This window comes from Astatotilapia calliptera, chromosome 22 (assembly GCF_900246225.1).
Source record: "Astatotilapia calliptera chromosome 22, fAstCal1.2, whole genome shotgun sequence".
In the NCBI taxonomy this organism is placed as follows: Eukaryota; Metazoa; Chordata; class Actinopteri; order Cichliformes; family Cichlidae; genus Astatotilapia; species Astatotilapia calliptera.
In genome coordinates this window covers 8030051-8170525 of record NC_039322.1, presented here as the reverse complement: position 1 = coordinate 8170525, position 140475 = coordinate 8030051, and the positions used below count along the sequence as shown (strand labels likewise).

The following is a 140475-nucleotide window of genomic DNA, read 5'->3' as shown; positions in this document are numbered from 1 at the left end:
GTCCAAAATCAGAGAGGAGACACAGACATGTGGCTGAATGATTTTTCTAATGTTCTAAAGGATGTGCTGACATTTAACAACATTTGTTCTGAAAACTTCAGTGACATAAAACATTTTCACTTTCTCAAGGAAGAGATAGAAAAAGGATTTATATCCATCACTGAGCAGATGAGCAGCCTGTCACTGTATAAGCTGAAGGAATCCAGGCAGAAGCCTGAAGAAATCCTCATAGATCAGCTTTGTAACTGCTGCTGGGTAAACTGTCCATTCTGTGCAGCTGTTTGTACCAACACCATGAAAGATCACAGTCCTGATGACCACAGGACTCCTTTTCATCGACCTGGTGGGATAAAAGGATGGCACTATAGAGATACAGTAGAGTTCAGCGTCATTTTCTGCACAACAAATGTTGCAAGTGAAGGAGGTTTTTATCCTAGCTCTGATTCACAGAAAGCCATTCCTCACAAACAGTACAAAACTGCTGGTCCACCGTATGATACCTGGAGCATCACCCCTGATGGGTCTAAACTGGCATACTGGAAATGGTTTGTTTGTCAATTTCAAACGCAACTGGAAAAGCACTATGGGAAAAACTTCATGGGCAGAGGAGCTATTCCAGATCAATGGAAAGACATATCTAAAGAAGAAGCCATTAAAAGTCTGGATGAAATGTTTTAATGAGCCAAAGAAACTGCAAATCTGCTGAAAATGATGATACTTGTTTTCACCTAACAACCCATGAATCCAGCTGTGACAGTCTGAGTGAGAAAAAGGAAATTCTATAAATTATTAACATGAAGATGTTATGAGTGACTATAAGTTAATTCACAAAAAATACAAAAGTCACATTCTCAATGTTTCGTCCATCTAGGCTTTCAGGGTGTTTTCCAGTTAAATACATGTTAACCTAATTTTGTTAATTGGGATATCATTCACCTGTTTATAACAAAGTTTTTTTTTTTGTTTATCAAATAGTCAAAAAATGTAAGGAAACCAAATCTAAAAACTGCTGTCAAACAAGTGTTAACACTCTTTGATCATTAAGTTCAAACATTGCATCTGAAACCACAACAAAAACATCATCTTTTGTAATTTAGATTTAGATTCAATGTTAAGTTAAAGTTTATTCTCACAGATATATGATTTGAGATCTGTTTGACTGTCTTATGCTAATTTCATCTAAACCTGTTATATCCACACTGAATTTTGTTTAACTCGACTTTTATTTCATCTCATCTCTTTTTTTTTGTCTCAGCACTGGAATGATTTTTTTTATTATTTGTTTGCATTTGCAAATGTTTTGCGTGTTTAGTCAAGTGAAAAAAGACATGTGTCAACAGTTTGAACAACTTTTTGTTTTCTATGTCTTAAATAATAAAATAGTTTATGCTTCATCTCATTTGAATTGCTTGATTTTTTTTCATTGTGTACAACATTGAATGCAGAATAGTCCATCTAATTGTCAAAATCTGCTAACCTTATATTTCATAAATTGCACTGACATGGAGCAGCAACAAATTCATCAACAACTGATAAAAAACAGATGAAACAAACTTGACAGCTGTCTGCTAAACTAAGTCAACTGGCTGTTTGTGTGATCAGATTTGTAAATTTGCAAATAAGTTTCAGTTACTTTGTTTTCATGTGTAACTTTTGCTACACTTCTGCCGCGGTGGATCAGCAAATGTGTGAGGAGAGTTGTTTGTAAATAAGTTAAGTCAGTGCATTAGGCCTGAGCTCAGGCTCACAAACTCAGGCATTCTCTCATGCTGTACCTGTACCATAAATTACAGAGTACTTACCACTAGATGGCGCAGTACTCTTCAATTTAAGTGTGAAATTGGTAGCAGTGGTTGTGCTGATACAAGGCCGTCTCAGTTTTTACAGACTACAATGGATTTATCATGTGCTTGCTGTAAGTTTGTGTTAATGGGGGTTTTAGTGGCTGTCACTGGTAATTCATATTGGAGCTGCATTAACTGAAACAGTTAACTAAAAAACTCCCTCTGTGAGTGTCTCACAGGACCTGATCTCCAACTAGAAGCCAGAGAGATGCGCTTTAAACTCACTGTTTAACCTTAACACAATGTGTTCAAAATCACTATGAGCTTGCACAGCTCGGGCTCACCATACAGCTGCAACAGCACAAATGGCCGGCTGGAAAATACTCAAATATGGTTGCAGTAAAAATGTCAAAGTACTTGCTTTGTTACATCACATTGTGAAATGTGAATAAGCAGTTTAACTGTGTACAAATCCCAGGAGCAGCCTGCACAGCACAGGCTGGACCCTTTAATATGCTTCAGGCAGGTCACTGGAAGGTCGGTGATTCCTCTGTGACCTTCTTATCTTGACCCTCTGAAACTTCTGCCCTGATCCCAAACATCCACAAACTAAAACCTGTGCACATTTTGCTTCTTTTACAGAAACACAGTACTGACACATTAATATATAATGTAAACACAAAAAGGAGGAAAATTAAGGGAAATGAGAGAATTAAAAGGGAAAACAAACACATGAGACCAGCATATGGATGATATAGTATGAGCTGATCATGTTTACTTAATTGGTTTTTTCCTTTTTCCACACTAAGCAACAGAAATATCTGAGATTTTCTGAGTTCTTTGTATATTTATGCATTTGCACACACATGCACGTGTGCACATTCACACACAGACAACTTCAACCCTCAAATACAGTATAAGGTTACATAGTTAATATGTGTTAAATTACATGTTAACACCTGCAATCAAAATGGTTTTATTAATCTTTCTATGTTTCTATTTTTTTTTTTTCGCTTTCTGTATTTTTGCTGCTTCGTTGTTAGTACCTCGTTAATACCTTTATACCTATTTCACACCTCCTACATCACAACTATTGCATAAGAAAAAGATGCTCACAAAATGGTATAGAAATGGGAATTTAAAAAGCACACACACAAATGTTGAAAGGCCATTCAACGTTCTAGCTTTAAAATGACCATTTAAAAATTTTTGTAAACATGATTTTTATACTGGTTAAATACTGTCATATTTTTCAGGAAGGCAGACCCATTCATTAGCATTAGCAAACTCATCTCTTTGTCAACTCATCACTATTTCATACAAGCATGTAACAAGTGAGGCATTTTAAATGCTTCATTAGAGGAAAGCACAAGTTAATACAGAGAAAAGTGTTTTCTGTAAATTTATCCCCAGATAAACCTGAATGACATCATAAGATATTGTATCTGTGGTTAATCAAGCAGCAGGTCAGAGTCCTCTGTCCCACACAGCCTTGTGACCTACATGACTCAGTCTCTTTCTAATCTCCACATCCTGTGGATGTCAAATGATGCAGGTCAGCAGAAGAAGTTCTCGGCCAGCTTCCTCATTCTTTTATTGTCAGTGGCCTTAAGGGGACGCTCTTCATCTTCAGGTTGCTCCTCTGTGATGGTGGCCCCTTTCAGCTTATCTTTATCAAGGTTTGGATGGAAGAACGTATAATAAATAACTTTAAATAACAGACCAAGGACGTAAACTGCAACAACACAGGCAGCTGTGGTTAAAGGGTGTGTCACAAAATCAGGAGGATCTGTGCTCATCTTCCAGCACCACAAACCACAGAGGATGCAAATATCAATAAGGATATACGCGTGATAGAGCACGGACCTGATCCTCATCCCCTTGGCCACACTAAACCAGTTAAAATACCAAATGAGGCCAACAGTGGTTCTGTAAAGCCATTCTCCACGAGGGTCATCCATGAAGTTGGTCTTGGATCGCCAAGCGAAGAAGAATAAAACCAGCCAAGAGCAGATGAAGTGGGCGAAGATGAAGCAGGGCAGCACGGAGGCGAAAAGAGCAAGGGCAGCAATGCGAGAAGAGATGAGAACCAGGTTCCAGATGAAGTAGAAAACTAATGAGATCATGTGGTGTTTTTCCTTCTCTGGCAGGAAGGTGCGCATTGAGTGATCGTAGGTGGTCAAAAAGGAGGCGATGGACAAAGTCGAGCCGATGGCCTTCAACACTGAGGAGAGAGTGAGGGTCAGAGTTAGAACAAACGTTGATTCTTTGTTAGAAGATCCAAGTAATTTACGAGTTCAAAAAGCAACCCCAAATATTTTCAAACATTTTTTGTCATTCAGTATTTTATTATTTCGACTGTATGATGTTTGTTTTCACAGAAACAGCGATCATTTGGCATTTAACATTTTCACATCAACCAATTATAATAGGTTAGTATAATTATTTCTCTTCTATTCACATCTCTGTGTGAGCTCCAGCAAAGATGCTTTTAATTGTCTGCTGCAATTTCACTTTCCAAAATTTGATGACCAGATTTCACACAAAAATTGAAGCAATTTTGAATTTGATGGCAGCAACACGTCTCATGGAGGCAAAAGAAGGCTGGACAAGTAAGTGAACAATTTCAGAAAAATGTTCCTCAGTGTTCCTCATCATCTACACTGGAAAAAAGGGATTGGCCAGCTCTTGGATTTACATAAGCAGCTTGCATGTATTTAACACAAGTGACTCATGCTTTAAAGTTAAGTGTAACTATATAGTGTAGAAACTACATGATTAAATTGTTCATATCATGTTCGAGTGAAGTAAGTCAATGATATAGCAATGGTAAATCCTGCGACTCTGCACAGGATTTCAGTTCACGCTTTGGATCGTGGTTTGAGGAAGGCATCCATCTCAGTCAAGTCGATCAGCCGCCTCTACTTTTTTTTGGTATACCGAAAAAAGTAAATTGGGTGGTTGTTACATTAAAAAAGTCTAACTTGTAATTTGAAGAAAATAATTTCATGTTTCTATGGTGAAAGTAATTAAATCATGAAGGATCTGTATGAAATTCAGCAACTTAATTTGTTCCTGGTGAGATGACCTGTTACAATCTAGTAAGAGTGGTTAGTTTCTGGACTCATGAAATTAACAAGATCACATGAGTTTTCAAAAACTGCAGAAAAACCACTGGAGTTATAAGAGGCAGAGACAGCTACACACACACCACGTGTATGCCATCGCTTTGTGGTTCAAATCCACAATCCACTGGGTGTTCTGGTTTCCTCAAACAGTTAACAGTAACACAATTAGAGTTCGGTTAATTGGTGATTCCAAATTTCTCCTGAATGTGAGTGTAAATGGTTGTTTGTCTCTCTGTGATAGACTGGTGAGCTGTCCAGGGTGTACCCTGCCTCCACATCTGGAAAGACACCATCAATGCTGAAAGTTTCTAGAACAACACCTGCTCCCATACAGACCTTTATGTAGCGAAAGCCTTAGAAACAAACTAAACAACACAGCAAGACAAGGCTGAACTGCATACTGCGTGTATTATAAAGGCTTCACGATAGAGTCTGGGTGACCTGGTCTGCCTTCAGTCACAATCTCTCACCAACTGAAAACATTTGCAGCATCATGAAACAAAAAATACGACTCAGAACTGTTGATCAGCTAGAATCTTACATCAGGCAAGAATGGGACAGTGTTCCTCTCCCAAATGTCCAGCAGCTCATCGCCTCAGTTCCCAGACATTTACAGTCTGTTGTTAAAAGAAGAGGGCAAACTACACAGTGGGAAATTTGACCCTGCTCCTATTTTTTGACACATGCTGCTGCCATCAAACTCAAAATGAGCTTGATGATAGACTGATATATTTTCTATGTTCTGTTGTAAATAAAATAAGTGTTTATTAATTTTGCAGATCATTGGAATTTGTTTTTATTTACAATTTATACAGCGTCCCAACTCTTTTGGAATTCAAGTTATAAACAGATGAGAAAACTTTGAATGTGGTTTTATTCGTAATTCTACTTTCAATGAAAAGCTACACCTGAGTGATCCAAGTATACGTGATCAAAAGCTGAGTAACAAACTGTACCTGTAACAGGATCCAGCCGACATTTGTCCAGAATGATGGTGAGCATGAGAGCAAGCTGCGGGGCGCTCTCTGAAAACGTCTCTATGAAGCGCAAAATTCGGAGATCCTGTCTCAGAAACTTGGCCACACTCTCATCGTCAGCGCGCTTTCTGTATAAGCTTTGCACAGACTTCTCCATGACTCCTGCATACCTGAGAACCAGAAAAACCAGTTACAACAAATCCTCCCGCCAGACACGCTGAACTGAAAAGATCTCGAAGCAGAAAAGGAGCAACAAACGTCCGAACAAAACAGGCTTTACTAAGATGATTTAATGTTACTACAGGTGTGTACTTCTGTAGTGCAGCTGCCAAACAAACAAGTTCATGTAAATTTATTTCCTATAAATCAAATATTTCAAGGAACAGGTGAGGAAATGTAAAGATGGTGCCTGGGGCTCTATGAACGCACAAATATCATCATGAAACAACCTGAAGAAGATCCCCAGCTGGAAAACATGCAGCAGCTTGAGCTGGCACTGGCTCGGCTTCTTCTCAATCTTTGTCTTCATCTTAAAATCATCGTAGCGGTACCACAGCCAGCTGTACACCTGGACCAACATGGACGAGCCCAAGAGAAACAGCAGCAGGAGGCTGAAGTACACGTAGGCCTTCTGCTTGTAGAGGGACACAGCAGCCCATATATCCAGCCCTATATCAAGCAGGAAAGACAACAAGTTCACACAAGTGAAGAGAAAGTCCCGAGTGCAGCATTTAAACTCATCCTCTGAGCCCGGCATGCTGACTAGATGGCCTGCTTCTAAAGCAACTATATGTTAAGGTTTAAGACAAGCTCATAAACTGAAACTGAAAGAGGCAGTGTTTAAAAAACACCTCCTAGAAACTGATCCACACATCTTAAAGACATATTGTACCATTTTACACACATGCATACATATAATCAACTGTAGTATGTCCACCGAGACATGACTACAACTTAAAACAACCTAAAACTGTAAAAACAAAAATAAAAGAAGAAGAAAAAATCAACATCAACACATTAAGATTGACGAGAGAAAAATGAAAAATAAGCAACGATCTGGACTTTTGATATCAGCAGAGATCGTTCCGAATGCATTATTAGGGCCCGAGCACCGAGAGTGCGAAGGCCCTATTGTATCTGCTCCGTTTCTTATTATTATTATTATTATTATTATTATTATTATTATTCAGGCGAAACAAGGGCCTTTTTGAGGGCCTAAACATGCTCAAAAACTCATGAAATTTTGCACACATGCCAGGTCTGGTGAAAAATTTTGTATTTTAATGGTTTTACATATGAGCACTGGGAAATGGCTCTACAGCGCCACCTATGCCTTGTTAAATGCAGCCCTACGACCACATCGTTTGAGCTACATGTATGAAATTTGGCACACATGTGTATCATGCCAAGACGAACAAAAAAGTCTGTGGGCCCATTGACGCAAACCCAACAGGAAGTCCGCCATTTGGAAGAGAAGGTGACATTTTGGCTCTAATTTTGCCATTTCCATGCCTCGAACTTTTGCGAACTCCTCCTTGGGGTTTCATTTCATAACCTTCATATTTGGTCAGTGTCAACTACACCCTTGTGCCATGTTAAATTGCGGAGCTTTTGAGTTTTCACAATACGGTGAGGCCGTGGCGCCATGGCGAATTTCGATGACTCGCCATGAAAATCTTATTGCCTCTCATTCTGTCATACATGTTCCGATCTGGACCAAAGAGCACACATATGATAAGGCTCCACCCCTGAACATATTTCAACTGCCATATTTGACATTAAGGACAGCGCCACCTAGTGGGAACAGGAAATGTCATGTTTTACACTTTGGGGTACAGTATAGTGATGGGTGACATCTGCAGCCTCAAATTTCTCCAGGAAAGCCTTAAGGAGTTGGTCTTGGGTTACAGTGAAAACTGTGAGTTTTCGCAAAAGGGTGTGACCCCAGCAGCATGGCGAACTTTGATGTCACGCCATGAAGAAACAAATTAGTATAACTCAATGAAATCCAGTCTGATCAGTACCAGACTTTACAGGCATGATCTCAGACCCGCCCTGAACAGATTGATGTGCCCATTGTCGGAAATACGGACAGCGCCACCTAGTGGCAACAAGAAATATCATGGCTTTAATTTTGTTGTACTGATTTTCACAGGTTCATCGTGGCCACCTCAAAAGCGGTGAATATCCCCATCAGTCCCTCGTGATGCTTCAGTGCAAAAATTGTGACTTTAAACTGAACGGCGCACCCTGGTGGCAACGCTGTTCAACATGAAAGATGAAGTGGCTTTTGAGGGTCTTGGCAAGTTTATAGAGGCTTGAAATTTGGCACACACCTCCAAATGGATGGAGGCTTTGTTGGCATGTGATCATTTTCATTGAATAGTGCGAAATGGCTCCACAGCGCCCCCTACAAAATTTCAAAACCACAGCCCCAGCTCTGTGTTTTATGTATGAATCTGAAACCTGGTAGGCTTATAGGAGATATCAAGATGTACAAAAAAGTCTCTTGGAGCAATATCCCAAATCCAACAGTAAGTTAGCCATTTTAAAATTAATGTGTAATTTTGGTGACATTTTCCCCTCTTTTCAGTCTTGATACTTTGACGAACTCCTCCAAGGGATTTCATCAGATTGGACCGATCTGAAGTTTGTGGAATCTAAAGACCTTTGTGATGTTAAATTGCGAAGCTTTTTACGTTCAGGGAAAAGGGTTGGTTATGGCGGCACTTAGAGTTTGAATCACTCGCCAAAAAGCAGTAATCTGCTGTCACTCAAAAACACAATGTCCAATCTCTCCCAAAGGTCGCAGGCGTGATGAGACTCGAGCTCGGAAATGTTTGTTATGCCATTTGTACATAATGGTTAGAGCGCCACCTAGTGGAACGACTAACTAATCATGAATGAATGAGTTGAAATGTTAGCTGGTGGTTAAATGCATGAATTCCATCAATGTGACATCAGATCGGAGGTGCTGGTTTTAGGTGTTGGGCGTGGCTCGACGTGCTGGGGGTGCGAGGGCCCTCATAACGCTGCTTGCAGCTTTAATTACCATTTATATTTCAGATCTTCTCATACCGGTGTTAATTTAATAAAGTTATTTCTCACTCCCAACACGTGTCCTTCAGGCTTATGCCCCATAAACAGAATACAACACAAATTCTTTGTGCTATTGGAAAAAAACCTTTTCAAATAATCAAGTAGTAGATGTTGTATACTTTCAAATTTTCAACACAATTAATGCATCAAATCACTGTCACTGATTCCCAATCCAAATATCTGATAAACATAAAAAAAAAGTTTATCTGAACACTTTCTATCAACTATTACTGATGTGCAAGTGTTTTAACTTTAAATTGTCTGATATCAGATCAGGTCAAGTCTGAATTGAAACTAAAGTAAACAAAGATTTTAGTGTCAGCTCTGATAACAAAGTAAACAAACATGGAGTGGGTGAGTGAGATAAACACTAGCTTTTTTTTATCTAAACACACAGAAATGCGTTTAGAGCAGGGCGCCTACTGATCAGGTTGGTGATTTGACGATTATTTCATTACAATAGATTTAGCATTTTTTTGTTTTTAACTCCTACACATGGGCTTATTTTTTCAATATGGCCATCCACAATAATACTAGACCTTTGTACAGCCTTTGTGATTGGTATTCCTATTACTGCAGCCATGGCATGAGCTGAAAAATAAGAAATCATGATACAGTATTTTTTAAAAGTACTGTATATTGTGACAAAATGTGGTTAAATCATATCCTGTCTTATGCTTGCACCTTCCACTGATGCAGGCCAGGGGGCGCCCTTTCCCCTGTTTTCTCTAGGCTCCTTCACTTAAACCAAACACATCCCCACAAGGGATGAATAAAGCCGACTGTTGTCTACATCCCAGTGGTGTGCTGTGAAGACAGATAAGTTCTTTCAACTGACATAGTTAATTTATTAAAACAGCTTTTTTTCCTGTGAACTTTAGTGCTCAGTTTCCTAAACCATGAAACTTTTTTACTGTTTTCATTTGAAACTAAACATAATTCTTGTCTGAGAAAAGTCACAGACACCTGATAAAAGCATAAATTATTTGGTTTATTAAATAACCAATAATTGTTTATCAAATCATTTATCAAATGATAAGAGTGTCCTAGCTGGTTGGGATCAGGATCAGGATAGTGTTTTTTTGATTTAAATTTTTTTTATGAAAGTTGTTACATTTACAGAAAACTACAGTCAAAACTGAAATATATGAGAATTTAGAGATCACTTTATAAAACTTCGCAGTTACTTTAAGTGATCATCACTAATCCATATGACAGTCCACACTTGTGCACACAAGACAAAGAAATATGACAGTGCAATACTTTTCTGCTTGTTATTTAAATATTTTTCTGTGTAGCTTTGTTTGTGTCACTGTGTGCATATCTATGTTGTGTTTTTAACCATCGTCCGTATGCTTAACTGGAAATATCATCTGCATTGTCATTAAGTGTTATCTTAGTGTAGTCAACCTTTTTTCTGCACTGCATCTGTAAGGTCTCCATGAACACTCTACATGCACAGCGGCTCAGAGTTTAAAGAAATGTGTTTCAGTTGAGGGAACGTGATGAAGGTTTGGAGTGAACCTACGCTCATATTCTTCTCAACAGTCTGATGTGTTTCAGCTTTTGAAGAAGAGTTTCTTTTTTCTTTTTGTGTAAAACATTCAGTATCACTTAGACAATCAGAATCCCTGATTTGTGGTGTTTTTATTGTAGATCAAAATATAAAAAGCAGCTTTAACAAAGTGTGAATCCAAGTAAAAATAAGCAAAACTGTAGAAAACTAAGAGGCCTTTGCATCCGTTCAGCATGTTCACTTTTTACTTGGTCTTAAGTGTCTATTGAAATATATACCATAGCTCTAAATAATACATAATAATAGTTCATAATGATCATGTAATACTCAGTGGAATTTATTTGTTCCTTTTTCCATGGTAAACATGCTAATGTACAAAATAAGATATGTGAGGCCATTAGGAGTGAAGAGACCCTGAAAATTGAACACTATCATAATAATTATTGCTAATTATTTAATGAGAATAATCACTGTTTACTCCCAACACCTCTGTAAGATTTAAATATAATATAAATATATGTTTTAAAGTTTCAGACTCAGTTTGTATTTTTTATTTCATATGAAAAACTGTTTGAGAAGAAACTGAATTACAAATGTAAACCACGGAAAATATTCACAACATATTTAGTATGAATACAACTTACAACTTTCAAAAGATTTTCATTGGGGTTCTTCATAAGAATTGTTGCAGTATAGAAAGAACAAGTTTTGGTTTCTGATGGAAGATTAATCCATATGAAAAACATCTCAGTTGTATTCAGACAGACCACACAGATCATTTCCTAAACTTTTTAAGGTAATAAGGCTATTTTCTGTCATAAAATTTCATGTGTGATATATTTTCTTTCTTTATTTGTAACAAATAAGAAACTTCTTTGATTTAACTAAGTGTTGAAGCCTGGGAGCTTTAGGGGTGAAAATGTGTCAGGGTGATAAGACGGGGAAGTACTTTTATGTCACAAAGGAGATTGTTGCCTCACTGATTGGTTCAGTTTGTCCATTTCCCATCAAAACCCTGTGATAAGATTTGCTGACCAATTTATCAGAGGTGGGGCTCCAAACATGGAAACGATAAACGTTTGGAGTCGATCCTCAGGAGTGTTTCAAAGGACTTTTACCCACCATGAGATGATTATGTAGAATTTTGTGTTGTAGTTATAACAGGAATGATTTTGCTTTGACACCAGGAGCAGACACAAGTTCATGTGAGGTTTGTGTCAGGAAAGAAAAACCAGAATAAAATCCTAATAAAGAAAGAAGCCTGCATCTAACACAACAGCCTCTCTGCACACACTCAGGCTGATACTAAGAACACAAAACTGATTATATGTCAGCAGCGCCTGAATTTTAAGCAAGCATGAAATTAGGCAAGAGGCAAGTGTAATCAACTATTACAAATAAAATATCAAATATAAACATTTATAACAAAGAACCTTCATATGGTGTGTTTCTAAATATGCCTTAAGCAAATTATTCATTAGAATGTGGCTTTAAACCCTGATAGCATGTTGATGGAAGACTGAGATGAGGCTCATCACTGCTGAAAACGTGCACCGAAAGAGCTGAAAAGAGTTTGACAAAAACATATCGACGTAAACAAAACATCTTGAGGGTTATATATCAAACAAATCTTGGTGCTAAGAAGTCTCAATAGGAGCACCTAAATTAATTAGATACTTATCTTGGAACTTTAGAGTAAAATCTGCATAAAAACTTTTTAAAAATCTGCTGTTTTTCATAATTAAAGACATCTTAAAAACTGAGTAGATTTCAAATTCAATTAGTAATTTACACAATGACATGATGACAGAAAAAACAAATTATATACATAGATTTTTTTTTTTTTTAAACCCAGGAAATATCGTTGCTTCCTCTTCTGGAAGCTGAAATATTATTTATGAAATGTTTTTTGTATTTTAAATGATCATAAAATATTTTAATTAAAAATCACGACTATATTCTTTAAGACTGAACAGCCACTGGAAAGTCATGGAAGAACATGTCTTCACAGCAAAAGATAACTATTTCATACAAGAACATTACAGACCTGAAGATTAAAGCTAGGGAAAACCAACTTTGAATGGCATTTTTAAATGCTTTGTTAGACAGTAGAGCCAGTTAATTGCGAGCAGAAATCATAAACTGGAGCAGACTGTATATGTGGTTAATCATGCAGAAGGTTAGAGTCCTTAATCACAAAAAAAAAAAAAAAAAAAAAAAAAAAACTCCTGGGTCACCTGTATGGAGAGAAAGAAAAACAAAAAAAACAGGGGAGACAGCAAACAACAAAGAGCAACATAATAATAAAAAAAAAAGCACCATCACAATAAACTAGCTAGTCATAGATATCAATAGTTACTAAATAATAAACGATATTGTGCAGCACGCAAGATAGACAGCGCACAGTGTGCTTTGAGGCAGCAGCCAAGAAAGCTGTAGTCCGCATCTGTGAATACCCATGTGTACACCTGTGTGGATCGGCATGCTTGCATTCCAAAGGTTTCTCCATGTAATGATCTGCTAGAGAGTGTGGGGAGCCACAGCCCTGTCCTCTATGGTATCAAGCAGGTATGGAGGAGATCAAAACTCCAGACATCCAGAGGCCCCCAGAACACAAGAGACCAAGGAAGACCCACAGAGGGGCAGCCGCGCCACTCTCTTCTGTTTTCTTTCTCCATACAGGTGATCCAGGTGTTTTGTTTGTTTGTTTGTTTTCTCTCTTACCCCCCTTCTCACCGTCTCTTCTCCCCTTTGGTTTTCTTTCTTCCTCTCCCCCTCTTTCTTTTATTCTTTCCCCCTGTCCTATTAAAAAAAAAAAAAAAAAAAAGGATGACAAAGGATGAACTGAAGCTCCGCCATCACGTGATGTCACATGCTGCTGTTTCTGATGTCACTTCCAAAAAAAAAAAAAAAAAAAAAAGAGTCCTTAATCACACACAGCCCTGTGATGACTCGGTCTCTTTATAGCTTCCTGTGAAAGTGAAACAGGTTAGCAGTAGAAGCTCTCAGCCAGCTTCCTCATTCTTTTATTACAACATGGTTGTGGTGGTGGGGAGGGGGCTGCTTTGGCTCTAAACATAAATGCGTCCGGTTCATCACCCATATTTGGCTCATTTACAGGTTGCTGCTCTCTGCTGGTCCCTTTAATCTTATTTTTGTCAAGGTTTGGATGGAAAAGTTTATAATAAATAGCTTTAAGTATTAGACCGAGGACGTAAACTGCAACAACACAGGCGGCTGTGATTAAAGCGTGCATGGGCTCTATCACAAAATCAGGAGGATCTGTGCTCATCTTCCAGCACCACACAGCACAGAGGATGCAAATATCAGTCAGTATATACCCGTGATAGAGCGCAGTCCTGTACCGCGTCTTCCCCTCCACCACACTAAACCAGTTAAAATACCAAATGAGGCCAACAGTGGCTCGATAAAGCCATTCTCCACAAGGACTTTCCATGAACTCTGTCTTGGATCGCCAAGCGAAGAAGAATAAAACCAGCCAAGAGCAGATGAAGTGGGCGAAGATGAAGCAGGGCAGCACGGAGGCGAAAAGAGCGAGAGCAGTGAGACGGGAAGAGATGAGAACCAGGTTCCAGGTGAAGTAGATGACTGATGAGGTTATTTGCTGCTTCTCCTTGTCAGGCAGGAAAGAGCGCAGCGAGCGATGGTAGGCCGTCACAGTGAAGGCGATAGCTGAAGCTGAACCAACAGCCTTCAACACTGAAGGGAACAAGAGACAGTGTCAGAACCAGCAAGATGCAAATGACAAACACTGAAAAATGCTGTAAAGTGGTTCATTCCGAATACAAATCTATCAAATTTGGATATGTCTACTCAGAATCAGCAGACTTTAGTATATTTAATGAACAATTTTAATTTTTAATTTTCTGAGATACTGGATGTGCGGTGCACATCAAAACAAAGAGCAGCTGCCTGGATTGGGCAATAATGAAGATTTGCCTGCTGCAGGAAGCTGAAGCAGGATGAGGAGTGACACTTTGAACTTAACCTTGACTCTGATTGTGACAGACAGACTCTGACAGATTATCTATGATTTATTTGACCTTTATGGACTTGCCACATGGAAGACGGAAGAAAGAGGACGACATATGTGCAGGAAGTGAAAGTTGATATATGTATTTTAAATATTTTAATTGTCATGTCTCCTATGAATTTGGATAATGTAAATAATTATTATGTATAACAGACTAATAATTAGAGGCTAATGTAGGAGCCGTGAATATGTTTTAGAATGAAGGCAAAATTATTTGATTGATCTATACTTTTTGATAGTTATTCCTGATCAGTAACTGTGACATTCGTTACCAATTCTTTGTAATTGTGTTGTAATTTTTTTGGGGTCTGGAGAGGGGATAGACTATGTTCCTATCTGGAGTTGCTCACAGTGACAGCCGGCGCTCAGGGGTGGATATATTCGTATCTCCTCTGGCTTGGTGACTTTCCATTGCGGTTTTCCAAAGTGGATGAGAGGGTTGCTTCCCTGTGCCTTCAGTTCAGGGAACAGGTGCTGACTGTTGCCACATGTGTCAAATAACAGTTCAGTGTACCTGACAATCTTGGAGTGTCTGGGCTGGTTGCTGAAAGTACGCTGGTCGGGAACTCTCTTGTCCTACTGGGGAACTTGAATGTTCACACAAGCAACGACATGAAATTAAAATCTGTAGAAGTGTTACTGGAAGGATCGACCGGTTCAACTTAGCACAATGTGCTGAAATCTCAGGTTGGCTATTGATTTTATAATCATGTCATCACATGGGACACACTAACATCATTACTCTAGTCCAAACGTCTTCTCGCCCGCCTTCTTTGAGCCAATCAGCTTCCGCTTTGCATGGTTTAATCTGTGCTCTGTGTCACTCTCCCTTTCAGATTCTTTTTCATGCAATCCAGCTCCTCCCCTCATCCACCTCAGACACCTCAGCCAGACCTCTATGCAAGCCTCTGTCTTCACCATCATCACCATCCCTGTCCTAAATCCTATAACTGCTGAGACCCAGTTCTGCCATGAGGGGTCATTGGAGTCTAATTACCAAATCCGTTAATTTCTCTATCTCAAAAAATCGTGTTAAATTCTTCCAAGAGATCTCGCCTTATTGAATTTACCCTTAAAAAACCTAACTGACATTCCTATAGGTGTTTCTACTTCAGGACCTCAGCATTCACTTAAATCATTAAGAACACAGTGACTCTCACTGTTTTCTCAAACATACCAGACTATACATGAATGAAAAAAATGTCCTGCACCTGCCATGTTTAAAAACATGGGTTCAGTTCAGTGAATTCAGTCCATTCTAGATGTGAAAGTTTTTTTTGACAGATTTCAAAAATACATTTTTGTGTAAAAATGTAAAACTGCACCTGTCACAGGATCCAGGTGGCCCGTCTGCAGAATGATGGTGAGCATGAGCGTGAGCTGAGGGGCGCTCTCTGAAAATGTCTCTATGATCCGTAACATGCTTAGATCGTGGGTCAAGGACACGGTAATGTCCTCAGTCTTAGGTTTCTGTTCTCCTGGCGTAAGGGCATCTTTCTCAGGGTCAGGGAGCCTATTGTACATGCTTCGTACTGCCATTTCCAGGACTCCTGCATGCCTGAGAAACAGAAAAATATGAAGCATAACCAGTCAGACCGAATCCTCCTTCTAGCTACACTGAGATTAATTTCTCTGGAACCATTCTTGTGAGCCAGCAGGTATTCATTGCATGAAAAGGAGCAAATGAAACCAGTTTACCCACTTCTGATGAAGGAAATAAAATGTGTCCTCCGTTTATCTTCTGAAACCAAGGAAGCAGCTTGTGTTTCTAACATTCTCATGTTCACAACAGTTGATTTAAACACAGAAATATTGCAAAAAAACTTGTGAATGAAATAGATGATATAAGGTGTAGATTACTTAATGCAGCAGACTGATGCTTGCTGGAGTTACTGTATATACTATGTGCACCACTGTAGTGGAGTACAGTTCAGCTGCACAACACATAATGGTTCAGCTTGTGTTTCCTATGAACTACTCTACAAAAAACTGCACCTGTCTAGAAACAGGCAAATAAATTTAAGCTTCCCACACAAGCCTCAGCCTTTACACACATTATTATTGTTTTAATACTACCTGACGTAAACTCCGAGCTGACAAACGTGCAGAACCATGAGCTGCCTCTGGGTAGGCAGGCCTTCAACCTTTGTCTTCATCTTAAACTGGTCATAGCTGTACCAAAGCCAGCTGTAAGCCTGAGCCAGCAGTGTTGACCCCACAAGTAGCAGCAGCAGAACACCGAGGCAGGCGTATGCCTTTTCTTGGTAGAAGATAACAGCGGCCCATATATCCAGTCCTATGTCAGTCAGAAACAAGGGCAGGCCCACGCAAGTGATGAGAAAATCCCAGCAGGAGTATTTAGACTCACCCTGAGTGTCTGACATGTTCTCTGTCCCACTGCCTGCTTCTAACACAGCTGCATCTTATAACTGACAGCTGATTACAACTCACATATAACCTGTGAATGACTGACAGTGAGAACCAAACTTTGGTTTTAAAAAAAACCTCCTAGAAACTGATCCACCCATTTTTTTTCAGTAGCGTCTTAAAGATGTATCGGCATATTCCATACATGTAGACTCCTCCTACTGAAAGGTTTCCCTTTAACAATGCTGTGGTAATTCCATTGAAAAATCAGTAGAAGATCTGCAACTGATCACAGTCAGAGAGTTTTAACACACCTTATCTGTTATAAATATTATTATGTTCACATTTAATAGAAATGCATTTAAATGCAAAATAAATGTTTAGATTTGAAAGTGCTGTACTTGTACTTTAATTGCAAAAGCCTGCAAGTATTGGCCCATTTTTTTAAAGGAAGTTGACCAAAATTGCAAATAAAATCACGTCTGTGAAGATTCTCAGTCATCCAGGTCATCATAGTCAAAGGAGCTTGCAAAGAAAAGCGTCTGGACTTGTTTAAGTTGCTTGAAGATGTTTCACCTCTCATCCGAGAAGCTTCCTCAGTTCTAAGGTCAAATGATGGGGAGTCCCAGATTTAAACCTAGTGGGAGTATCCCCCCAAAGGGGGACAAAAGGACCCCCTGATAATCCTCAAATCACCTGAGCCAAGGTGTGAAAATGGGTGTGGGTCCCAATCAGCCAGGGTTTTGGGTGAGCTCGTTGTGAAACCTGGCCCCACCTTATCATATGAATTCCTGAGGTCAGACGACCCAGGAGGGAGGGAGGGAGGGAACTCAAAACTGGATTATAGATGGCAGACAGTTGGTGTCGTAAACCCCTGCCTCTGTTCAAAGATGGTCACTCACAGTGGACATAGATGGCTTCTTTCACTCCTCTTTCAAACCATCTGTCCTCTCTGTCCAGAATGTGAACATACAGTAATTAGGACCCTACACCACCAGGCAGAAAATGTTCCCTCTAAGCCTGAAGGAACAAAGAAGGAACACACGCATGTAAAGGAAGCACTCAAAACATGCGGTTATCCTAATTGGGCGTTCATAAAGTCAGCAAAGAGGCACAGAAAAGAAGATCAGACACCAGCGAGGGAGGATAAGAAAGACAGACGCAACAACATTGTCATCCCCTATGTAGCTGGTGTATCAGAAAAACTCAGGAGCGTTTTCTCCAAGCATGACATCCCAGTGTATTTCAGACCCAGCAACACACTCAGACAGAAACTGGTTCATCCCAAAGACAAAACTCCAAAACACAAGCTTAACAACATGGTGTATGCTGTACAGTGCAGCGAGGAATGCCCAGACCTCTACATTGGAGAGACCAAACAGCCACTTCACAAGCGCATGGCACAACACAGAAGAGCCACCTCCACAGGACAAGACTCAGCAGTCCATCTGCATCTTAAGGATAAAGGACACTCTTTCGAGGATGCCAATCAGTGTTGGGTAAGTTACTTTAAAAAAGTAATTAATTACTAATTACTTAGTCAATATTGTATTTAAAATACTTATCTAATTACTGTGTCAGAAAAGTAACTTAATTACTCAATAAGTAATTTAACTAAATACTTTTTAAAATCCCTATAAACCTTGATTAGACAAACAATAGAAATTCAACTCTTTAAATAATAAATAACTTTTTTTAAAGACGGAGACTCAGTATGCAGCGGTAGCATCCGCCTGCAATCATTTTTTAAGCTCACCTTCAGACGCTTTCTGTGCTGCTGAAGTAAAATCAAGTTTTGCCTGCTTAGCAGGAGTTGCCACAGTGTTATCCATGGATGATGAACAAGGATCACTCAGAAGTGTTCGTCTATGCTCTCGTGTCAGGCGCTTCAGAAGATTACTCGTGCTATTAACAACGGCCGATAGTTTTTTCTCCCCAGGACATGGCTTACATATTACTGTAATATTCTTGTCTGCTTGTTTCAGAAAAGTGAAGAGACGGGAATATGTCCATTTCATAAAACAGCCACTCGCTTCAGCCGAGTCCGACATCTTCCGCTTTAGAATACAACTATGCAGCAAACTGGCGCGAAATGACGTGCAGCTGCACTACAGTGATGTTAAAGCGGCAGAGTTTACTTCTACGTTTAGAAGACAAATTATTGAAATTAAATAATGATATTCAGCGTGTCTAATTATTTTACAATGTAACGCAAGTACATTGTAAGTAACTGTAATTAAAATACCTAAAAATGAACAGTAATCAGTTACACTACTTTTTCAGTGGAAAAGTAATTTAATTATAGTAACGCGTTACTTAGTAACGCCTTAACACTCACTCACATCCTGGGTCGTCTGACCTCAGGAAATCACATGATAGGGTGGGGCCAGGTTTCACAATGAGATCACCCGAAACTCTGGCTGATTGGGACCCACACCCATTTTCACACCTTGGCTCAGGCGATTTGAGGATCATCAAGGGGTCCTTTTGTCCCCCTTTGGGGGGATACTCCCACTAGGTTTAAATCTGGGACTCTCCACCATTTGACCTTAGAACTGAGGAAGCTTCTCGGATGAGAGGTGAAACATCTTCAAGCAACTTTTTTTTTTGTTTTTGTGTCCTGTTTGGATCTTTAGCCATCAGAATTGTTGTCTTAAGGCCAAGAAAGATGCCAAGCGGATTTATTTTACCAAGTGGATCATCATGGCCTTGCCATATTGGTCCATTTGATTGACCTTTATTATAATTATGTATTTATTTTATTTTCAGTTGCTACAAACGGGACAGGACAGGGAGAAAGAATGAAAGAAAGAGAGGGAGAGAAAGAAAACCAGAGGGGAGAAGAGACGGTGAGAAGGGGGGGAAGAAAGAAAAAAAAAAAAAAAAAAACACCTGGGTCACCTGTATGGAGAAAAAAACAGAAGAGAAAGCAAACAACAAAGAGCAACATAATAAAAAAAACAGCACCATCACAATAAACTAGCTAGCAGTAGATATCAGTAGATACTAAATAATAAACGATATTGTGCAGCACGCAAGATAGACAGCGCACAATGTGCTTTGAGGCAGCAACCAAGAAAGGTGTAGTCCGCGTCTGTGAACACCCGTGTGTACACCTGTGTGGATCAGCATGCTTGTATTCCAAAGGTTTCTCCATGTAACGATCTGCTAGGGAGTGTGGGGAGCCACAGCCCCGTCCACCAGGGTATGAAGCAGGTATGGAGGAGATCCAGGCCCCAGATATCCAGAGGCCCCAGAGTACAAGCAACTTAAACAAGTCCAGACGCTTTTCATTACAAGCTCCTTTGACCATATAAAATCACATTTTCTCATGAAAGAGTATTTTTATTCTTGGTGCACATCCCAAGACATTGTGACAAGTTGGAATCAGGAATCTTCTCTAAATGAAAATGGCCTGAAATTGAAAAAGAAACTGAACCTATCACAAAATCTGCACCAATCTGCAGAATGATAGTGACTGTCAGTGTGGCACCCAGATCAGAAAAGTCAGTGGTGAGGATTTGTACAAACCTCTTTAGTATTCCTGCATCTCTGAAAACCAGAACAACATGAAACATAACCAGTTCCCTTTTAACTACTTGCCAAATATGCTGAGTTGAGTTTCTCTATAAGCATGCTTATGACAGCAGGTATTCGTGCATAAAAACAAGCCACTATTGTCTAAACAAAACAATTTGCATCCGTTTACGTGAAACGTCAAATGTCATCAGCCACCTATTGAATACAAGAAAATGGAGACATGACCAGAAAACACTTAAAAACTAGGTTCATAGCTGGTGGAGGTTATCACAGCTGTGGTTGGGTGAGAAGCAAGATAGAACCTGGGCAGGTTGTCAGCCTGTTGCGACACAGAGAGCAGATAACCATTAACAGCCATGGCCATGTCAGAATTCCCACTTAGCCTAACGGAGCATGTGTTTGGACTATGGGAGGAAACCAGAGTACCTGTAGAGGAGAACGTGAACCAAACATAGAAAGGTCTCGGCCTTGATTTGAACCTGATACTACTTCACTATGAGGCTAACTGCTGCACCTCTGTAAGGGAGTACAGTGCAGCTGCCAAACGAATCAGTGCTTTCATTTCATTTGCTTGTAAACACAATGTTTCTACAGGTGCAGGAATCTCAGCAGACAGCCCAGCATCCTTTGCACTACACCCTCTGTCCATGCAGCTCCCTAACTCCAGTATTGAGAGCAGACCTAAAGCAGACTCATTCATGTGTGTGCAACATGTGAGAAAGAACAGCAGCTGATAAGATCCTGATCAAACATGCATTACTTGTTGCATACATTTTTTGAATGAATTATTCTTTTAGTCCATTACCAAGTTTACTTTTTTTTGTTGCATAACTTAAATTTTTACTGTTTATGTTTTGTTTTTGCAAAAGGACTCTAGCTGCATATTTGGAGTTTTAAGTAGATCATAACACAGACCCTGCAGGCCTGCCCCGTGGAGACAGTGAGGTCCTTCCACTTCCTTGAAAACATAATCTCCCAGGACCTAAAAGTGGGAGCTAAACATCATCTACTTCATCAGGAAGGCACAGACGATGCACTTCCTGTACCAGCTGAAAAGAATCAACCTGTCAAAGTCAGTTATGGTGCATTTGTACTGTTCCATCAGTGTAGTGCGCTACTACCACTGTCAAGATCAGAGTGCAGCACGTCATCCCCTTTGGTTGAGATGACTTAACAGCGCCCCCTCGCTGCTCAGTCAATGTGTTACAATAACACACTTACTTTCTCAGGACCCGATTGTTTTAAATGCACAAATAAGAAATAGAAAAGAAGGACGATAACTTGTATTATTATATTTTGAAATTCACTAGCTGGGTCCACATCCTCATTTTAGGTTTGACAGCGTAGGTAAAGGTGAGTGCTTGGACATGAACTTAGCCTGGTAGATCCCCAAGGAGGGAGGGTGGGGCACGTAAACGAGAATGAACAGCTTGCAGAACTGGGGGAACATATATAGATGACAACCGGAAGGAGCGTGTTTGGAGGCGTGGTCGCACTCCTGAAATTCCGATACATAATCTCTAATATAAGACCACAACTCAATAGTATTTTGTACAACTAAAATAATGAAATTACAATTTAAGATAAAGTGTTGTTTGTTCCAACATACATCAAAATGTATTCATTATATAAAATAAGTTACAATAGAATTTGTTTCTTCTTTTCGGTAAAAGTGCGTTTAATTTATAATAACATTTGTCTCCTTTTGTTTGGATTCATTTGCACACAGAACTGAAAGTGACCGACAAAGCTTTAAACTATTGTTTCATATAGCTCTAAACCTAATATATGTTTTTCAGCCATTTAAAAAAATAAATAAAATAAATAAAATTGACCACATAATCATAAATAACCCACTGCAGAATAGTCATGTCATACAAGGATTTATTTCCATTAAAACTAATAATAATAATAATAATAATAATAATAATAATATTAGACAAAATATACTTTATCCCAAAGTTGGGAATTCTGTTACAATAGATTAATAAATTAACTTAAACACATCAAACAAACTTAAGTAGGCACTATGTGACATAAATATGTTTTGTAGCTTCATACACCTTTTTAAATCCAAGTTTGCTTAACATAAAAAATAAAAAATTACATTATTGATTGTAAAGGTCATCAACACTGGGAGTCAAACGGAAGGCATTGGCATCTTTTCACCATGTAGCAGCCTTAACGTATTTTAGATGCGTTGTGTTATATCCACATCAGTCCAAGTGATCTTGGCAAACACTGTAGAAAAACAGTCTGACACTGAGCCATCTATATTATTCAAAAATGGCAGCCTTATCACATGTTTCAAATCTAAACCAGAATAAATCTGTATTAGGAGAGAGAGGTGCTCTATTGCTCAAGAAATCAAGATTTCAGGTCCATGGAGGCTGTCTGGGGATTTTAAGGCAACTCATTAATTCTGTAAAACAGAACATTTGTACTTTAGACTTGAGTAAAGTACAGTTTACAATAGTGCAACATTGTTAGAATATTGCTTTGTTATAATAAAGAAAATATATTTTTTAAATTAGTTTTTTTTACACCGTTATATTCTTCAGAAAAATAAAAATAAATTTTTTTTTTTTTTAAAAAGCAGTGCAATAATATTTCAAAAAGATCTCCATAACAGTTTCAAACATGCATGTTACTGACCTGAAAGCCTGTCCTTTTAAAGGAAAACAAAAGACTGATGTCTAGAAATGTTTTGTTAGATGGTAGCACCACTTAATGAAGAGCAGAAAGTGCTTTTAAGAATTTGTCTCCAAACTAAGTTGAGTAATGCCTTGTGAGAATGTATCAGTGATTGGTTAGGAAGCAGGTGATCCACAATATCACACAGCCTTTATGATCTAGCTTTAAAAAGTAGCTGGTTTCATGACATCTGCATGACTGAGTCTCTTTGTAGCCTCCACATCCTGTGGATGTCAAATGATGCAGGTCATGAGTAGAAATTCTTGGCCAGCTTCCTCATTCTTTTATTGTAGTGTGCTGAGACTTCTGTTGCAGAGCTCATCATGCGGAAGTCCACCTGATCTACAGATTGCTGCTCATCGCTGTCAAGGTTTGGGTGGAAGAACTTATAATAAATAACTTTGAGTATTAGACCGAGGATGTAAACCACAACAACACAGACAGCTGTGATTAAAGCGTACGTGGGCTCTATCACAAAATCAGGAGGATCTGTGCTCATCTTCCAGCACCACACAGCACAGAGGATGCAAATATCAGTCAGCATATACCCGTGATAGAGCACAGTCCTGTACCGCGTCTTCCCCTCGGCCACATTAAACCAGTCGAAATACCAAATGAGACCAACAGTGGCTCGATAAAGCCATTCTCCACAAGGACTTTCCATGAAGTCCGTCTTGGATCGCCAAGCGAAGAAGAATAAAACCAGCCAAGAGCAGATGAAGTGGGTGAAGATGAAGCAGGGCAGCACGGAGGCGAAAAGAGCGAGGGCAGTGAGACGGGAAGAGATGAGAACCAGGTTCCAGATGAAGTAGATGACTGATGAGGTTATGTTCTGCTTCTTCTTGTCAACCAGGAAAGAGCGCAGCGAGCGATGATAGGTCGTCACAGCGAAGGCGATAGCCGAGGCCGAGCCGACGGCCTTCAACACTGAGGGAAACGAGAGGCAGCGTTAGAAAGTCCAGAAATGACTGAGAACTCTTGTTAAGCCAGGTGATTCTGTATGAAGACGAAAAAAATCTGGAAAGTATTCCAACCTGATCACCTCAGAATCACCAAACTTTTAATGTAAGATAACATTAGTGCATTTACTGAAGCCAGGGGGAAAATTCCAACAATGACAATATCACACGTGGTTAGAAGCCGTTAAAGGTTTTCCCTCAATGAATTATGCAAAGGAGATCAAAAATCCAAGGTACTAGTGGTCGTTTCTCTACATCAGAAACATAAGCTGTTGGAACTCTAATATATCAAATCAGATTGGTGCTCACAGTTGGTTGCAATAAATGTGTTTGACAAGAAGGAGATTTTGACTATCTCCTGTACATACAGTGGCTTGCAAAAGTATTCGGCCCCCTTGAACTTTCCCACATTTTGTCACATTACAGCCACAAACATAAATCAATTTTATTGGAATTCCACGTGAAAGACCAACACAAAGTGGTGCACATGTGAGAAGTGCAACAAAAATCATACATGATTCCAAACATTTGTTACAAATAAATAACTGCAGAGTGGGGTGTGCGTAATTATTCAGCCCCCTTTGGTCTGAGTGCAGCCAGTTGCCCATAGACGTTGCCTGATGAGTGCTAATGACTAAACCGAGTGCACCTGTGTGTGATCTAATGTCAGTACAAATACAGCTGCTCTGTGATGGCCTCAGAGGTTGTCTAAGAGAATATTGGGAGCAACAACATCATGAAGTCCAAAGAACACACCAGACAGGTCAGGGATAAAGTTATTGAGAAATTTAAAGCAGGTTTAGGCTACAAAAAGATTTCCCAAGCCTTGAACATCCCACGGAGCACTGTTCAAGCCATCATTCAGAAATGGAAGGAGTATGGCACAACTGTAAACCTACCAAGACAAGGCCGTCCACCTAAACTCACAGGCCGAACAAGGAGAGCGCTGATCAGAAATGCAGCCAAGAGGCCCATGGTGACTCTGGACGAGCTGCAGAGATCTACAGCTCAGGTGGGGGAATCTGTCCATAGGACAACTATTAGTCATGCACTGCACAAAGTTGGCCTTTATGGAAGAGTGGCAAGAAGAAAGCCATTGTTAACAGAAAACCATAAGAAGTCCCGTTTGCAGTTTGCCACAAGCCATGTGGGGGACACAGCAAACATGTGGAAGAAGGCGCTCTGGTCAGATGAGACCAAAATGCAAAACGCTATGTGTGGCGGAAAACTAACACTGCACATCACTCTGAACACACCATCCCCACTGTCAAATATGGGGGTGGCAGCATCATGCTCTGGGGGTGCTTCTCTTCAGCAGGGACAGGGAAGCTGGTCAGAGTTGATGGGAAGATGGATGGAGCCAAATACAGGGCAATCTTGGAAGAAAACCTCTTAGAGTCTGCAAAAGACCTGAGACTGGGGCAGAGGTTCACCTTCCAGCAGGACAACGACCCTAAACATAAAGCCAGGGCAACAATGGCATGGTTTAAAACAAAACATCCATGTGTTAGAATAGCCCAGTCAAAGTCCAGATCTAAATCCAATCGAGAATCTGTGGCAAGATCTGAAAACTGCTGTTCACAAACGCTGTCCATCCAATCTGACTGAGCTGGAGCTGTTTTGCAAAGAAGAATGGATAAGAATTTTAGTCTCTAGATGTGCAAAGCTGGTAGAGACATACCCTAAAATTCTGGCAGCTGTAATTGCAGCAAAAGGTGGTTCTACAAAGTATTGACTCAGGGGGCTGATTAATTACGCACACCCAACTTTGCAGTTATTTATTTGTAAAAAATGTTTGGAATCATGTATGATTTTCGTTCCACTTCTCACGTGTGCACCACTTTGTATCGGTCTTTCACGTGGAAGACCAATAAAATTTATTCATGTTTGTGGCTGTAATGTGACAAAATGTGGGAAAGTTCAAGGAGGCCGAATACTTTTGCAAGCCACTGTATAAAGTTATAAATGAACTTACAAACAAAAAAAAGAAGAGGAAACAAAAAAAGCACACAGATATAAAGAACACGTGTCCATTAAGAATTGCACCTGTAATAAGATCTGGATGGCCCTGCTGCAGAATGATGGTGAGCATGAGAGTGAGCTGCGGGGCGCTCTCTGCAAACGTCTCTATGATTCGTAACATGCTCAGATCGTGGTTCAACGACACGGCTATGCTCTCGGAATCAGGCTCCTGTTCATCTGCAGAGGAACCCGTATGTCGGCTGGCACCATTCTCAAGGTCGGGGATCTTCTTGTAGAAGCTTTGCACGGCCATTTCCAGGACTCCTGCATGCCTGCAAAACAGGAAACATAACCAGTTAGACTGAATCCTCCCGTCAAATATGCTGCATTGAATTTCTAAGGAAGCATGCACGAGAGAAGAAAACTACAATCCAAATAATATCAGGTTCACCCACTCAGCATGGAGACAAGAAGGAGCTGCATTACCTCATCAGCTCAGCTATTGTAAACCAGAAAACTGAGGCATGACTCATGTTTCAGATATTTCCCAGGTCTCAACTACGGGTTTACACACAGACATATTTAAAGCATGGCGAAACGAAACCAAAAATGTAATCTGTGGATAGTTTATTACAGCAGACAGTCAGTTGCACAACATTGTAGTATAGTAACCGCAGATTGTCAGTCTGCATTTCCTGTATGGGACGGTCAGGGTGGCACCCTTAGATAAGCTGAACTTCTTAAGTATTCCCTGCTTACACCTACTTCAAAAACAAAAACAGGCACTTTGCACTTATAGTTATTATTATTTAAAAAAAAAAAAAAAAACTACCTGAAGTAGATTCCCAGCTGAAATACGTGGAGCAGCTTGAGCTGCCTCGGGGACGGCAGCTTCTCGACCTTTGTCTTCCTCTCAAACTCGTCATAGCTGTACCAAAGCCAGCTGTAAGCCTGAGTGAGCAGCGACGAGCCCAGGAGAAACAGCACCAGCACACCGAGGTACACGTAGGCCCTTTCCTTATAAAAGGACACAGCAGCCAGTACATCCAAAACGACGTCAAGCATGAACAGCGGCAGGCCCACACAAGTGAAGAAGAAGTCCCAGCAGTTGTATTTAAACTTGGTCCGAGTACCTGACATGTTCTCTGCGTGCCTCTGACACAGCTACACGTTAACATTGACAGCTGATTATGATTCAAGCAGCAGTTCTGACACAAACGAAAGCAACGACCAAAGTTCAGCGTTTAAAAACACCACCTACAGTCTGACCCGCCCATGTTTGCAGGGTCGTCTTAAAGGCACATCGAGGTATTTCACACACGTACACGCCTGCTATTGACAGCCGCCCCTTTAACATTAACTGACGGTATTTCCACACAGAAGTTAATGGCTTACAGTAAAATCTAAAGTAAATCTAGTAAAAACAGACAAATAACAAATAGAAAATTTTAACAAATGTGTATTTTTATTGCAGGGAATAGGTTAAAGTTTAACAACAAACACTGAGCCTCACTTTTGATACTCGCCGACAACATGAAAAAACGTGGATTCAAACACTGTCTCGCAGGTTTTTGTAATAAAATGCCTCATATATTACAAATAATGCTGAATCTTTAGGCCAGTACACGTACTGAACTTTGAACTAAAATTAAAGTAAACAAAGTTGTTTTTTTTTGTTTTGTTTTGTTTTTTTACATTTGAACGAGCTAAACAAACACTGGATGAGTGAATAAAATTAACACTAAATCTGGTACCTGAACACACTGAAATATCTTCATTTTTAACATATTTATGGCTGTGATGAATCAGCATCTCTCTCATGACCTGTGACATGACGGTCATGAGCCTGCACACAGACGTCGTGTTGAACAGATGGCGCTGTGGTGAGGTTAGAATAACTAAGAGCTGATTGCGCTCAAAACTGAGACTTTTTGTCTGATTGTAAACAGCCTTGAAAGTTAAATGTTGCTACCAGGAGCGTCGTAGTGGAGGCTAAAGGGACGCTCAGATAAAGACACCCACGGAGGCAAAGGAAGGAGGCAGCAGTAGGTCTGGATGCAACGCAAAACAGCAAATAGCTGCTTTTAAGATTGATTAAGAAAAACTGCATTATTTTCTAAACACAAGAGAAGTAATCTTATTTCAATATATAACACAAAAAACGAAGACATAATTTTTTTCCATAGTAAAAAAAAAAAATCAGCGCAGTTCGCCCGCTTGTACTAAATATTATCCTTCCTACCTTAGACGTAAGCAACAGGCACATGACACGTTCATATTGACCCACAGTCGTGTGAAGCTGTAAAATGTGAGTGTTTAATGAGGGTCTGTCGCCGCAACCCACTGTCGCCAATGTGCTTGCTCTAGGGGGTTAGTTTTTGTGCAATATTGTAGGGTCTTCATCTGACAATATAAAGCACCATGAGGGAAGTGTTGTTGGGGCTTGGCGCTGTTTCTTAACTCAAAATGTCCAATTACAACAGGACATTTTGAGTTAAGAAACAGCGTCAAACCACAAATTAAAATAAAAAAATTAAATGAAAAAAAACAACTGTGACTTTGTGCTTTGTTTCATTTGCTGTAAATTTGCTAAGAATGTAATATAAGATTAGAATAGTGTTTATTTGTCTGCTTATTTATAAGGAACTCCATTAGCTTCCACAAGAGTGGTTGCTAGTCTTCCTGGGGCCTAAGCCATCAAATACAATCAATTAAAATATTACACAATAAAGTGGATTTTATATGAAAGTGAAAAATTTCTCCTCTGCCACACTTCTGGCTGTAATCTAAAGCACAGCATTAACATAACTTTATGGCAGTTCAGGTACTACCATAAACAAGGTATAGCGTCACATCAGCAGTGACAACATCAGTGACATCGCTTCACGTCCTTTATAAGATTTTTTTTTCCTGATGTGTCATGATTTTTAGTATTCCCCAAAATCCGTAATTAGTAATAAGCTGTTGAAAAATAAAAAGATCACCTTAAAAAAACCTAGTACACATATTCTCTGTGTTCTAATTTGATGCAGGATGAAAGCAAACATGTCACACTGATGTGTTACAGCATTTTTCTTTTTTTAAATGAGTGAAGTTATCAAACCAGAAGCCAAGAGGCTTGATGTTGTGTCCAGTCCTACTGGATCCCTACTGTCTGTTTAATGAGCAGGCTGTGAAGTGTTAACAGCTCAATGTTGCTCTTTTTTTGCCACCTGTTAGATGTTTAGTAATGATGCTGGATTCGTGATTCCTTGCAAGCTTTGTTTACTATGTAACTGAGAGACATTAGATGCAAGCAGCTTGACTCCCGGGGGCGGGTCTAGCGTTAGACGTTTTCTCACTGGCTGCGTGCGCAGAGTATTACTTTGAACAGGAATAGGAAACAAGCATTAATGAACAATACTAATCAGATGTTCTACAGCACCTGAAACATTTGAACAAGCTAAACAAACCCTGGATGACTGAATAAAATTAGCACTAAATCTGGTACTTGAACACAGTGAAATCTCTTCATTTCTAACATATTTATGGCTGTGATGAACACGCAGCGCTCTGAAAATGGGCTTAGGTTAAATTTAGAAGAGGGATGAATTAAAATTTAAAAATAAACAAAAACACATTTCAAATTAATGTATGAATTTAACTGACAAATTCTGAGAGCCTGTGGGCGGGACCTATTTTCAATGGGCGGGAACTATTTTCAAACATCAAAGCAAAGAGAATGAGGCCATGACATCACAGTCACCAAAATTCTATAAATAGGGGTGAAACAGCACACTGGTCAAGCACGTTTCTTACTTACAGTCACGAGCGATTCACTAGACGAACTTTTGTTCTGCTACAGCCAACTTCAAACCCTGATTCACATTTGATTATCGAATTCACATCTGAATATCTTATTTAGTGTAACACGCTAAATTTGTTTCAAAGTTAAATATCAAAAATGAGCAATCAGGAAGGAAAACCAGAATTTGTCTTCACTCTGCCAAAGAGTGCACTCGACAACCTCATGCTGGTTAGGAAAGCCTTGCAAAACTCTCTGACTGAAAACAAACTTTTAAAAGAGGGTGAAAGTAGAGCCAGACAGCAAATCAAACAGATGATGACTCAAATTTCAAACATGCGCACCAAGCTGGAGCTGTATGAGAACCAAGCTGCAGGAGTCACTGACGAATCAGTGTCGCGCAAACCGCAGGTGAGCAGCGCCACCAAAGAAAAAGAGCAACAGACGTGTTCAGATCAGGAAAAGGTCAGCAACCTTGACCTTGAGATGAACTGTCTGAAAGAGCAGCTTCAGCAGAGGGACAACGAAATCCTGATGCTGAAACAGGAGAAGGACACTCTGTCTGCCAAGTTCACGCAGCTCCAGAAACATGAAAGAGATCTGAAAGAAACTATGTGGAATGCTCTGTGGAAAGAACAAACACTGAGAGAGAATCTGGAGCAGGAGAAAAAAGTCCTGGAGGAACTAAATAAGAAACTCCTGGAAGAACAGAAAGTGGTGAATGACACAACAGAAGAAGTCAAAGAGGCCATCACAAAATGTCAGGATGCAGAGAAAGAAGAGAAAGAACTGGAGGAGGACAAGAAAGCTCTGCAGCCACAGAGTGAGGACTCCAGCGAGATTAAAGAAAGTCAGGCAGAGACAAACATACCAGAAATGCAGACAGAACTGGACACGCAGAGAAAAGAATTAGTAGAGTCTCAGACTGAAACACAGGAGACGGCAACCCCAGAGTCGTCCTCATCTGATTGTCTGAGTGGGGAAAAGTTGTGTGTCAACAAAGTGATTGAGTTGGTGGTTTCACAGGCCATAGAACAAGTCTCCACTAAATACAAGCTCTTCACAGAGCGCCTCACTGCTGACTGCATTAGCGATCGCCTGATGGAAAAAATTTGGCCTGAAATTGAGCCGAAACATTTGGATCTATCCCCCAAATGGCTGAAAAACATAGACAAGGCCATTCTCAAGGATCTTTGCAAAAGACACAACTGCAAGGGGAAATATCTGATTTTCAATCTGAGGGAACAGCTTGATAGTATTACTGTCCCAGCTTTCACCAAACACCTGTTGGCATTACCAACAAGAGTACTTAGTGTCTCTAAACACAGGGAAGAGTACCAGGAGGCTGTGAAAAATGTCACCAAAGATCTGGTAATGCACGCTATGAAGGGAGAAAATGAGGCAGCTACATGGAATGCAGGAACATCAGAGTTTATTGTACAGAGGCTTTCCCACAAGATCTGGAACAAAATTTTGTCCAAAAGCTACAAAATGTCCATGGAAAACATTGAACAACTCGGCCTGAAAGTAGCCAATGATCTCCGTGAAAAGTGGCCTTCTCCAATACTGTTAATGAGGTCAAGCAACCCAGTGGTTGACGAAGCGGTCGTCAGCATATTCAAAAAACATGCCAAGCTGAGGAGCCAAAATGTCATCTTGAGGGTTTTCTCATGAGCACGCTAAAATCGAACTGAAACGTGCACGTGATTATGTTACAAAACTCTTAAACTGGCGTCAAATATTCTTTTAATTCAGCAACCTAAATTACATTTTAAAACCCCAACTTCCTTCCCTCATCACTAACTGGCCGAGGCAGATGGCCACCCCCATCTCAGAGCCTGGTTCTGCCGGAGGTTTCTCTCTTTTAAAAGTGAGTTTTTCCTTCCCACTGTCGCCAATGTGCTTGCTCTAGGGGCTTAGTTTTTGTGCATTATTGTAGGGTCTTCAGCTTACAATATAAAGCACCATGAGGGAAGTGTTGTTGGGGCTTGGCGCTGTTTCTTAGCTCAAAATGTCCAATTACAACAGGACATTTTGAGTTAAGAAACAGCGTCAAACCACAAATTAAAATTAAAAAATAAAATAAAAAAAACAACTGTGACTTTGTGCTTTGTTTCATTTGCTGTAAATTTGCTAAGAATGTAATATAAGATTAGAATAGTGTTTATTTGTCTGCTTATTTATAAGGAACTCCATTAGCTTCCACAACAGTGGTTGCTAGTCTTCCTGGGGCCTAAGCCATCAAATACAATCAATTAAAATATTACACAATAAAGTGGATTTTATATGAAAGTGCAAAATTCCTCCTCTGCCACACTCCTGGCTGTAATCTAAAGCACAGCGTTAACATAACTTTATGGCAGGTCAGGTACTACCATAAACAAGGTATAGCGTCACATCAGCAGTGACAACATCAGTGACATCGCTTCACGTCCTTTATAAGATTTTGTTTTCCTGATGTGTCATGATTTTTAGTATTCCCCAAAATCCGTAATTAGTAATAAGCTGTTGAAAAATAAAAAGATCACCTTAAAAAAAACCTAGTACACATATTCTCTGTGTTTTAATTTGATGCAGGATGAAAGCAAACATGTCACACTGATGTGTTACAGCATTTTTCTTTTTTTAAATGAGTGAAGTTATCAAACCAGAAGCCAAGAGGCTTGATGTTGTGTCCAGTCCTACTGGATCCCTACTGTCTGTTTAACGAGCAGGCTGTGAAGTGTTAACAGCTCAATGTTGCTCTTTTTTTTGGCACCTGTTAGATGTTTAGTAATGATGCTGGATTCCTGATTCCTTGCAAGCTTTGTTTACTATGTAACTGAGAGACATTAGATGCAAGCAGCTTGACTCCCGGGGGCGGGTCTAGCGTTAGACGTTTTCTCACTGGCTGCGTGCGCAGAGTATTACTTTGAACAGGAATAGGAAACAAGCATTAATGAACAATACTAATCAGATGTTCTACAGCACCTGAAACATTTGAACAAGCTAAACAAACCCTGGATGACTGAATAAAATTAGCACTAAATCTGGTACTTGAACACAGTGAAATCTCTTCATTTCTAACATATTTATGGCTGTGATGAACACGCAGCGCTCTGAAAATGGGCTTAGGTTAAATTTAGAAGAGGGATGAATTAAAATTTAAAAATAAACAAAAACACATTTCAATTTAATGTATGAATTTAACTGACAAATTCTGAGAGCCTGTGGGCGGGACCTATTTTCAATGGGCGGGAACTATTTTCAAACATCAAAGCAAAGAGAATGAGGCCATGACATCACAGTCACCAAAATTCTATAAATAGGGGTGAAACAGCACACTGGTCAAGCACGTTTCTTACTTACAGTCACGAGCGATTCACTAGACGAACTTTTGTTCTGCTACAGCCAACTTCAAACCCTGATTCACATTTGATTATCGAATTCACATCTGAATATCTTATTTAGTGTAACACGCTAAATTTGTTTCAAAGTTAAATATCAAAAATGAGCAATCAGGAAGGAAAACCAGAATTTGTCTTCACTCTGCCAAAGAGTGCACTCGACAACCTCATGCTGGTTAGGAAAGCCTTGCAAAACTCTCTGACTGAAAACAAACTTTTAAAAGAGGGTGAAAGTAGAGCCAGACAGCAAATCAAACAGATGATGACTCAAATTTCAAACATGCGCACCAAGCTGGAGCTGTATGAGAACCAAGCTGCAGGAGTCACTGACGAATCAGTGTCGCGCAAACCGCAGGTGAGCAGCGCCACCAAAGAAAAAGAGCAACAGACGTGTTCAGATCAGGAAAAGGTCAGCAACCTTGACCTTGAGATGAACTGTCTGAAAGAGCAGCTTCAGCAGAGGGACAACGAAATCCTGATGCTGAAACAGGAGAAGGACACTCTGTCTGCCAAGTTCACGCAGCTCCAGAAACATGAAAGAGATCTGAAAGAAACTATGTGGAATGCTCTGTGGAAAGAACAAACACTGAGAGAGAATCTGGAGCAGGAGAAAAAAGTCCTGGAGGAACTAAATAAGAAACTCCTGGAAGAACAGAAAGTGGTGAATGACACAACAGAAGAAGTCAAAGAGGCCATCACAAAATGTCAGGATGCAGAGAAAGAAGAGAAAGAACTGGAGGAGGACAAGAAAGCTCTGCAGCCACAGAGTGAGGACTCCAGCGAGATTAAAGAAAGTCAGGCAGAGACAAACATACCAGAAATGCAGACAGAACTGGACACGCAGAGAAAAGAATTAGTAGAGTCTCAGACTGAAACACAGGAGACGGCAACCCCAGAGTCGTCCTCATCTGATTGTCTGAGTGGGGAAAAGTTGTGTGTCAACAAAGTGATTGAGTTGGTGGTTTCACAGGCCATAGAACAAGTCTCCACTAAATACAAGCTCTTCACAGAGCGCCTCACTGCTGACTGCATTAGCGATCGCCTGATGGAAAAAATTTGGCCTGAAATTGAGCCGAAACATTTGGATCTATCCCCCAAATGGCTGAAAAACATAGACAAGGCCATTCTCAAGGATCTTTGCAAAAGACACAACTGCAAGGGAAAATATCTGATTTTCAATCTGAGGGAACAGCTTGATAGTATTACTGTCCCAGCTTTCACCAAACACCTGTTGGCATTACCAACAAGAGTACTTAGTGTCTCTAAACACAGGGAAGAGTACCAGGAGGCTGTGAAAAATGTCACCAAAGATCTGGTAATGCACGCTATGAAGGGAGAAAATGAGGCAGCTACATGGAATGCAGGAACATCAGAGTTTATTGTACAGAGGCTTTCCCACAAGATCTGGAACAAAATTTTGTCCAAAAGCTACAAAATGTCCATGGAAAACATTGAACAACTCGGCCTGAAAGTAGCCAATGATCTCCGTGAAAAGTGGCCTTCTCCAATACTGTTAATGAGGTCAAGCAACCCAGTGGTTGACGAAGCGGTCGTCAGCATATTCAAAAAACATGCCAAGCTGAGGAGCCAAAATGTCATCTTGAGGGTTTTCTCATGAGCACGCTAAAATCGAACTGAAACGTGCACGTGATTATGTTACAAAACTCTTAAACTGGCGTCAAATATTCTTTTAATTCAGCAACCTAAATTACATTTTAAAACCCCAACTTCCTTCCCTCATCACTAACTGGCCGAGGCAGATGGCCACCCCCATCTCAGAGCCTGGTTCTGCCGGAGGTTTCTCTCTTTTAAAAGTGAGTTTTTCCTTCCCACTGTCGCCAATGTGCTTGCTCTAGGGGGTTAGTTTTTGTGCATTATTGTAGGGTCTTCACCTTACAATATAAAGCACCATGAGGGAAGTGTTGTTGGAATTTGGTGCTTCTTAACTCAAATGTCCAATTACATCAGGACATTTTGAGTTAAGAAATAGCACCAAACCAGAAATTAAAAAAATAAAACAAATTAAAAAAAACAAAAAACCTTTGAATTTGTGCTTCCTTTCATTTGCTGTAAATTTACAAAGAATGCAATAGTAGATTAGAATAGTGTGTCTCAATCTTATGTATCATAGCATCATTTCCCAGTTTGAAGTGGATGTCATAGTACTGTCTTTCTGTATGTGTGTACAAACCGGTAGTGAAAAAACACAGAAGATAAATAAAGTATAACCTGTGTTTGATGTTAGCTGGTTACATTTGTTTAGATATTCTACTTTCCGTGTTCCAGATCGCTTTTCCCAGATAGCTTCCTGTATTTGAAGATATTTACAAGTATTTCTAGTAGGGGTGGGCGATACATTGAATCTTTAGGTTATTTACATATATCGTGATACAGCAAAAAAGAAATGTTCTGATTTGAGATTTTCCTCACATTGCCCAGCCCTAATTTTTTGCACCCAATACAACAGGCAATATGGTATAGTATAAAGAAACATTTGTGCTGATGTGGGGCCTGGAAGCCCCAATGGGTGACACCAGCTAAGGTGATGTTATGGTTCAAAAATATTGGAGATGGACACCAGAGGAAAAACCCACAATAACAACACTGGTCCGGTCGGGTTGAGTCAAACGATGATTTAATGATCACACACGTGGGAGATGGACACTGATGCAGACAGTCTCAGATCTCATCTCAAAAAACACATCTCCATAGTTTTATGAAATCAGGGTATTAGAACGCCCCCTCATGCGTAGTGACAGGTGTAATACAATCAATGTTGACAATTTTATTTAACACAAAGAATAACATTGTCTCCTTCCCGAGGGCAGACGCTAACTGCCCCCCTCTCCTGGAACCGTCTGTACCCTGCTAAGACACAACATGGCAACTACAAGGACTCTTTCATTTATTAAGACCATCAGTGTGTATTGCTCTAAATCAAGTATATAATATTAAATGAATATTGCTGGATCAGCTACTTCTACTTAAAACATATTAAAACATGACTAAGCACAAAATCACCAAGAATGACATCTTATAAGTGCTGTGTAAGCGCGTGCGGCCTTCCAAGCTCAAAGCCTTTGCCCTCCATAGATCAGCCAGACTCGCGCTGGCTGTAGCTTTTAACCTTTAATTACCTTGAGCACAACTCTAGAATGAGCAACAAACTGCAATGTGTATGGAATGATCATGATTACATCTGCAATGGAAAATCATGTTATTATTCTGGTACCTGTAAAAAAAGATCAAACTAAAGTTATCACCATCACTGTAATGCAAAGAATAATGTAAGATCAAAAACTTCAATTTATGCTTAATGCAAAGCTGGTTATATACTTCTAATGAACTAATAATGGCATATTAAAATATTAAATGATAATGAGAAAAACATCCCCTCCTTATTCTACAGTGATCAGGAATGACCGAATTAAGATCACGTGGGAGGTGGGTCATGTGGATGGCTTCAGTTGTCACAGCTGTACCACATCCAGCTGTTAACCTGAGTGAATCATGATGAGCCCATAAGAAACAGCAGTCAGCTGCTTTGAAGTCTGTGTTGCAACATCCGGCGTGTGGCTGTTTTACACACAATGTGTGTGACCTCCGTCACGCAAACATGAATGACAACGCAATACTGAAAGTAGTAAGAAGTGTGGGAAAATGGAACTGAATGTGTTTCAGCGAGGGAGTTTTCTATATGACGTTATCAGTCTCTCACATCATTGCGAAGGAATTTTGACCCACTCTTCTACATCACACAATGTTGCTTTGGATCATCAAGTTATCCTAAGTTTCTCTTGTGCACAGCTCTCTCACGGTTCTGCCACAGCATTTAAATTAAATCGAATCTAGACTTCATGGCTGGACAATTCAAACGTTCAATTGTTTTTCAGCCATTCTGTTGTAGATCTGCTGCTGTGCAAATACACAGAGAAAGAGAACAATGGTTTTCTCCTGGTAACCATTGAAAAAAATAATTGTGCAGCCCTTTTCTAATTCAACTGTCATTAATATTTAACATGCAGAGGCCTGTGGAGTTTGAGGTGTAGCTGTTGGGAGATTTGTAGTTTTTCTGAGCATTGCACCATCTGGCTTTGGGATGAATTTTCTCCTGGGAGGTGTAACATTCTGTTAACACACACCTGAGTGCTCTATGCTGATGCTCAGCTCTTGATCAGTATATCAGTCCTGGGGTAAAAAGAATATTTTTTTCCTCTTTAATTATTAGTCTCTTCTAAGGAAAAATTACAAAAGTGAAACAGAGAAAATAAACAGAGCTCACATACATTTGAAAAAACAAGGGAAGCTTGGTATCCTTGCAGCTCGTTTAACCTTTATTTAGTGAATGTATTACGCTTCAATAAAGTACAGCCTAGTAACAGTGCAATATTCTTTGAACAGGTTTACCAATAATACGGGTTTTTTCCTCTTTTTCTCTTTTACCTTAAACAATAACACATTCGTCAACATGCTTTTTACACCAATTTCACACTTATTTTATTTAGAGATCCATTAAAATATCTTTCAAAGAAGTCTTTCCTCTCAGCCCTCAAACATCAATTTCATACAGTCATGTTTCTCCAGAGCAGACAGTGCAGATGAGATTTTATGTCCACATTAGGCTGAGTAATATGAGACTGGAACTGTGGTTAGTCAGGATGCAAGTCCAAGTCCTTAATCCTACACAACCCTGTGATCTAAATTTTAAATTTGTGGTATAGCATGACCCCTGTGGATGTCAAATGATGCAGATCAGGAGTAATAGCTCTAAACCAGCTTCCTCATTGCAGTGCACAACGTATGTTGTGCGTTCTGACGTGCAGAAGTCAAAGTTAACTTCTGGTTGCTCTGTTCTGATACTGACAGAGTATCTGCATGACCTAGCTTGAGTAATAAACTCTTGTCACAGGATCCAGCTGAAGGAAAAATGGTGAGCATGCACATGACATAAGCCATGGAGCACTGCCACGAACATTCATAACATGCGGACATCATGGTTCAGGAATCTGGACACACTCTTACTGACTTTGTGTAGAAGCTCTGTGTGTTTCTCTTGTTTTCCATGAATCCTCTGTGACTGAGAGCCAAACGATTATGAAACATAACCAGCTTCTCTGAAAAACAGCATTTTTGTCACACACAAGAAGAAGCAAATAAATTCAGTTACAACAAATGAAAGAAAACTTTTGTTATTGTAAGTCAGGAGACTGAGATTTGACTCATGCATCAACATTTCCCAGTTCTTAAATGAGTCTACACACAGGCATATTTTACAACAAGGAGACATGAAACCGATGATGTAATCTGTAGATGGTTTATTGCAGCAGACTCAGCTACTGGAGTTACTGTGGTTTGGTCCTGAACCTCTGACTTCATGTCAAAGTTTTCACAGTTGCAGAGAAGCTGTATCTTCTCTCCAGAGCACACCTCCACCTCACCTGCTCCCTACTCTCACTACATATCACAGTGTCATCAACAAACATCACAGTTCACAGAGACTCCTGCTGACCTCATCTGTCAGGCAGTCCATCACTACTGCTTCATCAGTTTATGTGGAAATAAAGACACAAAACATCATAGAAGAAAAAGAAGTGATTTAATACTTTAGTAATTACACTGAAGAGATGAAAAAGTTTTCAACAAACAGAGATTTGATGTCTAAAATATTCATTTCTTCGATTAATCAACATGTGAGCTGAACTCACAACTAACATCTTTTGTAAAAAAGGAGAAAACATTCATGTCAGAGTTTAGATTTGCATTCGAGTGGTTCAAAACAATAACGACAACAAAAAACTTAATGCACATTATTTAAAGCTTAAGTGTTGTGTAGAAACCTCATAAATACAACCAATGTCGTTTTCACAAATGTAAAGTTTAGTGGAAATGTTCAGATGTCCACTTTTCTTTTTTTCTATTTGTAATATTCTCATTTCAAAGACATTCAAAGCCATTTGGAGACATGCAGAGGTCCTTAAAGCTGAACCTAATATAGTCAACACCAGAGATGGGTAACGCGTTACTGTAATCTGATTACTTTTTTCAAGTAACGAGTAAAGTAAGGGATTACTATTGCAAAAACGGTAATTAGATTACCGTTACTTTCCCGTAGGAACGCTGCGTTACTAAAACCGTGATTTTTCTGACAACAGTGAGGTATTGACAACAGCTGTGTGCAGATCAACAATGGATCACATATGATTGTGGGAGAGAGTATGAGCGTGCAGCGTTTAAAGCCTGGAAGTACTGACCTTACTTTGAGTTTGATTCCATAAAAAGTGACAAAAACATTAGCGTCCATTGTGCCTGGGAAGAAAACTTCTTTTTAACAGCAAAAAAAACCCCTAAACTTCCAAGCAAGCACCGAGTTATGGAACGCCAGGACTGCCATAATGAATTAATTAAATACACCATTAAATAATTAATTAAATGTGGCAATAATTAATTAAAATTGGAATTAATTAATTAAATAAATAGTTATGACACATGTAATTAATTAATTATTGACACATTTAATTAATTATTTATGTATTTCACATTTTAATTAATTATTGACACATTTAATTAATTAATTATTGACACATTTAATTAATTATTTATGTATTTCACATTTTAATTAATTATTGACACATTTAATTAATTATTGACACATTTAATTAATTATTTAATGATATATTTATTTATTTCATTTTGGCAGTCCTGACGCCTGGCTCTCGTCATGAAATAATTTTATCTGTCAGCCTCACCCATCAAACTCAGGGGGCGGGGTTAACGCTGCCCATGCAGCTTCTCTAACATTTGATTGGTTGCCGTGCAAAGTAAGTCAAAACAGGTCGATCCTAGATAATCGATTGCTTGTGTAGACTTGGGGCAGCCAGGTATCCCAGAATGCAGATCAAATCACAGGCCGTTTTTCTGTCACCAGCTACACTTTTAACAGTGTTTTAGCCGCGAATGTCGCGCCATAATCTTCACATGTCTGGTCAGGTTGTCAACATAGAACATGTTTGCAAAAGTGCTCAGATGTTTTCAGAGATTTCACTAGCTCTGCTAACAGTTAGCATGCAGAGTGCACCGAGGGGGTACATTAACCGGTTTGTTTACATATTTCACTCTCCGTGTTCCACATGTTGCATTCGCAGATTCTCATTTTCACCGAACGATCGTCTCTTTCCGCCTGGTCTTGTGTCTCTGTGCTTCTGTAACATAAAGAACGAGCTGACATTTTTCTCACGAAACCAGCGATCAGCTCAACAGACCCTCAGTTTACCTGCATGCATCCTCCTCCTCATCTGTCAGCTGTTTAACACCTGCTGCTAATTCAAGAAACAGCCTAGTTACCTGGTGATAGTCACAGTTTAACTGCACAAGATAAGTAAATATAGTATTTTCCCCGAGCGCAGAGCTGCTGGAGCTTGTTTCCTTACAGAGCACTTTATAGGCGAGCCAGCTTTATCAGCGGCTGATGTCCAATCACCAGCACACAGCTTTCAAACCTCAGCTGAGTTTTAGCTCTCAGTGGTTAAACGCTGGACTTCATTCACTCAGGTTCTGTCTGTCGGGTCACGTTTACTTCGCTGTTTTATTTACAACTGAGCAAATCGGTTTGGCTGAGGTTAAAGTTACGTTTCATAACTGCATAGTTTCACAGACGTTTAATGGTTCACTGGCACATGTGTTAGACTGAACTATCATCTAAATATCATCTGTTTTTTAATAGTTATTCAACTGTATTCTAAGCACCAGCTGTCTGTTAGAATGTGATTTTTTTTCTCTCTCTGTTGGCAGAGGTATAAAAATGCGCAGGAAAATCTGACGTGCATGGCGAACTTCACCGACGATATTTAGGGAGGAATAAACACACATCAAACATAAATGAACCATTTGCCTGTCTCCATAATTGAGAGCATTTTCTCTTCTTATGTCAACACTCTCTCTCTCTCTTTTTTTTTTTTTTTTTTTTTGCTTTTTCGGTCATGTTATGTTTACCTGTCAAAGGCTTGTTACAAACTATGAAACACATTGTGCAGACTTCTGGATGTTAGAAGAAAACGAATACTGCTCATGAATGAGACTAAAGGCAGGAAGGTGTCCTTTAAAACTAAACATGTTAATAGGACCTCCCTGTTTATATCATAGTTTATGATATAGCACGTGTATTTCAGTAATAGCCTGCTGAGGCCACTATACGTGCTGGCCTCATATCAAATGTGAAGGCAGACTGAGTCTATGTTTGACGTTTTTTATATCTAATCTTCCTTTTCAAACATTTAAACAGCAGCGAGTCTGCAGCTGAGGGAATACAAATTCAAATTGTCGGAACAGGTTTGCTCGTTTCTTGGATTCATTTGGTGATTTATTAAATGTATAACTGTGTGGTGGGGCGTGGTCTGCGGTGCCGTGCAGGGAGGGCGGACGCACCTGCACGGCATCCTTAATCACGCCCGCCTAGTTAAAAACACGGGGACTGAGGGGTTTGGGGGTGTTGTGGTGTGGTGAGATGTAAATAAAGATGACTCTGAACGTTGCTTCGTGGTCCCGCCGTGTCTTATTCACGCCACAAACTGTTATTCTAATCTGCTGCTGAGTCTCTTACACTTTTCTTTATGCTGTATATTTTCACGTCTCTGGAATAGTTGGCAGTTAGATAGTCAGCTGGGAAACTTTGTGTTAACTCATGGAGCTGAGGATATCGTGGATATGCTGACCTCGCTGCGTGGTGTACAGAGCGAGGTCAGCATGATTAATATTCACAATAAAAATATTAGCCGAACATCATGAAGTCTGTATGTGTTTCATAGTGTCGAACAACCTTTGTACAGTTAAAGCCAGCAGTTACTACATGACGGAAACACCAACGTTATCTCTTTTATGTGTTTATACACAGGTCACGCTGATTACTGAACAAAAACCCAAAGATCAGATGTTAAACAGATTTATTTGCTCTCTCTCCTCCTTAAACATGTTTTTAATGTTAGTTATAATTCAGAATTGGCGACTGAAACACGTAGGACACATAAGAACATCAGGAAATAAAACACCGATAAATATAACCTCAGTAAAAGAAGTCAGCGGGGGTTACTACAGCTGTGTACCGGGGCCTGCGCTTTGTCGGTGGGATTGCTTGCGAGGCGAGCGGGTCTATCCCACGCTTTGCCGTGAGACTGGGATGACATCTCCGAAATCATCGAAACACTTTTGCAAAGAGGCTGTATCTTGACAAACCGACCAGACACATGAAGATTAAACCACTACATTCTCGGCTAAAAAAATATTAAAACGGTATTTGGTGACACACAAACAGGGTTTTTCAAAGCTCAGTTCTGTTAGCTTCCACATGCCGGTTGTTGTGTGCTAGAAACAATGGCCACCAGGCCAAAGCAATGGTTTTGACTCGATCAGCGTTAACCCCGCCCCCTGAGTTTGATGGGTGAGGCTGACAGATAAAATTATTTCATGATGAGAGCCAGGCGCCAAGACTGCCAAAATGAAATAAATAAATATATCATTAAATAATTAATTAAATGTGTCAATAATTAATTAAATGTGTCAATAATTAATTAAAATGTGAAATACATAAATAATTAATTAAATATGTCAATAATTAATTAATTAAATGTGTCAATAATTAATTAAAACGTGAAATACATAAATAATTAATTAAATGTGTCAATAATTAATTAATTACATATATCATAACTATTTATTTAATTAATTAATTCCAATTTTAATTAATTATTGCCACATTTAATTAATTATTTAATGGTGTATTTAATTAATTCATTATGGCAGTCCTGGCGTTCCATACCGAGTGCGCAATGACATAATGGGAAATTCACAGAGAAACTCGCGGATTCTTCAACTGACCGCGGCACACCTGCACCAGGGTAAACCTCCGCCTACCGCAGTCAGTCCTGCTTTACAGGTGAAAATAGAGCAACAGGACCGCTGAGTCTTTGACTTTATTTATTTTCTGCTGTGTTTTACTTGCATCTATTTGAAAGAGTGAGTGTAAACACAAAAAATATTTTATTTTATGTGCTGGAATGTGCAGAAAATAGGTTTAAATGTTAAACTAATTTATTCAAGTCAGAGAATATTGCATATAATTAAATTTTTTGCTTGATGCATAAAGTTAAAAGATTAAAACTGATAAAACAAGTTAAAAAAAAAGAGACTTTTCCATTTGATTACATTTTGCATGATGGATTATGTAGAAAAAGTAGAATTGGGCTGAAAGATCTATCACTTTATCACCTCTTCAGGTTGTAAATCGTGTTTTTAAAAAGTAACTAAGTAACTAAGTAATTAATTACTTTTGAAAATAAGTAATCAGTAAAGTAACGGGATTACGTTTTTGGGGAAGTAATCAGTAATTAGTTACTGATTACCCTTTTCAAGTAACTTGACCAACACTGGTCAACACTAGTTATTTAACTGAGGTAATCACTCTTTCCCCCACAGTCCTATGATTTTTCCCTTTTTCTGTAAAGCAATGTAAATACATTTTTAATACTTTGAGTCAAGTTTTTAATATTCATATAGGAATAAACTACAAAAGAAACACAGTCACAAATATAGGCCATTGTTAAGGGTTCAATATTGAGGAATACAGCAAATGAAACAAAGCACAAAGTCACAGTTGTTTTTTTTTCATTTTATTTTTTAATTTTAATTTGTGGTTTGACACTGTTTCTTAACTCAAAATGTCCTGTTGTAATTGGACATTTTGAGCTAAGAAACAGTGCCAAGCCCCAACAACACTTCCCTCATGGTGCTTTATATTGTCAGGTGAAGACCCTACAATAATGCACAAAAACTAAGCCCCTAGAGCAAGCACATTGGCGACAGTGGGAAGGAAAAACTCACTTTTAAAAGAGAGAAACCTCCGGCAGAACCAGGCTCTGAGATGGGGGTGGCCATCTGCCTCGGCCAGTTAGTGATGAGGGAAGGAAGTTGGGGTTTTAAAATGTAATTTAGGTTGCTGAATTAAAAGAATATTTGACGCCAGTTTAAGAGTTTTGTAACATAATCACGTGCACGTTTCAGTTCGATTTTAGCGTGCTCATGAGAAAACCCTCAAGATGACATTTTGGCTCCTCAGCTTGGCATGTTTTTTGAATATGCTGACGACCGCTTCGTCAACCACTGGGTTGCTTGACCTCATTAACAGTATTGGAGAAGGCCACTTTTCACGGAGATCATTGGCTACTTTCAGGCCGAGTTGTTCAATGTTTTCCATGGACATTTTGTAGCTTTTGGACAAAATTTTGTTCCAGATCTTGTGGGAAAGCCTCTGTACAATAAACTCTGATGTTCCTGCATTCCATGTAGCTGCCTCATTTTCTCCCTTCATAGCGTGCATTACCAGATCTTTGGTGACATTTTTCACAGCCTCCTGGTACTCTTCCCTGTGTTTAGAGACACTAAGTACTCTTGTTGGTAATGCCAACAGGTGTTTGGTGAAGGCTGGGACAGTAATACTATCAAGCTGTTCCCTCAGATTGAAAATCAGATATTTCCCCTTGCAGTTGTGTCTTTTGCAAAGATCCTTGAGAATGGCCTTGTCTATGTTTTTCAGCCATTTGGGGGATAGATCCAAATGTTTCAGCTCAATTTCAGGCCAAATTTTTTCCATCAGGCGATCGCTAATGCAGTCAGCAGTGAGGCGCTCTGTGAAGAGCTTGTATTTAGTGGAGACTTGTTCTATGGCCTGTGAAACCACCAACTCAATCACTTTGTTGACACACAACTTTTCCCCACTCAGACAATCAGATGAGGACGACTCTGGGGTTGCCGTCTCCTGTGTTTCAGTCTGAGACTCTACTAATTCTTTTCTCTGCGTGTCCAGTTCTGTCTGCATTTCTGGTATGTTTGTCTCTGCCTGACTTTCTTTAATCTCGCTGGAGTCCTCACTCTGTGGCTGCAGAGCTTTCTTGTCCTCCTCCAGTTCTTTCTCTTCTTTCTCTGCATCCTGACATTTTGTGATGGCCTCTTTGACTTCTTCTTTTGTGTCATTCACCACTTTCTGTTCTTCCAGGAGTTTCTTATTTTGTTCCTCCAGGACTTTTTTCTCCTGCTCCAGATTCTCTCTCAGTGTTTGTTCTTTCCACAGAGCATTCCACATAGTTTCTTTCAGATCTCTTTCATGTTTCTGGAGCTGCGTGAACTTGGCAGACAGAGTGTCCTTCTCCTGTTTCAGCATCAGGATTTCGTTGTCCCTCTGCTGAAGCTGCTCTTTCAGACAGTTCATCTCAAGGTCAAGGTTGCTGACCTTTTCCTGATCTGAACACGTCTGTTGCTCTTTTTCTTTGGTGGCGCTGCTCACCTGCGGTTTGCGCGACACTGATTCGTCAGTGACTCCTGCAGCTTGGTTCTCATACAGCTCCAGCTTGGTGCGCATGTTTGAAATTTGAGTCATCATCTGTTTGATTTGCTGTCTGGCTCTACTTTCACCCTCTTTTAAAAGTTTGTTTTCAGTCAGAGAGTTTTGCAAGGCTTTCCTAACCAGCATGAGGTTGTCGAGTGCACTCTTTGGCAGAGTGAAGACAAATTCTGGTTTTCCTTCCTGATTGCTCATTTTTGATATTTAACTTTGAAACAAATTTAGCGTGTTACACTAAATAAGATATTCAGATGTGAGTTCGATAATCAAATGTGAATCAGGGTTTGAAGTTGGCTGTAGCAGAACAAAAGTTCGTCTAGTGAATCGCTCGTGACTGTAAGTAAGAAACGTGCTTGACCAGTGTGCTGTTTCACCCCTATTTATAGAATTTTGGTGACTGTGATGTCATGGCCTCATTCTCTTTGCTTTGATGTTTGAAAATAGGTCCCGCCCATTGAAAATAGGTCCCGCCCACAGGCTCTCAGAATTTGTCAGTTAAATTCATACATTAATTTGAAATGTGTTTTTGTTTATTTTTAAATTTTAATTCATCCCTCTTCTAAATTTAACCTAAGCCCATTTTCAGAGCGCTGCGTGTTCATCACAGCCATAAATATGTTAGAAATGAAGAGATTTCACTGTGTTCAAGTACCAGATTTAGTGCTAATTTTATTCAGTCATCCAGGGTTTGTTTAGCTTGTTCAAATGTTTCAGGTGCTGTAGAACATCTGATTAGTATTGTTCATTAATGCTTGTTTCCTATTCCTGTTCAAAGTAATACTCTGCGCACGCAGCCAGTGAGAAAACGTCTAACGCTAGACCCGCCCCCGGGAGTCAAGCTGCTTGCATCTAATGTCTCTCAGTTACATAGTAAACAAAGCTTGCAAGGAATCAGGAATCCAGCATCATTACTAAACATCTAACAGGTGGCAAAAAAAAGAGCAACATTGAGCTGTTAACACTTCACAGCCTGCTCATTAAACAGACAGTAGGGATCCAGTAGGACTGGACACAACATCAAGCCTCTTGGCTTCTGGTTTGATAACTTCACTCATTTAAAAAAAGAAAAATGCTGTAACACATCAGTGTGACATGTTTGCTTTCATCCTGCATCCAATTAAAACACAGAGAATATGTGTACTAGGTTTTTTTAAGGTGATCTTTTTATTTTTCAACAGCTTATTACTAATTACGGATTTTGGGGAATACTAAAAATCATGACACATCAGGAAAACAAAATCTTATAAAGGACGTGAAGCGATGTCACTGATGTTGTCACTGCTGATGTGACGCTATACCTTGTTTATGGTAGTACCTGACCTGCCATAAAGTTATGTTAACGCTGTGCTTTAGATTACAGCCAGGAGTGTGGCAGAGGAGGAATTTTGCACTTTCATATAAAATCCACTTTTGGACTAAGTAGATCAGTTAATGGCTGGACTATGGAGGAGAAGTTTTTGCAGAAGTTCCTGTAATAACCTACCATTCCCAGGAATCTGCACAGTTCAAGTCCTTTGTTTAGGTGTGGGATATTCATTAATCGCCACCACTTTGGCGCTAAGGGGCCGCACCTGACCACGTCCCACTTCCCTGCTCAAGTATGTTACAGTGGCCTTGGCAAATTCACACTTTGTCAGGTTGAGTGTCAGCGCTTATTAATCTTGAAACCTGCATGACACACTGGCAGACAGAAAAGACCATTCGGTGAAAATATCAATTCTGGGGATCTGGAACATGGAAAGCAGAATATCTAAACAACATTATTGGTGTGTTTTGCCTCAGTTTTATTGATATTTATATGCTTATATTTTAAAAACTGTAAACTCTCACTGTGGATATAAGAGCCAAATTGTGGATATTTTGCATCCACTTTATTGTGTAATATTTTAATTGATTGTATTTGATGGCTTAGGCCCCAGGAAGACTAGCAACCACTGTTGTGGAAGCTAATGGAGTTCCTTATAAATAAGCAGACAAATAAACACTATTCTAATCTTATATTACATTCTTAGCAAATTTACAGCAAATGAAACAAAGCACAAAGTCACAGTTGTTTTTTTTATTTTATTTTTTTTATTTTATTTTGTGGTTTGACGCTGTTTCTTAACTCAAAATGTCCTGTTGTAATTGGACATTTTGAGCTAAGAAACAGTGCCAAGCCCCAACAACACTTCCCTCATGGTGCTTTATATTGTAAGGTGAAGACCCTACAATAATGCACAAAAACTAACCCCCTAGAGCAAGCACATTGGCGACAGTGGGAAGGAAAAACTCACTTTTAAAAGAGAGAAACCTCCGGCAGAACCAGGCTCTGAGATGGGGGTGGCCATCTGCCTCGGCCAGTTAGTGATGAGGGAAGGAAGTTGGGGTTTTAAAATGTCATTTAGGTTGCTGAATTAAAAGAATATTTGACGCCAGTTTAAGAGTTTTGTAACATAATCACGTGCACGTTTCAGTTCGATTTTAGCGTGCTCATGAGAAAACCCTCAAGATGACATTTTGGCTCCTCAGCTTGGCATGTTTTTTGAATATGCTGACGACCGCTTCGTCAACCACTGGGTTGCTTGACCTCATTAACAGTATTGGAGAAGGCCACTTTTCACGGAGATCATTGGCTACTTTCAGGCCGAGTTGTTCAATGTTTTCCATGGACATTTTGTAGCTTTTGGACAAAATTTTGTTCCAGATCTTGTGGGAAAGCCTCTGTACAATAAACTCTGATGTTCCTGCATTCCATGTAGCTGCCTCATTTTCTCCCTTCATAGCGTGCATTACCAGATCTTTGGTGACATTTTTCACAGCCTCCTGGTACTCTTCCCTGTGTTTAGAGACACTAAGTACTCTTGTTGGTAATGCCAACAGGTGTTTGGTGAAGGCTGGGACAGTAATACTATCAAGCTGTTCCCTCAGATTGAAAATCAGATATTTTCCCTTGCAGTTGTGTCTTTTGCAAAGATCCTTGAGAATGGCCTTGTCTATGTTTTTCAGCCATTTGGGGGATAGATCCAAATGTTTCGGCTCAATTTCAGGCCAAATTTTTTCCATCAGGCGATCGCTAATGCAGTCAGCAGTGAGGCGCTCTGTGAAGAGCTTGTATTTAGTGGAGACTTGTTCTATGGCCTGTGAAACCACCAACTCAATCACTTTGTTGACACACAACTTTTCCCCACTCAGACAATCAGATGAGGACGACTCTGGGGTTGCCGTCTCCTGTGTTTCAGTCTGAGACTCTACTAATTCTTTTCTCTGCGTGTCCAGTTCTGTCTGCATTTCTGGTATGTTTGTCTCTGCCTGACTTTCTTTAATCTCGCTGGAGTCCTCACTCTGTGGCTGCAGAGCTTTCTTGTCCTCCTCCAGTTCTTTCTCTTCTTTCTCTGCATCCTGACATTTTGTGATGGCCTCTTTGACTTCTTCTTTTGTGTCATTCACCACTTTCTGTTCTTCCAGGAGTTTCTTATTTTGTTCCTCCAGGACTTTTTTCTCCTGCTCCAGATTCTCTCTCAGTGTTTGTTCTTTCCACAGAGCATTCCACATAGTTTCTTTCAGATCTCTTTCATGTTTCTGGAGCTGCGTGAACTTGGCAGACAGACTGTCCTTCTCCTGTTTCAGCATCAGGATTTCGTTGTCCCTCTGCTGAAGCTGCTCTTTCAGACAGTTCATCTCAAGGTCAAGGTTGCTGACCTTTTCCTGATCTGAACACGTCTGTTGCTCTTTTTCTTTGGTGGCGCTGCTCACCTGCGGTTTGCGCGACACTGATTCGTCAGTGACTCCTGCAGCTTGGTTCTCATACAGCTCCAGCTTGGTGCGCATGTTTGAAATTTGAGTCATCATCTGTTTGATTTGCTGTCTGGCTCTACTTTCACCCTCTTTTAAAAGTTTGTTTTCAGTCAGAGAGTTTTGCAAGGCTTTCCTAACCAGCATGAGGTTGTCGAGTGCACTCTTTGGCAGAGTGAAGACAAATTCTGGTTTTCCTTCCTGATTGCTCATTTTTGATATTTAACTTTGAAACAAATTTAGCGTGTTACACTAAATAAGATATTCAGATGTGAATTCGATAATCAAATGTGAATCAGGGTTTGAAGTTGGCTGTAGCAGAACAAAAGTTCGTCTAGTGAATCGCTCGTGACTGTAAGTAAGAAACGTGCTTGACCAGTGTGCTGTTTCACCCCTATTTATAGAATTTTGGTGACTGTGATGTCATGGCCTCATTCTCTTTGCTTTGATGTTTGAAAATAGTTCCCGCCCATTGAAAATAGGTCCCGCCCACAGGCTCTCAGAATTTGTCAGTTAAATTCATACATTAATTTGAAATGTGTTTTTGTTTATTTTTAAATTTTAATTCATCCCTCTTCTAAATTTAACCTAAGCCCATTTTCAGAGCGCTGCGTGTTCATCACAGCCATAAATATGTTAGAAATGAAGAGATTTCACTGTGTTCAAGTACCAGATTTAGTGCTAATTTTATTCAGTCATCCAGGGTTTGTTTAGCTTGTTCAAATGTTTCAGGTGCTGTAGAACATCTGATTAGTATTGTTCATTAATGCTTGTTTCCTATTCCTGTTCAAAGTAATACTCTGCGCACGCAGCCAGTGAGAAAACGTCTAACGCTAGACCCGCCCCCGGGAGTCAAGCTGCTTGCATCTAATGTCTCTCAGTTACATAGTAAACAAAGCTTGCAAGGAATCACGAATCCAGCATCATTACTAAACATCTAACAGGTGCCAAAAAAAGAGCAACATTGAGTTGTTAACACTTCACAGCCTGCTCGTTAAACAGACAGTAGGGATCCAGTAGGACTGGACACAACATCAAGCCTCTTGGCTTCTGGTTTGATAACTTCACTCATTTAAAAAAAGAAAAATGCTGTAACACATCAGTGTGACATGTTTGCTTTCATCCTGCATCCAATTAAAACACAGAGAATATGTGTACTAGGTTTTTTTAAGGTGATCTTTTTATTTTTCAACAGCTTATTACTAATTACGGATTTTGGGGAATACTAAAAATCATGACACATCAGGAAAAAAAAATCTTATAAAGGACGTGAAGCGATGTCACTGATGTTGTCACTGCTGATGTGACGCTATACCTTGTTTATGGTAGTACCTGAACTGCCATAAAGTTATGTTAACGCTGTGCTTTAGATTACAGCCAGGAGTGTGGCAGAGGAGGAATTTTGCACTTTCATATAAAATCCACTTTTGGACTAAGTAGATCAGTTAATGGCTGGACTATGGAGGAGAAGTTTTTGCAGAAGTTCCTGTAATAACCTACCATTCCCAGGAATCTGCACAGTTCAAGTCCTTTGTTTAGGTGTGGGATATTCATTAATCGCCACCACTTTGGCGCTAAGGGGCCGCACCTGACCACGTCCCACTTCCCTGCTCAAGTATGTTACAGTGGCCTTGGCAAATTCACACTTTGTCAGGTTGAGTGTCAGCGCTTATTAATCTTGAAACCTGCATGACACACTGGCAGACAGAAAAGACCATTCGGTGAAAATATCAATTCTGGGGATCTGGAACATGGAAAGCAGAATATCTAAACAACATTATTGGTGTGTTTTGCCTCAGTTTTATTGATATTTATATGCTTATATTTTCACAATTGCAAAATCTCACTGTGGATATAAGAGCCAAATTGTGGATATTTTGCATCCACTTTATTGTGTAATATTTTAATTGATTGGGCAGCACGGTGGCACGGTGGTTAGCACTGTTGCCTCACAGCAAGAAGGTCTTGAGTTCAATTCCACCATCAGGCCGGGGTCTTTCTGTGTGGAGTTTGCATGTTCTCCCCGTGTTTGCGTGGGTTCCCTCCGGGTACTCCGGCTTCCTCCCACCGTCCAAAGACATGCACTTAGGATAGGTTAATTGGATAATCCAAATTGTCACTAGGTGCGAATGGAAGTGAGTGCGAATGGTTGTCTGTCCCTGTATGTTGGCCCTGCGACAGACTGGCAACCTGTCCCGGGTGTACCCCGCCTCTCGCCCTATGACAGCTGGGATAGGCTCCAGCGCCCCCCGCGACCCTGAAAAAGGATAAGCGGAAGCGAATGGATGGATGTATTTGATGGCTTAGGCCCCAGGAAGACTAGCAACCACTGTTGTGGAAGCTAATGGAGTTCCTTATAAATAAGCAGACAAATAAACACTATTCTAATCTTATATTACATTCTTAGCAAATTTACACTGTAAAAGAATAACCCTATTCAAATTTAAAAAAATGATGTCCAATTGTCACATCCAAAATATTTGGCTTCAGAGAATCCAAATTGAGTCACTTGATTTGACCTGATACTTTTATGTTGATATAAACAATATTACTAGACTTGACTGAAACTTTAAATTTTGCATTGATCCAAATTGATTTTTTTACATAGAACCATATTTTAATTATTGAACCAAGCTAATATATTGAAATTTAACCAACCTAATGTATTCACATCGAACCAAATTAACATGAACTAATATGTTTGTGTTGAAGCCAGGTAATTGATTTACATATATTCAAACTATATTTTTTACATTTCATTTTATTTCAGTTCAAAAATGCTCTGCATTTCCTATAAAAAACAAGACAGTTGGCCAACCAATTATTTCAAAATTATTTATTGTTCCAAACCATTTTAACTATAATCAATAGAGAGGATTAGTAATATACAGATTTAGTGCTACGACAGAAATGATTAGAGAAATGTTTGTTTTATAAAACCTGCAACCTTTTGAAAACCAGTATAAAACCTGCAACCTGTCTAAAACTGGCATAAAACCATTATAAAAACTCTTTTTAAACCAATTTGCAAGTACTCAAAAATGTTTATATGTGCACTGTGCCTGTACAATGTAAAAAAAAAAAATCTACACATGTATCAATGAAATCAACTTAAATCTCCCTTTCAAATGGGTGTTCTTATAATTTTTGAATGTAGAATACCACTGCAGGCCAACCAAGAAAATAACCAAGCACACATGCACATGCATGTGCACATACACATCCACACATGCATGCAAACACACTACTGTGCAGTGTTAAGTTCACAATTAAGTTTGCGAATCTTAGAGGTCATCTTGTTAAAGTCAAGCTCCATCATAATCTTTTGAAGAGCCTCAAAGGTGAACCTGAATCCTCGTGGATATTCCATTTTAAGAGCATAACAGAGTCCAAAGACCATTGCCACTCCAGCTGCCACAGAAGGCAACTCATTCAGGACTTCCACACCATCAATGATTATCCCGATGTCTCGACGCTGATGTAGGAGGCTTGAGTTGTCCCTGAAGATGAAGAGTGCCATGGTGGTTACTCTGCAGCTCTTCCTCAGCTTCATCTTTCTGGGATATCTTGAGGTAAAATATGGAACAAAATGTACAAGTGAAGAACTGAAGTCTGGCACACCTGATAAATCTTTGACCATAATAAACTACTATTTTGATAGTTGTTTGGTCACAGACTATTAGAACAATTATTTGACTAATCAGATTGTGAATTGCATAATCATTAAATTAAATCAATGGTGGAAAATTTTCATAAATGTTCCACAAAGCCCAAGAAAAAAAAGAAAACAATACAGAACCCTAAGATATTAACTTGATGAGTTGATTAATCGTTGCTGTCCTACATTAATCATTGCATTTAATAGCAGAGTTGTCAAATTTACATCAAGAGACTGCATCTCATGTAGAGACAGAACAGATATGGACATACCATGTATTCTTTTATCAAGTCCTCAACACATCAGCAAGGTGAATGAGAGGATAATGATGGAGAGTCTAGATTATTATGAAATGTTTAAAAAGGATGTGCAGTGTAAATGCAAAATGATACCTGTTCAGATTAAATGAAAATGTATGCTTCAGCCATGGAATGGATGGAGCGATCTGTGGTTCTGAAAGCATACAGAAAAAAAAGAATAATGTTACTTCTCTATAAAACACATAACATAGAAAAACCAAGAAATACGTAACATGACATACACATCCTTATAAAAAGCTAGTACTATAATTTGATTTAGGTTTACCAAACAGTCTACAGACCAGCCATTAGCAACTAAGTTTGGCATAGGGTCAATTTAATGCTGTTAAAATTACAATTTCTTCAGAAAATGCACATTTTTCCGAGCCGCGCCTGAAAGTCAATTGAAGGAATTAGTCTTATGTCATTGATCTTATATGCTGGCGTGTTATTTCTGTCTCTAAATCATGCACATTAATAATTATCTTTTGCGCTCGGTGTACACACACATAACACACAGATAACACACAGATATTTATATGAAGAGAGACAGAGACAAACGTGCGCGCACAAACACAAGCTTGTGTCTAGAAACCGCGCGCTCACCAGAAAAATTCAAACGAAGCGGAGCACGGAGTTATACTATGAATGTTATGAACTATGAACTTATGCTAGCTAGCTGTATCCACCACCGATGCATCGTGGTAACGCTAGCTAGTTAGTATACTGGTAAAAAACGGCTTTTTGCCTAACTTGCATTCCTGACTGTGATGGTCGGTTTCTGGTAACCAGTTCTAACGTCGCGCCGGATAGCTAGCTAGCTTGTAGCTAGCAGCTACAATCATGCAAAAATTAGGGGTGGCTGTCGACCCAGCTTAAATGGGGTTATTTTCTGCAATTTTGGCAATACAAATTATAAAAGCTTTTGTAACACACTTGGCTTTACTTACGTTTATTTTCAGATGAAATTAATCAAAGATGTGACACGATGTTTCCAGCAGCCATGCAGAATAAAAATGGGTCCCGGTCTATTTCTGGTGGGCGTGTTCAAGTGCAAATCACTTTGACTCAAATTAAAGATATTATCTGTTCAACATGAAAAGAAATCAAAAACTTTGCGTTGTGTCCTTTGTACAGATATTTAGTTTCATCCAAATCAAAAGTGGTATTTTAAAATGCAATAAGAAAGGGTTTCACAATCAACTCAATGATTTTATTCTGTTTTGAATGGCACTTATTAGATTGAATGAATGACTGCATGTTAGACTTTTTTCAGTGAAGGGTACAAGAGGTAAATCGAAGAATAACCACACTGATCCGGCCGGGTGAAGTCAAACAATGATTTAATGCACGCGTGGGAAGATCACTGCGTACGCAGACAGCAATTGATGATCTTCGACTTAATCAAAGCATAAACATATATTTTATACCATCAGGGCTTAAATTTAATGACGCCCCCTCAACGTCAGATCCATTTCATACATAGGTCAGATCAAAACCACAATAACGTTTAACACAGTTTAAAAAGAACATTGTCTTCGTCTTCCCAGCAGGTACTTCCTGTCACTGCCGGATGCTCGCTTATCATCTTGACACATCAGCAGCAGTTCTGCAGACACCATATTTACATACATACTTAGCATCAACATAATGTTCAAAAGGAGTCTGATTCTTCAAGTGATAAACATTTGGCTTGGATGTCCAGGAACTCTCGGCCAGAGCTTTTCAGCTGCCGGCTACACACACACACACACACACACACACACACACACACACACACACACACACACACACACACACACACACACACACACTGTCAGATTATAATATTATTTTATGCCATGTTATGCCCCTAATTAAAGATTGTGAATTATTATGTAGTCTTAGTTTGCATTATTCTCCTGAATTAGAAGAAGCTGATAACTATTGCATTAGTTAAACTGATTTGCATTACATTAGACTGCTGATTTATTGTGGATGAATGATATTGTTTTATGATGTTATAAGAAATACTGTTTGCAGAGAGTCATCGCCTTATTTGTCTGATTAGAAGAGAACAGAACATGCTGGAGTTTTCTGCCCCATCTCAGCAGGAGCAGATAAACAGGGAGCTAAGGTCGTAGCTTAGGCGCCGTGTGAGAGAAAGCATGTGAATGTTTAGGCTTTTGTGGTAAGGTGGGGGCACCAGAGGCTATAAGAGTTTGATCAATGCTCCACCATTTTGAGATCTGAGGCTGTCTGCATACAGTGTCCATCTCCCACATGTGTGACCATTAAAATCATCGTTTGACTTAACCCGGCCGGACCAGTGTTGTTATTGTGGTTTTTCCTCTTGTGTTCATCCCCAATTTTTGAACTCGTAACAACACACACACACACACACACACACAACAACACAACCTCAGGTCCCGACACGTCATATGCAGTGGAGGTGTGATGAGCTCATTGAGCTCCGCTGTGTCAGCCTCACCTGCAGCCGTGCACAAATCAAAGTGAAGTAAGAAAAACCGGAACAAACGCACACTAATCATGAAGCTACAGAGCCCCTTTACTCACATGGGTAAGGAATATTTTCATTGCATGTCCACATGTTGATGTGGCAACAAGACATATACAGCAGGTTACCCCACAGTCAGACGCCTGCCATCTACCAGCTAACTGTGTGAAGAGGAAAAAATGCTATAAATATCTATTTTTTGTTGACACGCCTCCTCAGTTTATGGTAGAAGCAACTTAATCCAGTGCTAAGCACAGTGAGACTGATTACGTTGACATTCGTAGAAACCTTCTTGTCTGGGAGGAGGGATGGCAGACTCAGTCACTGCTGACAATAATTTTAACCTGTTACATTCTTTAGAAAAGATGATCCAGTGAAAGAGCCTTTGAAAAGGGATCTCTTCACATGTAAACAACAATTATTTATTACAGATTTAATAATTAAAGCCTCTCATTTTCCACCTCGTTTACCCTTTAATTTACGACTGATATGTTGAAATGTTTTGACACACAGTGAAATGATTTAATGCACAGCAGAAAGTGCATATTCAAATTCATCTCCACATTAAGATGAGTAATGCCTTGAGACATTATATCTGTGGCAAAAACAGACAAAAGGTCAGAGTCCTAGAAAACACAGCCAAGTGATCTCAAATAAAACATTCTACATGACTCGGTCTCTTTCCAGTCGTCCCATGGATATCAAGTGCACATCAGGAGTAAAAGTTCTCGGCCAGCTTCCTCATTCTTTTATTGCAGTGTGCTGATGGGGCGGGCGGATGATGAGCTGCCACGTTTGCTGCGGCTGCAAACATACAAAGTCCCACTTCACCTTCAGGTTGCTGCTTTGTGCTGGCCCCTTTAAGCTCATCTTTGTCAGGGTTTGGATGGAAGACTTTATAATAAATAATTTTAAGTATTAGACCGAGGACGTAAACTGCAATAACACAGGCACCTGTGATTAAAGCGTGCATGGGCTCTATCACAAAATCAGGAGGATCTGTGCTCATCTTCCAGCACCACACAGCACAGAGGATGCAAATATCAGTCAGTATATACCCGTGATAGAGCACAGTCCTGTACCGTGTCTTCCCCTCGGCCACATTAAACCAGTCGAAATACCAAATGATGCCAACAGTGGCTCGATAAAGCCATTCTCCACAAGGACTTTCCATGAAGTCCGTCTTGGATCGCCAAGCGAAGAAGAATAAAACCAACCAAGAGCAGATGAAGTGGGCAAAGATGAAGCAGGGCAGCACGGAGGCGAAAAGAGCGAGAGCAGTGAGACGAGAAGAGATGAGAACCAGGTTCCAGATGAAGTAGATGACTGATGAGGTTATCTTCTGGTTTTCTTTGGCAGGCAGGAAGGAGCGCAGCGAGCGATGGTAGGCCGTCACAGTGAAGGCGATAGCTGAGGCTGAGCCGACGGCTTTTAGAACTGAGGGAGAACGAGAGGCAGCGTCAGAACAAGCAAAGAAAAATGTTGTGAAGTGTGCCACTCCACATAACGACAAGCAAACCTGGTCCCAGAATCAGCAGACTTTTAATGTATCATAACTTTGGTATATTTAGAGAAATTTTAGGTTCAGGTTGTGCAAAAGTGCAAAAGTCTAGCATAGGCCTCAGTTTTCAACAGAGTCACATATGAAAATTTTAGGTCTGAAAAAACACATTTGAAAATGTTGGCTTCAAAATGCAGATAAAAATCAGACCTTTGATATGGTAGAACTGTTTGGATCAGGCCCCATCACTCACATAAAAATAACCTGAAAAGCACTTTGTTAAGTTTTCCCAACTGAATGATCAGGAAGAAGAACAAGGATCCCATGCATCCCAAGCATCACCGATATTAAACTGGTCCAGGTTTGTGATTGAAACACTGGTTTATGCCATTAGATTAGTGGTTATTTAAAAAAATCTGTTTTCAATTTGTAACATTTGAAGTGGGTGTAAAATTGATTTGAGCTCAAACATGTTTTTCAGCGCTGAATAATTCACGTGGATATCGCCTGTATTTAAGAGTTATCGAAGATCAACAACATCACCTTTAAAACCACTCCCGTGTACTTCACCAGCCTGTAACTCACAAAGCATTTGTAGTGTGAAGGTAAAGTTTTGCATGATTTCAACAAATATGCCAGAGTTCTTATACAAGGAAATCAGCTGATTCTGTGAGGGTCATGTGGAAGGCAATGACCTGTCTTGGGTTCCTCTTCAAGCATTGTTCCTTTTAATGGTTAGGGATTTTCCTGCACAAGAAATTTTTTGATATGCATGTGATCGGTAGCTGGAGTTACAAAGGACACAAATTACATTACTTTTTTTAAAAAGTTTTTTTTTTTAAACTGTGGCACAGAAGAACATGTGTCTGTATTTGTTTGGATTAGGCTAATCGTTCTAGGCCAAATACATGTTTTTGGTCTCTCACTCTTATCAGATTTTTGTGCATGTGGCAGAAATTAATCAGGAATAATACTTTAAACAAAAACATGTAAGTACAATAAACATGGCTTTGTTTTTGAATCTTTTAGCCGAGCGCCGGAAAATGTTTCAGCGCGTGGTGACCCTGTTGTGTAACTTTATGTGGTCTGCCACTTCCTGTCCAGGTTGCTGAGGTTCCTAAACACTGAGGTTGGAGTAATTTCACTTACAGATGATAAAGGAATATCTGGGAGGGGAGACATTTCACAAACTGAATGGTTACTGAACTATGGCTTGATATTACAGCACCACACTTGAATTGAGTGAGCTCTTTAGAACAAAGCATTCTTTTAAAAATGTTTTTGACAGCGTGGCTAGCTACCTTAATTATTTTGTACACGGTGGCACTGAGATCAAAGATCTGTGGCTGAATACTTTTGTATTGTGCATATTGTATTTGTACTGTGTACAAAAAGTGCATACTCTATGTCTAAGAAAGTACACTGCTAGCATAAAAATACTTTCGGCTTAGTTGAAGTGAATATGGGTGAGCTGATCTTTGATAATCTGAAGACTTTAAACTTACTTTAAAGTAGCAATGAGCCTCCCCATTTAGTTTTTCATTAAGAATTTATTTTACAGTGTCACTATTTCTGCCCAAAACATACATGACTTTAACTCGAGTAATAAACTGTACCTGTAACAGGATCCAGATGGCCCTGCTGCAGAATGATGGTGAGCATGAGTGTGAGCTGCGGGGCGCTCTCTGAAAACGTCTCTACGATTCGCAACATGCTCAGATCTTGGCTCAGAAACACAGCTACACCCTCAGGGTCAGGGAGCTTTGTGCGGAAGCTTTCTACAGCCTTTTCCAGGACTCCTGCGTGCCTGAGAGCCAAAATATAATAAATGAGTCACAACCAGGTAAAGCAAATCCAAATGTCAAACACGCCTAGTTGAATTTTCCTGAAAGCATTCTTGTTATGGAAGCAAGTGAGCAAATGAAATCAGTTTGCCCGACACACAGTGAAGGAAAGAAAACAAAATGTAGCTTATCTTGTGAAACAGAGAAAATTAAAGCATGACTCGGGAATTCGGGAAGTTATAAATTCTGATTTTCACATAATAGTTCAAAAATAAGATAAAATGAAACTGACAGAACCACAGCACTACAGATGATGAAATCTGTACTCTTGTGGTTTAATGCACAAACCTGATGGAGTTCTTGCACTACAGGCACTTTAAACACGCTTTATTAATTTAATACTACCTGAAGTAGATGCCCAGCTGGAAAACATGCAACAGTTTGAGCAGCCTCTTGGTAGGCCAGCCCTCGACCTTTGTCTTCATCCTGAACTTGTCATAGCTATACCAAAGCCAGCTGTAAGCCTGAGTGAGCAGTGACGAGACCAGGAGCAGAAACAGCAGAACAGCAAGGCACACGTAGGCCTTTTCCTTATAGAAGGACACAGCGGTCCATATATACAGCCCTATGTCAACCAGGTACAGCGGCAGGCCCACACAAGTGAAGAGGAAGTCCCAGCAGGAGTATTTAAAGTTAGCCTGAGTGCCTGACATGTTCACCCGTCTCTCTGCGTGCCTCTAACACAGCTGCATGTGATGCATGAGCTGAAAGACAACTTATATAGACAGATAACAAAAGTAAGCTCAAGATTTGAGAGTTTCAAAACCCCTCCTACCAACCAGCCCGTGTCCTGAAACTTATCTTAAAGGCACATTGTGTTAATTCACACACATACACACCTCCTGCTGGCGAATATCCCGTTAACAGTAAACATCGTCTTTGGATGACTGTCAGAAAGACTGAAACTGAAATTCCTTTCTGGATATTTTAAGCATCATCCAGAAATCCTGCCCTTTAGTCTTCTCCTTACCTGGCACAGGTTGACAGCTGTGAGGTGGGAGCCCTGCATTAATGCACCCGCTGGTTTACCTAAAGGGGAAGCCCAGATCTTTTTACTGTAAGCCAATGACTTACAGTAAAAAGATGTGCGGATGCTTGTAATCTGGGTTTGCAGAAAGACACAAAAACAAAAAGAAGTGACTTAACTTAGGTACTACTTTAATAATTGCACGGGACAGATGAGGTAAATGTTTAACAGGAAGTAATCCCCTTAACTTTTCATACCAGCTGACAGCATGCCAAAAAGTGGCTCCAAACACTATCAACTCTTTTACAGAACAGAGTTTCAACATATAGTAAATGATGTAAATGATGATGTGGAGGCAGGTTTACTGAAAAAGCTGAGAGAAGGATGTGCTTTCAGCTCTGCATGTATACTAAAGTAAAAGTATCTTGGCACATGACATATTTGAACAAGCTAAACAGATAGTGGATGGATGAGCGACAATAACACTAGATTTGGCAGCTAAATGCAGAGAAATATCTAAAACATTCGTGTCTGTGACAAATCAGCAGGTTAGCTGAACTCGCTTTACAACACAAAAGAAAAAAGTAGAAACCAAGCTAGTGGATTTAAAACACTTGACCAGCTTTTGAAAAGAAACTATGAACGAACGAACTTACAGTGAAATTTACATTCAAAAAGGTTCCAGCAGCAACTCTAACAAGATAAAATAAAACACACACACGATAACAAAGGTAATTTAAAACCTCAGAAATAAGTTTTGCAGTGTTTCAAAAACAAATTCCAATTTAGAGGGAAAATCCAGATCTCCCACACTTTTAGTAAAAAAGAAAACCCACTAGAAACAATGTACAAATGTAAGATTGCTGTTTTTATTTTACTCTTTAACCAAGTCTCTTTATTAAACCATTTATAGCTTAGTTTTTATAATTACATACTGAATAAATACAATTCTATTCTAAATCTATTTCTAGAAATCCTAAAGTGAACTGAACTATAACACCTATATAGAAAAACTGTCTTTCTGCTCACACTTTACAGTAATCTTTAGGCTACTAACAGGCTGGAGTAATAAAACACAATTAAAAAGCACACAAACAGATTTGGTTGAGCTTATCAAACGATTCCTGCTTCAAACAGAATTAAAAATTAAACCTGTATGCAATTTTTTTTCAAACGTAATTTATACATTAGCCACAACACTAAAACCTTTAGCAGATTTTGTATTTGCTGAGAACACCCATAAACCTACCAACCATCAAACGCTCTCACAGCTCCTGTGTTGGTAACCCAGCAGGTCTGAGAGGCTTTGACAGCATGAGAGGATGTACACATAATTAGGCAAGTGGTGTTAATGTTGTGGCTGACTAGTGTTTGTATAGTTACAGTACAGTATTTGTGGTTGTAAGAAGCCACTGTGGGAGCATCTTTGTGTAAACACTGGACTGAGCTGAGTGCTCATCAGGTATTTCATTTGACACTTCAGTTAAAAATGTATCCAGAAATCCCCTTTATTACAATATAAACACTGTCTGTATGTTTATGCTTGAACGTAAAAGTACACTTAGTGTAAATACAAGTTTATTATTGCAAGTTTCTTGTTTCATGTACGATTTTAGAATCTGTACTTTGAAGCCACAGAAGGGAATGGTTCACTTCAGACATGTTTGCACTAGTGGGAATATTCGCATTTGCAGAGGTGATATTGTCCTATGTGCACATTGGACTATGAAGCTACAAGTTGGAGACCAGCTAATGTCTGATCTTAATTTGTCAATCATTTATGTTCTTAAGTGCACTTTGGCTGGGAAAACTTCAGAGTTTTAGTGCACATTGGAAAACTATTTTAGTGCACTAAGCCTGCAGAAAAAAACTGCAGCACAAATCTGAGAAACAGAAACAGATGCTTCATTCAGTAAAAAGCCAAACATCACAGATGAGGGGGCTCGGCACCGTTTGTGCCGTGAGGGTTTCGGAGGACTCTTTGATCTGTGTAAAAATTAGTGGCGTGGCAGGCCATGCGTTTGTTGACAAGTGTAGAGGACAGGGTGCTGTCCTGGATGGAAAAGTCTCTAAAGGACACTTCTGCATCAGGCAGATCACTGGGCAGTCCGGGCTCCCTCCCCAGAGGTCTCCACAGTTTAGGGTGGAAACAGCAGTAGTACAGAGTTTTAAAAAGCAGCCCCAGGAGGTAAGTGAGAGGTAGAGAGATGAGAAGTGGGAGGACGAACGCATCAGTCTGGACCAGGTCTCTGTAGCACCACCAGGTCACCAGCAGGATCACCCCATCTATGGTCATGAAGGAATGGTAGATTAGACTCCTGCCACGGGTCTGACCCTCAGCCACGTTAAACCAGCTGAAGTACCAGATGAGCCCCACGGTGGACCGGTACAGCCACTCCCCACCCACGCTGTCCATGAAGTTTGTCCTCTGTTGCCACGCCCACAGCACAAAGACGAACCACAGCATCAGAAAATGGGCGGCGATGTATCCAGGAAGGACAGAGGAGAACAGGGCGAGTGCCACCACCCGTGGAGCGATTAGCAGCAGATTCCACAGGAAATAGATTAAGGAGGACCCCCATCCCTGCTTGGCTTTGTCTATGAGGAAGGCACGCAGGCAGCGGTGGTAGTCCACTACCATCCAGGCTATGGAGGTGGTTGAAGCAGCAATACTTACAACTGAAAAACAGAAGTCAAACCAAGAGGAAGTGAACAAGTGCACAACTGTGATGTTTGCTTGCTGTTCACAGAGAGAGAACTCACACTGAACTGTCCTGGCCTTGTTGGTGCGAAGTATGACGTGGATCATCAGGGTGAGCTGAGGTGCGCTCTCACAGAAGGTCTCGATAAGACGGAGCATGCTCAGGTCATGTGTCAGGTAAACAGCATACTCTGACCCTTCCTCTTTCCTCCACCAGACTCTAAAGCCCTGACGTATGGCGGAGATGTGTCTGAGTGCGGATGGGAGAGCAGCGTGAGAAAATGACACAGCAATGAACAAACCAAACTCATGGAAATAATCGGGTGTGATTCATTAGGAGAGGTCAAAAACAGTGTGACTGAGCTTTTCATACCTCATTAGTTCATTTTTATGCAGTCAGTTGTGCTCAGACTTACTGGATTTACAACTTACCACACCTGACACTGACATTTGTACATGGCTTGAGGTGTTTTAAAGAAAAATATATGGTTTCATTTTTGATTAGAAAATAAAGAAAGTGAAAAAGCTATGCTAAGGAAACTTTCACAACAAACAGGCAGAGGCCTTAGCTGCTGTTGAAACACTTATTGAGAAACAGATTCAGTGATGAATTCGGAGTGATTACATGAAATGACCTTACTAACATTTAACAGATGTGTTTTACATTTACTTAGTTCCTAAAGCTAAAACCCGGGATGTTTTACTGTTTTAAATTATTAGCACCCTGAGTTTATTTATCAGTGCCAAACTTTAAAATGTTCAAAACAGGTACTACTATACCATAACACCTTTATTCATAAAGCACTTTAAAATAAACCGGGGTTCACAAAGTGCTGTACATATAAAATAGCATAAACAGAAAATAAAATCAAACATTAAAAAAAAAAAATAGAGAATTAGAGAAAACAGAAAAATAGAGCCAACCTTTCAAAAGGTGCCAGAGGCTTCAGCAAATAAATATGTTTTAATACGAGTCTTAAACTCAAAAGGAGAAGACGCGCATCCGAACAATCAAGCAGCTGCATTACCCCGATGTTTATCAAATTAAAAATTTATTTCAGTTTTAAATTTATGGACTGTGCACTGTTGCTGTTCAAACATGAAAAACCTAGTGTTAAAGCTAAAATAAAACTGCTTTAACCATGCCACACTTCCAGAAAATCCTGCCATTTAGTCTTCTCCTTACGGTGACAGCTGAGAGTTGGGAACTCTGCGTTAAAGCACCTGCGGGTTTACCTAAAGAGGAAGCCCAGTTGTAGAACATGCAGCAGGCAAGACAACTTCACTCTGTCCCCGAAGAGCACGCTTTTCGCTCCAGTCTGTGCGCTGAAGCCCGGCAGCTCTCGGTCGTACTTGAACCAGAACCAACTGAACATCTGGACCACGACGGACGACAGGACCATGAGGCCAACCAGGACTCCGAACCAGAAGAAGTCTCCTCGGCAGTAAAACTCAGTGGCCACCCAAACATCGGAGCCCCAGTCTACGAGAAAAGTGCACACTCCGATCACGGAGAAGACGAAGTCGGTCCAGGAGTACTTTGAAAAAGTTCCGGGCTCCATGGCTGAGCCTCCCTCTCTCAGCAGCTAGCTGTCCACTCGAGCTACCTGTTTCTGAGAAGCTAACCTTCAGCTAACGTCGTGTACCGTTATTTTCCTCCCAAAGTGGCTCCACAGTCTTCTTCACCACGATGAAGAGAAGTTGCAGAGGGTTTGACATTTTGAGCTCCAGTAAATTAATGTTACGCCCCAAGACAAATAAATTACGTTTAAAAACTAAAAAATACTTCCAAAGAGAAGAACGGGTGTGTTTGTGTGATTGTTGGCCACGCCCACCGCCGCTCATGCAGGTTTTAAACGCATCACAACAGTCAGAGCACCGCTTTCCGACATTCGCCATTTTTATTTCAGGCATGAGGCTAGAAGTTTCAGAGAATTTCCAGCAACGGCCTCCTAATTGCAGTACTCTTGGGCCACAAAAAATACTTGTTTCTTATACACTCTCACAAAGTTTCTGTAGTTGTTTAACTACGCTTTTAATGTCTATTTGTTGTTTGTAGTCCGGTGCCATCAAGGAGTGCGTCTTGTCGCAAATCCTTAACTGGCCGATCTCCCACTGTTGTACCTTTGCGTGAATTGCACCCGATAGTTTCAGTGTTTTAAACAAAGCTTGTCATAGCTGTGTATGCTTGTGGATTTATTTGCGTACTTAGAAATCCGATTACATACACAGTGATCTGAATAGTCACACACAGATTTTAATATGCACACAAAAACTGAGATAGACATTCGCACAAATAGTTCTGGTTCAATAATAACCCCACAATGTCTGTGATAACTAGGAATGGAAACTCCTATCCAACGGTGGCTCTGGTCTAACTGTAAAAAGTTATTTTCATTCATTCTTAAAATCGCCTAATCGCACGATATATTTTCTAAAAACTAAAGTTAAAAAAACTAAGACAACCCCCCTTTTAGTCGTGGCCTATCATATCAAAGGAGGGCCTTATGTATGGCGGCAGTCTCACGCCTGCGCTGTAGCCGCTTGGTTGTTGTCGGGTTTGTCGTTTCGGCAGCACGCTCGGAAGAGGCAGCAGCATGTCGCGGGTGTATATCGGAAGGTTGAGCTACAGAGCCAGAGAGAAGGACGTAGAGAGGTTCTTTAAAGGCTACGGGAAGATACTCGAAGTCGACTTGAAAAACGGGTAACGATGCTGTGAATTAATCGTGTTTAACATGGAAATTGGTGCTTGAAGGGCCGCGTACGGCCTTGTTGAATCCAAAGCGGGTCAGACTTGCTAATGCTAATATAGCTACTCTACACCAAATTTCGCTTTTCCCGTTATTACGCGTGTTTTTTTTCCCTAAAGTACGCCTTCGTTTTACACGAGTGCTTGTTTTATCGATGTAAAGGATGTAAAGGTTAAGCTAAATTTTCCCATCTTTATTGTTGGTTATTGTTTGCGTTAGCGCCAAATCGCTAGCGAGCTAATGTTGGACGTGGCAAAGTCAAAGGCGACTGTGTGCATTACAAGCAAACGGTCTGCTGCAGCTGTAACTTCACCCACCGTTATATTTTTAACGCAATATGAAACTGTAGGGGGAATAGTTTCAACCGTATGCATAGCCTTCCTTTACGTTAAATATCTCTTTGCAGTCGTACTGGCGCTAATCTGAACAAATTAACGTGTAGGGCCGCTAAAATCTAAGGCTCCAACCGGATGGTTTTATTGTCTCTATAATATGATTGAATAGTCTGTAAAGTTCGATTACTTAGGTCTGTATGTGTCACAAAGCTGTGGAAAAATACCCACTGATGGCTGAGATATAAAATTTACAAAAATGCACAACAAAAATTTGTATTTGTTCACATTTGAGGAAGTAAAATGGTGTATTGAGAAATTTATGCGTTACAACAGCCAACAATATTAAATGAGAGGTATAATAAAAAATTGGTTCAAGGAAGTCGAATAGCTTAATAAAATGTAGTAATTCAATAATAATATATAAAAACATAAAAAAACATATAAAAAGCTTGATAACATGAAAATGTTTAGAAAAAAACAATAGGAAAAAGGTTAAAATTTATATTACTAAAATAAAATAAATCATCCAAGTTAAAAAAAAAAAACAACACACACACACACAACTTGTCAGTAAAAAAAAAACTAAACAGGAGCAAAACTTAAGTAAAATTTGCATAAAGTATTATATCATAAAACACAGATAACAGTAAAAGATGTAAAATGTTGGATTTAAAGTAGGGCTGCTCAATTAATCGAATTTTAATCACGATTACGATCTGGGCTTTCAACGATCATTAAAAATGACTGAGCCGATTATTAGCCCCTCCCTCATTTATCCGCGACACCTTAAAGGCCGGTCCGTGAAAATATTGTCGGGCATAAACCGTCCGTGGCGCAAAAAAGGTTGGAGACCGCTGATTAAGAGGACCCGAGGGAAGCTCGGAAAGCTAAGCAGAAGTTATTTGGAGAGTGACTGCCGTTGGTTGAAAAGAGAGTTAAAAAAAAAAACTTCAGTGGTGTTGCACACTATTTTATATTATTTTTTAAAGTCATTGTTAACCCTTTAAAGCCGGTCAGAGCAGCACGCTCCGTTTTGCGTAACTATTTTTAAATCCCTGTAGAACCTGAACCATGTAAGCTAGCGCAATAATTTGTTTTGCATATGAAACCGGAGGAGTTGTACTTGCATCTGATGCCATCAGCTTGTCCTCGGTCACGGTTTCGTTCCACATATAGCTTTGCAAAAATTGCATAAAAAGCGCTTGCAGGAACAAAAACATAATATTCCAGAAACAGCTTTGCCGTTCCTATCAGCTGTTCGTAACACTTCCCACAGTGAAATGATGCACATGCTGTTTTCTTTGCAAATTTGCATCATAGGATTGTTTTTTGTTTTTCCTGCAGTATATAAAAATTGCTGTATCTCCAAAATAAAACTATGAAGACACTCAAAATAAATTTCCTGTGGTGGGAAACTATTTTTTGCAACTTTATTGTATTTAAAGTTTTGAGGGATAAGCCTCTTAAATTTCTCCAAGTAGAAATATATGTAAACAAAACAAAAGCGATTTTCAATTTTTTTTGTAGTTTATTGCACTTTTTTGCAATTTATGTAATTACTATGGACTTAATGCATACATATTATTAAAATATGGGCTATAACAGTTGTATTGATGTATAGCAACTTGAAATGCTCCCACAAATGGCACTACAGCATGTAAAAAAAATAATATAAGCTCTGGTGGACTTGGTTCTATAGTAGGTCTTAAAGGGTTAAATAAATATCGTCAAATAATCGTGATCTCAATTTCAGTGAAAATAATCGTGATTATCATTTTTGCCATAATCGAGCAGCCCTAATTTAAAGGACAATAATAATTTATCCTGCTCAGTTACCTGCTGCCATCAGTAAACTTGTTACATTGCTGCAACTCTGCTGTAAAGTCCTTTCTTCTTTTTATTTAAACATGTTTCATTTCCATCTGCAGGTATGGGTTCGTTGAATTCGACGACCCCCGTGATGCTGATGATGCAGTATATGACCTAAACGGCAAAGAGCTGTGTGGAGAGAGGGTCATTGTGGAGCACACCAGGGGACCACGTCGTGATGGAGGCTATGGTGGTGGTGGTGGTGGTGGAGGAGGAGGTGGTGGAGGAGGTGGAGGAGGAGGAGGGCGGAGTAAGTGTCCAGCGGTGTATTTCCCGTATTTCACGTGAATAATAATTTATAAGAAATCTCATTTATTTCAGGGAATTCTTAAATTTCATGGGGGGCAGAACTGGTCCTTGGTGGCTAAAGTGCATTCAGTTTATATCATAATTTCATGGTGGAAACTGACAGAGGTGGTTTTTCTGTAGCTGGTTCTTAGAATTGGGTGGAGTGAGGTGAAGCTGGTTTGTTCTCTATTAATTCAATTTTCGTTTCTGGGTCACACCTTCACAGTAGTTTCATCACAGTTCACCTTTGTTGCAATCTCAATGAGCATTCCTGGTTTCTAGTGGTGTTTTTGAATTGGGGAAATCTTACTCATGTACTACTTAACAGTTGCTTCTGCGATGCAGTCCCTGACAGATGGCGGCATCTTTCTTTCTGTGATGGAAAGCTGGAAACAGGCAAGGTGGAACCTAAGAAAGAAAATGGCGCTGCTCTGCTGTCTAAAGTGAACATTTAACAGTTTAACCACAATTTGGCATGTTATCACGGACTGATTAAGCTTTTCAAATCAGGATTTGACCAATATCTGGTCCTTGTGTCTGGTAGGTGTATCCCCGATACCTCTAGATCGTTCTTTGAGAACCAAAGGGGAATTATTCCTGCTAAGCCGCTGACCTCATTTTCTTTGTTTTGGTCGTTGAGACACTCCCACCCGTCCACATTTCACTATTGTTCTGGCTTGAGTGAGCCTTCTAGGTTTCTAGTGGTCTCTTAGCCTGCGAGTACATCTGAGTTTCTGGATAGAGCAGTAATTTGGTTTTGAATTGCTTTGCTATACATCACTTCACAGCTTCTACTCAGAAAAGAACAGCAGGCGTGGGAGGAGGTGTCGTAACGTGATTAAATCTGTGTGCACCAGAGCCACCAATGACTTCTTCAAATATCTTGGGTTTCCATGTGATGGATTTGAAACTAACAATACATGTGAATGTGTGATGATGCAGGAATTGGCTTACTAATTAAAACAGTATAAATGTATTGATTGAGCATTGTAGAGTAACTATTTGACTGTCAAATATCTTGTAATCTATTGATGTCTTATTCCGTTTTTATTTCATTTAAAGTGATTGTCAATTTAAAGGTAAAGATTTAACAAAGAACCTCAATGTTTTAATTGAAAGAGTCCTTTGCTGACTGCCTGCCCCTATTGCTGGCCATGGTGTCCCCCCTTTCCAAGAGTGTGGTTTGACCATTCTGGGCCCCTGGGCAGACCAAAAAAGGGAGCCATTGTGAATGAAGACCGCTTTTCCCATTAGGCCCAGGCCGGGTGGTGAGGATGCCATGGGGTTAGGAACAGATGTGGGTTCAGCTCTTATAGGTGCCTGAAAAAAAACAACATGTTTTGTATCAGTGAAATGTTTTTAGATAGGATAGATTAGACACTTGATTTAGTTCAACGTAAGTACTTCCTCCTTCAGTTATTAATTTGATTTTTATTGCTTTTTTCTTTTCTTTTTTCTTATTAAAATAGGCCTGTTGAGCATCAACCAAAATTTAATATCCATAGGGTTTTTTTTTTCTTCTTGTTGGCTTAAAAATTTAAAGAAAGACTAATAGAAAGAAATAATTAGGGTCTTTTTAGGAATTAATAGCTTTTTCTCTTTTTTTCAGCCTTTTTGCTTTTTCCCTATTTTGTTTTCTTTCCCAAGAGATTATTGATATATTTTAATAGTGTGTAGCTGGAAGTTTAGTATGACTGCACCATCCCGGTTGCTTTCCAGTCCTCATTGTTCCTTCTGTTTCCTTGTTACCCTGAAAGGTGGATATGGACGCTGGGGAGGAAGAGACAGATATGGTCCACCTATACGGACAGATTATCGGCTTATTGTTGAGAATCTTTCCAGCCGCTGTAGCTGGCAAGACTTAAAGGTATGTTTTTGCTTAATTCACCCTCCTCTCTCATATTAAATACTTATTGTGAAGGAAGTAAGGCTTACAGTCCTGATTTTAAAAAAAAAAAAAAAATTGAAGTGAACCATTATTTCAGCGTTTTAACATTTCCCATAGTGAGATTTTCCCCGTCTTTTTCTTTTTTAAAAAAATTTTTTTTCCTTATTTTACCCAACTTTAAGAACGTTGCATTAGATTTTGATTTTTGTTTTTATTGTGGCCACATGATTATATAAACATTCATAAAGCACAACACACCCATTCTGATCAGGTTGTCCATAAGGGAAGATGTAATATGAATCCATGATTCAGAAGCTCTCATGGATTTTATGTAAAATATTTACATGCAGTTTGGTCAGAGCCTCCAGTGGACACATTCTCATGATCTCATCTGTTTCCTCTCCTTGGTAGGACTACATGAGGCAGGCGGGTGAAGTGACTTACGCTGACACCCACAAGGGCCGGAAGAATGAGGGGGTGATCGAGTTCAGGCTCTACTCTGATATGAAGAGGGCCCTGGAGAAGCTCGACGGCACAGAGGTGAACGGCAGAAAGATCCGGCTCATTGAGGACCGTCCTGGTGCCAGGCGCCGCCGCTCGTATTCTCGTAGCCGCAGCCGTTCCAGGTAAAAAAGGCACTGTTGTTTGGTATTATATTAGGAATTGCATGCTGCTGCAGTCGGATCCAAGATCGATAAATGGTATAATATTTTGTCAGGTCTCGCTCCAGGAGCCGCAGGTCTCGTAAGAGCCGCAGCCGCAGTGAGAGCAGCAGTCGCAGCCGCTCCCGCTCCAGGTGAGAAAAACTTTATTTTGCTGTTTTGTCCAGAAACTGATAGATGTTCGATCGATTTGTCCTCTCACTAGCTGCCTTGAGACAGCTTGAGACTTTGTATCCAGTTCAGTTCATTTGTTTTTATAAGTATGTTACAGGAAACGTGTTACGCTCATTTATAGCTTTCATATTCGTAGACTCTACTAGAGTTACTTTGCATGATTCAAATCAAGGCTTATCTTTCTTTCTTATCCTCTTTGTTGTGACTTATTACTTCATCCTGTCTGTAAGAAGCCGTTATAGCTCCTGTGCTCACAGCCAGAGCCGTGAGACTGAGATTGCCATATTAGGATAGATCTCTCGTTCTCACTGTAGAGGAAAGCTAGCTGAAAATAAGGGGTTGCGTTTACTTCTATCCTGACTTCATTAATACAGACTTTGTTTAAATATGACCATCCGTTACTGAAATCGTGGGTGTATATATAAAAATAAGGAATGCATAATGGGTTTAATAATACATGTACAAAAATGTAAATAAATCTTCAGGTCAAACTTTCAGTCTTTGTCATAAGACGATGACATCGCGCATTGGTTTGTAAAGTCGTGCTTAGCTGCAAACGGAGCGTTTTCAGGACTGCAACTGCAATTAGGACTGCATGCTGCCTGGCTAATCCTTTGTCATTAACAATAACAAAGGATGAGCAGATCCTGAATAATCCTCATTTGTGATTTCTGATTCTTAGTTACTAAATATGACTGAGCGCATAAATTGATCATAAGTGTTTACTGAGGTTAGCGCTGAGGGCTGTCTTACTGTAGACTTCTATAGGGCAAGAAGTCTTTTATTTATTTTTTTTGTATGGTGGCCTTTAAAAAGCATGAAGACTACGTACTTTCTCTTTACTGTCTTCAGACAGGATGTAGAAATTTCTGTTTAAATTATGTCTCTCAGATGCTTTTAAAGCTGCTCACAATCATTCCATTTTTGTGTTGCGGAACATCGAAACAGAGAAAACAGACCTTAGAAAAACCCCTAAAATTCTAGTAATTTTACCCAGCTGTTCAGTGCTTTATGTTAATGAGAATTTTGGTGGATGGGTTGGTGCAATAAGACTTGGTTTGTCTTTTGTCCACAGAGCTGCTTCTCGCTCCCGCAGCCGATCTCGTAGCAAGAAGAATAAGGGAAAGGGCAAGAAGGAGGAGGAGGAGCGCAGCAACGGCGCTCAGAAGAACAAGGATCGCAGCCGGAGCCGCAGCCCCAAGAGTAAAAAGAGCAAGAAAGAGGGGAAAAAGGGCAAGAAGGGGGAGTCCAGGTCCAGGTCTCGCTCTCGTTCTCGCTCCAGGTCTCGCTCTAGATCTCGTTCTGCATCTGGAGCTAAGGATCAGTCAAGGAAATCTGTCTCAAAGGGCCGGGAGGAGCCCAAGAGCGATGACGAGGGCGGCGAGCCTGAGCGAGGCTCACGCTCTCGTTCTCGTTCCCGTTCTCAGTCTCCTGAGGAGTCCAAATCCAGAGCCAGGTCTAAATCAAAGTCCAAATCCCGTTCCCCCTCACCTGCCAAAGCCCGCTCCCGTTCCCGCTCCGCCTCCAGATCGGAGTCCCGCTCTAAATCCCGCTCCCAGTCTCGTTCTCGTTCCCGTTCCCGCTCTTAGTTCAGATTTTGGACTGTTTGTCACAAGCCCTCCTCCCAGTGTCTCCCTCCTGCCCTCTATTTACATTCCCCGTGCCCGACAACACTATCCTCACCTCCTGTTTTTTGATAAGTAGCTGTAGAATACCAGGCGCTCATGCTCGATGTCTCTTATGCACATGCTACTCCATTTCATTTGCCCTTTACCAACATACGTTTTCATTAGTGGTGTTTGTAACAATAACAACAGGGTGCAATGTCAGTTTTATAAGTTCAAGCGAAGGTATGGTATTTGTCTTAGCCTTTTTTAATCAAATGTAGAAGCATACTGTTTTTGTCGATATGCTGGTTGGGAACACCTTCCCCACTTTTGTGAAATCCTTGTAATCTTTGTTTCACATTAAAAAAAAAAAAAAAAGCTTGTTCTGGACTTGTTAGTCATGTTTATGTTGGTAATAAATTCGGTGTGTGAGGGAAGCAGGTTGGCTCTTTTATTTATTTTTTTATTTTTTTTGCATGATGGTGTAAATATCACTGGGGTGAGTTTGTGTTTCTTTGTTTGCTCAGAAAACAGTTGGAACAGTTTTTAGAAAATGTTTTTTTTTTTTTTTGTTTGTTTTGTTATCCTATGTTAACATAGGATTAATTTAAAAAAAACAAAACAACAACAACAACAACTCATAAGGCAGTTTTATCTGTTTTTAAAAAGCCAAAGATGTGTTTTGTAAAGTAAAAGGCTGGTTTGACTGCTGGCAGGCTTCAGTTTCATAACGTAAATTCCTCTCAAACTCAGCTGATTACACGTTTTCGTCTAATAAACAATTAGTGGGTACATTTTTATTCACGCCAAGCTTAATATTACATTTAAATTTATAAAACTGATTCAAGCCACCTGTTTTCCACGTGACAGAAATTTAAGTAGGATAAATCAAAGAACCCTGTTACTGTGATTCCTTGGATGACATGATTCACGATACACTTAATATTTAATCATTTGTCTAAGACTTACTTTGAAGGTAGAACTGTAATTTGTCAGTAAGATCGCTGAAACAACAATTTAGTCCTTAGGCTCTGATTTTATCCATGATGTCAGAAGAAGAAAACATGCAGTACAAAGTCCCAATTTTTACTTTGTGTGTTTCACATCTTACAAAGCCATCCACTCCGTCTACCCTTTGGCTGACATCCCTGAGTTAAACTATAGCTGCTGGCAGAATTGGTCAAGTCAGTTTTCCTTAGGTTTCCAATGTGTATCTGCATGTGAGCCATAACAGGAGCTGGCTAAATAAATACTCTTCGCACACAGGAAAGAGAGTGTTTGAGAATACACTAAGAATTATCAGAGTTCATAGAAGGAAAAACTGAGGTGACTCGGATCATAAGAATATTTTCCATTTTATGGCATAAAGTTTGGATATGTTCAGTGACAGATTCTCAACGTTGGGGTGTGAGGACTAGAAGGGTTTGGTTTACAAGATCTGTGCTGCCAAATGGTATGGGGACTGTAATTAATTTTAGATCAGTTTAATAGTTATTTGCACTACTGAGCACTCAAAACAAAAGTTATAGATTCCCATGATCAAGTTGCTTGTGCATGTGTGGCAGAAGGCTGTGTGCGTGAACCAGAGCAAGGTCAAGAAACAAAAGCCCTCACAGATGTTGCCTCAGATGCAGAAAACTAGATAACAGGTTAGAGGGAGGGAGGCAGGTGTATCGGTCCATCCCAATGTGAAGCTGCAGCTGAGGGAGGAGAGGAAGAGCAGAACTTTGCTACGTAAACAACGGCCGCTTCTCAATAGTTTTGACCAATCAGATAAACGCACATTCTCTATAAATCTCTCTCCCAGGAGTTGGCTACAGCAGACTGCTGCTGACTGGTTTTATAACCAGAGGGAGATCCATGTATTATTCTTTGAACTGCTTGAATCATTAAATCTAACTTGAATTGGACCAGAGCTGACCACACAACAGCAGCAATAAACCTTTCTTATCAAGTTCTGGTGTGGAGAAAATATTTTTCTATAAAGATTAAACTTTATTAAATAATTTAAGTTTCACCACAATTCAGTCCATATTAGTCATTTACATTTTTTAATACTTTAGTTTGACCTAAATCACAGAAAGCTTTATTAAAGGCAGGACTTGCGCTGGATTATTGATCCAGCATGAACCAGATGATAAGCATTACAAATATTTGTGTTTAACTTTATAGGCTCTTTATTCCATTTTTAAATGTTATTACAACCATGGCAATTTATATTTTTGTCATGAAATGCATTAAACAAGTGTCTAAGATGTGCTTTTTGTAATCCCATCTAAAGCAAATTGTGGTTTTAACACAGAAGACTCACATCAACATCTGCTGTCATGTGATTAAGGCGCCCAGTGTGAATGCATTCATTATTTCCTTGGTCTTATGTTTTCCTTTGAGGGGGAATTTTTAATTTTTTATGATGTTCTATGAAAGGTTTGCAGCACAAACAGGCAGACTTGGCCGAGGATACTAAATGTCCCATTAAACCCCAAATTAGTTGATTCTGCTTTGGACAAATTACAAAAACCCCAAAGCATGTTCAACAGTTTACTGTTCATTTGAGGCCGCAGAAAACAAACAAACAAACAAACAAAGAGTCCCTTTCTTTGCTCTGAGAGCTGTGAATGCTACAATCTATGCACCCTGTGGTGAAAGCTACGTCTTTATGTAAATACAGTCCTATGATGTGCATTTTGTATAAAATACTTTTAATTACATATGAACAGTCATTGAATTACAAACTACATGGGCAGAACTTCCTCTTTTCTGTCACCCATTACTTCAGTCCTCATCCTTTCACACAGCAGAGCACAGCTCCTCTATCTCCCTGCATCAGGCTGACAGCATGCAGGCTGGTAAACAAAGCAGGCAGATACAAGTCGTGCTAGCCAACTTCAGTCATCGTCCTCTTCCTCGGAGGAAGAGCGCATCACGCCTCTGCTGTCGTCTCTGTAACACCGGGCCAGCAGGCGCAGCTGCTCCAGGGCCTCCTGGTAGTCTGACACTTCAGGCCCTTGAGAAAGGAAGCTGGGGGCAACACGGCGGATGTCGAAAGCACTCACACCGCGATGCAGCTCGGAGAGCCAGGGGTCGAGCGCAGGACCCGACTGGAGGGAAGTCATGACGGGTACGGAGGAGATGACACGGGGCGTACCTGCAGAGAAAGATCATTCATGAAAACCTATAATAGAACGGCTCTGCGTTACACACAGACAAAAACAGAAAAACACTCACTGCCAGGCGGGGGCGGCTGGCCCTCCAGGAAGCCCTGAGCACCGAGGGATTGACTGAATATCTGCGGGAAAGGTGGTGCCAGCTCACTGGGAGTAGAAACCAGCTGCAGAGCCCTGAGACAGGGATGACAAGATGATGGAGAGAGCAAGGGTGAGAGATGAGAATTTGTTAGGAAAAAAAAAGAAATAGCAAGTGTCACGTGTCAGTGCAGAGACTCACAGAGGAGCTGAAGGATAGAAGGATCTGATGTAGGAAGCCAGGACGTCCTCTCCGCTGTGGAGACTGTGCAGAGGAGTGGGCGGTTTAGTTCCTGCAGCCAGCGAGCTGGTGAAAAGAGAATAAAGGGGGGGGAGCAAGTTGTTTATTCAAAAATGTTGACAAAACTGTCATTCACAACCTTAGCTGAAGTTTAACCTAAAGTCATTAGCATAAAGACACCAGAGCAACCTCCCCGAAGAGAGTCCAGTAACCATCACAGTGGCAGACATCCAAGAACGGGTTTCCAGTATGAAGAGCTGGACAACACCTGTTATCAGGTACCCTGCTGAGGCGCCTGTATGCAGTAAGGGTCCTAGGCTAGACCCCTAATGCTAAATAAGCCTCCAGTATGAAGAGTTGGACATGAGAGAGAGAGATAAATATGAATGCTACGGTAAGGGGGACCCAGGACAACGTTCAGGGGGGAGATATCCACCAGAGTGGAGAAAGGCACTAATCAATGCAGCACAGGAACAAGCTCTGAGGCTGGGGTCTATCACACACCAGCTATCACAGATGAAGAAGGTCAGTGGTAATTTCGTAGGGGCAGAAGCAAACTTAAACTAAAGAGTCAGAGTAGAATATAACTGACTCAATAACTTCATTCTGACCTGATGAGTTTCTGGCCTTCGAAGCCTTTGAGCGTCGCCCACTGGCCGTAGCATCGGCCGTCTCCTGCTTCAGCGCACCCAGACAGAGGCCTCCACGGCAGTACGTCGGTGTATGTGCTCAGGGCGTCAGGGAGAGAGGAGCCGTGCATCATGGGAAAGGGGACGGCACCATAAGCAGCCACGACCTGTGATTTAAACATTGGTTACCATAATCTCAGGCATCTCCACAGATAAATAACCTAGCTGCAACATCCAGCTAGCTTGTGAGACTTCATGTCCTTTATATACCTATAGAGCTTCGAGCTGGTTCCTTTCATGACTTGATTAAAAAAATAAAATAATATTTGCTGAAGGGGGAGGAAAAAAACCCCCAAATAAACGAACAATTGTTAAATACCTTCCTCCCTGATACAGCCAAGTCATCTGCCAACTGCCACATGGGGACGCTGTTATTTCTCAGCCTGTAAGGTGCAGTAAGGGTGTCCAATGCCAAAGCCAGGACAGAACTGGAGTGGTACCACAGTGAGGGCTGGCACAGAAGACAGACAGATACATGTTTATATATAATCCTGCATACCTGCACATATAAACTGTGTTTCTATGAGTTGAATTATCTCTTTAATCAGAGCTGTGCCAAAGTTTAAAGTTTGAGTGCTTACATTTGGATAGAACATAAAATAAGTCGGTACAAGGTCTTAAAATAATTGCTTGTTGACCAAAGGACACAATAATAGTACTGCAGCCAGTCTCACATCATAACTGAGGTGGGTGAACGTCGTGGGAGAGGACGGTCGTCTTCCCAGACCACCTCGCAAGGTCAACGGGCAGAACAAAGAACTGTGACTGGCCATGTGTACCATCCCTAAAGTGCAGTTCAGCAGGCGGTAGAGATCCTTCACTGGCGTCTGTTCAAACAGAGACAACAAATATAAATAAAGAAGCCGCGTTACAAAACATTTGCTTTTAAAGAAAGAGACACTCACTGAATCTGGGTGACTGACGGGTAACAACCCCCAGGTTAGGATGCCCCTTCCTCCGTAAGAGTCGTGAAGCAGCTCAGTGACCTTCGACCCCAGACCTGCAAAGCCATCAGCCAAGTCGCACAGCACCTGGAAGCCCTGAAAGGAAAAAAAGGATTGAGGAAGCACAAAGAGATATGCAAGAAGATGGCAGATACGAAATGGTGTACAAGTAAACTTTGATTAGCACCTTTTTAAAGGTCTTACAGTACAAAAAAATATTTCTAATTATAGGGGAGAGTGAAATGGAAGAGTTACCTGAAGGTAATCGCACTCCTCCACAAAGAAGTGCAGCCTGTCCTCCAGCTCCTCGAGCACCGACCCCTGGAGGAGAGACTCGCCCTGGCCGAAAGCCTCCAGACGGTGAGCCTCTCTGAACGCCCATAAAAGCAAATATAAAGCACTCAGTTTAAATACCTCATAACTGTAAGTCAGCAAGTCTCAAGAAGCCTTTTTAAGTGTGGTGGAGAAGCAGTTGTGGGTATGTTTTAGATCTTTATTTCATTCTGTCAACCAATTTAAGAATTTAAGAATAGAATTAATTTAGAAAACTAACTGAATGTTCTTTAATTTTATTCTAAAGTATTCATGTTTCATCTAATTACTTTAATAAAACAAAAAAATGACAGATTGGATACGTGAAGTTGTATAATAAACTTGTTTATACATTTTCTGCCTTTTCTTCCATACTGACCCACAGAGAACAATCAGTTTTAATCCTGATTGTGAGGGAAGGCTGACATCTAGTGGTGAAACGCAGGTGAGGGCCTTCCACTCTTATTTTGTGGTCTAATATATAAAAAGTTTTCTCTGTCATAATAATCTAGATCTGGAGAAACTTATTTGATGACAACATACAACAGTTTGCATAATGAGGTTTGGAAAATATTGGGAACATTTCCCAAACATTTTAAGCTGTTTCGATGAGATGTGACAGGAAATTCTGCACCTGCAGTTTTTATGTTGAAGTTATGGCTCTGACTCCTTTAGAGGTTCAAAGTAAGAAGCATCAACAAACTACAGGTAATGTTGCACCCGCCTTACCCATCGTGGTTGTACTGGTGGATGACCGAGATGGTCCGAGGGTGCAGGTGGATCCTGAGGAAGTCAGACCACACCTTCACGCTGCACTCCAGCCTGTAGCTCTTCTGTACTCTAGCCAGGTGGCTGTTCACTGTATCCACACTCAGTGACCTTGCTGCTGGGAGAGATTGGTTTTTTTTTAAGCTCATGTGATAATTTTGGTACAGAAACTTGTTATTTCATGCACGTTTGGTTGAGAGGTTTTCATACCTGAGCACTGAGGCTGGGAGCTGGAGGGAAAATCAGCCTCTGCGAGTATCTCCCCTTTCTACACACAAAGAACAGAATGACGGGCTCAACTCTTTGGAGACGTCTCTATTGAGCTATTTTTTTTCTGGAAATTTGCTCTCGCACAGCCAGTTTCATCACTTATTGCATTCTGTGGATTAATTTGGGAAGCTATGACACACAGCAGTGCGTCCTTATTTATTACTTACTTATAGGGATTTTTACAAAGAGAGAAAGCAACGGTGATCTGTAACCTGGTCGCAGTCAGTGATGACACGCATGTATGCGAGTCCCTTCAAGCAGTCCAGGGCATGACACGCTTCGACCCGACTATAACTGTAATGTGTGTGTTTGTTGTGAAAATCTCTTTGTGTTAGTTTTCATTTCTACTTGAAATACTCACATCCAACTTATCAAGGTCTTCAAGGAAGGAGTTCTTTGCAGGAGGACTTTCTTCGTGCATAGTGATACTTCCATCCCTGCCAAATTTAAAAAAAAAAAAGTTTTCAGTATATACACTAAATATGAACAGTCTTAGGACCAGTGCATGTACTAAATGGATTAGTTAAGAATAATGGCGATTGTCAGTGCAACCCCTTAGCCTCCTAGCAGATTCACCTATGGTATCAATTACAAAGTCCTACATTGGCTCATTTTCATGTCATCGTATTCACAAAGTGTCCATACCACCTGCCCAGTGGGGTGACTACAAATACTCATTCCTTTTATCACCACAGGGTAAAAAAGGGATATGCTATAGGATTTGATTTGTCCTATAGATAAATAGATTTAAATGTAGATAAATATCCATATGTAAACAAATAAACAGACCAAAAAACAAAAAAAACAAAACATGTGACAGTGTTGAAACCAGAAAACAACACAAATAAAATTTGTTATACCAGGCAGAAAACAAATAGAAAGGGTCTTGTTTACCATGTGAGAGCAGACGTGTCCTTGCCTGCATCGTACAAACTTCCCTCCTGTCGCAGAGTACGAAGACTTCCTGTTACAGAATGAGAGAAAGACGGTCAGAATTCACCAAAAAAAACCAAAAAAAACAACAACTTTGTAACAAGTGCTCTAAATTAATGCTAACATATTATATTTCAGTCAGTAAACTGGACAAAGTAAAGACACAAAGTTTCCAGTATTTCTAAAAGCAAGTTACCTTTGAGATCCATGGCAATGAGTCGTGGTGTGTAGGTGACGTGGCCGCCCGGAGTCTGTCCTTCACGAAACACGACATCGCTCTGGATCTCACCTGGCGGTGACTCCGGATCGTACGATAAAGATGCATCCTGCAAACAAAGAGAGGAGCACCTCTGTTTATCTGCTAGCACGGTCAAAGCAATTGAACAATGCTTACAGAAATTCACAAAGCAAACGTATCATTGTTAACAATCAACAGTCCCGTTCATGAATGTATATACAACAGGTTGACAGTAAGGTGCAACCCACTGATTACATGGTCGAACAAGAACACCAGTTTAGACTTCAACAGAAAACATTTAAAAGAGCACAAATCTGGGGGGGAAAAATGAAGAAATCTTTGCACAGATGAAACCTAGATCAACTTGAACCAGAACACTGGAAGAGAAAAGTAAGGAGAAGGAGAGACACTGATTGTCATCCCAAGCATACCACAGTATCTGTCAAACATGGGAGAGGCAGTGTTGTTGCATGGGCACATATGGCTGACAGTGGAACCAGGTTATGAGTGTTCGCTAATGATGTGACTTGACAAAAGTAACAGGATGGATGCTGATGTGTACAGGCCTGTACTTTCTGCTCAGTTGAGCCAAAAGCTGGAAAATTTATTAGACAGCACTTCACAGTGTAAAAGAATAATGACCCCAAATCATCCTGCAAAAGCAACCTTAAATATTCCTCCATGACCAAATCAGTCACATGATTTCAACCCAATTCAGCATTTTTATTTTTTTTAGCTACTGAAGACAAAACAAAAAGCAGAGAGACCGACAAACAAGCAGCAACTGAGGGTGGCTAAAGGAATAGCTTGATATAGAGCACCTAAAAGGAGATGGGGAGAACAACACATTTGATGAGGTCCAATTTTGGATCTTTATCCATTTATTAAAAATAAACCTTATGTTTTGAAATACGAAAACTTTTTAATTGAGCTAGAGCCTTTGAAAATGGGGAGACTATATATAATAATATTTGCTTTAAATCTTGGACCAACAAATTATGGACCTAAATGCTCAGGTAACAGTTCTGAGTGTTTTTTATGAAAAGCTCGTAACAGTTTGCTAACCTGCTAATTCAGCAGCTTTAGCCACACAACTGTTGGCGGTTATGCCTCTGTTTATGGTCAATGCCATGCTGGTCAGTTTGACCATACTTCGTGTCCCAGTCTGTCAAACTGAGACTAACCAGAGCTAACGGTTCACAGCAAGCTCACAAGTTTGACAACACATGCACAGCTAACGTTAGCCAGCTAGCCTAACGTTAGCCTTGCACGCGCACTCCTCACCTGTAAATTCCACCAGTGAGTTCCCGCAAAGTTGGAGTAATGTCCGAGCTGGAGGGTGATCACCTCTCTGCAGAGGCTGCTCATCGTGACGAAAATCAACACGCAAGACAGAAGATAAAGCCCACAACTACGAGCATGATGGGCATGTTTAGAATTGACGGCACTGAGAGGAGACGAGCTAGCAGCGGCGACGGCTGCAAGCCATTGGCTGACAGGAGAGTAAGACGAAATGTGATTGGATGGATCAGCGACGTCAGTATGATAGTTTGGTTTCACTGTGCCTTATATTCACGTGGGGTCCAACCATCCAGTACTACAGTACTGCGTGTTTGATTGTTTATTAGACTGTTTCAAACACTCAAAGAGTATGTGACAAATATTTATATTAAAACTCATCTGAGGCTTTTTAAAATAATGCAATAGTGAACACAATAATATGAGTTATGAGTAATAAATATGTTTATATACATTTTTAGGTAATGTGATGTTTGCTTTGAGAATGATTTGATGGACAAGTATAAAAGTAGAGGATGTAGAGAAATTATATGATAGGTGCACCAGCCTCAGAAATTCCTCTGCCACTTCTGACTTCAGTCAAACAACTAACTTTCTGGTTAAAGTTTAATTGTTTTGTTTTGTTTTTAAATGTATGACATAAGTTTGTAGAAGGTTTACCCGAAGTACTTTGTGTTTGTGTACAGCTGATGCAGAACCTTTCAGATAATTATTCAAATATCCACGCTCCCTGAACTTAAAGTGACGATCAGTTATTTATATTTCCTAATCAGGTTTTTATTTTTACGTTTTATTTTTTTAATTGATTTATTTTAAAGAAGTTTAGTTTCAATGAGTTTCCTGAATGGATTTGCTTGATTTAGTTTCTTTTTTATAAAAACATGGCCAGGTACAAAAACTTAGATGAGAACGCACATTTAAAACAAACCCTTTTTGAAGACAGCTGAATCACTGTCCAGTAGACATCAGAATTCTAAGCAAGCAAATACACTAAAGGCAAAACTAATAATTAAAACTAATTATTTGTATATGTTTTGTCTTTTGGTTTATTTTATGAGCACACAAAACAATTCAAGATCCCGTTTTTCTTTCAGAAGTGCAGTTTTTATTTTTACTTCGGTTAACTAAGATATTATTCAAGTTTAAATTTCAGGTTTTAGTTATCATAATAATGGGATTTTAAAAAAAGGTATATTTTCTACTGTAGAATCTTTAATATGCTTATGATGGCATACCATTTGTGTTCTGTGCAATTTATATGTCGCTTTTAACAAAGCGTAGCAGTCAAAGGCAAAAATAACTTTCAAACACAAAGTTATTTATTTTCCAGTGTCCATATGCTCTGCAGGAAGTAGTCTTTGTCTTGTTTTCAGGATGTTCATCTCATCAAAGTGTAACTCTTTTAAATCAGGTGTTTGAATGTGAGAGAAGACTGCAAATGAGCTGTCTGAAGACATTACAGAGAACTCAAATGTGAGCAGCTGGTTTTTATTAAAGTCACAGGGAGTGGTCGAACAAACACATTTGATGACTTTAAACTGTTGAATTAGGGTTTTAACTTATGAAGCGATGGATAAATGAGCAGTCCAGGCTAGTTGTAGGGTTTACTGGCTTCCACTGAAATAGGACACAAAGGACTGAAAAATGTCGCGCACATCCTGCATCTTCCCCTTCAGGGTGGATCGCAGGTTGTCAGTGGTGTCCTCAAGGCGATCTTTGATGTCCTCAGCTGTATTCTGAATCTTGAGCTTCATGTTCTCCATCTGAGACGTCAGCAGGTCCTTCAGGGTGGTGATCTTTGTCTGGGCGTTGTCTCGCACCTGAGCAAAGTAAGGGTCCAGTCTAGTCTTCAGGTCCTCCACGTTCTCAGAGGTGCGGGACTGAAGCTCCTCGAAATACTCTGTGACGTGTCTGAAAAATATATGTTTATATTTATATGCTTATTAATAGCTTAATCATTAAGACATTAAGTCAAACTGAAAAATAGACAAAAAAGTGGTAAAAGTTCCCACCAAGGTCAAATTCTTTCCTTCTTTCACACCAAAATGTTTCTTACATTTTAAATTCACCAGCTAAAAAGCATCAAATCCTAATATCTGAGCTGAGTTTGGGTTATTTCACCTGAATAATCCACTCACTATCTGTTCCTTTGTTTTTCTACACTGTTAAAACCCCCCAAATGTTGTTATTTTTCTGGTGAGGTTGTCCCACTCACCTCTTGATCTCCTGTGTGTCCTTGCTGAGGCGCTTCTTCATTTTACGGGTGTAGGTGGCAATTCTGCTCCTGACGTCGTCGGTGTTCTGCTCCATCATGGTCTGAAGCTCCTGGACGTACTTGTCCATCTGCTCTCGGGCCTCAGTCATGTGTTCACGGAGTTTGTCAGCCATGAGCTGCAGGTCTTTTCCCAGACGATCTGCGGCTTCTTGAGTGTAGGGAGCCAGCTTGGTCTGCAGGTCATCCTTGTACATGGCCAGCTCGGCCATGCTGTCCTGGATCAGGGTGCTGTTCATGGACGGGAGAGGAGATGGATCGGTTTAGAGGTTTTGTCTGTGGTTTTGATGCATTCAGGATCCAAAGGGGGTAAAGCACTGAATCATTTAAGATAAGTAGAAATATCAGCAGATTTTAATTGAAACACTGAGAAAGATTCGGTAAACTGTAGGACTAAAGCAAAACTCAGGAGACGCACAGGTCAAAGTTCAGCTCTCAAAATGTCTCACCTCACTGCAATCTGCTGATCAGACTCTGACACTCTGCTGTTATATAACAAAGCCAAAGCCCAGCACCATTTTGTTAAGAGCGTTTCTGTTGTAAATTCAGTGTTTCTAAGTCGTGGAGTTAAACTTTAGTAACTAGATAGAAGCAATTTGTATTTAATTTATGAAGTGAAAATTTCTGTGAACTTAAACTTTAACAAAAATATTGAAATTAATGGTTGGCAGCTGAACTGAGACACTGACTGAGACAATTGCATGTTACTGTTTTATATTAATAAAGGATAAAATCTATGAGCTGGATTCAATTTTTAATCACAATTTTAGTGATTCAAATGCAGCCGACAGCCGAGCAGCACTGATAAAAGTCAGTATGCTCGACTACGATTACAGGAATAATTGAACTCACTCCAGTTCCCTGCTGATCTGGGAGCTCTTGATGTCCTTCACCACTACATCAGCCTTTGAGTTCAGGTCCGTGATGTAATCCCTAAACTTGTCGACTGTGGTTTCCCAGCTGTCCTGCCAGTCCTGCTGAAGCAAGCTTCGTGCGTGGCAGCCTGGTTTGAACAAAGGAAAACATGTCAAATGGTCACTTTTGAATGGTTATCCATCTTTGATCAAAAGATGCAAATTGTAGTATAAGGCTTTAAAATTATGTTTTAATTTGTCAAATCTGGGACCTATGGCAGCATTTAACTGTTAAAGGACAACTCTGATGACTAAAAAAGCTGCAGAATGCATAGTTTGTTTTATTCAGTATGTAACTAAAAGTTGAGTTGGTGTAGGCCGCATTTTTGCAAAATAAAAGCCCCCAAATCTAACAGGAGCTTACATCTTACATCCTCATTTTCTTCTCACTCCTGTATTCTACTTTGCATCCACTTTTCTTTCTATTATTTGACCCTAAATAGACAATAAACTCACCTGAGAAGACCGCCAGTGCAAGGATTACTGCAAACACCCTCATGATGACCAGAGATTAGGACACCTGGAATATGATGTACAAATAAATTTTAGTTACAAAAGACTAAAAAAAAACGTATTCAAGAGACCCTTTATTGACAAATACATAACATTTTGTTGTCTAAATCATCTAACTCTCATTTGATTTGATTAATGAATCTAATAAGTATTCAAATATTTTGGACTGCAAAAAGAAATTCGACTTTTAAAGATTTCAGATCGGTAATCTTACCTCAGCGATCTGATCTGTGACGTCTGTGAGAACGACTGAGCTCGTCTCCCAGTATTTATACAGTATGGGGGCTGTTGATGTAATCACATGGATGTCAAGAGGAATTCTGACCCGTGGCCGAAGTTCCCGACTGCGTTGTTGTAACTTTATTGCTGAGCGTGTCGTTTTGGCTCCACGTCGCACACAGAAAGGAGACGTGCAGACACAGGTCAGAAATAGTAAACACTTTTGGACTCACGGCTTCCTCTCTGGATCTTCTGCTGAACTTGTGTTTGAGTTTGTTAACTAAAATGTGATTCTTTCAGCCACTCTGCCTCGAGCACCATCACATGATCAGAGAAACACGATTTTTGGTTTTCTTTTACCGTGACCTTTTCAGCCAGTGCCAGCTGACAGCACAACAATGATGAGGTTAAAGGTCGTTTTTTTGATATCACTGTTCATTGGATCTGGTTCAAAGTCTTCTTTAATTGCCACTGTGTTCATTTCTAGGACTGATATAAGATGGGAAACTTTCCAGTTAGCAAGTTTGACACAGAACAGAGCAAAGTTAATAGCTTTATTGTCTGCAGATGTGGGAACTTACATGTAGCCTTCTTCTTATTAAATATATATGTAGAAAATGTGATACATTAAACATATAACATGCAAAAAACAAAAAAAAATAATCAGAAAAGTCATGAAGACATCTACACTAATATACAAATATATTGCTTTACAAATATTTAGACCAAAAAAAACTTCTATTTTTATTTTATATTTTTTATTTGTAAGAAGTCAGAAATTAATCAAATATATCATTCAACCACTAAAACTATTTTTTCTGTTCAAGAATCGCACTAAATTACTGTCATTTGGCATCTTAATCGAAAAATAATAACATGCTTTACTGGTTTTTTCAGCTGTTTTCTAAAATAGTAAATGTGAAAAATAATTGATAACAAAATTATTATATTTTATCATTAAAAATATATAATTTTGATTAAAGATGTTGCACTGGTGGATAAACAAATATAGAAGTATAATATATTTTGGTAATTATGAGCATGTTTAACACTGCGGCATAAACCTTACAATAATACATTTGTAAAGCACTGTACAGTAACATTTATGTATTTTAGCATAAAGGAATATTGCAATCCAAGCACATTGTGTGTAGTTGTTTGATTTATTTTTAACAGCCAAATAAACTATTAAATTTATTACTTCATGTTGACATTACTGTTTGAAATTGTGTAATTAAAACAGATAATATTCAGTAGTGCATTTATTACACACTAAATTGTTTTTATGCATTTATTCAGTTTATCGATTTAACAGTTTTGCTTGTCTTATTTTTTCTTCTTCTATTTTGACCTCTAAAAATCAGTAAATAAAAACAGCAACACTAAAAGTTATGTGATCTTTTATTTTAACGAGTTACAAGGCACTTAACATGAATAAAAACGAATGCCTTTATTTATCAATTTAAATAATAATTTTATCATTATTTATTAAGTTTAATATTTATTTGATATATATTTTTAGTGAAACAGCAAAGAAACCAAACTGGAAACTTCTGTATTCTGACAAAGTGTAATTAATTATCTTTGTAACCAATAAAACAAACTCTGTGCTTTGTAATTAAATTAATGCCACAGTATTTTGGCAGCATGTGGAAACACTTTTAAAGAAGTTTACTTACCAATCAGAGGTTGGGCCCTGTGAGTATTTGGTTTGCATGACAGTGAACACATATATTTAAGATATGGGAAAAAGGTGGAGAACTAGAGGATTTTGCTACGGAGAAGAATGAGGGCAAAGAGAGAAACACAATGTGTAAATGATGAAATCACTGGTGACCATGTGACGAGCAAACGTTCAACCAAATCTGAGCCCCTGTACTGTTAAAGATATCGTCCCGATGCATTGATTGAAAAGTCGCTCTCTTCTTAAATCCTACTGAAAAAAATGGTATGATCACCAGCCACACCGACAGGGCGAGGGTGGAGGGGTTGACGGTTTTGTTCAGTATTTACTGAGCTTTTGTTCCTTTGTTGCTTTTTTAGAAGCTGTCTTCCTTTGTCTTGTCTTTGTGTCCCCTTTATTTCCCCTCTTAGAGATTCCAAGCCCTAAGCCTCATTCTTCATTGTGGTTGACTTTGCCCACCTGTGTCCTTTGGTTCCCTGCATACTTGTTCTACTTAAAAGTACTCAATAGTTTATGGAGAATCTGCAATTTTTTTAAAAAAGTTAAAAACATGTGTAATGTTTGCTGCAATATTGTTCTTTTTGATGTTTCACCCATAAATACAGGGCAGCTTTCTCATTTCTGTTGAACTGCTATGAGCAGAATTAACAGCTGTATCTGTCTTAACCTTTCCTGAACAGTGAACATGCCGAAAGAGCCAAACAGAAGATCAAAGTTATCACAGAGATAACAGTCTGACCTAGTAGCAAAACCTATGTAAAGTCAGATAACACTGGCTACCAGATCAAGTGAGGCAGTAAATTTTTAAAAAAGAGGCAGCTGAGTGCATTTTGTTACCTGATGGTGATGATTTTTCTGCTCATCATTTAAACGTTTGATTGTTTTTTCTCTGCAGATTTGCTCGGTTTGTGTTTGTGAGATTTTGTTAAACACATAAAGGTGACCGTGCTTCACTTCATTTGCACATTTTTTTAAACATCACATGTATTTTCTCTTTCTAACACAAAGAAAAGACCAAAAGTTCCTTGAATGTGTTTATTGTTGTTTGTCAGATAACACTTTTAGAGGTAAAACGTAACATGTAAGCCAAGAGCCCCGAGAGGCTCTTTCACGGATATAAAATCTGTAACATGAGGTATTGTGTTTTCTATGTAGACATTAAAATCCACCTTGATTTAGCAGCAATTACTGATGACAAGGCAGAAGAAAATATCTGACACCTAGTTTTTATTCTAGTCCATTTACAGGGTCAGTTTTAAGCACGCCCGTGGATCAGACCGTTGATTTTCTGGCTTATCTGGGTCATCTGGGCCTCAAAGCTCCTCTGAAACTCCTCCAGGCTCTCCTGCATCTTCTCCTTTATCTCCTCTGTGTAGGGCACCATCTGAGCCTGCAGCCGGTTCACTTTCTGCTCCAACTGCATCTTCAGCTCCTGGCTCTTCTGCTGCAGAGCAGCCTTCAGGGCCTCTGGGTCCTCAGCGTAGGAGGCCGTGTCTTTCTTCAGCTCCTCCACCTTGGCCAGCAGCTCCTCGGTGTAGGGCTGCAGTCGGGCCCTCACGGCTTCCAGATCCGTCTCCATTTGGGTCTTCAGCTTTTCTGCCTCCTGGGAGAACTTAGACATGAAGTCCTGGGCCAGAGGAGCCACCTGAGTGCGCAGGGTGTTGGTGACCGTGTTGATGGCATCAGTGCTTGTTGCAATGAAGGTGCTGCAGAGATAAGCAGAACTTTGAATTAAAACTTCTTCATCTTCAAGTTTTTTCTGTCAATATAAACTAAAGCCACTTGAAACACAAAATTCAAGCTTTTTTAAGCACTGTAGGACTCTTACTTCATTTCCTGTCCCATTTCGGACTCTCTCATCTTCTTCAGGGACTCCTCAGCGGTCGCGGTTACCTTTGCAACGTAGTCCCAGAAAGCATCTTTCACCATTTCAGCCTTCTGTTTGGGCTGGTCGTGCCATGTGACGTTGGCATTGCAGCCAGCTACGAGAAATGAGGCAAAAGCATTTCTCATTCACTGTTGTTTGTGAATATCATGAATACTTCTTGATCAAAGATAATGGATGAGAAGTCTCTCACCAGTGAAAACGGCGAGGACGAGAACCACGAGGACCTGCATGTCTGACGTGGCACCTGTAAAGAAACTCAGTAAAATTAACAGTTTGTGGTGATTTTTGTCAGAGAAGGCAACAAATCTCACTGCTGTCCTAACTGGTGCACCTTCTGTTCAGTCTATCAGCTGCTGAATGCTGTGTGTGCTGTCAGGACTCAGTATATATAGGCAGCCGGTCGTGTGGAGGAATCAGGAGTAAAGTCCAGCGCTGAGTGCTGTTCTGTCATGGCTGCTTCCACATCACAGGAGTGCTAACAGTGTCACTGCACACATCTTTCAGAGCAGCATCTGACCTCTCTCACTGCTGACATGACTGACATTTTGGTGTTTATTTTGGAAATCTACAAATTCACACATGATCAGAACTTTAATTCAATTTTACATCATGTTTTTTGATCTGATCAACTCTGTGAGGCTTTCTGTTTTCTGCATACAAACATCTGTGGGTTGGCACTGAATGGAAACTCCTTTTTTCTAGTGCACAAAAAGGTTTTTATAAACTCTTTCATTTAACAAACTATTATCACCAAAAAAAACTCCAAGACTGGTTGAAATCAAAACTTTGATGCTCTAAAGACGCCAAAGGAAGCACACTGGTGCTGAAAAGAGAGAGGACAACACTTCCACTAAAGGCAATGGTGCGGATCGCCTGCTGGGGCCATAACTAGACAATAAAAGCAAGTATCACACAATTCTTTAATTTAAAAAAACAGACCTAACATGCAGAATTGACAACGAAGGGCAGGCAGGGGGTGAACAACAAAGACTAATACTTACATAATCACTAATAAAACATACGAAACAAAGAGAAAAGAACTGCATTTTGATACAACATAACACAAGTCCAACAGTGTTATTGTGTAATAGGGTAGAATTAGAGAAAAGGAAAACAACAAAGATAGATGAGACCACGAGGAGCAAACCCTCAAAATTAATATATAATAAATAAATAATGAAACAGTTAACTCACTGAGACAACACTGAGATGTAGAGAGGGGGAGGAAGAAAAGGGGAAACACTTCAGAGCAAGGAAGGAAGGACAGTAAAGAAAGTAAAACTAAGCATTAAAACACATAAATCACAAGTACAAAGACTCTGACAGGCAGGTAATTTAAAATGAATGTTTCTTTCAATTCATCCTCTGTGGGGATGTTGGAGCCACATGTTGTGTTGGTTTTTAACACATTTCCATAAGCCAGACTAGCATCGTCACCATCGTCTTCATCTTCTTCTCCCAGTGATTTCCAGTCCTGCAACAGTTATTCTACTGCACCGGAAAATCCGGAAGTTTCCCCTACTTTAAAAAGTTATGCAAACTTGCTTCCTTAAAAAAAAACTAAAAAACAACAACAACAACAAGTACAGTTCACATACTTTGACTCAGGACAGTCATGGTAAGGGAACTCTTTCACTGTACTTAGAGTAATTTAATTTCTAAGAACTGGCAAATATTTGTCTGGAACTAATTCATTTGTACTCCTAAATGAGAAAAATCAAGTTAATCTAAATGTCCAGCTAAGTACTGGCAACTTTAAGAAAAAGAAGTTTTTCATTTGTTAAATTGATTTATTTACAGTAGTGGATTAAAAGAGCAGCTAAATACTTCCCTAAAAATTTTCATTTAAAACATATTATTGTTTTTGTTAAAGCCTTAATGCTATCTTTATTTTAACTTAATTTTAATTATCTGCTTCTTTTTCTTCTTCTTTTTGCTGCTATCCATCCACAGACCTTCTCTGAGGTTTCCCTCCAGCCTGGCAGCTCCATCTAGTGAGAGAAAACTAGAATTTTTATGAGTTACACATTAATAATCAAGTTGTCCATGTAAACAGTCGAGTTTCTACCATTTCTCTATTGTACATATGTAACTGACCCATCTGGTTTTACAGATTCACTTCATCACAGAGTCTCAATAAAGGTTGAATAAAACAAAAACTTTAGGCATTGTTTTGATTTTAAAGTGAGAAACAGTAGATGTAATTTGTTTTACTGCAGTGCAAACAGCGTGTGTCACAAAGAAATCTCAGGTCAGTCAAGTGTGAGTCAGACTTGGTGCCCTCTGATCTGAAAATTATCTTCACTAAAGAACGTCCTTTGGCTGTTCCCTCTCAACAAACTGATAAGAGAAGCTAAAGTCTTCCTCTCAGGACAAACTGCTGATAAACACCACGCTGTTTTCAAATGATGTATATATATATATATATATATATATATATATATATATATGAAAAAAGACCTTGAAGCAACTGAAACAAGCGTGTGGAAGTTGGTAGACTGAAAAGATTTTCATTCAGTTTCTAATAGTTTACAGAATTAAAATTGTGTAGCTGTACAGATGTTAAGTGTAAGGCTACGTATTTGGGAAGAGTGAGGTGGAACTATGAGGGCAGCGTGTACGGGGTTAGGGCTGGGTTATGTTCTCTGAGACGTGCCGTCCAATCACGTTACAAATCCTGGAAACCTTCGTAGCTGTAAAGCTGTGTGGTCAATGAGTCTTGCTTTTATTAGTCTTTCACTAACTTCACATACTGTATATGTAAATATTTCTTTAATTTCTCTCATGTTTTAAAGCCCTCACTGTGTGCATATTTTTATTCTTTAGTCTGCTGCTGTAGCACAGTAATTGTGGGATCAATAAAGTATCTGTCGAGCCATCAAAAAGCCATAGACTGTATATAAAAGACAGAAACCATTCATGTGCAAGATCAGGTACAAAGGTCCAGAAAATGGTACAAAAATAACTTGAAGAAACATTAATAGTTCATAATTCCTGGATTTGTGGTATATGAAGCGTGCTATATTCATTTAGTTAGGTTTAAATTCATTAACAAAGTGTCTGAGAGTTTGCTTGTTGGTCTCTGAGATCAGATGGGCAGATATTTAACACACCGATCAGCACAAATAGTAGTAGGCATCTACTAATTAGGGCAACAGAAGACTTCTTCACCTCTGAAAATCCACCAGTGGTTAAAGTTTGGGTTCAGTTAACGTCCAACCATTGTTATAGATTTTTCACTTGGTTTATGTCAGTTTGTTTCTATTTCACATGCAACTTTAAAAGTCTAATTTGTCCCAAATTTCCATTAACACAGTCTCAGAAGCCACGAGCAGAACAAAAACGGTAAATAGGTGCAGTTCAGTGACTCATATCAGTGGAGGTGAGGTCAACGGCTGCTTGTGTTGGCGCACCTGTCAGTCAAAGCGGCCACTCCCCTTAACTCTAAGCCTTTAATAAAATCCAAATAGATGACTAAATAAAAATAAAAGAAAGACCATACAGTTGTTATAAAGGTGTAAACCAACCAAAGAGACCCAAAACAATTTTTGTACCAGTCTCGTCTTTATTTCATCAATACAAATAAAGACTTAAACATGGTGGTCTATGGAGGAAATCTAGACAGCCTCAAATGGAAATTACAGGAGAGGCAACCTGGTTTTCCTGTTTCTCCTGAAAAAAAAAGCTTTCACGAGTTGTTTTCTGCTGCACCTGATTCTGTTTAGGATGTTCAAACCTAAAGAAAAACTACTCTAACCAAGCCAGATTCCAGTAAGCCTGTATCATAAGATATGGAAACACTAAGATTGTGACGTGGAGTCACAACAGTGACAAGAAACTGTCCAGCGGGGCAACCAGAGGAGGACTTTAACCTTCAGCGTCGCTATAAAGCCCGCGAGCGGTCGTCTGCACAGCACAAACCATCAGACAGTGAAGAAGAGACAAGCTGCATCTGTAAGGTAAAAGATCTTATTTCAAACTATATAATCTTAAATCAACCACTAAATCCAGCTTTAAACTAAGCACCTGTTCTCTTCATCCAACAGCATCAACTTCAATCATGAAGACGCTCATCGTTCTCGCTCTTTTCTCCGGTGAGTAAATCTTCCCTTCAAATTAAAAGCGGAACCCATTTTAAATCACAGCTGATCAAATTAACCGTCTGCTTTCATCCACAGTTTGCAACGCCAACATCCTGTGGCCAGAGCCTCCCAAGTCCAACCTGGAAGTGGTGAAAGATGCCTTTTGGGATTATGTTGCAAAGGCCACACAAACCGCTGAGGAGTCCCTGAAGCAGATCAGAGAGTCCCAGCTGGGAGAGGAAGTGAAGTAAGAGTCAGCATGAGGAGTCTGAAGAAGTACAAAATATGTACATATATTATATGTTTTCAGTTTAATAACTTCCTGTTTCTGTGTATCAGCACCAAGATCTCTCAGAGCGCCGACACCGTGAATCAATACGTCGCTATGCTGCACACTCAGGTGGCTCCTTTGACCCAGAACTTCATGACTCAGTTCTCCCAGGAGGCCGAGCAGCTGAAGGCTCGCCTGGAGAAAGACCTGGCCGCTATGGGCACCAACGCAGAGGAGATGGTGGCGAAGATCCAGACCAAGGTGGATGAGCTGAAGAGTGGAGCTGAAGCCTACGCTCAGGCCATGGACCCAGAGCCCATGAAGGCCGTCCTGCAGCAGAAGAGCCAGGAGCTGAAGGAGCAGCTGGAGCAGAGCATGAGCCAGCTGCAGGCCCAGATGGTTCCCTACACCGAGAACATGAAACAGAAGATGGAGCAGAGCCTGGAGGAGTTTCAGAGGAACATGATGCCCCTGACCCAGAGCTTTGAGACCCAGGTGGCTCAGAAAACCCAGGAGATCCAGCAGAGGTTGGCTCCCTATGGAGACGAGCTGAGGGAACGGCTGGACTCCAGCGCTCAGGACCTGCAGACTCAGCTGAACGCCCTGTGGAAAACCTTCACCAAGATCGGCCAGTAAATGGACTCTGTCTCAGTCTTAAGCCTTAAGCGCTTTCTCTGTATCACAAACCAAATATTTATTTCATCTTCACTCCTGTCTGTTTTATGAAATAAAAATCCAGAAGTTCTGCATTTTCTGCGTCTTGATTATCATTAAAGGTGTGTCAGTAATTCAACGAGCATGTTTAATCTCTGAAAAGCTTTACTCGTAAAAAGTTGAACATTGATCTTACCAGTTGGGGAATGGGGGGGGGGGGGGGGGGGGGGGGGGGGTCAAACTCACTTTAGTTTTATGATCTTGTTTTTTTTCCACATTCAGTTTGTAATTACACAGCACAACAAACCTTTAAATTTAGAGCATTGTGAATAGTTAAAATACTTCTCTGGAATTTTCATACTTTGCAAAGGACCTTTTGGTGGGCCAAAGGTTTGACACCCTCCATCTAAAATAGCATAATGTATCGCTCACCTACAGATTAGTAGTAGCGGTAAATAGGTGCCCCAAGGTCAATAACTATTCATCATAAGTAAATACCAAGCTTCAGTGGCGCTCATATATGTACTGGTATACATGTTAAGCTTTAAATGCCACTGGAGGAGTGCAATTTGTCATGATGTTTATGTTCTATAGGCTGATAATCCTGAAGGATCACTATTTTCATACCAATTAAACATGTGCATCTCTCATGTCTCAAACTGATTTATATCTATTATTTATACTTCCACTTGTTCTATTTACTTTTTCCATTAGTTTTTACTACCTGTCTCCAACTTCTTTTATTAAATACATCTAAAAATATTGCTGTTGTGACAAACAGCCTCTGGGATGTACTTCTGGTTTATGGATCTAACATGCGGGAGAAAATATCTTAACAGAGAAAAGTCCTTTGGCTGTTCCCACAACAACCTGATAAGACAAAGGAGCAAAGTCTCCAACCCAAGATAAACTGATGAACAATTCAAATGACGCATAGAGAGATTGAAGCAAATGAAACAGTTATTCAAGCAGCTCACTCTGTTGTACTCCGAGCACAAAATGATATATGTGAAAGATTTCATTCAAAAGTTCTGTTTTACTTTCAATTTGTTAGAAAGTGATTAATACCACCTCTTATTGATTTGTGGGTTTTGTCTTCTTTTTAGGACATTGTAAGGCAGACTAAGAGGGGCTAATTCTGATCTATTTTCCACCATAGAATATATTTACTTTCAGTTTCTAATAGTTTATGATATTAAAGTTAAACTGTCGTTGGATCCTAATGGTGCAGACCAGGAGATGTGATGCCCACAAACTACAATAAATATAAGGCAAAGAGTTTGTGTGGGTCAATGAGGGGCATTTACCAAAGCTGAGCCTGAACTTTTGACATTAAACATTAAAACTGCATGTTATAGATTTGCCATTTGAATATGACAAATAAGCTGTAATTTATTACAGTTCCTCAACTTACTATAAACATGAATGGAAGCTGACGTTTCTTTCTGAACTTCTGTGGTATGTTCATTGCACTTGTGTATTCCTCTTTTTCTATTAGAACTATTAACGCACAGCCACAAACAGTTTCAGTTGTACAGTAGAAATCGATTGATCCTCTCTTTGAGCCACATGTTTCTTGTGATGCATTTGTGGACATCTGGAAACTAGAATCAATCAAAATGTGGGATACTGATTCAGTACATACCCATACTACAGTACCGATTGGCAAGCTTAGTTACACTGACAACAGAAAAAAAAACTTGGCGTGGTAGATTGTTTATACGTGGTATGCAGATCAGCATTGCTGCCTCACAACAAGAAAGTCCTGGGTTTGAATCCAGCGTGGGATGTCTGTGGGATGAGTTTCCATGTTCTCCTTGACTCTGTAGCTTCCTCCCCCAGTCCAGAATCACGCATTTTTGGTTAATCTGTGATTCTGCTGCCTTGTCTACTCATTTAGCTCCACTCAAACAGAACTAATCCAATAAGATAGCGGTGAAGTAACCAGTTACGTGCTGTGAGGGGTGAAATTGAAGTTTTTTTGTCATCACAGATGATGAGAATGCCTTTAGTTCCTCCTCACAAACCTGTGATCAGGTGTAGGCTTCTTCTCGCCCTATGACACCCAGGCTCCAGCTCTGCTACAACCCTGAAGCAGACTGATGACAGATGCTGATTATCTGCCAAAACTGGGTCATTCTTGAAGGTTGCCAGGCAGAGGTAATTCAAATTCTGTGAAATAAACGATATATTGTTGAGGAGAGCAACTGATGCTTTCACAATATGCTGCAGGAGTATAAAGGCTAAAAAATGGTCATGGTAGTGCCATTGCTAGGTGGATGTCAGGCAGCATATCATAGATAATTTAACAAGTGGGTATGAATAAGATGTGAAATAAAAAAGTGATACAATAGTTTTTTATAAAGTGTTGTAGGTGGCTAAAGCCTAAAAACATTTATCCCATTGGTAGAGTGTTGCTAGGCAACATGGCAACAACATGGCAACAACATAATATCTGATATTAGATAAGATGTACCTGTGTGCAAAGTATGATTGCTCAACTCCTGAAGGTTCAGGAGTACGCACACAGCAGCTACAAATGGCTCTTAAAAAAAAAAGTTGACGTTGACAGAAGGAAACGAGCACAACGTCCAGTTTTTGTAAGAAATTGTATTGATCAGCTTTGAAGAGGTATATACAGCTCATATATACTGTTCAGTATGTATGTAACATAAAAAAGGCAACAAAACAAGTGATGCATTGTGAACATGACATACAGTACAGTACACTCCTTCCTAACACCTGGTAAACTTGTCTGTAACCAACAACTGATACTTCTTTCACTCACTGCACACCAAGACAGACTTAATGGTAAAAAAAAAATATATTAATAAGAGAAATGTTTAAATCAGGAGCAAAATAAAAAATAAACATGACAGGCACTGAACTCAAACAAAGAGCTCTGTAAATCTGTCTTCTAATGTTACGTCCGCCTGCTGTCTATGTGTCTGTTTATGACGAGGGTCTGCTTGTTCCTGACAGGTAACATTATTCATCACACTACTGATCATCGAGGGGATTCGTCTTTAAGGATTAGAGTCAAATGTAGATTTATATTAACCGCTTATATTCACCACATGTGGTGAAAAATGATTTGAGGAAACCAGCACTATAATTATTGGTCAAAGCTACCAAAGAGGTCACCGGCAGTTTCCGTGGTAAAGTCTCTAGGTCAGTGGTGCGTCTGCGCCGTTTGTGAGCCGGCACTACGTCGGCCTAACCGATGTTGACGCCAAAACCGCACTGGAACTTGTTTTTGCGGTGGTTGAGGAAGCCGGAGAGGGCCAGAGAGAGGGGCAGCGGGAGCAACTTCTTTTCCAACGTTGCCCCAACTATCCAGTTACTGTCAATTGAACCTGAAAGAGGCAGAACGGCAGATTTAAAGTAAGAAAAACTCTCAAATTGAGAAAGCCTTTGTGTATGTACACCTCTGGATTTTTCTAACCTGGTGCGTTTCACAGCTGGGTGTGATCGTGTCAGTTTTTACCTCCATTTGAGTGATTTTGGAACATTACACTGGGATGAGACTTTGTGGGGGGGGGGGGGAAATACACCCAGCAATGTCTTTGCTTCCAGTTCTGGCTTATTCTCTTCCTACATCAGCATTATGTGGCAGTAATGTGGCAACATCTATCATTCAGCAGAATACTGTAGCGGCCTCCTCTGCCTTAATGGCGGTTCTTGTCCAGAAAGTGAGTCGCTTTCTTGTTATTGGGCAGCAGTATGACCTTAAGCACAATTTAAGTGGACACACAACAAGGGATCGTTGTGTGTAAGCTCGCCACACCACAAACTCATCTGTCCATTGGTTGGATGAGATAAAAACTAATGAGGACTTATTTTCTTACTGCAGCAGTTACATTTCTGTTTGGTAAACCTACCAGATCCCATTGACAAAAAACACAAATGTTATCTCACAGAACATAAACCATGAGGGTTTGTCAAGCTGCTGTGATGCTAGTTTGACTCCAAATTTGTCTTCTTTCAGGAGGCAGATCACACTATCCCAGCATCCTTGTGCCACACTACATCCGTGAATCTTCTCTTTCCCAGCAGCTCCATATTCAGCATCCTTTGTCCAATATATTCACTATCCCAAAACTCATCCAACTTCACTCAAACAAAACTAACCCAATGAAGCAGTGGTGCCCTAACCAGCTGTGTGTGGGGGTGTCAGCACAGTCTGGAGGCTGTGATGAGAGTTCCTCGTCAGTTCCTCATCACCAAGAGCAGTGAGACAGCAGCTCGAGAGCCAAAACTCATCAAATACATCCTATACTCACCCTGGAAGAAGTGAACAACCTAAGGATGGGACGACGGGGCAGATTTAAGCTCGACTGCTTTAAAATTACCTTTTTTTTTTAATGTATAATCATTTGGAAATTCTGAGGGGCTTATAAAACTGGGACACAGTTTTGTTGCTAGGTGGGCAATTTCTGATGCAAGCAACTTCAGATCTTCACAGCTCATATTTGACACCACAAGGTTTATAAAAACTCTAAAAACGCTATAAACGACAAAGCACATTTATAACGTCGACTTTGTTCTATAATCTGTCACAAAAATTTGGCTGCAAATAAAATGCAGCGATGGATGAAGATGAAACTGCTCTCCTGAAATTATTTTACCAAACGTGCACATCTTTACCTTTAAATTGTAAATTTGCTTTAGGGACATCTAGCTGGTAGCCAAACGACATACTGGTGTCTTGCATGCGGGCACTCGCCTCAAACTCCACACCGACCTGTAACTGTAGAAGAGACCGATCATCATGAAGGCCGACTGTAAAAATACTGAGTCCTTTCTTACAAAAAGGATGCATGCGGATGCGGTTACCTGATCGTTGGCTTTATGGTAGTAAGATGCATGAGCTCCCGCTGAGCCGAGTGTTAAAGTGGCGATGTAGTTGTTGCCTACAGAGAAGTAAATCTATCAGTTAGGACATGTGTCTGACGTTATAGTTCAGGCTTTGTATTAATCTTTAAACTGTGTCTCACCTGTGTATCTGCCAACTAAAGACATTACTGAGCCCTCCTCTCCAGGCCTGCGGTGATAAACCAGCTCCCCTCCCAGAGCCAGAGCCGGCGTTATGGACTGGAGGTAGTGTGCGACGACGATACCTGACAGGTGCACGACAGCAAGATGACGACAGATGTTCAGATGCAGATCACAGTTTTGGTTTTGTCTGACTACATAGCTGCTTTTCACCAATTTAAAAGAACAGACAACAGTAACAGTGACCTGCACAGCATCTGTGACTGATGACCTACCAGAGCCAACAAGGACATCTGGGTTTCCGAGCGTGACAGTTGCAGTAAAATCTTCTCCCCTGAACTCAGCGTCGCCCTGCCAGTTCACAAATTTGTTTTGCTGTGTCTGAGGATACAACATATTTAACAGTTAGAATCATGCAAGAACAATAACACATAAAATGGAAACATCTCAGAAGACATTTTTGAGCGTAGAAACTTCTCGCCACATGAAAAAATAAAGATAAAAATAAGAATCTGACCATGAAAAAACCCAGCAACTTCTACTGTATAATGATGGAGCAGATATAGACACTCTGCACATCTGGTGCTTAATAATCAAAGATAACTGGAAATGTGGCTGCTAACAAGTGACGCATCCCTAGTTTTATCCCACAGGGTTGTGTCAGAGAGTCCGGTGGAAAAATCTGTCAAACATGCAGAGGTGCCTGCTGTGGTGACCCCTGGTGAATAAGGGACCAGCTGAAAGCAGGTTTAACTGGAAATGTGACTGGCACAAAGTGCTCCGAGGGGATTTATGTCAAAATGGCACGTCTTATCACAACGGAAAATATATGAATAAACTGTAAATGTAAAAAGTAAAAAAATGCCAACATGACACATTCTTTTAGTCTTTACCCCTTGAAAGCCAACTAGGAGTAATCCATGAGGCTGTTTGTTTAACAGAGAGGTTTCTGTAATATTTCAGGCCTGCTTATGGAACAAATTAAATGGGTCTGCAACAGAGGGTACAGAGGGTGGTCTCTGCATAGGCAGCTACCCTCAGAAAAACTGAAAACTATTCTTATAGTCATCAAACACATCTTAATTAATATATACTTATGTGTCAAAATTGGCCATTTAGGGTACTGGGGAGGTCTTCAAACATTGCCTTTATATAATATATAAAAACATCAGCTGACTCTAGTCTGAAATTAGTGGGAACCCCCCCCCCCCCAAAATCAATCATTCGTAAAGTGCAAACTGTGATTTTGTGAAGACTTCAAAATATATTAAAACACTGGCTCAGTCTGATAAAGTCCAAAGCCTTTAACTTGTTTGAACTGTTGAATGATCTATTAAAAAGTATGGTGGCACACTAGACGGCCAAAGTTGGTTGGATTGTTTTTATTATTTTCTTTCTATGGAGTAAAACATTTTTATTTTTAAAGAAATTACTAAAAACTGCAGTGAATTGTTAACAAGAGTCACTGCAGAGCCCCACTCGACCCACACATTTTGATGGTTGTATTAAAGGGAAAAAGTCCAGACAGCAGTAAGAGGTTTCACCTGGAAGGCCACTTTGGATCGTATCCTGTTGGTGATCTGGTGGATGATCTGGGCATTAAGGCTGCCGCTGTTGTCCATGTCTCCCACCATGACTGGAAAAGACTGAACAACAGGAGAGTGTTTGTATAACAGTTTAAACCACAGCGTAAAGATGAGATTCACATTGAATTTAAGGCTTCACACCTCTGCTGGACCCGTCTGCTTCGATCCAACATACGTAGCACCGAACCTGTAGAGGGAATCTCCAGTGGTGCTCAGCAGCACAGTGTGAATCACCTGCAAGCACGCAGATTAAAAATGCACTTTATTCACATTTATTACAGTTCGCTGAAAACAGTCCAGTGACGGCAAAACTTTAGACTAAAACGACACCGTAAAATCTGAGTTTGAAATATGTTGCTGGACTTCATGAATCGACATAAAGGAGAATCGCTTCAGTCATGCAATGACTGTAAAAACCTGCGTCAATGCCAAAGTTTGACACAATCTTATTTTGCTTCCAGTATTTATTCCCCCTCTCATTCTACAGACAGAGGGAATCTTAAGTGTATATAATCTAACTATCTTCATCACACCATCCTTGAACATTTGGGTACACAGATATCAGTCGAGACAGCCAATTTTAGCCAAGCTAATAACAAGGTTAAATGAGCTTAACTGACCTGGAAGTGATTGCTAAGACCTTTATTAACAACTAGCTTCACGCCTTCCATCTGCAAAGGAAAAACCTCTGAGGAGAAAACACACACAGGTAAGACAAATCGAGAGCAAACAGACATTCCACTCCAATAAACATTTTTTTTTCAATCTGCTCCTCTTACCTTTGCACTTCCGATGACACTCGTCAAACGCCCCTGGATTGGGCAAAGCATTTTCTGACTCCTGCTGCTGAGCAGAGGTTTCCCCAGTCTGGGGTATAACTGCGGAAACTGGAGGCATCCCAAAGCCCGGAGGCACCGTCAAGCCAGGGGCAGGAGTGCCGCCCGAGGCTGGTGGTGGTGGGTTGGGGGAGCTGGCAGCCAAAACACTGCCCATTCTGAATAGCCAGGACAGAAACACAGAGACAGAGAGGGAAGGACAGAGTGAGTAGCTGATTTATAACGCAATAACAGACTGCCAGTACAAGCTGAGGAAACGTTAAACGTTAAAGGAAACTTGTTATGGTTTTCTTCATTTTCTCTCATATCCTGTATATATACTGTTACAACACGCACTCAAGTCATGGTTCCAGCAGCTTTTCTACTCTTTGTGCTGTATGATGTCAATAATAGCTGATATCCCCAATATCTCCAGGCAAATAACTCTGTCTGTGACCCACTTACTGTTTTAACCTTCTGTTTGTGAGGGTCAGCCAATCAGAACAATGTTGACTTACAGGAAAAGAAGCTTAAGCAGCTAGTTACAGATGGGGGAGGAACTGAGAGTATATCAAGGCCCTGAATTAAAGGCCTAGGTCATGGATTATTTTGGACTAGAACGCTGTAAAGCCTCTGCAGTAAACATGTGGAGCTCGATATGAGCAGAATAGGTTTCTTTTCAACAATCAGCACTGTTAGTATAAGTATAATACAAATATGTCAATAACACAGGCAAACCTAGAGACTACTCATATTTTATCCATATCAATTACAACATTATCAACTAACTTTGAGCATCAAAACTGAACCCAGCACAGTAACAGAGCCCCACCACAAAGAGTCAGATGCTATTGTTTAGCAACTGTCAGAAAAGCACTTCAGTATAGATACAAGGGATTCATAAGCTTGGAGTCTTATGATTTAGACCAACCAGTCAATCATCCTGAGCTGGTTCTAGTTCCCCAGGACGGCAAAAAGTTAATGAGCTGAGTTATCGGTCCACTCCACACTTAAAATAGTCCTGAGTGACTTGAGCAGGGTATGTTGTTGAACAAAACTGGAGTTTTAAAGTCAGAGTTTTCATGTCATGATGGTGACTCTCTTAACCTGGTAAGATCACTGTGGTGACTTCAGCTGAGGACATGAGCTGGTCCAGAGGAGATTATGTTCAGATTTGGGTTTAAAACTGAGAGGAACCATCACCAATTCTCCTCCCTCTAAATGTGATATAAATCAGATAATGTCTGATCAGACATTTCCACTCACCCCAAAACAAATCTGTGATACAAACCATTACAAAATAGGCCCCACAAGCACTGAAATTATGTAGAAAATAGCAGCTTTTGAATGAATTCAGAAAATGAATTATTTTCTGCAGCACCAGGAATACCTTTAGGTTTATCTTATATGCATCCCCTATTCTCTGATAACATCACTGAAGCAGCTTGCATTCAAGGGATCCATTTGTGCAGAGGCGTCAAATGACACAGCCTTTTATGTTAGTACACAGAGCTTGGAGCCGAAAGCATGGGCTGGGAAAGATGATAACCACTACTGTGACACTTGTTGTCTTTGACAGGGGTTTCTGGTTTTGTTGAACCAGCAAACACAAAGTCAGTCTGACTACATCAGACCTGTGTTGTAGCCCACCCCTCTGTTTTCACACTAAAAACTCAAGTCAGCATAGTTTCCAAAATGACAGTAATAAATCGCATACACTTTAAAATATTAGTGTGAACATACAGAGCTGTAGATTTTTTTTCGCCCTTTCTTGTTTCTCTTTTTTTTCTTAATTATGAAGGAATAACGTTATCCAAACATACCTGGCTCTAAAAAACTACCTGCCCTCTATACCTAATAACTAGGTACCATTGGCAGCAAAAACTGCAATCAAGCAACAAAGCAGCCCTGGACCATCACACTACCACTGCCGTGTTTGACTGTTGATATGTTTGATATGTTGTTTGTTTAAATAAAACGCTGTGTTAGTTTTACTTCAGATGTAAAGGAATTCAAACCTTTCTAAAAACGTTCATCAGTCCACAGAATATTTTCCCAGATATCTTGGGGATCATTAAGACGTTTTAGTAAAAATCCTGGATGCCATTTTTGTCCAGTCTCTTTCTTGTGTTTTTTCATCATGAACTCTGACCCTGAGTGAGGGTTAGAGTGAGAGCTGTTCTTTAGATGTTGTTTTTGGCTCTTTTGTAACTTCTTTTGGAGTAATTTTGGTAAACTGGCCACTCCAGTGAAGGTTCATCACTGTTCGAAGTTTTCTCCATTAGTGGATAATGAGCTTAGCTCTCACTGTGGTTCACTGAAGTCCCAAAGGCTTAGAAATTGCTTTGTAACCCTTTCCAGAGTGACAGATGTCACTAACTTGGTTTCTCATCTGTTCTTGGTTTTCTGTAGATCGTTGCATGATTGCAGATCTTTTAACCTACTGCACTTTGTCAGAGGTTCTATTTAAGTGATCTGATAATTCATCAGCTCTTGCATTAATCAGGCCTGGGTGTGGCTACTGAAAGTCAATTCAACTTTCCAAAAAAATGTGATTAATTACAGTTTGGCTTAACAATAAGGGGTAATTACTCTTTCACAGCACTATACCTTTAGCAGCAGCACCCTGTACCACTCTGTCCCACCACCTGCCAAGCGCCACTAGGAGGATCCCGTTTCTCTCTGATGTTGCCATTAAGTCATAAACTTATAATTATGTAAAAGCATATCACGGTGACAGATCAAACTGATCCTTTCGGAGTTTGGGAAGCGTTTGCTTGAACTAATTAAGCATTAAAACAGCAGTGCCTCAGGTTGCTCATGAGTGAACATGTGCAGAATAGGTGTAGTGTCCCTTTAACCTTCCTTCCACACAGCTCACACTCATTCATTTGCAGTTAAGGTAAAAAGAAGGCGGTTAAATTAAACTAACAATGATGCAATAAGAATGAAAATGTCCACAAACCAGCAATTATTATATACTCTCATAATTTTTTGTAGCTAACACCCTGAATGGGAACTGCCTCATGTATAAGAAAGCATGAATGCGTTAGCCGTGCTAGCTCCTTTAGCACCTGATTAGCTTGCTGGCTAGCTTTACAAACAGCAACTGACAGCCTGGAGATAAAACGCTGCTGCTTATGGAGGAAAACTGCAGCCGATCTGTGAGACAAAAGTTGCCGAACAAAACCGCCAACACGCTTCCACTGAAGCGTCACGTTATATAAAATACAGAGCTTTCAAATGCTACTCACGTTGTGATTTCCAGAGGACGATACAGCCGGAAGTTGAAGCCAATGGCACCAACGAAGAAGACGCGGGAGCCCCGCCTTTTTCGTCAATGCAAAATGATGATTGGATGAAGGAGCATGTATCCGCGGACATGATTGACGAAGTCATCTATCAGTCATATGAGGCGTCCTTGACGAATCGCAGGCCGGGCTTCGAGATGATGTAATGCTCATTCTCAAGCATTATTGGCTAAACAAGGAACGGTCAGCCGTAAGGGGGCGGGGCGCTGACGCCGATTAAGAGAGAATAGGCGGGCGGTTGGTTGGAGTTTTAAGGGCGGTTGTAGTAAAAGGTGAAGAAGAAATACTTTCAAGGTCAAAAGGTAGCCTGAGGATCTCCAAGCAAACAAAAAACATTGTTTTCAAACAACAGGCCTCTGTCCCATTATGGCTACACAACGAGCAGCACCTTTACATTTTTTAGCTGGAGGCCCAAAACAGTAGATGAACAGTTAGCAAGGTGGAGAAAGACGTACACATACAAACCCAGAGTACACAGAGAAAAATGTACTATCATCTTCCACTAGTGAAGTGCAATACTGCAAACTTTGGTATCCAGCCCACACCAAGTAAATACAGGGCTGATACCAAGAAGGACACTGATACAAGTTTAACCTATAAAGGTAGCTTGAGTGACCACTAAATCATGATTCATACCTTCTGTAATAATTACTTAAATAAATAAAAATAGATGTTCAGATATTTTTCATAATGTATGTTTGAGGTGTGGCTTTTCCATTTCCCCAAAAATATTTTATTTACCACAATTCACATGCAGATAAAAATGGGTTATATACTGAACTTAGAGGATAGACACAAGGTCTTAATCCCATTGTGCTAATATCAATCAGATACGAGTACCAGCATTAGTGTCCACACTATCGATATTTGTATTGATCCGCCCACCTCTCTCCCCAAAATACAGCATATCACTAGGGTTTGGATAGCTCAGTAGTCATAAAAATGAAATGTTTAAATTCAGTGTCTGACTCATCAGATTGTTAGAGGCCCTAAAAATATCCTGGAAAAACATTTGTGGAATCAGAACTGCCAACAATCCAACAAACTGACATTTCAGATCTTTCTGCTTCTTTTGGCATCTTCAGAGCACAACATGTTTAGCTTGGTCCCATCAGGTCGCTACAGATGTTCATCTAAAGTATGTGTGAAGTTGTATGGAATCAAAAAGGTGGAGAAATAAACAGCCAACAACAGCAGCCAGTAAAGTTCAGGTCAATTTATTGAGTTTCTTATCAGGCCCTGAATATGCGTTTCCATGTTACAACAATTGAGGACAGAGTTGCTGGAATATACCTTGTGCCTCTTTAATGCATTTTGTAGGCAAAGAAACCCAAAAGCATTTTTTAATAGTAACAATGGAAGAACGTGTTTTTAAATGTCATCCAATCAAAATCATTTCAGTGAAAATAAAAATGGGTGAAATTATGGGAAAGAGGGAGGAAACATGGAATCTTGTTTTATACCAATTCAGGTCCAATCTAGTCATGGTTTTAGGAAAACAGGGCCAAAAAAAAAAAAAAAAAAGTACCAGTAAGTACAAGGAAGGAGAACAATTCAACAAAAGGATAATTTAAACCAACACTTATCTGCCAATTTAGATCATAAGCACCCACTTCTACTCATGCGACTTTGTCTTCATCTACTTTTAATTTTACCGCCACTGTTCTGCATCGAAGCTGCAGGGGGACTGCTGCTCAGCTTACAGCAAATCTGCTGAGTGTGTCATTAAAATCTGGCAAAAACCTCCAGCAGCAGTGGTCGAGTCTATTTTAGTGCAGCAAATCCACGGTAGAAATATTAGCGGCATTTAAGCCTTTAACACTAATAGTCCACATTAAGATGTTAACTTTTGTTTTACACCAGCAGGGAAAAAAGAAAATTCATTATAGTATCCAAGTCCTCACCCTTTCTCTGATTTTAACTTTGAATATGTTTCTGATAATATCCCTGCCTCCCGCCCCTGTCAGCACTCCATTTAAAAAGTGCCAACACTCACATACAAAGACTTTATGACGACAACAAAAACCAACATTCATGACTACATTCAGCATAACTTCCTCTGTGACAGGTTAAGCCCGACAAAACAACAACATCGACTTAATGCTGTAGTTTCTATCGGTTACGACTCTCCCCCCCCCCAATTCAAAACATTCGACTGAGTCGAAATGAGGCTGCGCTCGTTACTTTAGAGTGTAAGAATGTTACAACTGACTGCGCAAACAGCAAATATATAGCTAAGAAACAGCTGGCAGATTCATTTCATCTCATCCCTAAAGTAAAAATCCAACCATTTCACAAAGATCTCGGGTGTTCAGCTAAATATCTAATTTTCTGTGTCACAGAGGAGTTTATGGACTGACTGTCAGGGAAGTGAGTAGGAACACAAACCACTGAAGGGGGAAAAAAAGAAAACAAAAAGAAAATCTCATTAGAAATTATTTTGTGTGTCCACAAACATCAACTTCTGGAGCAAGTGGGAGATGGAAAAAAACAAAAGGAGAAAAAAAAAAACAAAAAAAAAAACAAAAAACAAATCACATCCCTGACAACTGTAAACACCCACATCAATACTTAAGACATCGTACTTGACCAACAAAACAGTCTGCACGATAAGCTCGCGTACACGCAGCCTCGAGCTACAACAACAGGTCAGTTTGATTCTTTTAAAATCATGCATGAGTAACAAATTTGGCTCCAAATCAACTGAACCTGTTGGATTTATCCACAGAGATAAAGCTGTTTGGATGAGGCTGCATGTAAACACGATGACTCCTTATCAACTGCACACACACTCTTTAAAACACACATACCCACAAACACACACCCACCCCAGATCAATCAACTCGCTCGCACGCACGCACACACACACACACACACACAGATCCCACATCAATCAACTCACATGCACACACACACGCGCACACAGATATCCCAGATCAGTCAACACACACACACACACTCGCTCATACGACATTCAACTTTTTTGGTTTTGCTTCAATGTAAATCCTGAAAATCTATTTCAAGGAAAACAAAAGGAAACAATACAAGTCTACTTCCTCTTCCACCAATGAAGCAAAGCATTTTCATTTTTTCTTTTTCCTTTTATAACTGTAAACAACGAGTGTAAACAATGAATCATTTACCATTTTCTTTCCTCAAAATGATTCAGAATACCTCGTATAAAGATTGCCCTACTGGGGGAAAAAAATAAAATAAAATAAAAATCACGGCACTTTGATCTTCCATCACACAAACGTTGAACAGGTTCAAGGAGATCACAGTGCTTCATCACTTTCCACAAACTCTTGTTTGTTTGTTTGTTGTAACTCTCTGGCAGTCAAAACATAAACAAGTTTTCTTTTTTCCCCCCAACTTCTGGGGGAGAAAAAAAATTACAAATAAAACAAAATCAATGCTTTTTGACTATGCTTTAAGTCCCAGAGAGATGATTCAAGATGCTCGGTGAGCATCTGATAAAACACTTGGCTTCTGCAAAACTCACCCCAAAAACTCCAAAGGTTACCCAGTGCTAAAGCCTCACCCTGTCCCCACCCCCCAAACTGCTTAGAGCAACAAAAATAAATCTTAAAAAGCAAAATTTCTTTTTAATAATTCGTGATGATCTGTGAGGGGGCAGGGGAAAAAAAATAAAAAAAAAATAAATCAGCTGCCCATTCAAAGATGCTACAAGTTTGCTTAAAAGAAATCTACCCCTCACAAAAATTGTCACTTAAAAAAAAATAAAAAAAATAAAAAATGTGTAGGCTGTGGAGAGAAAAAAAAAAAAAAAAAAATTGTTGCTGCACGAGAGAAAAAAAAAATTAGTTGTTTCCAATTGACTTTATATGTGGTCTTTTAAAGACTGAGCGGGTTTCATTCCTCTGTGGTTCATGAAACCAGCTCACATCCAGTTTGTATTTCATTAAAGCAAAGCCTGAAGCGGAGCCTCTACTGCAGCAGCAACGTGAAGAGCTTGGCATTAAACCACCGGGCTGCACAGCTATTATTGGCAACTAATACATTCACCGACGTTAATTTTGTCATGAGGGCTTAAAAACACATTTCCACCGTGCGTTTCCTCGATTAAAAAAAAAAAAAAAAAAGCAAACAAAAAAACCCCAAAAAAACCAAAAACAAAAAAAAAAAAAAAAACAGAAGCTGTGTGGGGAAAGAAAAAGTTAAAAGTGTTGTTTTGCACCAATCGTGGACATGCTGAAGCTCATTTATCAGCTGTTTTGAATGAGTCTTGAATGCATCATCCTTTTCAGGAAAAGAGAACATATTTTCATCCAGCAGCTACAGCGACCAATAGATTTACACTATTTACCAGTCAATATATATATTTTTTTCTTAGCTGTAAAAGAACAACAGCTTTAATTTAATGAAGCTGCTACTCATCTCCAATGCTGCTTGTGTGTATCTGCAGGCCAACATACTCTACGAATCAGTACAGGGGCCGTCTTCTCACATTAGCTCTGCTCATGTTTTATTCATGGTGGAAGGGAAAAACAGTCACGTAGTATTTAAATAAAGCTGCCCTTTTTTTTTTATTGCAACGTTCACATTAAAAACAAACGTTCACATTCAGGATGGTTTTGAGCCATGTTTCTGCACACCTCTCAGCGGGAGAGCAGTGTGTTGTCCTTTTTTCCTTTGCATAATGACTAAAGTTTCAATAAACTCAGGTTACTATTGATTCGTCTTTGTGCTCGTACTCTGCTGCGTGACAGTCGGCAGCAGGCTATGAATGGATGAGTGCACACGGGAGTCAAGTAAGGCACTTAAGTGACCACAGCAGTGTGAGTGGACAGAGTGATGGCTGGTGTAAGTGCACCACTTTTAAAAAAAAAAAACAAAACAAAACAAAAAAACCCAAAATAGACCAACTTTGCTGCTGGAAGTGAAAACTGTCTCCAAAGGCGACGGGTTCAAAACAGCTCATTTCTCTAATTCTAGGAATTGTTAAGCTTTCTCGCGGTCCCAGCTTGGTGCAAAGCACACTTTAAACCTCTAAATGTATAAAATAATGAGGCAGCTCTTGTTGAGGAAAAGCTAAAGAAATGCTCCAAAATAAAAACAGCCTTTGTTTCTTTTTTTGTTTGATTTTTTTTTTTTTTTTTTTTAAGACATCCATTCCACAGGCTCGGAAAACAAGTGACGAATGTAAAAATGAAGAGTTGCCTGAAGCCTGGGTGCAAGCGCTGATGTCTGTGCAAAAGCCCGGTGTGTCTCAGCGTCCTGAGGAAGAGGACAAAACATGGATTAGGAGCACATCGTCAGTCAAGTTACCAACACAAGGAGCCACACTGCATCTGAAATCATTCACTACTCACTTGAGTGGGCTGTATAGTGAGTCCGGCTATCTTTCAGTCTGAGTAAGATTATACCCTACATGGCATTTGTCCTCATAGGGGTAAGAATGACTTTGATAAAGCAAGTGGAAGGCCACACATTGACAAAAACTCCCCCCAAAAAAACCAAACAAACACGACACAGAACTGGTAAGGCAAGTTGCTGCAAACTCTTCCATGGATCAGCTGATCCTCGCTCCATGATTTCAGTCATTAAGTGTTTAATTTTTTTTACACATCCTTTTGTGCAAACAGATTAGTCCATCCTGACAAAGCTACAGCTGTTATGATTTTTGGGAGAGATTTTAGGCCGGATTTTTAATATGCTGCATCAGCATAACCACCTCTGCAAATGACAAAGTTAAGAGAAGAAAAATTTAAGAAACTGTTTTGTGAGCCAATCCCAGGCATGTGTCCCCTACCCTACAGCATTTAATGCATCTCACAATGCCTCAGGAAAAGTAGTGTACAGCTGATGTGCACTGCCCTCCACAGAACCCCATCATACGCTGAGCAAACTATTTTTTAAGCCAGCTGTGATTAATAAATGTAATTGTGTGCCAGCAAAGACATAACAGAGACAAAGGCGCGAGTAGTCTCTGACAGCATTTCATTTTACTGATCTAAATCTTTCACAAATCTAGCAATCTTTGGCAATTTTTTTTTATATAAAACTGTTTTTTTCCCCATGTTAGAAATCTAGTTCACCGCTTTCTTTGCCCACCTCTACATGCCCAAAGTTGCTTGCCATTTAATTTAGCTCATGCTAAACTATATATTTAAAAGGTAAGGAAAGCATTTTAAAATGAACTTGTTCACATTTAAAATCATGGTAAATATTGACCAACTATCACCCTGAATTTACTTTTAATCATAGCTGTGAAGCTCAATACATAGAACTCCCGGGATAGGGAGCAGTGAATGATTTCAGACAACCTCGCTTTTTCTTGGCATCGCACCTGTTTTAGGTGCTGTCCTGTTGGCGCTTCTCCTCGACCTCCTCCACGTCACAATCTCCGCTAGTTGAGTGGTACTCGGCCACATAGAGGCTCTTGTCGATGCTGCTGGGAATGGGCTTAATGTCGGTCACCAGCTGGTCTTCAATGGCCTTCAGGTTGAAGCGATCCTCCGATGTGATCAGGTTGATGGCCAAGCCCAGGTGTCCAAACCGCCCTGAGAAACATGAGAATGTGGTTAATATACAATGTCCAGTTTAAACTAAAAACAAAGTATGTCATTAATATTGTGGGGGGAAAATAATCAAATAAAATAGTACAGTAGAGAAACTGTTCCCAAGGGACATCAGAACATCAAAACCATGACATCAGTCACAGTCTGAAGCGCTGTGAGCGTGTCAAACATGAAAAAACAAAAAAACAACCCCATGAATTTGGCAACTTGTGCCACGTGGCGAGACGTCACAGATGCAGATTGCGAAGTCCAAGCCTGTAGTAAAGCTTTAGTTTTGTGCTTTCTAACTAGTTTGCTTTTTCCTGTTTCACTTCATGTGGAAATTTTGGTTTGTGTTTACTTTCATTTCAGTTACTTTGCAGATTGAATTCACTCGTTTCAGTTTAGTTTTTAAAATAGTATCATAACACAGACCATGTTTTTCAGAGGCGGCTTTCACAAGTTCAGAACGGACGTAAAATTACAAAAGTACTTTTTGAAGGCAGTTGAGTCACAGATTAAAGCGCTAAAGCCTGACATTTACTCTGTTAAAAACAGGGCAATTGTTAGAGCAAATAGCAGTTTATGCTCAGCACTGTCATCCTTACAGGCAGTAACACCAGTTTTTGTAAAGCTATGACACTCTTTTCAACTGTGGCTTTAGGGTTAGCGACAGGATATTTAGACCTCTGATGGTTAAAATGAGAGTTTTAACTGTGACATAAGAAAAGAAACACTTTTCTCTCATTGTGCATCAGGGGTTGCTGTGCGCCATGGTTTCTAGCTAAATACAAGCCAGTTATAAACTTTCAAGCATCCTGGAAAACAATTTCATTTACAAAAAAAAAAAAGCAGGTAAGCTTTAATGATTTACATTTACAAACAAAAACAAAACATACCTGATCTTCCAATACGATGCAGGTAAGTCTCTGCGTTCTTCGGGAAGTCGAAGTTGATAACCACGTTTACCGCCTGGATGTCAATTCCTCTGGTGAACAGATCTATTGGAAGGCAACAGAAGATTACAGCAGTGCTACAACATATCCTGGATTAACTCTGAGGCTTTTGTGATGCACAAGTAGATATTCCAGTTAAAACTCACCAGTGCACACCAGATTTCTGCACAGTCCATTTCTGAAGTCGTGGAACACACGGTTTCTGTATTCCTGGAGAAAACAAATGATCGCAAATCATTACTTATCCAACATCGGGATTTGCTTTTCTTCAGCCTGAAGAAAATGTATTCCTCATTGAAATATTCAGGTATTTTAATACCGTGATCAAAGTAATTTTAAGGTTTTAAAAGAATCTAACATTAATATTTATATAGATGGAGGATTACGAGCAGGCATATTCTTTTATTTTGCGCCCGTCATTCATTTGAGAGCCCACTAATGTTCTGTTAGCATAAAAACATTGTTCTCACCTGCATCATTTTAGCGTGGATGTAGAAGCAGGAGTAGCCCAGCTGAGTGATCTTCTTGGCCAAGAGCTCCACTCTCTGAGTGGAGTTACAGAAGATGATTGACTGGTTGATTTGAAGCTATGATGGAGAGGAGAAAAAAAATAAGTTATTCCTAGCTCAGAATGAGCCTTTGAGGGCATTTTCATCTGTGGAAAGTAAAAGCAATAAGCCTGCGTTTCCTTATCTGATAAAACCTTTTAAAGAAAGGAATTAAAATAAAAAAATAAAGGTAAAGGGAGTAAAATTTAATCAGGAAACACTGGATTAACACGGGCTAACTTGTCACTTTGAAAGAAGTGTACTTGTGGTCACAAAGTAACCGCAGTTAACAGAGAGTCGGTTACCCTGGAGAAGAGTGTGTTGAGGCAGTGAACTTTCTGCCTCTCTGTGACGTAGGCATAGTACTGAGTAATGCCCTTCAGAGTCAGCTCCTCCATCAGGTTTATCTCATAGGGCTTCTGAAGGTGCTTGGCCTACAGCAAAGACACAGAGAGATAACAGTTCACACAGTGCTTTTAAAAATGTGTTTTCAGAACTGTAAAAGCTTCTAGGACATTTCTGTCATGATCATTTTCTGCTCTTCTTTATGGAGAAATTTCTTTTTGGATGCACTGTCACTGAAACCACCACACAAGTAGTACCTGCTTAGATACTCAGAATTTCAAAAAAGACTTGTACAAACAGTAAAAGCAATCGTATCCTGTGACTGTAAACTAAATTTGCTTTAGCTGAATCAACCCTGGAAATGTCCACAACAAAGAAAGAAACAGATTTGGGCGCGACAGGAGCAGAGCTCGGTCTGCAGTGTGAGCTAAGTGGAGCCAAGTGGCTCTGAGCCAGCAGGCTGGACAAGCAGCGCAGTAATTAGCCGTCTACTCACCATGAACTTCTGCACACTGATGGGGAAGGTTGCAGAGTAGAGCAGGATCTGTCTGTTCTTGGCCAGGAAACTAATAATATCTTCAATAAGCACCACAAAATCCTGAGACAGCAGCTTATCCGCCTGAAGAGAAACGGAATAATAATTACCACGAAGCAAGCCTCTTTTCTTACCCGATACAACACAATACATGAAATAACAGCTAGTTTCTGAAATGACTTTACTCATATTTACCTCATCCATCACCATCATCTGGACTTTATCCACCTTTGCCACTCCCTTCTTTATCAAGTCCAGGATCCTGCCAGGCGTGGCAATGACCACATGCACTATTGTGAAAACAGAACTATGATTATCATCAAAACTTCCTTTTTACGGGGCATTTTGTGACAATATTTAACAACAGATAACACACGGAATTCAGAGTGACAGCCTCCATAACCTCTCATGGATAAAAGTACCACAAAGCTGGTTGATATGAATCTTTACCGGTCTCATCCAGACGCATGATGTCATCTCTCAGGTTGGTGCCCCCGGTGGTGGCCATTACTTTGACTCCTCCCAGGTGTTTGCTGAGCTGGATGCAGATCTGGCTCATCTGCAGTGCCAGCTCACGAGTGGGCACCATGACAATGGCTGGAAAATTTAAAAAAAAAAAAAAAAAAAAAGAAGTAGAGATTACAAACATGATAGATGGTATGTGATTTCACAAGCTGTTTTCACACATGAAATTAATCTGGCTTTTTAGTTTTACAGTTGTCCTTTCTGCTAGGCAGCACAAAGATGGCCACTTGCTATATTAGCTGTGCCTTCAAACATCACAGAGACTTTGCACTTGAGAACTTAAAGGTTAATGTCAGGCTGAGGTCCATCCCTGTTGGCTCAGTCCTAGAAAAGATCTGGGCTGCAATGCATGTGTGAAATCTGCTTTGAAGGAAAAACATAGAACCAACAGAAAAAACAAGGCTGGCGAGACAATGACGATGCATTAGCTTCTCTTTCTATAGCACGTGCTTTGTTTCCTAGACAAACTGAAGGAAATGCCATGTCAGGTAAAATGGAAGCATAGGAAAACAACACAAGTTAAAAAACACCTTAAAGAAAAAGGTAGTTAAAACTGTAGTCAGTAAAGCTTATATTTGGAGTCCAACTATAAAACCAAAGGCAGTGCCTCACCCTGTATGTGGTCCTTTTTCAGGTCTATCCTTTCCAGCAGTGGGATGAGATAGGCTCCACTTTTCCCTGTTCCATTCTTGGCTCGGGCCAAAATGTCCCGTCCAGACAGGGCGATGGGAATGCTCTCCTCCTGCAAGGAACCAACAGGCAAACCGTCTGTCTCATTACACAAACATACTTGCCTTTTTTATTTCATGGACACAAATGAAATGTGTGTCTTTGTCTTACATGTTTAAACCATGGCATTTGTGCTTTTAAGGTAGACCATAAAAACAACCCGAATTGTGTCAGCATGTGTAAGCATCTCTCAAATCAAACAAACAAAATAAAATGTATAAAACTGTATGACCGTACAAGTAACCCAGGTTTTTTTCCCCCATCATCCACAGTGATAGTTAAAATTAGGTAATGGAGATAAAGCCACTATTGTGTTAGATTCTTGTAATAATTCACTTGTCTTGTCACCAGGCTGTTACATTTTTATGTCAGTTCACATTTATATTTTCTTTTCAGTTAAATTATATTTAAAGTTTAAGGAAATTATTTGTTTAATAAGACAAGATTTGTAAAGTTTAACAAATCTGATTTACTTTATAATGAGAAATAATCCTGATCTAAAAAGTGCACCACATCAACCGTGCTGCAGATGATGTTTACTTTTAATGTTAATTTTTGATGAGTTTTAAAGAGAGTACAAAAGAAACAGGATGAAAACACCTATTCTTTTTAAAAAAAGTCAAATGCTGACACACAAATCAACTGATATTGGCGTATATACTGTCAAAAATGATCCCCCCCCCCCAAAAAAAAAACCACAACAGAATACAGACAAATGTGTTTGTCTAATACAGAAATGCCCAGCAGAATGGTTACATGTGTTGGGTTTTCTGTCAACATAAAATTGTAAGTTAATCAATGGGGTCTATTTGGAAAGAAGATAAATGATAATAAATATTGAGCATACCTGAATAGGGGAAGGTTTCTCCCAACCCATCTCAAAGATGCCCATCAGGAGTTCTCTTTTGAGACAATAATCTTCAAACTCATTCCCCTTTGTGGACGTCACATCCTGCAGTGGTCACAGAAATGGTTAGGACATCAGGAGAAAACTAGTCTGAAGCGAAAGCATGACAAGAAACTGAAATCAAATTTTAACTCACTGAGGTTTTGACCCTGTTGTCTTTGGGAGGGAGCTGTAGGCTCTTTTTCCAGTCATCTCCAAACTTAATACCACCTCCGTCCTGAGAGGCTCCTCCTGCTTTCTGGGGAGCACCCAAAGTCTTTCCTTGAGTTGTTGGTGCTGGCTGGACTGCAGCTGGTTTGGTCTGCCCTCTGAGCTGCCCGTTCTGCTTATTCAGTCCCATGACGACCGGGCCCACACTTTCTGTTCTGGCGGTTGCCATTTTCCCTGTTTTTGTCTTCTTTTTTTCTGTCCTTTGAAGTATTAGATTTTTGCGTCTTAGGTTTAATTTTTAAAAATTCTCTTCAGATGTAAAAAAGTTTAATAAAGCATTAACAAACGATATTCTCTCTCTTTTTTTGTTTGAAGTCCAAAGCTGACGACAGAAGTGGATTCGTAGTATTTACATATACACACGTACGTGCAGTTCGGTCCCCTTCAACAACAGAGTGACTGACGTACACAAAACAACCAAAAAAAAAAAAAAACTTTTTACAGAAGAGCTCTTCAAAATGAAGAGAAATTTGCATTCATATGCATGAATATACTTGTCCACAATATAGAAAAATTATATGTGAACAAGTATTGAAGCAGTTCAAGTCCTGAAACAGAACAACTAAGGCAATCTGAACTTGGGGATCTTCAATATAATCTTACTTCAATACTTAAACTTCTCTTTGTGAATGGAACAGTATTTCTTATTTCCACTTTTGAGTCCATTAGAGTTGCTCAATATCCCTGTTCTTGACAAAAAAAAAAAAAAAAAAGGAAAGTAAATGCCCAACTTTGTACAAGTATCTCCCCAAAATTATAGTCCGTAATGCTTTCTGTTTATTTCCACTGTGTGGGTATAAGTCACTCCAAAAAAATGGATCCTGAAATCAAAAATCACACAAGGGGTAACTGAGTCCAAAGCCCAAAAAGCTTTCCACCCTTGCTGAGTCTTCAGTGTGTGTGGGGGGTGTGAGTTTCCTTTCTCCTCCAGGTGTTTGACCCTCTCTCCTTCGACACTACAGGTCTTCAGCTCAGTCTGAAGTGTGAGAGTTGTGGCCTGATCGCCTGCTGCCTCCTCAGAGTCAAAGCCAACAACTCAGACTCCTCACCTAAAAGAAATAAAAGCACGAGATTTTACATTTTTAAATGACCATGAACAGCTGACTCTAAGTCCCAGTTATAAGTAGTTTACCTATTTACTCTCTTGATCATCAGTTGCACTGAAGATGACATCATAACCCAAAATAGGTAAATAATGATTACAAAATGAGAAAAAGAAGCAAGATCTCATAAACAAACAATTCGGCATTTTTGGGATGTTTGCATTTAAAGCCATCAGGCTGCCATGTTTAACTCCTTATCAGATTACTTGTAATTTGATTTCTTTGCATAAAAACAGGTAGGACTCACAGTGGCCTCCATAGCTTTAAAGTTGCCCTGTTCCAAAGTAGACCCAAACACTAACAAATATTTTTTGTTCCGTTTTGTTGGTAAATAAATTTACTTTCAGCGCTCGTTATCTGTGACAGCAGAGATGACAGCGTAGGTGGGGATGTTCCAGATCCTGTTTTAACTTTTCATAATGCCACCAATAAACCACTACTGTTTCAACTGAAAACTACCTCTAACTAAACAAAAGGGAAATTAAAAGGATTCGCACCATCAAATTTTACAGGAGATTAAAACTCCTGAGTGTCAAAGACATGCCTGATCATCTACATCAGAATTCCCTACAAAATTTGAGATCTGCAGCTTCTCATTTCAACTTATTGAATTGCAGATATCGCCAACATCCTGCAGTCAAAAACAATACACAAATCAATCACAAAATACACTAATGTGACATGTAGTCACGTAGCTGGGTTTCAGAGGGGTCTGTGGTTATGATGTACCTATGACATATATCTAACCCTTAAGTCTAATCTGTTCTGTTAAGGGTGTCTCTGAAGAAATGTTACACACACAGTCAGTTGGCTTTGAAGTAATGGAGCAGCAGCTACAACAGGCCACACAGAAACCTAGTCTGCCAGTCATTCTCACATATTTGACAACGGTTAAACTCCAAAAGCCCACAGATGCAAAAATGCACTGGGAAAAAAAAAATCATCATCAAAGCGGACTTTTCTTTCGAATCTACTGTTACTAATATTTATTAATTCTTTATTTAAACTGGCAGCATTCTTACGTGATTTCATATTAAATATTGATGCTAAATGCAACATAGTGAAATAATAGTGCTATATTTTTAAGAAGTGAACAGTTAGTAGTAGTTCGTTTATAAGCATACAGATTAATTACAGAATACCTACAGAGTAACTAACTAATGAATATTCAGTATATAGAAACACTGAATATTTCCGTATTAAAACACCATACTCAACAGGCTGTGCCACTTTTATTAAAAAGCTCAAACTGCGTTTTCGGCTTCTTGCAGACCCTTCCCCCTTTAGTTAAAGTTGTTGAGAATCTGCTCTTTTGTTAGTAAAGTTGGCCGACTTCTGCCCTGAACAGTGATAAATAAAAGCGGCAGTTATTTGCAGAAAGCGACACGCTGCTTCAGCACTCCGAGGTTAGAGAGGTGAACCTGCCAGGTGGCAGCCCTCAGATTAACGAAGCCCAAACTGTCAGGATTTTCTTCTTTTTTTAAATTGAGTCTATCCTTTACTGAGGCTCAAATCAGCTTGAAACAAATCAAACAATCACAGTTTGAATCGATTGCCAAAAGCTGCTCACAGCGTCATAACTTTACCAAGTTTTTTTTCCTCCACCGTTCAGACTGCACATTAGCTTAAACTTAATTTTCACGCAGTTTTCCAAACGCACTCTGAAATTAATTAACTTTAACACACCAAAACAATTACTTTGGATTTGATAAACTTTACATACCTTCATTTATTGATTAATATCTTACATTAACGCTGCCTCTAAGGAGAAACACTAAATACGTTATGCTAACGGAGCTAAAGTTAACGAGCGACTGAGCCGTTAAAACGTTCGTTCGTCTTTTACTTTTTATGATCTTTTAATTTATCATAACGATAACAATGCGATAAAAATGTACTTTGACTGGGTTAATTCTTTTGCAATGTTTCCACTAAAGCTTCATGGAATACGGCTATCCTCCGGACTAATTTAGCACAAATAACTCCACTCGCTAACGTTAGCTACATGCTAATCTGCTCATAGCAACTCAGATGTTTTTTACAGAAAGTAAACGCCTCAAAGCTCCGCAAACCTACCTTTATTGTTTTATTTTTCTGCAACGAACACTCACTGCGCGGTCGATCAACTATTTCCTTTACAATAAGCTTCAATCACTGATTTTTTTTCTGGATATAAATCTCCTCTATTGTGTTTCTTCTTCCTTTAAATCAACATGGTCGCCTCTTCTTCGTCTCCTCTTCCTCGTCGTCTCTCTGCTGTTTATCACACGTGAGACTCCAAGACGTTGCTGCCACCTGCTGGCGCACCTAGTTACTGCTACATAGGATTTATATTTTTAACTATAATTATATTATTCATATGTTTATTTTTATATTTTATGGAATGATTAAATAAAAGTTGAATATAAAAAAAGCTCTGTAAAGCGATCAATATAGCATTCTCATTGTGTACTTTATCTAATCAGCCACAGAGTTTTCTTCTCAGTCATAAACGCACCTTTTTGTGACTTTGTATACAAAGTCACAAAAAGTGCCTAATTACCTGAAACACAGCTCACAGTTGTTTTAGATCTTTGCCCACACATTCTTTGCTCAAGGTTACAATCACCTACCGATCGTAATGGGTTCAAATGAGTTCAAATATGCACTCTTACTGCTCTGACTCCTTAACATTGTAAACCTGTTTCCCATAATGTTTGGTACAGAGATGAATGGTAAATAAAAGTTTCCTAGCTCAGGCAACATTTCTGGCAGCTAATACTGAGGGAGCAACAGCTACATTCTTGCTAAAAAAAATCTAACCTACATCCCAGAGAGTGTCTATAATAGAGGGTTAATTTGAGGATGGGTACCTAGAGGGATGAAGTATCTCGGGATTAGGCTAAGCCAAGATATGGAGGACCTACCCCAACTCAATTTTGACCCAGTCCTACTAAAAATAAAAACGTCTAAGGAGCTTGGAAAGAAAAGCGTCTGGACTTCTTCGAGGTGTTTGAAGATGTTTCACCTCTCATCCAAGAAGCTTCTTCAGTTCTAAGGGTCAATGGTGGGGAGTCCCAGATTTAAACCCAGTGGGAGTTTCCCCCCAAAGAGGGACAAAGAACCCCCTGATGATCCTCTACCTAATCACATGAGCCAAGGTGTGAAAGTGGGTGTGGGTCCCAATCAGCCAGGGTTTCGGGTGAGCTCATTGTGAAACCTGGCCCCACCCTATCATGTGATTTCCCGAGGTCAGATGGCCCAGGATGTGAGTGAGTGTTAAGGCGTCTGGGAGCAAAAAAGTGGAGCAAATTAAAAATCTCATTGTGGGGCAAAATAAATATTGTAAAAATGATTATAGCTCCCCAATTCAACTACGTATCATGTTACCAAATGTGATACTGCCTGTTTTCTTCAAACAGAATGAAAACTTAATTAAGCAGCTTCTGTGGGATGGGAAAAGGGCAAGAATCAAGCTAAGTAAATTATATGGCCCTAGAGAGAAGGGCGGCTTAAGTTTACCCGATCCAAGACTATATTCAATCTCATTCGAGGTGGCAAAATTGGTTAATTACTGGGGAAAAAAATCAAGCTGGACAGGAATGGCTGAGTATAGAGTCTGAGATTTATACCCATTATGACCCAAAATGTATGCTGTCTCAAAGCCGCACTTCAACAAACGCAATTTTGCTTCACTCTAGCCAGGTATGGCTGAATATAGAATTCTTAAAATATCACCTCATGTGCAGTTTTACTCATCGCTTTGGAACAATCCAGCTGTTCGTATAGGGGGGAGAAAATGGTGTTTTGGAAATTGTGGCAGTCTCATGGCATAAAGGTTATTAGTGACTCATTTAAAGATGGGGAATTTATGTCCTATATAGATCTTGTCCAAACATACAAATTGGAAGGGAAGGAACGTCTTTGGAGATATTTGCAAATTAGATATTGTGTGATGTCCAAGTTCAGAAGGGGACATGGAAATCTTGTTCTAAATTTTATAAATATTCCTCGGGAGCGCCACACAGCATAATGCTTTTATAAGTTGGTAAATGATAATAGAAGTGGGTGTTCGAATATTAAAACTTTGTGGCAGAAAGATTTAAATGCACCAATTCCAAACATAAAATGGATGGGAATTTTGGTAGAAAATGGGATTTATGTTAAGGAGGCGAGGAGCAAATGCATACAATATAAAATTGTGCATAGATATTATCATACTCCAACAAGATTACACAGCATGAAGCTTATGCCTGACTATCTCTGTTGGAAATGTAAAAGTGAGGTGTGGACTTTCCTACATTGTTTTTGGAAATGTTCCCTTAAAGCTCCTTTTTGGAAGGAAGTCGTCACACTTTTAAAAGGTTGTTCAGGATCAGAAGTGCCCTTAACTCCTGAATTGTGTTTGTTAGGAGACCGTTCTCATATTCCAAGAATTCATAATAATGTTTTTACGGTTGTTATGGTTGGACTGGTAACTGCATTGAGGGTTATCCTCAGGCACTGGAAGACTACAGCACTTCCTGAGCTGAAAGACTCAGAGCAATGGCAGAGACTGCTTCCTATGAGTCCATGCTGAATAAACTTAAAAATGATACAAAAGACAAAGATAAAATTTGGGACTACTTTTGGAGGTATCTGAAGCACACAGGAAATCACGACCATAATACCATAATCTGAAGGATTATTAACTGTGACTACCAGCCAATATGTTACTTTACTGTCATTTTTAGTTGCCCGTTTCTGTGTTTCTTCTTTCAGAACCTACTGTAAGTTAGCTTCTCTTTCCTCTCTTAGACTTTTAAGGAGGGATGCACACCAGCAGTTTTCTTGGTTTCTCCCCCGACCCGCTCTTATACAGGTTTAAGTACCGTATATGTTTTCAAAAAACTTGCAAAATCAATAAAAACTTAAATGTAAAAAAAATATGAGGATGTGAGAGCCATGTTACATTCCCTCAGATTCACAGGTTATTCTGATAAGCTAAGGTGATGCACACTGTGACCTCTGGGTTCAGAATGTGTTTCACTTTTGTTGTCAGTAAAACCTGCCATGCAAGCTTATGTAAAACAGTAACACTAGAGAACACAGAAAACAGTACAAAGACCACATATTAAATGTTAATACTGAAAGGTCTTATTGTTTTCTTGATGGACAATAACTCAGGTATAATATTGTTTTTCTTTTTAAAGACTGGAAACGTTGACCCAGATAGATAAAGACACAGGCATATCCAAGATGTGTTTGAATCACACAGTGACTGCTGACTCCTGTTCCTCAGACTTACTGGTGCTCTTGGTGACAATGGTATCCTAGATGCTTATTAAACTCTAAGAGCTGGCTCAACAGGTTTGATCCCAGTGACGTTGCTGCTGATGGTGGAACTGTATCGCCATGTGAGGCTTTCAATGGGAACAGGAATTATAAACTTCTCGTGGACATTTTTGTAATTGATGTGACACATCAACGCCCTCACTCAAGAACAACGAGGCAAACGTAGAAAGAGTGGACACACAAATTCCTTTTCTAATAGAGCTAGATGGTTGTGTTTAAATCAGTTTTGACTTATTTATAGCACTGATGACTCTGCCATCATTGATCGAGGTTTCCTTCAGAGTATTGCCAGCTGCTGCTGAGTGACATAAGCCAGGAAATGGACTGAGGTCTGCACTTGTAGCAGACAAACATTTTTATCTTAACATTAAAGCTGAGCGCAGCTATTTAGCTGACAGAGTCCGATTAGAGGACGCAGACAGATAAAGGGGAGAAAAAACTGCAAGAATGAAGGAAATGACTGGCAACAGAGCAATCCGTATGAAGGCTGTGATCCTAAAGTTGCACACACTTGAAAATTTGAAAACGAGAAAAGCCATCAGTGTGTTAAAAACTAAAGCGTTTATTTCACCATTTACTGCCACCAACATAAACATTGAATTTAAACTAATCAAAAGCAAGTTTACTTCCTGTCAACATCTGTGACACCTAACGTTGAAGGAGGACAGGTAATGCTCAGATTCACTAATCTGAGTTATCACCATGCACCTCATTAAAAAAAATGCAAATGCAAAAACTTCAGAGTGTAGTTTTATTCAACAGTTGTGAAAGAATAACAACATGATAAAACAGTTAATTTACACCTTATAAAGTTACTTTCACGCTGGTACCAGATACTGCTGGTAAATACAAGGTGATGGCCTTTTTAATGGTAAGTAAACATGTAACAAACTGTAAAAAAAAGAAACAACAAAAAACCCAACAACCCAAAACAGATGACACACCTTATCCAAATAACAACAATAATAATGATAATAATAATAATAATAATAATAATAATAATAATACTACAGTGCATCTGGAAGGTGATTCCTATACAAGTAAACCATTAACACCGGTCAGTTTGACGTAGGCATTGTGAAATAAAGTGTTTCTAACATAGATCGTATATGTTTAGACAGCTTTGAATTTTAGGCACAGCAGCTTACTGACTTCAGAAATCTTCCATCAGGTGATAAATTACTACAAGAGCTGGTTATTGTGATTTTCTGAGTAAAATTTCTGTCAGTCTGTGATACTCTGAATGTTCAACAGATTGTAAACATGTAAATCCTGGTAGAAAAATACTTCATAACTATGTTTTTTGTCGTTATTATTATTATTAGGATCCTATTAAAGCTGGTTGTAAGAAGTTTTCAGTGGTTCTCTTGAACGCGACTACCTACAGAAAACGCTGTGCGGGGTTAAAGTGCAGAACGACAAAGCTTCCTCCACTTTGTGCTTGTAATTCCTCCTCATTTGTTTCTTTTTCACTTTTCTGTCAGATCTTTCTCTCTCTTTTTTTCTTTATTTAGAAGTCCCAAGAATATTGGATCAGTCATCCCGATAAGTTGGCACTCTTAACACATGTTTAATTAAGTCTCTTCCACAAGATCGTGCGGTGGGTTTTCTTGCTCAAAAACCTCCCTTATTCGTGCTACGCAGACTTCTGCAGCCACATCCGTCTCCTTGGAGAGCTGGTACAGGCTGAGGAAGCCATGTGGGAGGTCCTTCGCCACTGTCAGACTCACAGGTTGGCCCATGTCTCGAAGCTTCTTGGCAAACATCACAGAGTCGTCCAGCAGGGCATCGAGAGCAGAGGCCTGCGTGGGAGGAAGAGTCAATTCAAATTCTGCTGTGAGTAATAGACTGCAGTTCAACTCACACTGGACTTTATGAGGAGAAATCAAGTAAGCTAAATGTTAAAAGTGCCTTTTGTATCTAGTACATTTTCTAGAGCATCTGTCCCGTTGAGCCACTGTGTGACTCAGCTACCAATGATCTGTGAGTGCTACATATTGTCTCAAATGACAATCTCGAAGCACATGTGATTGGACCTCTGCCTGTGGTCAAATTTTCTCCTCGTTCCTCTCACAAAACTTTTCTTTTACCCTTTCTAAATGTATCTAAATGTGTTCCATGTGACTCGCTGTTCTGCAGCCTTTTGAGCCAGCCACAGCAATAAAGTTGCTTTAGAAACACTCTCTTGTTATGTCTTTCTGCTGGAGTCATAATCAATGTTTTTCTATTCCACCTATTTTTTTCTGTTCAGGCGAGAGATCTGGGGCTCATCCCAACTGTCATAGGACAGAGACAGGGTACACAATAGACAGTCTGTCAAAAGACTAACACAATAGCCCTTTTCCAGTGGTACCTACTCAGTTCGGCTCAACTCAGTTTTTAGGGTTTTCCAATAAGTGATAGTACTTGGTAACAGGTACTTTTTAAGTACCTGCTCAACCGGGATTTCAAATGAGCGAAGTTGATCTGAAAAGGTGACGTCAATGGACTGCATGCCACTGATTGTCCAATCAATGGCATCACTCAATGAGTCATGAGAGCAACTCCTTCACAAAAAAACAAAACCAGCATTTCGAAGACCAGAATAAAAACGAACAATGTGGCTCATACGTCAGACAAAAAGCAATACACAGAGCAGTAGGTACAGTGGCTTGCAAAAGTATTCGGCCCCCTTGAACTTTCCCACATTTTGTCACATTACAGCCACAAACATGAATCAATTTTATTGGAATTCCACGTGAAAGACCAACACAAAGTGGTGCACACGTGAGAAGTGGAACGAAAATCATACATGATTCCAAACATTTTTGTTTTTACAAATAAATAACTGCAAAGTGGGGTGTGCGTAATTATTCAGCCCCCTTTGGTCTGAGTGCAGTCAGTTGCCCATAGACATGCCTGATGAGTGCTAATGACTAAATGTGCACCTGTGTGTGATCTAATGTCAGTACAAATACAGCTGCTCTGTGACGGCCTCAGAGGTTGTCTAAGAGAATATTGGGAGCGACAACACCATGAAGTCCAAAGAACACACCAGACAGGTCAGGGATAAAGTTATTGAGAAATTCAAAGCAGGCTTAGGCTACAAAAAGATTTCCCAAGCCTTGAACATCCCACGGAGCACTGTTCAAGCAATCATTCAGAAATGGAAGGAGTATGGCACAACTGTAAACCTACCAAGACAAGGCCGTCCACCTAAACTCACAGGCCGAACAAGGAGAGCGCTGATCAGAAATGCAGCCAAGAGGCCCATGGTGACTCTGGACGAGCTGCAGAGATCTACAGCTCAGGTGGGGGAATCTGTCCATAGGACAACTATTAGTCATGCACTGCACAAAGTTGGCCTTTATGGAAGAGTGGCAAGAAGAAAGCCATTGTTAACAGAAAACCATAAGAAGTCCTGTTTTCAGTTTGCCACAAGCCATGTGGTCCATCTAATCTGACTGAGCTGGAGCTGTTTTGCAAAGAAGAATGGGCAAGGATTTCAGTCTCTAAATGTGCAAAGCTGGTAGAGACAAACCCTAAAAGACTGCCAGCTGTAATTGCAGCAAAAGGTGGTTCTACAAAGTATTGACTCAGGGGGGCTGATTAATTACGCACGCCCCACTTTGCAGTTATTTATTTGTAAAAAATGTTTGGAATCATGTATGATTTTCGTTCCACTTCTCACGTGTGCACCACTTTGTTGGTCTTTCACGTGGAATTCCAATAAAATTGCTGTAATGTGACAAAGTTCAAGGGGGCCGAATACTTCTGCAAGCCACTGTATACCATATCGTCTCGATGTCCTCCATTGTCACTTGTTGTTTGTGTCAGACACAGATGACATCACAGGACTTTTCTCAAGTTGAGTCAAGGCGAGCAGAGAAGGCACTAGTGGAAAAGAGGCAACAGACCCGCTCATCGATCTAACCCCATGCATGGAGAACCAGTCAAGAAGGCCACCGCTAGTAAGCAGTGACTGAACTTCAAAATAAAAGTGTGGGGATTGTTGTTATCCACTGGTTAGTGATAATTAAGTAAAGAAAAACATTAGTTTCAAATATACTTTGGGCAGCCTTTAGTATACATGGGCGAATATATGTATACACCCATGTATACTGGATGTCTATGAGTGTGAAGCCCATGGGCAAAACTGATCAACTAAAGAAAAAGACAGAGGTGTCTATTGTGTGACAACAAATCGAGTTTTATGGCTAGAAATTCCAAAAGTTGCCCAAATCCTAATCTAAACATGAACTCTTTCCATCTCCTTTCTTACCACTATGTGCACAGGTGGCAGGCCTTTCAGCATGCTGTTGGGAGCCAGCAGGGGTGACACAAATGGATTCTTTATAACTGGACAGGATGTTGGGTTAACCATAGCAAGAGACTCAGAGCGCAGAGGCTCAAAGCCTTGTGGGTAACAAAGCTGAGCTCCAGAGTTGGGTACGGAAGCTTGGTTGGACATGTGGGTTTCAGTCTGTCTCTGTGAAGACGAGCGGGAGAGCGAGCGACCTGAAGTCCGCCTTGGGTCCAGAAAGGACTGGATCCAGTTAGAGGCACCCTGAGTGAGATCACTGAGCAGCATGGCCGTGTCTCTACTCAGAGTGCTCAGAGTGCTGCTCCCCATTGCAGGCTGCACCGTCTGGTAGTCTATACCTGAGAGGATACCAACGTTTAGTCAGCAGAGGAAACAGCAACCGTAAAGAAAAACAAACAACAAAAACAAAAAACCCACACACGAGTCTGGCACACACTTGTGAATTATTAGAGAATATCCACTGAACTACAAATCAGCAGATATGCCCAATACCTAAGAGTTTTACAAGTACTTTTTAAGGTACTTTAAAAAGAGGGTGTTCTATTGCTTATACATGAGAAGAATTTGTCACATATGAACTGAGGCTTTCTGTATCCAGCTCAATCCCACAGTCCAAAAACATGCTATTAGTGATTTTAAAGTGGCCATGGATGAGAGGTAGATAGAGGGTTTGACTGTGTAACTATACAGAGCACTGTATGGTTATAAGAGGGTTGTATTTCAAAGTCTTTTCAGCAGTTAGTAAGTTGTACTTGAGAAAAACAACTGAAAAAACAGCTTCAGAAGCACTTGGTATTAAATCCACCGAACATCTATTGAATAACTCTTGGATTATCTTTGACAGAGACCTTCTGCTTCAGTCTCAAATATAACTGATGATCGTGAACAGTTGTATCACAACTACTACCCAACTACAACTTTGAGACTTTATTCCAGTAAGTCTTCTCATTTTCACCTTGATTTAAATCTAGATGTACTATTGTCTGTATACCAATAGAGTCTTGGGGGATTACAACACTCAGTCTCTTTTTGACCCTGAAACACTTCTTGGGTGCAGCTGGGTGCAAGAAGACAAACGCAACAAGTGCCATCGTTAAAAAAACAACAACTCAGGAACCTAAAAGAAACCAGATGAAGAACAGCAAAACAAATGTAAGATATGTGAAATATGAGCATTAATGGATTGGTGAGGCTGTGCTGGCTTTATCTTTTGGCTTATTACGCCAGTAATGAAGTCAGAGAATGAGAGGCAGTGGTGGAGTGAGCCAAAAAATAAATAAAGAGAGGGAGCAGTGTCAGTAAAAACAAAGCGGTGAATCATAAAAATAATGCGTTATTTTCAGACTGTTTTACAGCAGTTACATTCCAGAGCGCTAATAAACACACCCAGATCTCTGCTGCTCATAACTGACGAGCAGGCTTCATCACGTCTGCTGCGGCTCCTTTGTGTGTATCAACCGTCACATTGACATTCAGCTCTAAAATGCATTGAGACAGCCAGGATGTAATCTGCTCTGTACATTTTTAATAATAGATTCTGTGATTCGTCTCTACGCCGGCTGACTAATTTGCCTATACAAGCCTTCAAATTTTAGCCAAAATGATCTTTTTAAAAGTTAATTATCTGGAAATGATCAGAAAGCAGATCAAACTTCCAGAGTACCAGTGCTGGTTTTTGTTACTCTGCATCACAGACATTAAATTGGTGCAGGGCTGCTAGTATATCCCATGATATTGATGCTTATAGAAAAAAAATGTGCTTTTGGCTTTAGATTGTGACACTTGGATTAAGTGTAAAATTGTTTGGTTCCAGTTTTTAACAGAGCTTAAGGTTGTTTATTAAGTAGGTATATCCTGAATCTATGACGGCTACAACTTACATGAGGATGTAACTTGTAAATATATTTACAGATATTAAGGAAAATGTTTGCATGGCTTCATTAAATATACCAAATTATACCCAGTCTGCCAGCAGACTCAGCTCAACTCAGTTCTCTTTATATAGTGCCATATTACAGCAACAGTTACCTCAAGGCGCTTTACATTGTTTTTGTAGGCTAAACCCCAACAATAATACAGAGAAAACAGCGAAAACCCAACAATCAGATGTCCCCTATGAGCAAGCGCTTTGGCGACACTGGAAAGGAAAAACTCCCTTTTAACAGGAAGAAACCTCTGGCAGAATGAGGCTCAGGGAGGGGCGGCCATTGTTGAAATTATGTCATTATTTCCCGGTTTAAAAATGGTTGTGGTATGACAGCAAAAGCAGAACCACATATAGTACAGGTCCACTCAGACAAAGCATGAAACACTTATATTATTAGAATGATGGTGATAAATACATGTCTTTGTTTTTGGTAATTAACAACAAGTGAACAACAGGTCACATGACTGAAACCTTCCAGTTTTTGCTTTGGCAGTTATGCGTGGCTGACAACAGGAAGACATCTAGGCGGTGCAATGAAGATTAAATCGAAGGTAGGCACGGATTTTGTTTTTAGTACATGCTTAATTAGAAGTTTGACAGGGCAGACAAATCGTAAGTTTTTCCTCCCGCATTTGACGGTTTATACATAAATCCTCTTAATATTCCGTGTTCTTGTCAGGTGGCGCCTGGATGTACTTGTGTTAAATGATCTGTAAAACAACACACCTGATCTCCATGCAGGCACACACGCCCTGCACACACACATACCTGCATAAGCATTAATGCACTTGGTGAGTACACCTAGAGGCAACAGCGGGTCAATGAGAGTGAGCAGGCGGGAGGGTGAAGCATCGGTGGTGAGCAAAGTGGCGGGGTAGGCGGCCATAATGCCATCAGGGATTCGGATGCCGGTGGATATGGCCTTCATGGACACGGTGATGCAGAGATTCCCTCCAGCACTGTCGCCTGCCAGACAAACTCGCTCTGCAGTGGAGCCTGACAATAAAAACAAAAATAATTCCCACAATAATTCTTTGGGGCCATGGCTGCAGATTCAGATGTGCTGTTGTGATATTTTTAAACTGTAAAAATACTTCCTGCCATGATTTTGTCAATCTAGTGCTCAATCTACTACTTGCAGTAAATGCAGTCATTTATGTGTGGTGTACTGTTGTGTACTTTTTTTAACTTAAGATATCTCAGACTATTTATCATCTGTTTTTAAATTAATCTCTCATGAGAAAAAATTAAACAAGAGAAAATTCCTAAAGTATAAAAAGTAGAGAGTGGGGTAAAGGATGATTTTATGGCTTTCTTGGCTTTGGGGTTCATGAACAGTTTCAAAAATTCTCAGAAAAACTTATAAGAAAGACGAAATTTGAAAAAAATAGGTCATTATGGACTGGTTTTACTGGTTTGCCCCACTTTAAATCAAATTAGGCAACATGTGGTCCATGAATTACAATGAGTTTAGCTTTACAGTAAGATAACACACACTGACCCAGCAGGTGACAGTTATTCAGTGCCCAGCAGTAGGCGTAAAAACATTCCTCTAGAGCTCTGGGAAAGGGTGCTTCAGGTGACAGAGAGTAGTCGACGGAGAGGACCGGGACATTCAGCTCCTTCGACCAGCTGCGAAGATAGTTCTGCAACACGAGTGGGTTAAAAGGCATGCGATTAATTTATTTTCACAGGAATGCAAGATCTAATGCTACCTGTTACTATTATTATCATTGGAATTTGAGTAGAATTAATCAGAACAGCTATGACAGATAAAAAAGAAAAAAGTCTGTCTTCTGTTTTGTACCTCGTGAGACTTCGAAGTCTGGGCCACAAAGCCCCCTCCATGGAAGTGGATGAGCAGCCAGGGGGAGCGAGGCTGTTTCTGTACCCAGGGCAGATGGGTGGAGATGGGGGGAGGCTTAGCACGGGACAAAACTAGAAGCTCTTCACTGTCCTGTAAAGTGAAAGGATGAGATCATAAAATAAAGTAAACAAAGCAATCAAGTCTTTTAACAGAAGTCATCTTTCAGCATGTGTACAACCACATTTTTGCAGCTCTCTAATGAAAACCTTGAATATTTCCCCTGTGCTCATTTTTCATTGCCCATCCATAAGCAAATTTTACTGGTTACTAAAATAGCTCTACTAGTTTTATCCAATCTCAAAAACACATAATACAAAAAATACAGAATTTATTTACTGCGCTTATTCTGTAAAAAGTCTGATCCTCACCATATTGGTCAGTCGTGTCAACAACTGTATTTACATATTATAGTCTTTTAAATGCCTTCTCTACATAAAATGTCTTTTTTCTTCTTCTTCTACTCTACGAGTTGTTGACCTTCACCTGTCCTTCTCGGAGTTCATAGGAGATCAGACGCATGTGGACTGGCCCGGGGCCCCAGTGAGCTATTGGAGGTGACACGGTGACAGAGAGCCTGGGGTCGGAGGCCAGAGGAAGGCGTAGAGTGACTGGAGGCACGGTCATGGTGAAGTTTACTTGCACTTGTTTGGAGGCTATTCTGTTGAAGCCCTGAAAAGAGTAAGAAATGGAAGAAAGTTCAAATGCTGAAGATAACTTTAGGTAAAAGACAAGCAAAAGAAGGAGTCTGTGATTCTGTCTACTGTTAATAGGCCGGACTCTGTGAGGTTCCAGAAGGACTTCCAGAACTGCATGTCCAGATTCTGGGTAATGCGCTCAAACTCAGCGCCCCGGAGCTCTGGATCAATAACATACTTCCCTGATGTGAGGAGAGACAAGGCTGCTGTTCCTAAAGGAGGACAGATACTTATTTTAAAGATGGTTAAAGGTAAAAATGCCCATTCAGAAGAAGGAAATGTAACTTTTGACAACATCCTAAATAAAATAAAAAAAACCTCACCTAAGCCTGACTGTTGTTTACCATAGGTTTCTCCATATGAAACCATACTTATGACAACAGTCTGCAGGAATGGGCGAATGGAAGGGGAGTACTGTGAAACAAAATAAGAGGGGCATTTAATAAATACATTCAAAAGACAGGGCTCTTACTTATTTTTAAGTATTAATTACAACCACAAAACATAAGAGACTTGTGTGAAAGACCTAGGGATCGGTTCACCCTGCCTGGGACAGGGTTACCAGGGGCTCGCCCTGGAACCAGGCCCAGGAGCATCTGGTGGCTGGGCCTTAGTTCATGGGGCCCAGTGTAAACTTGCCTAATCTGCATATAGTAAGCATAATGAGCCTATATTACAGTACTTAATGATAGTCTGTGAAGCCTTTGCTTTTATTTCTAAATAATAAAAATAAATGTAATTTAAGCTGCCAGAAATTAAATCGCAGTTAAAATCCTTGTCATGTTTTTATTAGGGGAAAAGTCTAAAACCTACTGCAGGGCTGCAGGTGGCAGAATTGACAAATCAAACCAACAAAAAAATATATATATATAATAAAACAATAAAGTTGATTACAAATATGTCTCCACTGTTAGCTGACCTGAAAGCCCAGACAGCGGCCGTAGAAACACGCTTTGTGCATGGAGGAGTACTCCTGCACAAAGCTGCGGCTCAGGTCCTTGTCCTGCAGGGAGTACAGCTGGCCGCAGTCGTTGTCGTTGATCAGCTGCTGGGCGAGATGGAGAAGAGCTCGGAGCTGGCAAAGGGCGCTGCAGTACGCCTCCATCTCAGACGTGTTGTGGTCAACCCTGAAGAAGGGGTTGCTGTAACTGGAGGCAATGTAACGGGCTTTGTGGATGATGTGCAAAAGGCAAGCCTCCAAGACCTGAAAGAAACAACAGGATGAGAGGTTGGAAGGCATACATGAAATGCACATGTTTATTATGGCTTTTCATGAAATATAGTTAATTTTAAAAAAGGCTCTCATGCAGCCCAATCACACACTGAGATGATGGGCTTTTTATATCTGTAGTGATTATTATAACATTTATGATGTGCTCCAAAACCTATGAAAATTTAAGATTGAACCAAGATTAAAACAATCTTGGTACCTACTATATAAACTTAAGGGAGAACTACATTTCACAGTAGTGTAACCACCAAACCTTAAACCACACAGGAAGTCAACCATTTTTAAAGAATTTTGTGGTTGTTTTCCAATTTGCAGAGTTTGTACTTTAACTCACTGCAGACAATTAATCAGACTGATATCATATTTTGTCAGTCTTCTACAGACTTTTGCATTACTTAGTTTGTTTGTTAATTGTTAATTTGTTTTATTCCTATGCACAATGTCTACTATTTCTCATGCTTTAGGAGTGTCTGTATAACTCAAGATATCAACAGATTTTTTTTAAATTTAAGGTTTACACATAAAAAAGATCTCCTGAACTGAATTGATATTTTTATATTGTTGCTGAATTTCTATAAACTTGAAAAAAAAAAAACTCAAATGAAAAACCTAAATGGAAAAATATGTTAACTCAGCAAAAACAATAAGGTCCAACCCTCCCATTATCCTGAACTCGATAAGCAGAAGAAAATGGATAAATAGATCAATAAAAATGAGTGAATCTGTACTTGAATCATGTGAACCCCACACTTCTAATATTTGCAGAAATACAAATATTAAAATGTTGTTGTTGTTAAAATGCAATAACCTACAATCTAATAAACAGATTTTTTTCTAATGATTTAAACCAAAGATGTGAAAAACCAAACACACTGTTAGTCACATAACACACACGGTCCAGCCACCGTCATACCTTGACCAGCGTGCGGTAGCCATTCCCGGGTGTTTGTGCATCAAAGTCATAATGGTGATAGACGGCGGTGAAGCTGGTTACTACAGGCTCCAGGGCTCGACCATGTTCCTGAATCTGTTTCACACAAGTGACCAGACGCTCAACAGCAGTGCCGTGTGGCAAACGAGAAGGCCCGCAAAAAACAGAGATGTTGTCTTGGCACACTTTCTCCAAGGTTGCAAACACAACCTCGTAATCCATTTCTGGGGCTGTGAAGGAAAGAGAGAGAAAGAAGAAGAGACCGCCGAGTGAAACTTGTCATTCATTTGAAGCTCTCTGTGTCGATACAGCAAACCTCTGATGTGCGCTTTATACATCTAAATAAAAGACTTAGGGGAAACCCAAAGATCGCAGTGATCTCATTGCCAGTGATTACACTGTATTATCTGTTCAAGGGTTGAAGTTCAACTGACCTCATGAGAGCAGCTGACTGTTATGCAATAAAGAGCAATAAAGATAAGGAGAAAACGTGGCAGTCACAAAATAATAAACAAATCTGTGGAAGACTTCTGTAATGGCAAAGATGGTGCATCTCCAAATGAAAATGAAATGAATTCACGCCCTTTATTATAATATAACTGGGAAGGTATCCAGTAGTGTACTGGCCATTGGGTCTGTGCTGCATCATATTGTCAGCAATTAATCTTGAAAAAAATGTTTAAGTAATATAACAATGTCACGTTGCAACATCTTTGCTGTAACAACACTATTTACCTTCCCTGACAACGACACATTGCATGATGTCTTACATTTGATGATTTAGCTGTGGGTCGGGGAACTCCAGGGCTCAAGGTCCGGTGTCCTCCAGGTTTTAAATGTGTCCTTGATCCAATACAGCCGATTTAAATGGCTAAATTACGTTCACAACACGTTATGAAGTCCTCCAGAGATCTGGTAATGAACTAATCATTTGATTCAGGTGTGTTGACGCAGGGTGAAATCTAAAACCTGCAGGACACCAGACCTTGAGGCTTGAAGTTCAACAACCTCCAACACAGAACTTTGCAAAACATGAAACAAAAAACAAACTTCCAACTAAAAAAGGAAACAAACTACATACACAGGGTTACCCAAAGTGTCGTGGGATTGTCCACCATGGATGCACCAATTCGATTTGGATCTGATACCCATTCAATCCCGACTAACAAAAGCTGGATCGGCTGTCAGTGGTAAAGAGCTGATCTATGGGCCCATCTGTTCACCCGTTATGTTTGCTGTAGCACTTGTTGGAATGCTTTTAATTTTTTATTAGGATTATTTCAATTTAACAGTCATGTGTCATAAAGCAGGAATAGAAACTGCTATCCTGCACTCCAGAATCAGCAGACTCTGATCAATTAAAGGAAAGTCAAACTAGATGTTTCTTTACACATAAAGAATTCTTCCCAGTCTCTTCCCACAGTGAGGAATAGTTTTTTAATTCAACACTGGTGTCTAATTGGCACCCTATATTGAATTAAAACTGGAAAAAGTTGAATTAATGCGTTCCTAAATATCACACACACACACACACACACACACACAACACAGGAGAGGACATTCACCCACTAAAGATCATATTGCATATGATGATTAATAAAAAGAGCAGTCACAGTTTAACATGCATCGTCGTGCTACATTAAAAGCCATTGTGGAAATGATCATGGAGACAATGGACCAGTGTGTGTGGTGTGGCTTTACTAAAAAAAGAAAAGTAAAATCTTTCATGTCAGCAGCAGCTGTCAGAGCGCAGAGCCTGCAGCGAAGAGTGAAATCGGGACACCGTGCCAAATGTGGAGATGCTCATAAACACTGAAAGCTTTGTCGCAGTTTTGACACATGGTCGATTGTGTTTTTCCATTTCTGGGCAGCACTCCGTGCCTTAGAGAGATGACCTTTAGGCTTCTCACAATATTTTAATGCTATAAGGGCTGCAGTGTGATGCACATCTGCCTGCAAAGCCCACTAAACAGCAGTTAGAAACAAGCTCGCACAGAGGAAAGGGCTGCAGCTATAGATTATAGTAATCAGCTATTCTATCGCTAATTGAGCAATAATAAATATTCAACAGAGTAAAATGAACTGCTGATTTTTGACATTGCAATATTTTTATTAGTTTCACTGCAATCCACATTTGTCAAAAAAAAAACCTTACTGCTGTATTTGCGTGCCATATCAAAAACATATTTCTTAAGAAAATATTTTCTTAAATGCAAAATTAAATAATCTGAAGTATGGTGATATTAGATAAAAATAGGTATACATACTTACATTAACAGATGGAAAAATAAGAGTTCTGACATTATTATATCTTCAGGATGAAGTAGATTTGGTGTGTGTTGTCTGTGTGTTTACGTGTGGTAGTGAATAAGTGAGTTTGCAAGCCTATAAATGAGCATGTGCAATGAAGAAAAGCGAGTACATCAGCATTCTCAGAACTGAGGCTTAACCTGCGGTTTGATGTAAAATTTCATGGTGCAGAAAAAGTTCTGATGGTGTAGATGCTGATAATGTTAATAATTGATGTTAATAATAATTCAGTGCCCAGCCTTACAGTGCCAGGTCAGTGGCCCATGCAAAACTTTACTGGTTTGCCTTTATTTTTAGATGTTTAAGTAGTTAGTTAACTACTGTGTGTGACTAGCCAAATAGTTGACTAACCGTTGCTACTATCACTAGTCGGTACCAGATGTAATAGTCATTTAATCTAATTGTTTTATACATTAATTGATACACGATGCCAGTAAATAGTTGTGTCCTAATGTCATGCAACCATCTACTACCAGATGCATATGATGAGAAACGACATTAAATCTGTTAACCTCGGCCTGATTTGTTGTTAACGCTATTATTGCTAGTTCTTTTAAAGGTGAAAAAATTAGATCGCAGATAAACGTATCATGTATGCAGAGGAGTCTAGTCATACATCGAAAGGAGTCAGCTGAGGCCTTCTGGGTAAGCTGGTCCGACCGATGTATGCAGCGGCTGGCCTGGGAACACCTCGACGTTTCCCTTGATAAGCTGGAGGAGGTGGGTGGGGAGAGAGAATTCTCGGCTTCCCTGCTTAGGTTGCTGTCCCCATGACCCAACTTCAGATAAGTCATCCATCCTTTTTCTTCTGCTTATCTTTTTGTTATTTTAGATTTGAACTTTCATTGAAGCGGTTGCCATGAATTTTCAAACAGCGTGCAAAAAACACGGCACAAAATCACCCTTTTTAGTCAGGGTTTATTCATTTTTCAGGTGGTAATTTGTCATGTTTTTAACAACCCATTAACATGTTTGCAGTAACATGTTTTTATATCATATTTAACATTAATTTAGTGTTTTTCTTCTTCACTGTCTGGACTACAATGTGCAATGTTTATAAAGCACCATGCAAGGTGCTGCACAGTTAAGCAACATGACTCGTTATTGAAGAATGGGATTAAAGGTTTAAATTGTCTTTGTTTAAAAGGCTTTGGACATAAAACAGTTCCCAAATTTGGCTTTATATCTGAGTGTAAATTTTAGTTTTAGCCTAGTTGGTTAGTCTAATTTACACTGAACAAAAATATAAACGCAACACTTTTGTTTTTGCTCCCATTCCCCATGGGATGGACGTAGAGACCTAAAATTCATTCCAGATACACAATATAACCATCCCTCCCAAACAGTGGTCACAAATCAGTCCAAATGTGTGGTAGTGGGCACATCTGCTATATTGAGATAATCCATCCCACCTCACAGGTGTGCCACATCAGGATGCTGATCTGACATCATGAGTAGTGCACAGGTGTACCTCAGACTGCCCACAACAAAAGGCCACCCTGGAATGTGCAGTTTTTTGCGCTATTGGGGGTCTGGGGACCCAGAACCGGTCAGTATCTGGTGTGACCACCATTTGCCTCATGCAGTGCAACACATCGTCGCATGGAGTCTATCAGATTGTCAATTGTGGCCTGTGGAATGTTGGTCCACTCCACTTCAATGGCTGTGCGAGGTTGTTGGATATTCGTGGGAACTGGTACACACTGTCGTATACGCCGGTCAAGCACATGCTCAATGGGTGACATGTCCGGTGAGTATGCTGGCCATGCAAGAACTGGGACATTCTCAGCTGCCGTCTGCCCTGAACAATGTGAACCATGATTCATCCGTGAAGCGCACACCTCTCCAACGTGCCAGACGCCATCGAATGTGAGCATTTGCCCACACAAATCTGTTACGGCGACGAGCTGGAGTCAGGTCAAGACCCCGATGAGGACGACGGGCATGCAGTTGAGCGTCCCTGAGACGGTTTCTGACAGTTTGTGCAGAAATTGTTTGGTTGTGCAAACCAATTGTTCCAGCAGCTGTCTGGGTGGCTGGTCTCAGACGATCTTGGAGGTGAACCTGCTGGATGTGGAGGTCCTGGGCTGGTGTGGTTACACGAGGTCTGCGGTTGTGAGGCCGGTTGGATGTGCTGCCATATTCTCTGAAACGCCTGTGGAGACGGCTTATGGTTGAGAAATGAACATTCAATGCACGGGCGACAGATCTGGTTGACATTCCTGCTGTCAGCATGCCAATTGCACGCTCCCTCATTGCTTGTGGCATCTGTGGCATTTTGCTGTGAGACAAAACTGCACATTCCAGGGTGGCCTTTTGTTGTGGGCAGTCTGAGGTACACCTGTGCACTACTCATGATGTCAGATCAGCATCCTGATGTGGCACACCTGTGAGGTGGGATGGATTATCTCAATATAGCAGATGTGCCCACTACCACACATTTGGACTGATTTGTGACCACTGTTTGGGAGGGATGGTTATATTGTGTATCTGGAATGAATTTTAGGTCTCTACGTCCATCCCATGGGGAATGGGAGCAGTAACAAAGGTGTTGCGTTTATATTTTTGTTCAGTGTACTTTCCTTGTTTAGTCGACAAGGAACTTAGTAGCCAGGAACATCCCTAGTTGTAAAACAATTTAATTCCGATTTTATAATAAATATGCAAAATAATGTTATCAAAGAGTTGAAATAATGTCACCCTCTTAGATTCCCCCTGCTTGTTGTACCTACTGTTGTGACAGAAAACAGCACTGCTTTCATCAGCTTTCAGCAAATTGCCCAATTCAAACATGGTATCAGATTGGGTTAGGAGTTTATCTGAACTTCTCCAGCTTTAGCTTCACACTCAACTATGACACCATCACTGTCACTACTGCTGTTGTGTTATCAGTCTTTTTGTTGAAAAACTGGGGCCTGGACGGATTTAATGTTGTAATACTCTGCATTCACAGTGGGGGCTCTTATATACACTTCTACTACAGGTTTATTTTTAGTGGAAGAAACACTTGCCTTTGAATGGTGACAACTAAGTGTTACAGAGTTGTGGATTAAAGAAATCACCAAAGCAAATAGATTGTGTTGAGGTTTTTTTTTTTGTGTAATCAAGTTACTTGCTGATTCGCTGCAGGCCTACAGATAACAAAAACTCTGTTCACTTCCCTTTTCTGAGACTGTTCCCAATGTAAAGGTCAAAGTGAAATTTCAAAGAATCATTCAGCTCCACTGTTTCTTAGAAACACCAGTGGTAACTAGGACCCCAACCACAAATAAACCTCAGTTCTTGGGAACATCATCAGGAAAGTTTATTCCTTATGGCTATACTTCGAAGATCTGTGTAAGTTCTTCGAAAACCCTACAAAAAGAGATCACTTGCACTTCTTTGCATTTTCTTTTTTTCTCCTGTTGAGCTTTTCAGAAGTCTGATCAGACGATTAATCTTATTTTGTGCTTTTAGACACTATTTAGCTGCAGCTCTTGATATTATTTGGCAACCACTGCCTTTCATATGCTGCAGATCCCTTTTCCCCTTCCTTCACAAACTTGAATGAAGCTGCTTTCATGTTAGCCTACTTATCCTCAGCACAGGGCCATCTATCTATGTTTGTCTGTGGAAAAACAACAAAAACTACCTCACAAAAGGGTGGTGCTTGTGGCTCACCATCCATGGCTCCTCACATATGAAACTGCACAACTACTTTATCTTTTACATATACATATATTTTAATACTTGCTACTGGTTTATGTTGTCTAAAGGTAGGATTATTACTGCTCATTACTAAACGAGTCCGTTTTGTTTACATTTTAACAACTGGAGTTTAAAATGTAAACGAATATCAATGGACAACGCAATCAACACTTAGACCGAAACAACACCCTAAATTATAATTTCACTCTGCCGCTGGCCAGATGTGAAACGTGACTCACTGTTCCACCTGCAATGGTCCGGTTTTGTGATAATATTACAGTGATTCCGTGTTTCAGTTTCGAAGTTACATAACCAAAACTAAACTAAATGATCATTCGTGGCAGCTTGGTGACATCTGTTTAACGATGAGTCCACGCCTCTTTCGACGTGAGCAAACTTGCTTCCCTGCTAAATCTCTTTATTTATCAAAATAAAAAGCCTGGCTTGTCACATGGCAACCCCTTTCAAACTAAACAGCTAACAGTAGCAAACACTTGTCAGCAACAGCGGTAGCAGGCTGCTCTGTCCGCTATCACTATCACTTGTCTTCCCGGACATTGGTTTCACATTTACAGTCTGTATCATTCCGCGTTTTAAACAGCAAACCGGATATCTTAAACGCTGAAAACGCGCCCACTGTCGAAGCTAACAACGAGCAACAGTTTGCTACCGGTGACAACTTCGCCCATAACGCGAAGTTTCGGGAGCGCGTCCTCCTCCAATACTGCCAAATGCCACCGTTTACAAACAGATACAACCACCTAAAACGTCGCTAACGTTTGTTTAGCTGGATAACACTGTGCAGATGAGCCTAACACGACAGATGTTATGTTATGTGGGCGGTTATGTGACCTCGTTGTGTAGTAAATGCCTTCACTCACCTTCCCGCATCTTCTTCCTTGATCTTCTGACGATCTCTGTGAGCTCGCCCGCAGAATGCTGGGTAACGTCATGTGAGAAAAGCGCGTTCACGTGTCTACCATGACACCAGTTAGCATTATTATTAATCCACAGGTGGGATAAAAACAAGGATTGTCAATACTGAGCTGCATATTTTGATGCCATGGCAGCCATTATATTATATAATCTGATTTAAATCAAAGTTCTGATGACTAGGACATTTATTCACTATATATTAGTGACAGGACAGTCAGGACAAGCAAGGCAATTGGTGTCTTCCTTGACAAATTACAAAGTAAAGCAATCTCTGTTCTTTCATCTTAGAGGCCTCTACTACTAC

At 39.9% G+C, this 140475-nt stretch overlaps 14 protein-coding genes and 1 long non-coding RNA gene across 18 annotated transcripts in view; 3 read left to right on the top strand and 12 right to left on the bottom strand.

Moving 5' to 3' along the window:
- Positions 1-1257, top strand: part of LOC113014928 (interferon-induced very large GTPase 1-like) — a 10712-nt gene extending 9455 nt beyond the window's left edge. The window contains exon 4 of the mRNA XM_026156790.1: positions 1-1257. This exon is cut by the window's left edge and continues 4040 nt beyond it. The gene's annotated coding sequence lies outside the window, so the exon portion shown is untranslated.
- Positions 1258-2552: 1295 nt separating this feature from the next.
- On the bottom strand, positions 2553-6682 carry LOC113014958 (XK-related protein 8-like). The gene is made up of 3 exons (XM_026156841.1): positions 6339-6682; positions 5869-6059; positions 2553-4008 (listed from the first exon to the last, which is right to left on the bottom strand). Exons 1-3 carry the CDS (start codon positions 6644-6646, stop codon positions 3341-3343), a joined length of 1167 nt encoding a protein of 388 aa, XP_026012626.1. The 5' UTR covers positions 6647-6682; the 3' UTR covers positions 2553-3340.
- Positions 6683-13438: 6756 nt separating this feature from the next.
- LOC113014952 (XK-related protein 8-like) lies at positions 13439-17000 on the bottom strand. The gene is made up of 3 exons (XM_026156832.1): positions 16635-17000; positions 15884-16116; positions 13439-14224 (listed from the first exon to the last, which is right to left on the bottom strand). The coding sequence occupies exons 1-3, from the start codon at positions 16940-16942 to the stop codon at positions 13494-13496; spliced, it is 1272 nt and encodes a 423-aa protein (XP_026012617.1). The 5' UTR covers positions 16943-17000; the 3' UTR covers positions 13439-13493.
- Positions 17001-23014: 6014 nt separating this feature from the next.
- LOC113014954 (XK-related protein 8-like) lies at positions 23015-27358 on the bottom strand. Its single transcript, XM_026156835.1, has 3 exons — positions 26913-27358; positions 26165-26412; positions 23015-24086 (listed from the first exon to the last, which is right to left on the bottom strand). The coding sequence occupies exons 1-3, from the start codon at positions 27218-27220 to the stop codon at positions 23407-23409; spliced, it is 1236 nt and encodes a 411-aa protein (XP_026012620.1). The 5' UTR covers positions 27221-27358; the 3' UTR covers positions 23015-23406.
- A 24872-nt stretch (positions 27359-52230) lies between these two features.
- LOC113014980 (uncharacterized) lies at positions 52231-54467 on the bottom strand. Its single transcript, XR_003271032.1, has 3 exons — positions 54317-54467; positions 53460-53520; positions 52231-52975 (listed from the first exon to the last, which is right to left on the bottom strand). It is a non-coding gene; the product is annotated as an uncharacterized LOC113014980 (long non-coding RNA).
- A 1420-nt stretch (positions 54468-55887) lies between these two features.
- On the bottom strand, positions 55888-60146 carry LOC113014955 (XK-related protein 8-like). The gene is made up of 3 exons (XM_026156836.1): positions 59554-60146; positions 58981-59171; positions 55888-57300 (listed from the first exon to the last, which is right to left on the bottom strand). Exons 1-3 carry the CDS (start codon positions 59859-59861, stop codon positions 56576-56578), a joined length of 1224 nt encoding a protein of 407 aa, XP_026012621.1. The 5' UTR covers positions 59862-60146; the 3' UTR covers positions 55888-56575.
- A 199-nt stretch (positions 60147-60345) lies between these two features.
- On the bottom strand, positions 60346-64840 carry LOC113014953 (XK-related protein 8-like). Its single transcript, XM_026156833.1, has 3 exons — positions 64113-64840; positions 62939-63126; positions 60346-62854 (listed from the first exon to the last, which is right to left on the bottom strand). Exons 1-3 carry the CDS (start codon positions 64436-64438, stop codon positions 62103-62105), a joined length of 1266 nt encoding a protein of 421 aa, XP_026012618.1. The 5' UTR covers positions 64439-64840; the 3' UTR covers positions 60346-62102.
- A 556-nt stretch (positions 64841-65396) lies between these two features.
- Positions 65397-72886, top strand: srsf4 (serine and arginine rich splicing factor 4). Of its 2 annotated transcripts, XM_026156837.1 has the most exons (6): positions 65397-65580; positions 67890-68080; positions 69876-69985; positions 70418-70632; positions 70725-70802; positions 71918-72886. In XM_026156837.1, exons 1-6 carry the CDS (start codon positions 65474-65476, stop codon positions 72429-72431), a joined length of 1215 nt encoding a protein of 404 aa, XP_026012622.1. In that variant the 5' UTR covers positions 65397-65473; the 3' UTR covers positions 72432-72886. The 2 variants fall into 2 exon arrangements, with proteins under 2 accessions (XP_026012622.1, XP_026012623.1); XM_026156838.1 differs by lacking the exons at positions 65397-65580; positions 67890-68080 and adding an exon at positions 68087-69434.
- Positions 72887-74608: 1722 nt separating this feature from the next.
- On the bottom strand, positions 74609-81617 carry msto1 (misato mitochondrial distribution and morphology regulator 1). The gene is made up of 14 exons (XM_026156815.1): positions 81374-81617; positions 80048-80177; positions 79813-79882; positions 79280-79355; positions 78859-78916; positions 78610-78763; positions 77824-77938; positions 77530-77664; positions 77299-77451; positions 76944-77075; positions 76547-76731; positions 75897-76001; positions 75678-75790; positions 74609-75597 (listed from the first exon to the last, which is right to left on the bottom strand). Exons 1-14 carry the CDS (start codon positions 81455-81457, stop codon positions 75338-75340), a joined length of 1770 nt encoding a protein of 589 aa, XP_026012600.1. The 5' UTR covers positions 81458-81617; the 3' UTR covers positions 74609-75337.
- A 1238-nt stretch (positions 81618-82855) lies between these two features.
- apoea (apolipoprotein Ea) lies at positions 82856-87089 on the bottom strand. Of its 2 annotated transcripts, none has more exons than XM_026156851.1 (6): positions 86986-87089; positions 85302-85471; positions 85031-85094; positions 84513-84663; positions 83604-83891; positions 82856-83299 (listed from the first exon to the last, which is right to left on the bottom strand). In XM_026156851.1, exons 3-6 carry the CDS (start codon positions 85071-85073, stop codon positions 82993-82995), a joined length of 789 nt encoding a protein of 262 aa, XP_026012636.1. In that variant the 5' UTR covers positions 85074-85094; positions 85302-85471; positions 86986-87089; the 3' UTR covers positions 82856-82992. The 2 variants fall into 2 exon arrangements, with proteins under 2 accessions (XP_026012636.1, XP_026012637.1); XM_026156852.1 differs by having other exon boundaries at positions 85302-85372.
- A 922-nt stretch (positions 87090-88011) lies between these two features.
- LOC113014972 (apolipoprotein A-IV-like) lies at positions 88012-89279 on the bottom strand. Its single transcript, XM_026156858.1, has 4 exons — positions 89210-89279; positions 89069-89122; positions 88819-88972; positions 88012-88696 (listed from the first exon to the last, which is right to left on the bottom strand). Exons 2-4 carry the CDS (start codon positions 89106-89108, stop codon positions 88246-88248), a joined length of 645 nt encoding a protein of 214 aa, XP_026012643.1. The 5' UTR covers positions 89109-89122; positions 89210-89279; the 3' UTR covers positions 88012-88245.
- A 3500-nt stretch (positions 89280-92779) lies between these two features.
- Positions 92780-94024, top strand: LOC113014969 (apolipoprotein A-I-like). The gene is made up of 4 exons (XM_026156854.1): positions 92780-92837; positions 92925-92972; positions 93057-93207; positions 93300-94024. The coding sequence occupies exons 2-4, from the start codon at positions 92939-92941 to the stop codon at positions 93865-93867; spliced, it is 753 nt and encodes a 250-aa protein (XP_026012639.1). The 5' UTR covers positions 92780-92837; positions 92925-92938; the 3' UTR covers positions 93868-94024.
- A 2451-nt stretch (positions 94025-96475) lies between these two features.
- tomm40l (translocase of outer mitochondrial membrane 40 homolog, like) lies at positions 96476-104666 on the bottom strand. Its single transcript, XM_026156843.1, has 10 exons — positions 104536-104666; positions 101246-101460; positions 101087-101154; positions 100608-100700; positions 100425-100526; positions 99156-99261; positions 98883-99005; positions 98722-98798; positions 98533-98635; positions 96476-97241 (listed from the first exon to the last, which is right to left on the bottom strand). Exons 2-10 carry the CDS (start codon positions 101457-101459, stop codon positions 97102-97104), a joined length of 1026 nt encoding a protein of 341 aa, XP_026012628.1. The 5' UTR covers position 101460; positions 104536-104666; the 3' UTR covers positions 96476-97101.
- A 4087-nt stretch (positions 104667-108753) lies between these two features.
- Positions 108754-119262, bottom strand: LOC113014945 (probable ATP-dependent RNA helicase ddx6). Of its 2 annotated transcripts, none has more exons than XM_026156818.1 (13): positions 119048-119262; positions 115795-116917; positions 115599-115703; positions 114635-114764; positions 113948-114094; positions 113693-113787; positions 113459-113581; positions 112923-113051; positions 112540-112656; positions 112216-112279; positions 112013-112114; positions 110903-111116; positions 108754-109830 (listed from the first exon to the last, which is right to left on the bottom strand). In XM_026156818.1, the coding sequence occupies exons 2-12, from the start codon at positions 116035-116037 to the stop codon at positions 110908-110910; spliced, it is 1464 nt and encodes a 487-aa protein (XP_026012603.1). In that variant the 5' UTR covers positions 116038-116917; positions 119048-119262; the 3' UTR covers positions 108754-109830; positions 110903-110907. The 2 variants fall into 2 exon arrangements, with proteins under 2 accessions (XP_026012603.1, XP_026012604.1); XM_026156819.1 differs by lacking the exon at positions 119048-119262 and adding an exon at positions 118695-119023.
- A 3754-nt stretch (positions 119263-123016) lies between these two features.
- Positions 123017-140195, bottom strand: lipea (lipase, hormone-sensitive a). Its single transcript, XM_026156801.1, has 11 exons — positions 140117-140195; positions 133221-133468; positions 131996-132280; positions 131400-131490; positions 131143-131288; positions 130865-131050; positions 130322-130471; positions 130016-130160; positions 129283-129510; positions 126546-126925; positions 123017-124086 (listed from the first exon to the last, which is right to left on the bottom strand). Exons 1-11 carry the CDS (start codon positions 140124-140126, stop codon positions 123859-123861), a joined length of 2097 nt encoding a protein of 698 aa, XP_026012586.1. The 5' UTR covers positions 140127-140195; the 3' UTR covers positions 123017-123858.
- Positions 140196-140475: the final 280 nt, after the last annotated feature.

Coding starts and splice junctions, on each gene's coding strand:
- LOC113014958 (XM_026156841.1), bottom strand. CDS start 6,646: ATGCCGGGCTCAGAGGATGAGTTTAAATGCTGCACTCGGGACTTTCTC. Junction 6,060..6,338: donor CAGCTGGGGATCTTCTTCAG/GTTGTTTCATGA, acceptor TCTGGTTCTCAG/GTATGCAGGAGTCATGGAGA. Junction 4,009..5,868: donor TCGGCTGGATCCTGTTACAG/GTACAGTTTGTT, acceptor CTCTCTCCTCAG/TGTTGAAGGCCATCGGCTCG.
- LOC113014952 (XM_026156832.1), bottom strand. CDS start 16,942: ATGTCAGACACTCAGGGTGAGTCTAAATACTCCTGCTGGGATTTTCTC. Junction 16,117..16,634: donor CAGCTCGGAGTTTACGTCAG/GTAGTATTAAAA, acceptor TCTGTTTCTCAG/GCATGCAGGAGTCCTGGAAA. Junction 14,225..15,883: donor CCACCTGGATCCTGTGACAG/GTGCAGTTTTAC, acceptor TGTTCCCTTCAG/TGTTGAAGGCTGTTGGTTCA.
- LOC113014954 (XM_026156835.1), bottom strand. CDS start 27,220: ATGTCAGGTACTCGGACCAAGTTTAAATACAACTGCTGGGACTTCTTC. Junction 26,413..26,912: donor CAGCTGGGAATCTACTTCAG/GTAGTTTTTTTT, acceptor CCTGTTTTGCAG/GCATGCAGGAGTCCTGGAAA. Junction 24,087..26,164: donor CCATCCAGATCTTATTACAG/GTGCAATTCTTA, acceptor CGTTTCCCTCAG/TGTTGAAGGCCGTCGGCTCG.
- LOC113014955 (XM_026156836.1), bottom strand. CDS start 59,861: ATGTCAGGCACTCAGGCTAACTTTAAATACTCCTGCTGGGACTTCCTC. Junction 59,172..59,553: donor CAGCTGGGCATCTACTTCAG/GTAGTATTAAAT, acceptor TTTGGCTCTCAG/GCACGCAGGAGTCCTGGAAA. Junction 57,301..58,980: donor CCATCTGGATCCTGTTACAG/GTACAGTTTATT, acceptor GTTCTCCCTCAG/TTCTAAAAGCCGTCGGCTCA.
- LOC113014953 (XM_026156833.1), bottom strand. CDS start 64,438: ATGGAGCCCGGAACTTTTTCAAAGTACTCCTGGACCGACTTCGTCTTC. Junction 63,127..64,112: donor CAACTGGGCTTCCTCTTTAG/GTAAACCCGCAG, acceptor ATCCGCACTCAG/ACACATCTCCGCCATACGTC. Junction 62,855..62,938: donor CAAGGCCAGGACAGTTCAGT/GTGAGTTCTCTC, acceptor TCTGTTTTTCAG/TTGTAAGTATTGCTGCTTCA.
- srsf4 (XM_026156837.1), top strand. CDS start 65,474: ATGTCGCGGGTGTATATCGGAAGGTTGAGCTACAGAGCCAGAGAGAAG. Junction 69,986..70,417: donor GTAGCTGGCAAGACTTAAAG/GTATGTTTTTGC, acceptor TCTCCTTGGTAG/GACTACATGAGGCAGGCGGG. Junction 70,803..71,917: donor CGCAGCCGCTCCCGCTCCAG/GTGAGAAAAACT, acceptor TTTTGTCCACAG/AGCTGCTTCTCGCTCCCGCA.
- msto1 (XM_026156815.1), bottom strand. CDS start 81,457: ATGAGCAGCCTCTGCAGAGAGGTGATCACCCTCCAGCTCGGACATTAC. Junction 80,178..81,373: donor CTCACTGGTGGAATTTACAG/GTGAGGAGTGCG, acceptor CTTTGTTTGCAG/GATGCATCTTTATCGTACGA. Junction 79,356..79,812: donor GACACGTCTGCTCTCACATG/GTAAACAAGACC, acceptor TAAATTTGGCAG/GGATGGAAGTATCACTATGC.
- apoea (XM_026156851.1), bottom strand. CDS start 85,073: ATGAGGGTGTTTGCAGTAATCCTTGCACTGGCGGTCTTCTCAG. Junction 84,664..85,030: donor TGCACTGGCGGTCTTCTCAG/GTGAGTTTATTG, acceptor TGTTCAAACCAG/GCTGCCACGCACGAAGCTTG. Junction 83,300..83,603: donor GACACACAGGAGATCAAGAG/GTGAGTGGGACA, acceptor TATATTTTTCAG/ACACGTCACAGAGTATTTCG.
- LOC113014972 (XM_026156858.1), bottom strand. CDS start 89,108: ATGCAGGTCCTCGTGGTTCTCGTCCTCGCCGTTTTCACTG. Junction 88,973..89,068: donor CGTCCTCGCCGTTTTCACTG/GTGAGAGACTTC, acceptor CATTTCTCGTAG/CTGGCTGCAATGCCAACGTC. Junction 88,697..88,818: donor GAAATGGGACAGGAAATGAA/GTAAGAGTCCTA, acceptor TTATCTCTGCAG/CACCTTCATTGCAACAAGCA.
- LOC113014969 (XM_026156854.1), top strand. CDS start 92,939: ATGAAGACGCTCATCGTTCTCGCTCTTTTCTCCG. Junction 92,973..93,056: donor CGTTCTCGCTCTTTTCTCCG/GTGAGTAAATCT, acceptor TTTCATCCACAG/TTTGCAACGCCAACATCCTG. Junction 93,208..93,299: donor CAGCTGGGAGAGGAAGTGAA/GTAAGAGTCAGC, acceptor TCTGTGTATCAG/CACCAAGATCTCTCAGAGCG.
- tomm40l (XM_026156843.1), bottom strand. CDS start 101,459: ATGGGCAGTGTTTTGGCTGCCAGCTCCCCCAACCCACCACCACCAGCC. Junction 99,262..100,424: donor GATCCAAAGTGGCCTTCCAG/GTGAAACCTCTT, acceptor TTGTATCCTCAG/ACACAGCAAAACAAATTTGT. Junction 98,799..98,882: donor TTTAGTTGGCAGATACACAG/GTGAGACACAGT, acceptor ACTTCTCTGTAG/GCAACAACTACATCGCCACT.
- LOC113014945 (XM_026156818.1), bottom strand. CDS start 116,037: ATGGCAACCGCCAGAACAGAAAGTGTGGGCCCGGTCGTCATGGGACTG. Junction 114,095..114,634: donor GAAAAAGGACCACATACAGG/GTGAGGCACTGC, acceptor TAAATTTTCCAG/CCATTGTCATGGTGCCCACT. Junction 113,052..113,458: donor TCAGTGTGCAGAAGTTCATG/GTGAGTAGACGG, acceptor TCTTTGCTGTAG/GCCAAGCACCTTCAGAAGCC.
- lipea (XM_026156801.1), bottom strand. Junction 131,491..131,995: donor GCCGCTGTCTGGGCTTTCAG/GTCAGCTAACAG, acceptor TTTGTTTCACAG/TACTCCCCTTCCATTCGCCC. Junction 129,511..130,015: donor GAATAACTGTCACCTGCTGG/GTCAGTGTGTGT, acceptor TTTTATTGTCAG/GCTCCACTGCAGAGCGAGTT.